Source organism: Anser cygnoides, chromosome 3 (genome assembly GCF_040182565.1).
Source record: "Anser cygnoides isolate HZ-2024a breed goose chromosome 3, Taihu_goose_T2T_genome, whole genome shotgun sequence".
Classification (NCBI taxonomy): Eukaryota; Metazoa; Chordata; class Aves; order Anseriformes; family Anatidae; genus Anser; species Anser cygnoides.
Genome location: NC_089875.1, coordinates 25,697,596 through 25,811,062, shown reverse-complemented (window position 1 = coordinate 25,811,062; position 113,467 = coordinate 25,697,596). Strand labels below are relative to the sequence as shown.

General features: G+C 36.7%; 1 protein-coding gene across 6 annotated transcripts; it reads left to right on the top strand.

Annotated features, from left to right (window-relative positions):
* Positions 1-18,072: 18,072 nt before the first annotated feature.
* On the top strand, positions 18,073-106,498 carry SYT14 (synaptotagmin 14). Of its 6 annotated transcripts, XM_048057623.2 has the most exons (9): positions 18,073-18,222; positions 30,463-30,510; positions 43,890-44,054; positions 50,322-50,540; positions 76,149-76,417; positions 78,251-78,700; positions 92,948-93,137; positions 96,088-96,144; positions 97,291-106,498. In XM_048057623.2, exons 1-9 carry the CDS (start codon positions 18,210-18,212, stop codon positions 97,602-97,604), a joined length of 1,725 nt encoding a protein of 574 aa, XP_047913580.1. In that variant the 5' UTR covers positions 18,073-18,209; the 3' UTR covers positions 97,605-106,498. The 6 variants fall into 6 exon arrangements, with proteins under 6 accessions (XP_047913580.1, XP_047913583.1, XP_047913581.1 ...); XM_048057626.2 differs by lacking the exon at positions 50,322-50,540; XM_048057624.2 differs by lacking the exon at positions 96,088-96,144 and having other exon boundaries at positions 18,074-18,222.
* Positions 106,499-113,467: the final 6,969 nt, after the last annotated feature.

Sequence of the window (113,467 nt, the reverse complement as noted above, 5' to 3'; positions counted from 1 at the left end):
TGGTCTTGAAAAGCAAAAGAAGCAGGTGGACTGGTGGGGCCCAAAAATATCCTCGCTATCTTCCTGAATGTGCCTCTGTTCATTGCCTCACTGCTAGCAGGAAGCAGGATAACACGAGATGGTAAATCAGGCCTCCACATCACAGTTGTATTTTGTGCCTGTATTGCTCTATATTGCCTATATGTGGCAATTTTTGTTTTGTGCATTTACTTACTCACACGGTACTAACCCATTTTTTGACATACGAGCTGAATTAAACACATTAAAACCTAGACATTGAAGCTTTGATGGCAGTGGGAAGTGAGAGGTGTTCCATATTGGTAAATAATATCAAAACTGATATGTTGTAGTTATTTTTCCAAGGAAAAATTATAAGTTCATTTTTAACTTAAATGCAGTCTTAAGTTTAGTGTCTGCAAGTATGAAACATTTTCTTACAGGAGTTCAGAGGGGTGTGGGTTTTCTCTTTTTTAAAAACAAACAAAAAAAAACAAACAAAAAAACTGTGTACATGAGCTTGATACAAGCACTGTTCTGTAGCTAAACTGAACTTGTCAAGTGCAATTGAAAGAGACAGATCAGAGTTTTAGGGATTCACACTGTCTACAATGAAATTTTAATTCACTCATATTGTACTTAAAACATTTCATGTCACAATCCTCAAAATTAAGTACATAGCAACGATGTCTTTCCATTTAATAAATCTCTGTTAATCAAAAAACTTGGCTTCAGATTATTTCTCATCATGATAATGAATTTCAGAAATTATTAATGACCTAACCTGTTGATTTTCAGAAAACCAGGACTGCAAACACTGCATTATTGCATGAATAAATTACCTACACAATACCTGTAGCTTTTTGTGCTTTGCATATTTGAAAAACAACAGGCTTTGCATGTCACGGTAAACTGATTTCCAAAACATGGACTTTCAACCATTAGTACCTGAAGATAACTAGAAAAAAAAACTCCATGTATGTAGAGATTAATGCAATACAGGTCTGTGGAAACTGCAATGCTTTGCAGAATACTTTGAGTTATTGAAAACTGATACAGACTTCTGTCAGTCTCAGATCAGTCTCCAGAAATCAATACTGAATGACTATTGTATGACTTGTTTATTTCTTGCTCTCTATAAAGCATTTAGTAGTGATCTTTTCAGCCTGAGACAGCTCTATCATTAGTGTTACCATTAATGATACCTTGTCATGAGATATTGAAAGTAGTGGAGTGAAAGACAAGGCAGCGAACAGCTCATGGCATGTGCAGGAATACGGCCACCCTTTGCAGCGTCCACATGTATCAACACCTTCGATGACACTGTGAAATGCAGGTGTGGTTACTACCAAGCAGAGGGAAGCTCAGGCACAAGTGTGTATGTAATACAGCCAAAGTACAGAGATAGGAAGCTAGAAAACTGATTTCCTTACAAATTATTGCAGAAGATAAACCTACAGCATACTGGAGGCAGCATCTCCTCAATATATCACCTGCACTAATTCTTCAGTGGGTTAGTTGTCTCTGTTTTAAATACGTAACTTAGATTAGAAACCACAGGAGAAGATAAAAAGGGAAAAAGCTACACTTTTCAGAGTGAAAATCCTTTTCTTATGCATAAATGATATGTTGTAGCTCAGCAGGAACGCATTCTCTATTTTTCTATTTTGTGTCTTAGACTTCAAGAACTGTATTGTGTTTGGAGACAATACATAATTGATAAGATGTAATACAGGCTTGATGTATTTCTGGCACTCTTTGCATACAGCTGGAAACTGAGATAAATTGTTTAACCAAGAGTTGGAAGGTGACAAGAGAATAGTGCTTGCCCTGTTCACTCTGAAGCCCCACAAAAGGTGTAAATGATATTTCCAGGTATTCTTTCTGCATGTCTGGGGATGATTGACTCTGAGCAGCACGCGGGAGGAAGGGTTTTCAGAAGAGACCTGTGTATGGTTCCATAATACAACACCATCTGGTCAAGTGAAAGATCCATTTCCAATCCAATATGAAGCTTTTATCTTAAATCAATATTTTAATTGGAATCATCCCAATATCTGGGAATGGTAAGTAGCCTCTGGGGATCACACTGAAGAGCAAGTTGCCTGTGTTACAAAACAATGTAAATCTAGCACAGTGCTTGCAACAGGTGACATAAAAGAAAGCTTTTTATACCAAAGTAAATGAGAGGAGGGTCAGATTCAGGTATGAATAACTGTATCATGTCAGGGGAACTGTCATGATTCAGGTATTTGGTGTCATTTAATTACAAGGAGGGCTGTGCAGAATTAAATAGCAGAGCGCCACTTTCTGGCAAAGGAGGACTTGGAAGAGATTTTCTGTGGGTGCCGTATCAGCAAGCTCTTTACAGTAGACCATTGCTTAGGTCAGGAATGCAATGTGTCTCCTGGAACAGATGATGCTTTCTTGGAGATTGTCCTTTTATTTGCAAAACCAGTCGTTGTCTTGTGATGACTTTAGTTGTGGCATTCCCTGTTCTACCCATCCAGTTTGCATCTCTGGTTTGTGTTTTCCAGGGCCCAGCAGCAATTGTGGAGGTACTTGCTGTGCATGATGCTGCAGCCCTCTGCTCCTTCTTGCATGTGCCAGCTCACTGCATCCTCCACCCTGCTCTAAGGGCTTCCCATGCTGAATTGTGAGTGGGGAAATGCCAACATGAAGGACAGATCCCCAGGAAATGGGATTATTGGTGGTGGGAAAGTGACTGGAATGAAGGACAAGTAGGCAAGGGGGGATTGGTCCTGTCCCCAAAACAGTTTTCACTGGGACAGGACAGCTCTTCTGTCTGGAAAGCAGAGAAGGAGGTTCTTGAAAAGGCTTTCTGCCATGCCTGGTGAGCTGAAGCTTAAATGCCTTGATTTAAGTATTAAATGGATGACTTGTTATGTATGGATAAATTTCTAACATCACGTTACAAACACTCTTATCTTGTGCAGCAGTTAGGAATTGCAAATTCATTATGCCATTCATTTTACAAATGCTATGTATTTTCCTACTGCTGTAGCCTTTGAGCACATTAGTCTTCTCCTGGAAGTTTTCCATTAAGAAAATATTTACAATCTTAATTCTAACATAATTGCTTTCCCTGGGAATTCTCATGGTCACTAATTAGGTTAACACTGATCATTAGAACACAAACATAATTATTGTCCCATAGTATTAAAATTAGTCACACGTTAAAAGCTAAATTAAATTAGTCAATGGTGAGAATGAACAATGGCTGTGCTTCTGATTATACCGTGTCAAGGTTTCCTAAAGAAAACCCTCACTTAAATAATTGAGATGGTTTGTGTGTGTGTTTCAATCACTATCTGTTGATAATAAGCAAATTAGAGGGTAAAGATCCGGGGTTGACATTCTGGAAGATGTTAGGGAATCATTTAATCTCTTTTGGGACGCAGAGAGAATTTGTTCTTACATAGAATCACAGGATCATTAAGGTTGGAAAAGATCTCCAAGATCATCTGCTCTTTTTGGCTGAACAGAAAGAAGCTACAGAGTCCAAAGAGCAAATCCCCCTTAGTTTTTGCTTTGCAAAAGAGTTCTCTGTGCCTGTTGGCTTGCTCATGCTGTTTAGGAGTGAGAAGATAACGCTTCTGCCGACGTATGTTGTACACAGGGATGTGGTGCAGCCTGGGCAGCCCTCTGCTGAAGGCTTAAATCAGAGTTTCCATGAAGATATCAGGATTGCCATCCTCTCTAGCAGCCTCACGGATTGTCCTGCATCCAGCTTTTATGGCAGAGTTTGGGTCCTGGGTTGTCAGTATTGGTTGGGTCAGGTGGATGGGTCAGTGGTGCAGCTGGGCTGTCAGGCTGAAAAGGATCAGTGAAGCTCGATTACTGTTGCTGCGGGACTGAACCTGCCCTGATCCTTTCAGATCCCTCAGCTTCTTAGGGCTGGGGAAAGAGGCAGGAGATCAAAAGCCACGGCTTCCTCAGGGCTTTCCCAGCAGGAGCTGGCAGGAGACAAGCTGGAGAGACCATTCTTTGCATGCAAGCCTCGCCACGTGGTTCTTCTCACTGGAGGTGGGGAAAATCACTGGATTTAATAGAAAATGTAATTAGGGTTAACCTGAATTTAAATAATTGTTAAACTACTCAATAGCTATTAGCATGCCCTACCATTTCCTATCAGAGAAATGCAAATACGTGTCACCACATCAATTCATGGGAATGCAGGTTGGAAGCTGATAATTGGTACTGTAATTTTCCACCTAAAATCTCTTGAGAACTCCTCCTATGGATTTCCATAACAGGCCACCCGGAGACACAGGAGCTTTTTGTTCTTGTATTTTAAACCACACCATTTGTGATAGTCTCTCTATTAGCAACAGTGAACTAAGGTGGGTGTTGTATAAAGACATATTCATTCTGCATTTGCAAAACAGATTTATGTTCAGGGATGCAAGATGGAGTATATATAGAATTAAAGCTCTCTAGAATTTTATATAGTTTTATAGTAATGACTCCATCCTGCTTCTGTTAAAGATTCAAAATTGTAATAACCGTTGAGCAAGATGCTTTGGCCTGGGTTCTAAATGTGCACCACTGTCTAAAAAAATACACGCACACCCGATGTCAAATGTAGCATTACATAATTAATTTGCAAATGGGCTCCCTGCGCAAGTGCTTGGAAGTTATACGGATGGTAACTTTGTCTTCCCAAGCTGTAAAAGGCTCCTTCAGTAGCAGTTTGTCTCTGCTTGCCAGGCCTTGAAATTTGCTCTGTAAAGCTATGTAAGAGATGATAAAAAAGAAATATCTGAAGACAGCAGTATCTAAAGACATAGTGTTTTGTTATGTGCATTAATTACTTCTACTGAGAGCTGAGTATCAGGTGAATACAACCCATAATCTTTTTTCTATTTTTTAGATAAAAATGCGTCAGTTTCAGTGCTTCTATAAAATACTGATCCTAGGATAAAATTCAGGAGATAGGCCTAATCCATGCCTATTTTTACACAAAGCAGCCCTTCATTTCAAGAACACTGTCACAACGTATTGAAAAAATGATTTGATCTGTCTTTTTAGAATCACATTTCTTTGAATGTAGATTAAATTTCTCTTCTCAGTATTTATTCTTGTGCTACTGGTGTCAAAACAGAAACTGCAAGCATTGTGGTAAAAGAAAAGTTATGTTATTTCCCTGCAGCTTCTGTAAGTGCCTTCGTGTCCCTTTTTGAACCACTGCTCTGTAGCTCCTCAGAGCCACCTCCCCGGGGAGCAGGAGCTATCTGCTCTCACCTTCTGTGCCTGCAATGGCAGCAGTGCCATAAAGGGCAGTGGATGAACGCGGGCATGTTGAAGTTGTGTCTATAGAGAATAAATTGATTATTTCTCTTCATTCTTATTAATAGATGCTGGTTTTGGAGCTTGATTCTGTTTGCTATCCCAAGCAAAAAAGGGGAATGTCCGGCAGAGGCACCCCATGTGGGTGGTAAAGTTGCCCCCGACCCGTCCCCAGGCCGTGCAGAACTGGAAGTGCTGCCTGCGCGCAGCTGCAGCCCTCAGCGTGCAGGAGCCTCTGCAACAGCTCCGCTTCCCCGAGAGGGGACTTTGCCAGAGGAATGGCACTGGCATGGATTCAGCAGCCATACGCCTACTCTCGCTTCCTACGCACCCTTTTGTACTGTCACCGTGGATCAGCGTGGGAGCACAGCTTCACAGGTCAGAGGCTGCTTAGACGCTGCTGCACACGCTTCCCCAGTGTTGTTCTCTCGCTGTCCCCAGCTAGCAGAATCTATTTCTTTGGGCAAAATGCAAGCCATATGGGATAATGCTTTTGAAAGCTTGGAAGTCAGATCCTTTGAATTTTTTTTTTTTTCCTTTATGGTCTTAATTTATGCACATATGAAAGTGAAGCATGTTTTTCTTTTTCTCTCCTTGTCTCTTTCCTATCCAAAGCATCAAAAAATCAATCTTTTCCAAGGAGGTTTTTTTAATTGTTTTTGAAATTGAGAAAAATTGGAAAGATAATCCCCAAAAAGCTGTTCTGACAAACACCTTTAAAACAAAACATGAGCTTTAGTTTTTCTTTCCTCTTTCAGCTCTATGAGGAATATCTGTCTAAAAATGTTGATTTGTCTAGCATAGCATCAGCAACGTGTGGTAGAGCTGGCAATAAAACACAGTTCTCCAGTGCCTGCCCAGTTCTTTATTGAGAAAACTATTCTTTCTCTCCCTAGAGCTCCTCATTTGTTATAGTGCACATCTCAGTTTCTAAAATAAAGGATATGAGTTGGACAGAGAAGACTTGCCTTAAAATTAGGATTGATTGTGATTTAAGAGCTCTGTTCTGTCTGTGCTCTGAATCAGAGAAGGCTCCAGTGAAAATGAGCATGTATCAGGAAAACAAAGACCCATTTCCCACATGTTTTGGTGTCTTTGGTTACTTCAAGATAATTTGGACACATTTAATGAAATGCACTGACATTTTCAGAGCAAAATTCCAGATTCTGTTACATCGGTGGAAATGGTAGATTTCTGTGGATTCCACAGGGTACTACAAAAGATATGGTGGATTTGGATTTTGGCTTGTTACAAGTCCCTGTACTGAACTGGGAAAGTGGTAGAGTCAGGAGTCGGTGGTAGAAGGATGTATGGTCATTCTCAGGTGGTGGTGACAAATGTTTGCTAACTTTCTTTCTAGAAGTAGGAACTTTTAAAGGGTTGGCATTTAACTTTGTTATAGCTCAGTGCATTTCTTGTATGTATTTATCAGTGGAGTCACTCAGGACCATTCTCAGCCTACTGAACATCAGCACATAATTGCATCTTTCTGTTCAATTGCATATTGCTGTCTCATTTAGGACATGGTGGTAAATTATCTTTAAATATAAATGCCTGCTGACTGACTCTGGAGGTTAAATGATAATTTTGCTGATCTGACTGGTATGATACAGTTGTAATATGTTGACTTGAAGCAAATGCAGACTTTCAGAAGAAAAGTATTTTTTGTGGCAAAACCTGTGAGTGGGACTTGTAGAGAATGGATCTGATTTTGCACAAAGCTGGATTATCTCCACTGCCTTTGATCTTAATCATATCACATGGGCATATAATTCCACTAAAATTCCCTTATGAATACCTGCAGACAAGGTATAATTCACTTTGAAAGTCTGAACTGTTAAACTGTGAATCTCTACTTCTTGAAATAACTGAAACTTCTTCTGTATAAGCTGCACACTTTAGCCATTGATCACATTTGAAGCCTAGAGATCTAAGCCATGTCCAAAAATTGCTAATTGCCAAATCAGTAACTGAGAGAGAGACAACCTATGACTTACTCATGGTTGTACAGGAAGTTTATGGTAGCTGTGGGCAAACCAAGTCTTTTGACTCCAGTCTTGTGCTTGGTGCAGTAGATCAAAATGGTCTTGCTTATATGGCTGCATTTTCTCGGTTTCACTTATTTATTCATTTATTTAATTAGATTCTTGTAAATTAAGTTGCTGGCTGTGAGAAATACATTTGTGATTACAGTCTCTGGCTCAAAACCAAGTGCGCTGTTATTTTTGCAACAGGACAACGTGTTCCTCTCATTCCAAGGAAAAGTTAATTATGAATGGCAGGAAGGTACGTCGTGATTTTGTTATGACCAGTTGTCCTCTATTGCGAGACTATTGCAAACGGTAGCTAGTTAACTAATTCCCTAATTGTTTGCTGTAACAGCATTAACTCCCTCCCCCCCCCCCAAAAGAAAATCAAACCCAAAAACAATGATGACAAAAACAAACTAAAAAACATTGACTTCTTGTGCTTCAATTGTATATATGTGATTTGGAAAACCAATGCATTCATTAGGTTTAGATTTTCTGCCATAAAACTCCTTATGATCTGTTCATGTTAAGATTTTATTCCTTAACTGGATGCTACAGAAAACGATGTATGAAACAAATATTTTTTCTTTTTTCTTGGTACCTTACCAAACAACTGCAGCTGAATCTATTTAGTGTGAATATTACCTAGAGACACTCAGTAGATTAGTGACTGGAACAGAGAAACTATATGTTGGTAGTCATTGATAGTGTGTTGCTTGATTGGTAACATGTGTAAGTGATTCGCTTGTGAATCATCTGAAGTGTATTTTTATCATGCATCTTAGATACAAACTATTTCTTTTCATCAAGAGACTATTCCGTTGTCTAAAACCCATCATATCATGTAACTCACGAACGTAAGCTCCGACCTCTGTTTGCTGTGCTATCGTGGTAGCAAAAAGATTCCACTTTAATGCTGTCTAGACTTGGGCAGATTTGCCTTAACTATGAGAATTGTACTCTGTTTGTGCCATGGCAGTATCTAACAGCACTGTTCATTCAGATGGATTAAATGAAGGCACTGGTCTGCTAGACTGAATACACCAGGTTTGTTTGTTTCTGATAGCGATGTTAACATGCAGTTGAGTGGCAGAGTGTTTCCATGCAACGTCAAGCCCCGTGTGTTATCTCCTCTTGGAGTTTGTGTATTAATTCATTTAACATAAATTTATGAATTCATATAAGCTCATTAATTCAGTCTGTATAGTAATTCACATTTTGTGAATTATGGATCTTACCAACTTATTTTAATAGCTAAATGAGCAAGTACCTATTTCCATTTCAAACCATTTAATGAAAAGCAGAGCACAAGATTGGAGTCAATGCACTTTTCATTTAAAAATAAATAAATAAACCCAATGGAACTCAGCCATGAGAAATAGTGCTGAGGATGAGATCTCTTTGACAATAAATTCCCTCACATTTTATGGGAACAACCTTTCCATAGAGAGAATGAGCAAAGCCAAATTGTTTTTTGACGGTGTCTTCTTCCACATTATGAATTGCCTGGCATCAGTGTCATTGTGCTATCCCTATTCTGAAAGACAGATTGTAGTCTGTAAGTTAACATCCTAGAGATGTGTCCTGCACTTAATCAGTGTGAGAAAAATTGACTCCATTAGATTTTCATGGCTGGGCAAAGTGTCCATAGTACATCTAGACTACTTGGTATATTTAATTAAGGGATAGAGATCCCTGCTTCAGCCCCTTAACCTCATGAAAAGCTTGTAAGCCATTTGTCACAGCAAAATTTTGCAACTGGGTAGCTCAGAAAAACCTGTACCAGGTCCCTGTGCCCTACCTACACAGTTTTTGAACAAATTTCCAGATGACTTAATCACTTCTTTGTACCATCATAACATGCCCAATGGTATGCAACATCTATCTGCATATCCAAAAATGCCACAAATATACATTCTTATAGACTGCATGTGGCTCTTATACTATTTCAGGCATTCTGAGTAGGAAAAAAAAAAAAAAAAAGCATGCATACAATAATAATATATTTGGACCACAGAGGCATTGCATGACGCCAAAAAAGAACGCAGGGCCATACACGGTGGATACATCCAGGCTATACCAAGTGACCCCAGGTCTGCAGGACAGTCCCTGGTCCTTTTTTATTGAGCAATGTAGGTGTGGCTTCTTCATCACAGTTATTTTTCTGTAGAATAAAGAAAAACGTATTTCCTTACTTTGCAGTAGTGTTGTGGAGATCAATACAGTGAAGACAGTAAAGTGTAGGCATAATATAAAATAAGTGCAAATTTTGCTACATTTGTTTATGCAGCTACTACCTATATTTAAGGTTCAGTTAGTCTGAGATGCATCCATTCTCATCATTGTTCCATCTGATATAATCTTTTATTGACGTGCCTGTAGACTAGACATAATTCCATTTTTCTCAAATGATTTGCCACATAAGTCTTTCCTACTGTGTTTTCTACATTTTCTTTGCTTAATAGAACTAAACTTTTCCAGGCACAAAACTCTGGATAGTCAAAGGCATTTTTCAGGATGGATGTCATTTATACCAATAAATTTATACCTTTTGTAACGAATGAAAAATGTAAGGAAATGCTGACAAAACCAGCTGTTCCTGCATATCATTTAAGATATACACAATGCGTAATCTGTGTGGTTTGGCAAGTCATTTGCCATTTTAATGGCAGCAAATACAGACTTTGAGATTAAAAATAATAATAATAATTACACTGTGCTAAGGAATAAATGAAATTTAGCAGTAGTGAAAAAGCTTAGTTCAATGTCTGTAGTTATTTCAAGCTGAAGCAGCTCTTGCTGAAATTTTAACCAAAGGGTCTTGATTTCTCTTCAACTAAAATATTCTGTTATGCAACAAGTGGTTAATCAGGTAAGTGTCTCGTTAAATAATTTAAAGAGGAAGCGCCAGATTCCATCTTAAACTACAGTGATGTAATTCCAGTGGAGTGCTTTTCTCTTTCGGAGAGTCAGACAGTCTGCAGTTGGAGGAATGTCAAAGCTGAGGCTTGGGAGCGGGTTCAAATGAAACACAGAGCCAAAGAATGACCTTCCAAGGCTGGGAAGTGTACATAGAGGAGAGGGAATGAAACAAACAGATGATAACCAGCAATGAGGACCAATGACTTTGGAAGAATTGGCAAAGAAAATGGAGGTGGGGAAGGCAGCTTTCACTTGGGCCACGTCTTAGACTTCGAGCGATTCTGGGAGCCAACAAGAACTGCCAAGGCAGAACAATTGGGTAGATTGAGGTTGGCAGCGGAGTGGTCCCAGGTGTGGGGAGTAGTGTGTAGCTGGAGAGAATAAAATAGAAGCCTCGTACTGGAGAGGGACAAAAAAGTCAGAAAGTTAGAAAGGGTTATTCTAGCTGTTGCCTCACAGTTTTATCAATATTGTAATAACAGCATGGCACAGTAACTTGTTTTGAGCATCATTTAAAAAAATAGTACATTCGTAAATATTTTTCCCATTTTATTTGAATTTTCCATTACATTTTTTCCCAAAGGTATTTACTTATTTTCCTCTCTTGGAAAAGGTGTGAGCACTAGACGGACATTTAACGAATCTGAAATTAAACACTGTTTTACTTCAATACATCTACTCTAAGCTTTTAGAAAAGCAGAGAATTAAGATACATCTTTTTGTGAAAATCATTTAGATGGCTAATGTAAAGCTTAAGCTAACAAATACAAAATGGTTTTAATGAACTTTTTCAATATTTTTTATTAATTACCTTAAAGATGTAAATAAAGCCTGAGTATTTCATACTAATTATACTATAACTTCAGTTCTATAGCTCTTCTGCAGAATTCTTAATCTTACTGGGATCCTATAGAGAAGTAATATTTAGAAGAAACAGGACTGTAGTTCCAGTTTACATATAACGTGTTTTTTTCATCAGAGATAATCTTTTAATAAGGCAGTACAGATATTAATCATAAAATTTATTTAAATAGGTTTCCTGCATTTAACAATGATTTTAACAATTCTGCAGGTTGCATACATTTTTAGGAAAATGTTTCTTTAAATGCAGTAGTGTTATTAATGCATCAATAGAGTACTTGTGGTGCCATCCATAAGAATGAATGACATATTCTGGAAGTTATTTTAAAAGTAAGAACAGAACATATGTTCAGAACGCATTAAGAATGGCTCTGTGAAGTCCAGAAATCAGAGTAGATCATATGTTGCTGTGTACCTTGGGAATATTCAAAATAATTAAGAGGCAAAGTAAAGCTTTTATCGGTAAAAGAAGCATCAGATTAGCTGGATGCAGCATGTTGAACCCTTATGACTTTTAAAATCAATTTTGCAATGCTGCTTCTAGGGTCTAAGTCCAATGGAAAAGGAAAGCACTGGGCACCCCACAGGCTTTTGAGCTCTCAGGAGCACGTGCCTGCTAAGTCACTGCACTTAGACAGAAATTAAATGGGCTGAGGATACCAACCAGCATCTCTTCCTTGCTGAGAACAGCCCCTGAGTGGTCTGACTGCGGCTACAGCATTGCCAGTTGCTAAGGGGACAGTGCTGGTCCAGCACTTTGTTTTGTGAATTGGTGCTGCCGCCCATGTCTGCAAAGTATGAATAATGGGAATATATATAGTTTGTTTTGTTCTGCGGGATTACCTTTGATCACTTTTTGAGGAAGAACATTTATTCCATAAAAATAGACGCGATTTTCTGAATGGCTGCTTGTTCATACTGTCTATCTGCCTCTTTTTCACATCACTATTGTGTGCTATGTTTTCTCTAATTAGAAGCCCACAGAACTGTTCTGTAAGAAAGTACCATCATTTCCATCCACTTGTATGTTGAGAGATTTGCATGTGATACCTTTCTTTGAAAAAGCAACATTTTTCTGTTGTTGTTCATGTAACGTTTATATTAAATTGTACATACTATTTTGCTGCTGTAGCTCATTTTTTCCTATTTTGCAGGAGTTGTGTAGGCTGCTTGCTGGTCTTTGAAATGATTAGCCTGATTTTCCAGGCAAATGAGGCTTCTGTGAACATGCTTGCTTTGTGAAATGCTTCTGCCTGTCAAAGCTGAGGGGAGCCTCAGCTTTGAAACGGTTGATCAAGTTCATCAAGATCCCAGAGATAATTAGGTTCCTTCTAGTTTCGTGGAAATGTACTTCCATGTAGAGGAAGGGGAAAATGAAATCAGTGCCCCCATTGAAGAAAAGGCCAGGAGAAATGATGAAATGTCATCAATTATGACAGTTCATTGTTATTACATTTTGGTCGGCAGCTTCTTGACTGACCAAATGTCAAATGCAAAGCTCTGGAATAATTGAATCATGTGCTGTTACCTCTGGGGATATAGCAGAGGATGTGATGGGGTGAGCTAAAGATACCCCTCTGAGGAGGGAGGGAAATGGTGAAGGTCTACGTCTGCAGGAAACCCGTCTTCTCGTGGGAGAAAATGGCATGCCCACATGGGTTTTGGATTAACTTGACACAAGATTTTTTGTCACAGTTTTAGTTTACAAATTCTGTCATTTGTAAGAGGCCATGCTTTCACTGATAAGCACATTTTCTTTGGGATTGAATTTAGCAGTCCTAACTGTACCTTCACGATGCTTTTGTTTCGGAACAGTGCAGCACAGTGGAATTACGTTTACTTCAGTAACCTGAGCCACCTGAGTTCTTTGTGAGTGTACCATTAAGAGTACTTGTTGAATTTATCCAGCCCTAAAGTCTGCGCACAACTTGTGTGGCTAATTGAACATCAGCGAAAACAATAAGCACCAAAATTCATATTTTTATTTACATTTTCAGATTTTATTTCTGTAGCAGACATATTACCCACAGATTAGCAATATGAAATCGAACAAAAATCTTTGCTTGCTCTTTGTCTTAGCTCACAGGACCCTTTCCAACTGTAGCCGAGTTGAAAATCTGACCTCATGGAGTCCTGTATTTGGCAGCAGGAAGGTGCTGCTGGAAATATTCTGAGTTTCTCAATCATTTATTCATGAATATGAAGTTACACGCTGAGTGGTATTTGGCCAGATAATTTGCTTCAGGAGTCGGGTTTATGATCGTCATCCAACAATGGCAGACTTGATGGTATCTGGTAGATCTCTCTTACCAGATGTAGCCAGGCAATTTCTGTCAGAGGGCCCAGGCTGTCTTTTATAACCTTTTCACAAAAACTGTGAGAAGCTAAGACTGAGAGTCACAGATTGTTTGCTTAGTGCCAACAGCCTGATAATGCAAACCTTAGTATTAAAAGGTCAGGCATTTAATGTCCTAGTAAAAAGCACTTTGTGTGAGAAACTAATCTGAATAGACTTAAGTTCCAAATCTGATTGGCAGCATACACAAAATTGCTGCCAGCAATTCTTAGGGAAAGATGTAAACTGATATCCCAAATCAATTAGGACAACAGCACTGTATTATAATTCTTAGCCATCTTTTCAGCTACTGGAGCAAGTATAGCTTTGAGAGCTATCTTTTGAAGATACCTCAGAGGTCATGTTTTAACTTCAACATTCTGGGTTAGAGCATTTGGGATTGTCTCATTTGTCTTGCTGTTGCTTTTTTTACATTGCTGTAAATAATCTGCAAGGGTAGAATACCCTAGAAATGTACATCAAACTACTGGAACTTTATTAAGGCTCCTGGTTTAAAAAACAGGCAAACAAAATAAACCAACCAAAAAAAAAACCCCACAAACTCCACTCCATAACACCACCAAAAAAAAAAAACCAAAAAACAACCAACACATAATTTCGGTTCCATGGGAGTTTTCATCTATTCTTTCAAAATCTGTTTTCATTCCAGATTGGAAGGCAACCAGACAAAAGGAACACACACGTGCGAGTGCATGCACACGTGTATGCACACAGAAACACGTACTCTTGGAAGACCCCACTAAGTGAAATTTCAACAAATGGTTGAGTTCTCTTACAGAAACAGTTTATTTTGATAAAATCAAGATGGTTCATTTAAATTTCAATATTAAGTTAAATATAGTAAGAAGTGAAAAGACTTGAAACAAAAAGTGTTTTTTTTTGTTGTTTTTTGTGTTTTTTTGAATAAAATACCTTGCATATGCTCTTCATTTCATCACTCCCAGCGGTATTTCAGTGAAACCATCATATTTCTGCATTTAACTTATTTAACTGAGCTCATTTTGTTCATGTCAGGGCAATTATAGATAGCATATCTGTCTGGAATCTTAAATAGGAGGTTATTAATCTAGAGCCTCAATCTTTCTGGTTACTGCTAGCCTAGGTCTTCTAACCCTTTAGTTAGGTTTTTCATTCATATATGCTATAGTTTTTGTATATTCTATCTTCATTAAGCATTGACTCTAGTCATATCTATACGTGTATAAATATATACATATATACTCATACAATAATGAGTATAGCCAAGGTGGAAGAAAAAATTCGGGTAGGTTTGGTGCAGATCTTACCTTAAACATGCAAATAATCCATTTATAACAGGGATCAGATAACTTAGAATTACAAGGTAATCTCTTATAATAAATATTTGCTGGTTTTGAGAAAAATTTTTAGAGTTCTCAGAAAAATCAAATATATGTAGCAAACACATACAAATGTATGTAAATGATACTGATATGTTAGTCTTAAGATGCAATTGTCACTATACTATGTAGACTAAACTATGCTATATCTCGTATATACACTTATATAATATTATATTACTGTTCTTGTTTTTGCAGTAACTGAGATCTTCATGATTTTTAATGTGTTTATTCTCCTGTGGCCCTCACGCCAAAGTTTTCCAGCAGCTTTCAATTTTAATCACCAAAATGGCTTCACATCTGTGCAGTGGGAGAAGATTCTCCTGTGTAGGTTGTTTGCTGAAAGCTTTGGGGCTTACGGGATAAAACTTATCTAGATGCATCAGTTAGTTTTATTATGGTAGTAAACTTGCTCTTGGCAAATGTGTCGTCGCAACAGATGATATTCTTCCCTTTGGTAGGAAACTAGTGAGAAGCTGCAAATCATTTGTAGTCTATATTGATTTATCAGGTACTTAAGGTCTCACTTTGAGCTGTCTGCGCACAGCTGTCCTTCCATGCAGCAGGCAGACAAGTAGTTTAAGTGCCTTCAGCAAAAAGTGCTGCCCCTGGATTTAGGAGAAAGCCTCTGACATTCAGAACCGATTGGCTCTTTTACGAGGCGAATGGATAAAGACACAGCTTACACTGTTGCAATCATAACATAAGAAAAAAAATAAAACAGCTGATCTTTTGAAGTTTGTCCAAGAGGTGTCCCTCCTGGTAACATTGAAAAACTTAGGCTGTTATGGTGGTGGGCAGAAGTATATGATGTACGAATGTGCTTAGAAATTTTAAACATATCCTTATGAAAATAAAGTATTCCATGATGTCAATTGCAAACATGAATCACTTAAGTGTGACAGCTTGTGAGGGTCTCAAAAAATTTAGATGACCCTTTAAACATCTTGCAAACTGCATCTCAGATTCTGTATGGGTGGGAGTTTGTGCACTGGGACGTTCTGCTGACATCTATGGCTGGTAGATCCTTTCTTCTGGGATGCTGCCTAAAAGGGAGAAAAAAAGGTTAAAAGAAAAAAAAAATTTGAGAAGAATAGCTAACAACTCATACATACTTGATCCCCCAGGAGTCTTCATTCCTGTGCTGAACACAGTAATGCTGTCAGAAAGATGGTGATCAAGACAAATTGTGCAGAAAATTTTAAGGCTGGAACACTTTCTAGGAAAGAATAGAAAATCATAGGGGTGATCTGAGGTAAATGTCAGTGCTGGGACAAAGAAGTATATTTGCTTGTAAGCTTTGGTGACATTTTCTCTTTCAAAATCCTTTTTACAGTTGCTTTAATCTGGACAAATGTCTATCATTAGGGACTCGTGATTTCTGAGATGGCCATTTTGCTCAGCCTGACTTTGCTTGTCAGCTCCGAAGTTGCTTTTTCTAACTTTGGTGAGGAATGAAATTGAGAAAACGCATTGATTTTGCCATATGACAAAACATTTCTGAAGGCAGTTAGGCTGAAGGAGATTAATGTTTCCATAATTTGAACAGCAATTTATCATTTAACAGAAGGATTATATTGGTACCAAATTGGCTCCTTCTCATGATCTTGCGAAAATTTTCCTGTTTGGTCAGTTCATGTCCAAATAAACTGTTCAGGTATACAAACGTGCTCTTTTCCCGTACAGCTCCAATTGTACAAGCAGCTTTCCTACGCAGCAAAGGCGTTTTACATACATGCTGCTGTCTTTTATAATATCCATAACACAATCCTTCTGTTTGCTCTGTTAATTGTAGGAGCTCTTCGCAGCCCGGCAGGACTTCCTTCTGGCTTCAGGCGTCCTGTGTTAAATGCTGTAGGACCAGGGAGCAGCAAGACTGCCTACCCTTTGCTGCTTCTTTAGTAGGGGGCCCCTGGGGATGAGGAGCAGGGCGCAGAAGCAAGGCATCCCGTGGGGGACAACCTCTGCAGACCTTTAGAGATGGCTGGGAGTGCTGGAGGCAACAGAGCTCAGAAGCAGCAACGAGGGAGATGAAGGATAAAGTTCAGGAGGCAGTGTGACAGAGAAAGGAGCAAGCAGTGGTGCAGGAGCCGAAGGTGGGAGGAGGAGTGAAGGCAGCATGCAAGACGCAGCAAAGGGTCTCCATAGCCAGGTTTCCACCAAACAACCTGCTCCCCCCAGAACAACTATGTAAAGTACCGCAGATCCATTAACCCCTTCTAATTTCTTCTAATCCCTTCTAGCATTAAATGTGCTTCAAGCATTTGTTGAAGATCATTATAAATGTGAAGGTGTCAAGCTCTTCTGAAGATACATAGCGTGCTTGTGAACATGGCTCCACATAACAGTGTCGGTTCAGCTCTATGCCCACAAAACTAGACACAAAATTGGACATTATGGTTACAGAATATTAACGTTGGGAACAAAAGCTACCAAAAACGAGATTTCTGGTAACTTTGTTCACTACTGTGTCCTGATTCACTCTCAGATGCCATCTGTCTTGTGCTCCGAGTCAGTCAGAGGTACGACAGGAGGGAGCAGCGTCTGTGATCCATCGCGCAGTGGCACTGTATCGCGATGCATTGTGCGGCGGGTTACGACCACTCGGGTAATTTTAATTCTGACATTTCCTGTCTTTCAATGGCTATACTTGGCAAAAGTAGGGTGTTTTTATTTTTTATTTTTTTCAGCGCTTTTACTGTGATGTGCAACTCTTCAGCTGCACAGACGAGCTCTGCACACCCGACTGAGGAGTTAGGGAGGTGCTTGTGGAACCACAGTCTGACTGAAACTAACGCTTCGATGGTTTTGCTGTCTGGTTCGACCAATAGCTCTGGAAAAATAATAATAATAAAAAAAAAAAAACAAAACAGCAGCATAAAAATATGCAAAGTGGTGCGACCTTCATCATTTTCTCCCCAAACTTGGGGGCAACAACGTTTCAAAACCCCGCCTATCCTAACGGGCTGGAAAACAAACAAACAAACAAAAAAAGCAAAAAAAGCCTTATTTATCGCGACAGGGAACCAACCTCACCCCCCGTCTAACTGCAGTTGTGAGGGGCAATGGCCGCAGCCCCTCACGCAGAGGCGGCTGGGCGGGGCTTCGCCTCACGGACGGGCGCGGGGCGGGGCGGTTGGGCTCCGGGGGGGGGGGTGTGCGCGCGCCGCGCCGGTTAAACGGCCGCCGCTCGGGCACGCGCACGGCCGTTGGGCGGTGGCGGCGGGAGCGGGGCGGAGCCACGAGCCCCCGGCCCGGCCCGGCCCGGCCCCGCCCCGCGCTCCCGCCCGGCAGCGCCGCGGCCGGCAGCGCCTCCGCTGCCTGCCCCCCGCCCTCCCGGCACGGCACGGCACGGCACGGCCCACCGCCGGGATCATGGCGATTGACGGTAAGTAGGCCAATAACGCGCTCCCCTCCTCCTCCCCCTCCGCCGCCGCCTCCTCCTCCTCCGTTCCCCTCCCCCGGGCACGGCTCCCCCCCGGCGCGGGGGCGCGCGGGAGGGCGAGGGGCGCCCCCTTCATCCCCTCCGCCTCCTCCTGCAGAGGATGCCCCGGGTAAAAAAAAAAAATAAAAAACAAAACAAAACAACAACAAAAAAAAAAAACGGGATGAACGGGCCCTCCTCTGCACCGACCGCTTCCCGGCCCCGGGGCTGGCGGGGCTCCAGGGAGGCTCCCCGCTCAGACAGCAGCAGAAAAAAGGAGAGGGGTGCTGCCAGCACTTGTTGGTTCGCCTGGGGATGGAGGCTGCGCCCCGACGCCTCCCCTCTCCGTTCTGAGAGTAATTTTTGTGGGGAATTCCGTTAAAAAAAAATAATAAATAAATCCCCGAACTTTAATGGCAGGGAAATAAGGCTGTAAGGTATGCTGCTTCCCCTGGCTGCAGCGCTCGCTTCCGAAAGCGGTTGTCGTAACTTCCAGGGTAGGAAAACAGCGAGGGGAAAAACCACGCAAACAGCTCTTGATTGTTTTCATGTGGGATGCTCCTGTGCTGTCGGTTTCCTTGGATCAGTAATTCAGGCCTCCGTAAGGAGAAGTTGCAGGCAAAGCCGCGGGCTCACCCTGCCTTGGAAGCTGAGCTGGCCAGCCTCGAGTTGGCCGGGTCCTCTTAAAGCCCACATCATAGTAACGGGAAGACGGCAATTTTTTCAGGTGGGTCTGGACTTTTTATGCAATTCGAGCTCAGAAAAACAATTGTCGGTCCTTCAAAATCTGTCCCTATTTCCATTTTAGGCTGCATTATGCCAGAAAGCTGTGAGAATTTGTAATATTAAAAAAAAAAAAAGGAAAATATTCACCAAAAAAATAAAATCCATGTTTGATATTTTCAGATGATTTAGGGCATCAGTCCTTAAAAGTTAAAGCAAACGATCATGAATGAGTTAAGCAAATTAGCCTGTGAAAAGAATGCAACACCTCTCTCATCAAGGCCAGATGTAGAAATAGCCTGTCTTGTACGAATGTGAAATTGTCATCGGGGGACTTAGTCTCTGGAAGTCTTTGAAGGCCAGGCTGGATGGGGCTTTGGGCAGCCTGATCTGCTGGGTGGTGTGGTGTCCCTGCCCATGGCAGGCGGCTGGAACTGAGTGGTCTTTAAGGTCCCTTCCAGCCCAAACCATTCTGTGAATCTAGAATTTGCTCTGTAGTTTACTATTAAAGGGGAGGCAGGGTAAAAATATCCAATCATGAAACTGACCTACTAGGTTTTTCACTTAGTTCTCTGCCTGAAGACAGAAAACAAAATGCATTTTTCTGGTGCAGTCTGTAGCAGGAATGTGGCATCCTCTTTGTTCACAACCAAATAGCTGATTCCTGTAGATTTGTTAGTAGGTGTCACAATTTTTATTCCTCATCTTGGTGAACTCCTCCTCCTCCTGTTTGTGTTGCAGTATCCTGCTTTGAACACCATGATTTCCTGGTCAGCAGTGTTTAAAAGTATGGGTTGGGTTTGTGTGAATACTGACTCTTGAAGAGAGGATGAATCCCCAGGACTTATAGCCCAAAAGGGCAAAACACAGAATTTGCATCATGTCCAAGCAAATTTGTAAATGTTTGTAATTAAGTTAACAGAAAAAAATACTTTGTTTGGTTTAAAAGACTTCTCAGTTGCACAGATTTTTGAGGGGTGGTAAAGTCATATGCAATAAGCAAGGCTAATAACTTTTGACTGAAGAATAAACGTAAAATAGTTCAAAACTCCCTTGAAGCAGGTTATATATAGTTATATGTGCAAAGTGCAGAAAATTAAAGTAGGATTTGCTGGCTGTGAGAAATTTAGTCTATTGACTGCTTTTAAAAATCTCTAAGTGCTGTTTCTAGCATCACTCTGTCAGCTTACAAGTTTACATCAGTTCTACTGTTAACACCCATTTTTTGTTTAAAAAACAACAAAAAAAAGCTTTTTGTATGAAGTGGTATAGAGAACCAAGGAGCCAGTGGCCATGGGCAGTGATCATTGCTGTTTTGGTCAGTGCCAACACTTAGTTACTTTTTTTGCGTTGTGGTTACTGCTGGACCTTTTAAAAAAAACAAACAAACGATATTCTTCATGTGACCAAGTTCAAAGCCCTAATTTAGTGATTGCAGGAGCAGTTAAACCTTTCTCTTTAAAAGTTAATGTCATCTTAAAAGATGTTTCTATTTGTTTGTTAGGTGTTTTGTTTTATACAGGCATCAGGTATACAGTTTGCATAGTGCGGGCAATCAGATTTGCTAGAAAACAACAGCAGGGAACCTACTGGGAAAAAGTTTTGTCTTAAATAGGATTAAAGACTTTTATCTGCAGTTCTTATTTCTGTCATATTTCTCTTCCTAAGCAAAATGAGTGTTAGTATTTAGTAGCAGCTCTATTTTGAGATGCAAGGTTATTAATTGTGTAATGTTTCCACATAATGTAGAAGAATGCTAAATTCATTCAGTACAGAGAATACTGGGATGGGGAGGATGGCAGATACGGAGGACAGTCAGGCAAAACTGAGGAGCGCGGTAAGACCAGCACGGTGGGCAGCCTGGGATTTGGATCTTACCGATGGTGGCTGCCTCGGCATGGGGTCTGGTGGCCATTTGCTGGGGATGGGAAGAGCGAGAGTGGAGGAGCCGTTTCTGAGAGTCCTTCAGCATCACCATGGTAATGTTCCTCATGGCAGCGTTAATTTGGTTTCTGTATGCTGCTTTTGCTCTTCTGAGCAGTCGCAAGACTTAGGCACCTGCCTTACGAGTTGGGATTTGAAGTCTGGGTGAGGAGCTAGCAATGGAAATCATATTGCAGGGAGGAGGGAAGAGAAAGGTAAAGGTCACAGTGGGAGGCTTTATAACCTGAGGCAGACCTGCGTATCCTCGTGGATCTGCTTGTGCCGGGTTTGTGGGCTGCACTTGAACGTGCTGTAATGTGGTGCAGGCTATACAAAGCTGTGCATTTCTCAAGGAAGGGAGTGTGTTCAGAGGTGAGCTGTTCCAGACCGAGTTACCTTGCATTGTGAGGAGTTCAGTGCTAAGAATTCAGAAGCAGTGTTAAAGAGAGTAGTGAGTTGTACAGATAAAATGAATGTAGCGGAGAAGAAGGAGTTATAGCATAGTGCTGTCATTTACTAAATTATTGATTGAGTAGTGAGACTAATGAACCTGGCTTCCCATACTTTTCCCCTTCTGATCTCACCAGTGTAACCGTTTCCCGTTACAGTTTCCTGTTACACTCCTGTTGTACTCTGAGGTCCTCTTCATGTGTGTAGGCTTTTTCGAGTGCTTTTCTTTTTGTCCCTGGGTCTCCAGAGTGTCTCTGGCGTGTACTCAGATCTCTGATGTTTCTGACAAGCTCGTTTCTCCCTTCCAATCCTTGTCTGCCAGCTGTTTGTTTGGCAGCAGGCAGGTGCAGCTGTTTGCATGGATTTATTGGCTGGCTGGACATCCCTGGGTTTGGTGAGATTGGTGGCTGTCTTGGGTTTGGCTGCTGATGTTCACGAAGCTTTGAATCCTAAAAGTATTAAGTTCTGACAACTTTGTGTCAATTTTAATGTAAATTAGCCCCTGAATTCATTGGCAGTAGATCGTTAAGTTATATAACCTTCACTTCATTGGGAAACAAAGCCAAAATTGCTAAATGAACCTACTTTTTATTTCTGGAAATAAGAAGAGAGGGGAGTTAGAACACTGCTTCATATGGGTTATGTGAAAACCATTCCTAGGAGCAAACTTCATAATCCGGAGGAGAAACCAAGGAACAAGCTACATACAGTGCCTAGGTGGGAGTATCGTATGTGTGGCCTGCGGGATGAATCTGGCCTAGGGAGCAGTTTTACCTTGACTCCAGGTTACCCCGGATATTCTGTGCTGTCGGGCAGGAGGTGACACGGAGGTCCAGTTGGTGCTGACCTGAATAAGCTGTGGTGCTTCTGGACCCACGCTGCTGCAGCCAGGGTGCATGTCGAGGAGCAGCCACAGTTTTGAATAAAGCCTAAACATAAGAAACCCTATTTTGTACCTAGGCCCACTTTCAACACATTTGTTAAATGTGGGGTGGATCAAGTGTCAGGGTATTGGATTTGATCAGCCACACAGAACCTGTTTAATACTATTTTATGCTCGTTCACCGTCTGTAGTGGAAAGTATTCAGTGGGTGTTATCTTGTATTATTTTTTGTTGTTGTTGTCATTGTAAGTATGATTCCCTGCTTTACTTGCTGATGACAGTAAAGCCTTGCCGTGTGCAAAAGTAACAATTTGCTGGATGGATTTGCGTTACATCATCATCACTGGAGTGTTAGGGCGCTACTGAAATAAAAAAGCCATTAGTTCTCTGCCTCCTTTATGGTAATAGAGTGGGGTGCCTTTTAAAAACATCTAACCTCTGATGCTCTACAGACATCTATTTGACAAGCTCCCCGTGGGCTGAGTTGAAGTTATCATACTTCATATAAGAAGAGGTGATCTGTTCAGAGCGAAATTCTGGAATCTGGTTCATTTTTGAACGCTTAGCACTATTGCAAATGGGAACTCTTGGCATTCAGGATGGGCACACAAGAAAGCAAACACCCAGTGGCTGCCTGATTAAAAATGGTGGCTTATATTGCCCATCAAAATGCAGGAGATTTATGAATAAAAGGAAAGTCTAGCTGTTTTCTGGAAAACTTTCAACTGCTGTGACTGTTGGGTCATATTTTCTCTTCACCTTATTCATAGGCTGACCCTGTAGGCTTCTTCCAGCTTCTGCACGGACTGATGTGAGGGACCCACAGTTGACAGTCCTGGCTTTTTTCTAAATATTGTCAAGTCTCACAATGAAAAAGGCAAAGGTCTTATATGCCAAGCTAAATGTACACCTGGGGATTGCAGTGGGGATTTCAAGTCAGCTTTTAATCCTTGCACTTTCTAATCTTTGAGTATTTAACTCTTGGAGGTGGGAGAGCTTTCTGTGTAAAACCATCTCTGGAGTGAGATGGAGAAACTTTGGCATGGTTTGGAAAGTTATTTGTAAGACAGCAAATGAAAGTTGAATCTGTTGTCAAATATACCTCATGCTGCAGAGGAACATAATCTTCAATGTGAAAAATGATAGGTTCAGTGTGATTGACACATTTTACACGTATTTTTGTTTTGTAGTCTAAAGTGAGCATTCTTCCTACTATCTGGGATCTTTCAAAATACAAGTTCTTGGTGTAATTTCTTTTTGTATCATAACCTTACTGCTTTATCTGAAATACGAGAGCTGTTTACGTGTACTATTTCCATGAATTATTTCTTCTCGCAATTTCTTTGATTAAAATATTTAAAACATATACTTCTAAAATAAATTATACACAAGTCCATAGATCATTCATCATAAAAAAAAATCCTGTTTCTTGGCTTACTTTCTGTTGTGAAATTTTGCTCTCGAGTGTTGATTCAGTGGTATTAGCTAAAAACTGTAGGAATTAGTCAAGAGTTGTACTGATTTTTTTATCTCTTTGTTACTATCAATTTTTGTTGTTGACATCTTCTTTCTTAGTTCCAGAGCATTTGATAGAGTATACACCCCCAGTCAATATGCACTACTATCTTCTTGTCATTTGCAGTGAGATAACCATTCTTACTGTAGCTGCTGGTTCTCTTTCTACTCATATTTAAAGAAAAATACTGCACAGGTCTTAGGTCAGGTTCAAACCATTTATACTGTTTCTGTTGCTACTGATATATACTGTACCTCTTCATTTCCATTAATAAGACTTATTTGAAGAAGTACTTGACTGAAAACAAGGTAAAATTGTATTTCAGTTGTCAGAAGAGTGAGGAAAGATAAGTGTCTTGTGATTCTGGGTAGAAAGGAAACTGAGATGATATTTTCATGGTGGGGGAAGATGGTCCCTGAGAACCTCTCAATTTTTGATATAATCTGTTTATACAATCTGTCTAACCTCCTTTTTTCTTGGCTTCTAAAACTCAGTGGAGATGCTTCCATTTATTTAATTGTGGATAGGATTGGACCCAACATTTGTTTGAGAAACAGAAATGGCTATGCTATTCTTGGTTAATTGTCACTGATTGCTAATTCATTAGTCAGTGGCATCAGTGCTGTTGAATATAAATATAATTAAAAATGAAGTATTCTGCGTGTCAGAAAAGTTCTAATGTTTGTCACTACTTTTATGGTCAGATAACAAACAAAATATTCTTAAATTAATTCAGGACAGATTAGATGATTTTATAGGCTAAGGAATTATTAGATAGTTATATGGTGGAAGCATATTAAATGGCGCAAGCAGAGGAGATGGTCTTTACAGTGAAAGTTGGAAATCAATCTTATGTTTTTATAACCCTAATTTACTCCTGAAAACTGTTTGCCTTGAACACATCTGCTGCTAATTTAATCAGATACTTATTTCTCTTATTAGTGGGTTAGACAGTGAATAACTCTTCTTTATTTACCTGCTTATGTACACCATCTGTTGAGTCTTTTTTCCAGAGTCCAAGAGTCTATTAAATAACTCCTCCTATGAAAACCACTGTGTATTTTTATGGACTTTTCTCCCCCTTTCTTTGTGCCTTCTGTAGTTCTGTTTTATTCTTCGGGATGGAAGGACAGAGAGGAGTCCCAACCACACAAAATGTGCAGGATACATAATAAGAACATAAAGTAGCATTTTTTTTTAACTTGCTGTCTATTTACTAATAGATTCTAACATTGTTTGCTTTTCGACCACTAGTGAGCATTCAACTGTAAACATTTCAGTTTTTACATATGCAATATTGTTTACAGACTAAAACTGTAACAAGTTTATTGCAGGAATACAAAGTTAATTTTACACCAAGTATGAGGATGCGCTCATAAGTGTATGTAACCTTTTAGGAAAAAATACCATACTGATACCGGCTATAGAGTTGCTGTTCTGTGGAAGTGTTTCCAGCGTTGTTTTTCTTTTAGTTAGCTGTTTTTCCTTCTAAAATCAGATTCTTTCTTAAGATCAGTTCACAATCTGAGACAATTTTTCAAGGAGTAGATTTGTTGGTATGCATAAGCCAGAACACTCTCCTTATAGTTGTATTTTAGAATAAATTTGGTATATGTTATGAGACAGCATAATTCTTCTAAGAATGGATTTCCTAAGTATCTTGCATTTCATACCCAAAGCACTGGTATTTTCCATGTGCACCAGGCAAGTTAGCCCATCACACAACTGATTAGGCTTTTTTTGCTTGTCCCATTCTCCATTTGTGTGGCGCAGCAAGGCGGGCTCTTGTGGGTCGTACTGCTGCCACTTGCTCTTTTCAAGCCACATAGCGCCTTTGGTGTTGGCATTCTGCACTGAGACTTTGCGGGTTAGTCAAGGGAAAAGAGAGCTAATGCTGAATACAACATCAAGTGCGTGTTTGTTGAATGTAGTCCAAACTTATCAAAATGCAAATTAAAATACAAAACTCAGTAGGAAAGTAATGTATCACATAAAAAGTGTGCCCCCGAAGTTACACCTGCTGACAAAGACTTCAGTGGTACAGTGTAATGTTGTGTTGCAAGTAGTAATGTGTGGATTTGCTGCTAAACTGAAGAAGTATGTGTTGTATACACAGTGCCCTAAGCGGTACCATGGTCTCAATTCTGGAACCAAGACTTGGATGTGTTCGTCAGAGGGATGGAGCGCACCCTCACTGAGCTGTGGGTGACAGCAGGGAGGGGAGCAGTTCATATGCAGGAGGGCAGGGCTGACGGGAACCGTGTGAACTTCGACAAGAACAAATGTCAAGTCCCAGTCCAGGGGTGGCAAGCCCATGCTGCACTGCAGGCTTGGGACAGGCTGGCAGGAGCACAAGTCCTGTGAGGAGCGGCTGAGGGAACTGGGGTTGTTTGGTCTGGAGAAGAGGAGGCTCAGGGGAGACCCCATTGCTCTCTGCAACTGCCTGAAAGGAAGCTGTGGGGAGCTGGGGGTCGGCCTCTTCTCACAGGTAACTAGTGACAGGACTAGAGGGAATGGCCTCAAGTTGCACCAGGGGAGGTTCAGGTTGGAAATGAGGAGACATTTCTTCTCAGAAAGAGCAGTCAGGCACTGGGACGGGTTGCCCAGGGAGGTGGTAGAGTCACTGTCCCTGGGGGTGTTCAAGGAAAGGTTGGACGTGGTGCTTAGGGACATGGTTTAGTGGGTGATATTGGTAGTAGAGGGATGGTTGGACCAGATGATCTTGGAAGGCTTTTCCAACCTTAATGATTCTAGGATTCTGCACAAAAGAGCCCCGAGGTCCTGGTGGTCAGCAAGTTGGAAGTGGATCAGCCGCATGCCTCAGCAGCAGTGTGGGCTGTTAACCCACTGTGAGACAGATCGGCACACGAGGGATTCCAGAAGAGAGCTGCGAAGCTGGTGGCGGGCTGTAGTACTTGGCATATCAGGAGGGGCTTGGGAAAGGGAGGTGGATTCTTTGAGTGCACAGTGAATGCACGTGAGGTAGCAGGCGTGGGCTAAAATGGGAAATCCTGACTGGGTATAAGGAAGACATGTTCACAATGGCACCACTGTGAACCAGCTGTCAGAATTTCTGTCCTTGCAGATCTTGGTTGGTTGAGGCCCTGAGAAACCTCCTTCGAGGACGATCGTGCTCTGGAGTCTCTCAGGGAGCCACAGGTTGCTCCCAGTTTTCTAGCTGATTACTTTCAGCACCTAGTAATGGAGTTTCAACTCGAGTCCAAACATAGCAGACCTTTGAAACTAGTACAATTCAAAATTCAGAAGGAAATGAAATGTTACAATATAATCAATACAAAACTGAGGTGTAGTTTTTTTCTTTGGTGAACAACTTTACGTGTTTTTGGTGCAATAAATTATGATAGTCATCCTCACAGATAGAGGCTCGGGGTACAAAATCTTCATTTTAAATTGAGAATTTAAATTGAGAAAATTAAACTTTGTCAAATGTTTCAGCAGCTGCCTTTTGTTTTAAGTAAAGTCTCTGTCTGTTCAGTTTGTGCTACATGTTTGAATGATGTAGATCTTAGGGCCACTAGATGGTCAGTCTAACTCAAGAAAACTAAAGTGTTTGAATGTATAATTATAAAATTAATTCATCTTTCATTATTTCTCATTTTGCCTCCATTATCTGAAAAGATATGAAAAGCTTCATTCCCAGTTTTTCTCATATCCTCAGTTTTTATTCTACAGCATTTTGGGTACAGTATTACTTCATCTTATATGCAAAACCACTTAAAACTTTAAACTGTTAAATAGAAAAGATGTTCACAGTCATGATGAAGTAGAATTAATAATAATTTGTATCTAAATCAGACTATTAACTATAAAAGCATGGTGACCCACCACTATATTAAACTTAATTACTTTAACATTTGAAGACTGTAAAATTTAAGAGGGTCATACCAGTGAACCTTTGGGATTTGTGGGCTAACAGACACAAAGCCAGCCTTTTCAGCCTGCAGGAGTGCTGGGTTAACAGTTGACACCTTGCTGTCATGCAGAATGTTTTCATATTTACACTTTAGTTTCTTTCAATGACAAGGTTATTCAAAGCTGAGCGCCTTCTCCGAGTTGGAAAGACAGGAAAACTTGTGTTCATTTGTTAAACTGTGAGTAAAAGCAAGGTGTGAAAAATGTATTAGTTCCACGATTTTGAAGAGAGCACTAGGGAAAACAAAATCTGCCTGAGTCACTTGAGGATAATATTTTGTGTTTAATAAATTGGTTAAATATCAAAGATGCTTTCTTCAACTTTGCTTTCAGAACACGTAGTTCATGATGTATTTTTATTCAACAGTCAGTTTCCATTCAAAAGTGGTTTTGAAAGAGTAAAAGATTAGTCGCCCATTAAATAAGACATATAATTTGGGAGCTTCAAGGACAATAAAAAGACAAAATTTAAATCCTGAAAGAATGCATGTTAAGTTTTGTACATTTGCTGTATAGTGTTGTAGTGGATTAAAAAACAGTAGAAGGCTTAATGTAAAGGTTTTATTTAGTAGAACATTACAATGTCTTAAATAGCTTTTTCAATCATTTACACGTATTCTTGAAAACAGAAGGTACCAATGCAAAATGCACAACTAACATTAATTTGTAATGAGATTTCATGCTTGTTGAAGTCACTGAGTGCAAAGTAAAGTCTAATGCTGCTCACTGGTCTTCTCACAGTCATTTCTATGTGAATCTTTATTTTTAACTGCCTAGCACTTGTGGAATAAAAAAATGTTTTGTTTTGTTTTTTTTTCAGTAACTTTTTTTTCACTTCTGAATTTAAGTCTATCGGGAGGAGAAAATCTAGAGACAAGTGTTACAGTCGCTCTGAATTTCTCTTTTGTAGCCTGAGGATGACTGCACTGACTTGAAAGAAGACTGTAATCTTCTCCCCAAATCTGATTTTTTTAATGCATTTCTGTCATAAAAACAGTTTCTTTTAAACCCATTTTTTCTTACTCAGAAAAGATGTTGAAAGCAAAACGTAAGAATGATACTGGTCAGTTCCTAGAAGAGCACTCTTTGCTATCTAGAAGAGCACTCTTACGTTGCTGTGTTCTGTAATGATGGTGGCTGTAAAGAAGTTCTGGGATAATCAGGGTCATTGATTTTTGATTTCCCATTCAAGAGTATCTTTGAGGCTTGTATTTCAGATTGCTGAGTATTAAAAACAATAGTTGCATTGTATGCTCAAAATGAGGATGCTTTCTGACTTCATATCTCACAGGCATTTAATTTTGTTGTAGAAGTTGTTTTATTCCACTTATTTGGTCCTTTTTATCCGTCTTTCTCTAATATATGCATTTCCTACCATTATTTATTTAGAATGTAGGTTTCACTACAAATATATGCATCTTCTTAAAACAATATTAACAGCAGCTGGCAATGTTATCAGTTATGAGTTTTAAATATCAGCTGATATTGTATCATAACATCCTTTATTATATGACATAGTTCCTTTATTATGGAATGAAGAAGAGTAGTAAGTGATGTATGACAGATTTCCATGTGTTTTTTTTGAGATGGAAAGAATTTTATTATCTGGAGTTTTAGAGTGTTGTGAAGTGTTTGGAATCCTATAGAGATTGACATATATGGCTTGTGGTTTTTTGGAACAGTTTTGTATTTTCATGAAGTTTAAGAGCACCATGTATGGTGATCTGTGTGATCAGAGCCCTTCAGTTCTGCGTTCTGTTCAGATAAACAGAACCTTTTGTCAGTGGCAAAAGGCTTAGTGGGCATTAGGGTTCAGTTAAGGCAGGCCACAGCTTGGTGTTGCTAAAGGTTTGACCGTGGGGAATATCATTCCAAAATGTTTTACTTAATAGAGAACAAGATGATGAATACTGTAAATTCATTCAATATAAAGTCATGATAATAAAAATCAACTCTTCCAACAGTTTCTCAATACCATTAAAAGAATCTCTTCAATGGCTTGTAACTGCCTGTTCCTCTGGCTGCGGTGCTCAGTAGTAGGTCCCTACAGATCCCCCAGTGTCACACTTTCCTATTTCAATTCAGTTGACTGCTTGTATTCTTCTTCCATTGTGGTTCTTTCAGTGTCCTTACTGGGTATGTTATCCGTTAGTCTTTTCTTCACTAGCTGTAGTTATAACATTAAAATGTTTTTCTATTGAAATTTAAAGTATAATATTTCTACCAACAACTTTGTTATTCCCTTATTTTCTCAAATTCTGTACAGCTGTTTAAAAGCTTAAGTAAAACCCCAACAAGACTCTTGAAGATAAATTCCAGATAAACCCAGCCTTTAGTTACAGGCTTTCTTTTTTTTTTTTTTTTTTTTTGTCCTGCCTCAAAACATTATTTTGGTGTTCTGTTGTGTTACCAATATTTCTGACGTTTTGAGAAATCTTCTGTAGACGATAGTTCCCTCAGAACAGGAAATCAAGCTTTATATTTGGCAAATAGTTTTAGTATGGTTTCAGTTAATTTGCTTGCATTTTTTTGTCAGTATAAATTCTCTGTAAAACTCTTCAAATTGCACTGTTGCTAGCAATGTTAAGCCAAAGATACATTTATTAATTTAGCAAGTTTTCAATTTATTCAGGATATCCTTTGGAGAAAACTGTCTTTTGCATTTTTATTAAATATTATGTTTTGCAGCTTTTTCTTTCATGCTGTTTGTAAGTCTTATTAAGAAGCCAAGTACATTTTAATTGCTAATATTTTCTAATGATTTATTTCCAAATAGGTGGTGAACGAACTTGTGGTGTACATGAGTTAATCTGCATTAGAAAAGGTAAGCAATGATTTGTGAAAGTTAACTTCTTAGCTTGTGAATAGTACTGCTGAGATATCTGCTACCTAATGTTAATGTCTCACATTTTCTGGATCTTAATGTTGCACGTTTGCATTGTAAAATCTTTTGATGCTGACATTGTCACTTAAAAAAAATAAAATGAAAACTTGAAATTTGCGAAATAAAATGAATTTTCATGAAAATATAAACTTTTCTTCCAATAGTCCCTGAGTTACATGGAAGTTGTTAATGTTGTTCATCTGTGATAGGAAACCACAAAATACATAAACTTTGATCTTTGCCCTGTACTTTCAGATTTTTGTAGGTTGATTTGATTTCAAGTAGTGATTGATTGTTGTGAGGGTATTTTAAATAAGTGATATAGTGGACTGGCAATTTCTTCCTATGTGTTCTTGAGGTCCTCATGACACAGACTTCTTTGAAAACGACTCTGTCAGAAATAACGCCAGGAATGGGTAGAATATGAAACAGAACTATGCTCAAGAGAGGGCTTTCATAGGTTTAAAGCTGAGTTACAGTGGCTGAAGTTGCAGTTTGATGGTACAGCTCAGGTGATACAGTGACAAGATACAGTTCTGTCTTCTGCCCTCTCCTTTTGCCAGCCCTACACTCATTTCTTCTTCCCTTGCAGTGGTGTTGCTGAGTGTCTGTGTTCTGATTTGATGGCTAATCTTACCAAAAAAAGTGTAATTTCTTCAAGGCTTAGTTCCTTGAATTGACTCACCATTAGAATCAGAGAATCATTTAGGTTGGAAAAGACCTTTAAGATCACCAAGTCCAACTGTTAACCTAGCACTGTCAAGTCTACCACAAAAGCACATCCCTAAGCACCACATCTACGCGTCTTAGGTCAGAAGAGTATTCAGTGCTTTCAAAAAGTAAAGAGTAAGAAAATGTGGCAGAAGAGGATGAGGAGGGCTGCTAGACTTGACAACAGCTAACTGTTAGACAGGCTCCCTGGTATTGTTAAATTCCTACTACATCATTCATGGTAGGAAGAAATTTTGTTTGGCCTGTGAATAAATCTTAGTTCCCATTGCAACAATTTAGGTTTTAATATATTTTAAAAATATATATGTACTATCTGCTAGTGTCAAAATTTAGTCTACCAGTTGAAGTGAAAAATAGCTTTATGGCCAAAAGTTCTTTTCCAAATAACTTATTGAAAGAATAATTGAGACTTGTATGTGATTTGACAGTATTGTAATTAAAAACACTTCTCTGCTTTTTTAAAACTCTAAATCATTCCATTCTTGCTTTCTGTAACTTCTTTCTCATTTGAGGGGGAGCTTGTTCTTTCTTTCTTTCTTTCTTTCTTTCTTTCTTTTTTTTTTTTTTTTACGCTCTTTATTGCTGCCTCTGTCTTCCCCTTGATGGATAAGTCAGTGCCCACAGTGCTCTGTATTCTTTCCGTAATAGGCTCTGGTTTTCTTTCTGAATTATGAAACTCATTGAACTAGAAAGTTCAGGAAGCCTACTGATGATGTTGCGTAGTCCATTAATCTTGCTAGCCCCTTTTTATTTCAGGGTATTGTACTGATTTTAAGAAAAAAGCGTGCATTCTTGGAGGCAGCACTTTGTTTTTGTTATTGCTGGGAAGCCCAAATGAAGAGAGGTGTATCTTTTTAAGGTTCTGTGTGATATTTGGACATTGGAGTCTAATCTGCTTTAGTGATTGATCAGATACTATAAATGAATTTTTAATGGTTGCATGGAGTGTGTTTTAGCATTAGTTATAAATTAGCCTAGGGATAAGTGTGATTAAAAGGGAAGTATCCTCTTAGTGCCATTTATACCTGTAGTTGGCTGGGTTCCTTTTTCCTTTAGATGAGTTTCCGTGTGTATTCTTGTAACCTTGTGTGCTCCATATGCCCTGCCGTGTCACTGATACATTTCTGCTTGTAGTGTGTGGAACGGGTGCATTTTTGTCTGTCCTCTCTCTGCTTGACGTGCATATAAAGCAGAATGTGCTTGCTATTGTACTACACGTCTTCCAGTTGTGTAGTGCTCTGATTCCTTGCATTTAATATATTGATTACTTTATCTAAGACTTCACAATATCTGATGCGTTCTGGTGCATTCAAGATGTGTTTTTTTTTTTTTTTTTTTTTTTTAGTCTGACCAATGGCCAGGCTCCTAAGGATTACTTTGTGCCAGGTGCCCAGGCTTGCTTGTTTGCCAGGATCTGGGTGCGTGATCTGGATCCGTATTTACCTGCTCAGAATATGAAGTCCTTTCCAATCTGAGAATTCCTGGCCACCAGGAATCTGGAACTGGTCCCATCAGGACCTCCCAGCCCTGTCCCTAATGCCCCTGGATACTCATTTCAACCTTACATAGGAGCAAGCTGAAAAGTTTTGTGGCATAGAGACCTTCCCCTTTGCCATCTCGTGACAGTGCCATGAAAACAAAGGCTTCTTTGGCTCGTGAAGTCACTGTGGAAGTTCAGTGGACAAATGAAGTATTCACATTAACACATGGAAAATTCCCTGTACTCTTGACTTGTTTGGTGTGAGGTGCACTGTCCCCCTCTCGCTCTTCACTGGCATCCGCGTGGCTGTGGGTACCAGGGGAATGCACTTGCACACTCCTAGCATTTATTCATTCATTTTCATCAAGGTGTTTGACAAAATGGCTCTGCTTTTGATAGTCGCTTGAAAGCCTACGATACCTTCTGCCAGATGGCAGTAGGTGACTGCCTGGTGACTGTAGCTAGAGTGCTCGTGTGGAATCTTTCAAAGAAAGTTAGTGGTAAGTAACCAGAGTAAGTAACATCAAGATATCTAGTGCACGTCTGTGCTTTGCTTGTCCATCTTTCTCATAGTCCTTCCAAATATGTTGTCTCTGAGAAGCAGCTAATATGGTAAACAGGGATGTTCCTTCTCCCTTCTCCTGTGCTAAATAGGGAAAAGAGTAAAGCAAGCAGGCGTGTGTCTTCTATGGATAATGCAACAGAAAACTTCTGGTTTTGAGGGATGGCATATAACTAGAATTTATACAAGGGTTATAAAACTTGAAGAACATCTGTTGGTGATCAATTTTTCTTGCTGGTTAGCAAACAAATTAATTCGTAAATTATCTTTCTTGTCTGCTCACTCATTTTTGCTAAGGAAGTAAGAACTTTGGGATCCCTGATGCCGAAATGGAGAAAAGGACCAGAAAGGTCTGCAAGGCTCTGTGTGGCCTCACCATTGAGCTCACATTATTAAATACCTGTATGAAGGCATAACTGTAAAAATAAAATGCAAAACTGAAATTTCTGCTATGGAATATATTCAGCTGTTAAAATCATATGAAATTTCATTTTTCATTTATTTATTTATATAATTGTTTTTTTTTATCATAAGTTGTGGATGCCTCATTGCTGAAAGTGTTCAAGGCCAGGCTGGATGTGGCTTTGGGCAGCCTGGTCTAGTGGGAGGTGTCCCTGCCCATGGCAGGGGGGGTGTAACGAGGAGATCTTTAAGGTCCCTTTCAACCCAAACCCTTCTGTGATTTTCTTATGTACTCCATGCTGCAGTGCCAGGACTACAAACGATGCAGAAGAGTTGAGTTTTCATTTAAAAGCATCATTAAAGTTTCTTTGAAGTTATCAATGCTTCTGCTGAATCGAATAAAACTAATTAGAGTTGTAGATTTATTTTTTAGCTTTCTAAGACTCAAAGGTGTGCCAGTACTGGTTGTAATGCTTACTGAATATCTGAGATAGTCTGAATTCATGTGAATGATATCGATACAGTACCAATACAGAACTCAGATCTGCTAACTAAAGGTGATGCCAGGTAGGGGCTGCTCCCACTTCACATAATGTTGTTGTGGCTTCACAGAAGTGCAAGGTAGACTGTGGTGGGTCTACTTCTAATCTGTACATGAAGGACTGCATATATCTCTGGTGTCTTGCTTGTACGGTTTCCTTTTGCGGATTCATACAGGTTTGTGAACCATGTCTAAAAAGTTGATTAGGGGTAAGAAGACTGATAAACTTTTTTTGCAAAACCTTAAAAACTAATTTATATATATTTAAATAAAAGCTTCTTATAATTACGTAAATATACTACACATGTCTTGAAAAATGTGCATATATTAAGGCAATTATGTAACATCTGGTGGTTGCAAAATATAGAACAAGACACTTCCCAGCTAAAGAAAATAAAGTACTTTAGGGAAATACAATCAATTACTCAAGAAATTTGGTAATACAGCATTGAAATATGTCACTTCTGTGTGTAATGTAGCATAGTGGTTGAACTGTGTATATGGTGTTGTATTTACACATTGTTGAAATCTGGAAATTGAAAATGGAAAAAGATTTTTCCTTGTATTACAGGTGAACTTCTTGCTTGCTTCTATTTTCACTTACTGCGAGTTTGGAGATGTGCTTATTTTCAAATTTATACCTGTTGTCTGACAATTCAAGTTCAAGACATGTCTAAGGAAGGAGTAGCCCTGCTTGGTTTAGTTCAGTCCCTTTGGGTTCTTAACATAGCAAAAGAGCAGGACGGGGTTTTCTGAAATGTACTTCTGCTGCTTATTCTACTCTGGTAAAGGTCTGCCTTTTTTCTGGCTGGTAACACCCACCTGTTTTTGAGAGAATCATGAGAATTATGTAAGCTGTTCCTTTGCTTATTTGCTATGGGCATAACAGAATTTAGGGGACTTGAGAACAGACCAGAAACATGCGTCTTTGGCTGTGTAGTGCACTGTAGCTAGGCTGCTAGTCTAACTTGGAGTTAGCTGTTGTTAGATGTACTAATATCTTAATTAAGGCTGTTTTTCAGGTTCTGTTTGTACAGATGAGCTGGACAGGTGATGAGTGTTTATCATATTGAACTATAACTGAAGAACTCCTATCTTTAATGCATTCTGATATGTATAATATTCACTGTATGATATGAAAGTCTCATTAACATGATCATGCATTTTATACTTTATTTTCAGGTCTCTTTCACCTTTCATTGTTCATTTGTGTATTTTTGAAGTAATGTAAAGTGATACTTCCAACTCGGCAATGTGTTTTGTATTTAATTCATGGAAATGTAGATCGAGTATCTGACTGAGGTCTGAGTTGCTCAGATTTTTTATAACTATTTTTATAAGACCTTTTTTCTTTGCAAGATGTTCTTTCTGTTGTAGCAGTCTTACAAACAAAGGAAATTATTCAGCAAACCGTCTTTGTGACTAATAATGGAACAGAAGTGGTCTTTAATATGCAAAAGAAAGAAGTTGCAAGGAGACAATGTCTTTGGCTGATAATGTAAAATGTCACTTCTAATAATAATTTTGAAAAGATGGTATGAATTTTTGTTTTGTCAGAAGTATATTCTAAGTAGAACTATGTCCTTTTTAACTTTGTGGTCAACTATCCTCATCTATTTGCATGTATCTGAATGTTAAGTTGCCAGTTGCATTTCATTGAAGTGGTAATAAATACTTATTCATGAGCTTCCTGTTACAACTACAAACTTTTTTTTTTTTATTTTAAAGTTAACTGCATCTGATATTCAAGTTATATTGAAGTTTTTGGTAGTTTACACTAAATAAATGCTACTGAAAAAGAAACAAAATCATTTTTCCTTCATCTTGGTCACCATCCAGTTGGTAGAGCTTCTTGTGCTAATAGTTCTTTGTCATGAGAAATATGAGACCACAGATGGTAGCAAATTTCTTTAATTTATTTAAGCTCACAGTAATGTTTTACATTACAAATAAATATATGTTGTTTCTACTCATTTTAAGGTTCAGATAGGAAAAGTGCCAAGTTAACGGCATTTTCCCTTTTTACAGATAGGAATATAACTTTTATTAAAACTTTATGCAATTCAAGCTACTTCTTTAATATACTCAGAAAATAGTAACTCATCTATTCATAGTTGTGCAGTAATTAACTTTAAATAGAGAAATACATGTATTTTGTTTTAGTTTAGAAACACATGAAACTTTATGTATTTTGTTCTGAGAATACTAAACTTAATAGATTTGGGTGATACTTTCATTGGAAAAATAAAAGTAATCAAGCAGGATTAACAACATTAGAGTAAATACTAAATCTTACTCTCTGTTAGAAAGCTAATCTGGGTTGATACGTTTTGGACTAGCGAAAGTGTAATATGAAACAAGTACTTCTCCTTCTGGTGATTTATACCCCTTCAGGAAGCAAAGTACATCTCTGTTTGCTCTCCTGTGTTTTGTAGTCCTTTGGAAAGCAGCATCTGCTGGGGTCTTGTAGTTCCAGCTGTCTCAATTCCCTTTCTTAAACACAAAGCTTGCTAAGAACTTTGCAATATCCAAACTTTGATTTCCTGGCATTTCTTCACTTAAAATGTTTGTATTGAAATTTCTACAGCACAATACTTTGCTACATATGCTAGTTAATCATGGTGCTGTTTAGCAATTCTGGCTTGTCCAGCACTTTTTTCCAATTAACCATTACAATTAATAGCAATGCGATTATAAAGGATTTTTATTACGTGGATTTTTCCCTGGTATCAGAGGGCAACTTTGTAGTAATTATGGATTTAGACAGCACAAGCCTCTAGGTCTGTGCAGGTCTCTAACGCTTTTGCACTGGGAGGATTATCTGAGTTAAATATCCATTAAATATCTATGATCACTGCTGTTCTCTCACCCACCATGTGGAGAATACAGGCATGTGACATGCTATATGATTGCAACAGATTATTGGGATTTGAAGGTAATCAAGAGTATCCCCTGATCTATGTCTATTCTAAGTAGAAATGCAGTGTTTCCTTTGCTGTTTTCTTTCAGAGATTTCTGTTGTGAGTTACTACTTACAAGTAGATGTGTTCCATATTAGAGAGAGAAGACATCGAGGGACTAGTAAATCAGCAGGGGTGGCAGGCTGAGAACACCCTCAGCTCACAAGGATTTACGAATTTAAAGATTTCTGTCAAAAGTTTAAATCTTCATTTCAGACTATGGCTTCTGTTACTCCTAAATTCTTTCTTAGTTCAGTGATTATTCAGAGCCCAAGGTCCTCCTTTTCATATAATTACATTTATCTCTAAAAGACAATTTTAGCTTGGTATTTTAAAAGAAAAGGGAAGAAATCCTGTAAATGACGATCTGCAGCAGCAGTATGAAAGTTGCTACAAGTATTCTGTGCAGTTATGTATGTGAATAGTTAACGTGCTGAACCAAGGCCTTTTTAACACTAAATTACAAAGTATGTTGAACTCTGTTTGAAGTAAATAGTCAAGTAATTTAAGTGCTCATAATAAAATTAAATAAACTAGTACTTGTAAAAAGAAAAAACAAAACAAAAAAGGGGTGATGGTGGTGTCTGGCTTTATCTCTATAGCAGTACAGATACCCTTCAGCCAGGATGAAGAGACATAACCCAAATGGTGAAAAAAACCTGCTGTTATTCCAGAGAGCTTTCAACTAGAATAAAGGCAACACTGGCATTATGGCAGGGTAGCTGTTGTCATGCAGTAATTTTTTTCATGTAAGCAAGCACATTTATTTTTTTACTTAATGTTGTGTATGACTTTTTTTTTAATAAATTACCCTTTAAATGGCATCTTGTATCGCTTCAGATAATGTCAGTTTTCTCTTTTCCACAGTATTACTTTGAAAGGTATATAAATAGAAATTTTTGAAGGGCATTGCTATTCCAGATAGAAAGTTAAATAAGTACTTTCATCCTGATTTCATTCTGTCAGTCTTTCAAACTTCAGAAAGGTTCATGTTACTAAAAATTGTTAATAATTTTCTTATTTAGGGAATGCTCTTTTCAGTACTGCATTGAAATTCAATTGTCATTTCCTGTTTATATTCACTTAAAACTGCATGTCTCAAGCTAATATACTGGATATAGATATTTAAAGTGTTGAAAGTGTAAACTGAATTCTTTTCAGTTGTGAACTTTGTGTATTGACATCACCTTTTTTTAAAAAAAAGTTTAGAAACGGGTTCAGTTACTTACACTTACAGAAGAGACCATATTATGTAATTATTCATAATAGGAAAAATATTTACTTGTAAACCAGCACACATGGAAGTGCAGTTCTTACTCCTGTTGAATAAACAGTCAGACAGGTATTTTACTTCAAAGTTGTCTCAGAGGCATGGGGGTTTGTGTTTGGGTGTTTTTTTTCCCCATTATGTGACATGACTAGTTTGTGAGAAATAAACATGTGCTGTGTCAAGATAAATAATTTAAACATTGACAAAAGGCACTCAAGGTATAAATGTTATTTTGTGGTTCAGTAATCTGTTTTCTGAAGATATGTTAATTTCTCTTCAAGTCAGAAAGTTGGTATGAAGCGATGTGGCAATAAATAGTGTTTGAATTAAAAATATTTCTGAGCTGGACATTACAGGTTAATTTCACGTAATGTCAACGATGGATCTAATAATGAATAATGTCAAATTAGTGGATCTAATAACTATGTAATGCTTCTGCAGGACAAAATGCAAATAGCAGTGCTCCTCTATATTTAAGAGAATTAAAAAAGACTGAAATATTTTAGATCAAGTTGTATAAAAAAAAAATAAAAATAAGCTTTGAAACGAAAAATGAGCTACCTTTTTCATTTCAAATGCTTTTATGCTAGGGTTGTAAAGGCAATTGAATTACTTCGGATCGTTCCCCTAGTTACTTAATTTGTGCACGGAAGAGATAGTATTGCATTTGTAAATGAATAATTAAAACATCACTGAGGTAGATGTGTGGCTTCATACTTTACTGGCTAAGTAAGCTGTAAGATGTGCAGTGAAAGCTCCAAGCATACTTGACTGGACAATACAGATATTAAATACAGTATAGGTTTGTGTATGTGGATACATATTTTAAAAAGTACTTTTTAATACATCTGAAGATTTTTGTTTGGTTATATTTATTTGAAGATGCAAATATTTTCTGAAGAGTTTAAAATCTGTTTTGGAAAAGAAAAAAATGTTTAATAACAAGAAAGCTGTATTAGAGAAGGATGCTAATTTGATATTTAAGATGAAGGGATGGTAAGTTTCTGTGTTCTAATAATTCTAATTTTAGTGATAATAACAAGGCTAATTCACTTTTGTTAATTTAATAATTCTGTAGTGAATATAACTTTCTATGTCATTTCCATAGCCAGCAATTCAATTAGTTCTAATAACTTTGTAGTAAGTCATTTGTTCTTTTCGTGTTTCTAAAACTGTTATATTATTATAAATTTCAAACATTCCGTGTTGCTTTTCCATAGGAGCTGAGGATAATTGTGAAGTTCATTAAAATAGGACGTTTGAATTTGAAATATGACTACTGAAGTATTGCCCTTCTGCCAGTTCGTGGTTCTAGAAAAAAGCATTGGGAATCTTTGAGAGTTTTTAAAATGCTTTTCATGGTACAAATAATGCCCAAACAAATTAGAATTTATGTTAATATGTTTTGGATGAAAGTAATTCCTGTGCTGAATGTGGCACAGATGGGTTTTGTATGGAAAACAGTACATAACTTTATTTCTGTCTACAAAATATACCTGGTTAACACTTTAGCTATACAAAATTAATTGAAGCATTAATGTGATACATAAAACCTTCATTCATAGATGGGAATCTGTATGCATTTATGTGTGGAAAATTGACATACAACTTTTTTTTCTGGCTTTATAATGATATTATATTAAAGTCTTTGAACTTGATAACGTATTTAATCTGTGAACAAGCATTCTAAAATTCTTTACATGGATGCAAATTTATACTAAAATATAATTTTCAAGTCCGATGTTCACACTGAATTACATAAATAATTAGTCTTGCTACAGCTAAAGTTTCATTCTTTTATAAGTTATCAGCCAATGTTTTTTATTCCAGAAAGATGTCATCAGATACTGTGTTTCCATAGAGAGAGCTGTACTAAGTCTCTTTTAACTAATTAGTATCCAGGAAGTACTGGAAAAATCACAAGTGTTTTCAAGCTACTTTTAGGTTGCAGGTTCCTAAAGTGCATATTTTGTTGGATCAAAGCAAATTTGAATGCTGAACAATATAAAAAAAAGTTATATGTACTACATTGCAATATGTTAAAAAAAAAAAAAGTTTTAAAAGATCAAATGTGAAATAATTCAAATTTTTTCTCATAAAGTATTGTACAGTTAATCTGTTTAAAGAAAACATGCAGTGTCCTCCTTTATTGTGAACTATAGAGTTGTAGAATGACTGGATTGCAACTCAGTCTCCTGCTCAAAGCAGCGTTGATGTTAAATTAGGGCAAAGTTGCTTAGGACAGCCTGCTCCCATAAAAAAAGCAATTGTCCTCAGATAAATTTGTGTGGTTTCACTTGCTTTATCTGTCTGTTCCTCCTAATTTGTCATCTTTTTCTGTGCATTCTGTCCCCATGGGACAGAATTTTTGTGCTTTTGTGCTTTTTTCCAGCACATTCTTGGTCACGGCTTAACTACTTTTCTTGAAAATTAAATATAAAGACCTTCAGTGTGAGGCAGAGTTGCCATCAACTTCAGCCATAGCAAGTGATTTTAATAAAATCGTAAGCATTTCCAAACAGACTTCTGAAGAGAATATCAGGTAATCGGAGTAGCATGTGCAACCAAGAACTTGCATAAGCCAAGGCGTTTTTCTTTCTAGTCGTTCATGTTAATGAAAACAATTAACAAAATATATAATAATAATGTTATAACCTTCTTTCATCTATGGACAGAAATCCCACTTTTCTCACCTTGTTGCTCTACATGACAGCAGGTTGTCTCATCCTGAAGGACTGATGGGGAGCTCTAACTATATAGGTCTCTGTACATTGTCTGAAATTGAAAATTAGGCTCACCTGCTGTACCCCATTGGACTATTTTTTTAAAATTCTGTTTCTATTCAGTAGTTGTACTGCGTTTTTATATTTCTTGTTTTGTCTTGGACTTCAGTGGTTTGGAAGGTGAAGGTGAGATCTTGAAGGCTTTCAATCATTTCTAGCTTTGCCTTTGGTTCTTCATAAGACAGAGTTTCTAGCTTAACTGAGTTAATTAAAAATTGCTCATGCTTTTCCCAACTTTTCTGATATAATCTAATAAAACATGAAAAAAAAATACTGAAGCTTGTCTAAATACAAGATTCTAATCTAATGAGGGTTTCTATTTTGTTTCTTTGAGTCTTTGGTTGACATTTTGGTATTTCTTCAGTAATTGTGTCAGGATGGATGGTTCAAAGCCATTGGGAAGTTCATTTTCTTCTGAAAGTTGTATGGGGAGAGGTGAGGGTTTTAAGCACAATATTACATGATCTCTTGGTCAGAGGTAAAAGTGGAGTAAAAATTATTTGCACTGTTTCAGGTAGGTCTGGATGTCCAGCTCAAGATGGAAGTGCAAATCAGAGCAGTTCCTTTCAGAAAGGTGCATTTCTTTGCTGTATAGTTTTTTTAGGAAAGAGCACCTTGATTTTACCCTGCCGGGCAGCTAAACTGCACCACAACTGCTCTCTCACTCCCAGTCCTCAAAAGAAAAGGGGGAGAAAATATGATGAAAAGGACTCAAGGTTTGAGATGAGGACTGGGAGATCACTCACCATTTATTATGAGCAAAACGGACACAAAATATATGAATGTAATTTATTGCCTATTACTAACAGAATAATGCAGTGATAAACTAAAAGCAAACTAAAAACACATTTTCCTCCATCCACCCTCTTCTACCTCCTCCCCCTAAGCAGCGCAGGGGGATGGTAGTTGTGGTTAGTCTCTAACACTTTTTCTCTGCCACTCGTTCATGGTCACTCCCTGCCCCTACTCCCTGTGGGGTCCCTCCCACGAGATGCCGTCCTTCCCGAACTGATCCTCTGTGGGCTGCCCACAGGCAGCAGCTCTTCAAGAACTGCTCCCACACGGCTCCGTACCACGGGGTCCATCCCCCAGGAGCAAACTGCTCCAGCACGGGTCCCCCACGGGCGGCAGCTCCCCCCAGACCCCCTGCTCCTGCGTGGGCTCCTCTCCACGGGCTGCAGCTCCGGCCCGGGGCCTGCTCCTGCGGGGGCTCTCCATGGGCCGCAGCCTCCTCCAGGCCACATCCACCTGCTCCACCGGGGGCTCCTCCACGGGCTGCAGCGTGGAGATCTGCTCCGTGTGGGACCCGTGGGCTGCAGGGGGACAATCTAGGCAGTATATTCCAGTGCTTAACCCCTCTTATTCTGAATTTCACCCATCATTGTCCCCATATCCAACTGGGATTTTCCTTGCTGCTACTTCTGGCTGTTGCTTCTTGTCTTTCTGTATTGTATCTCCACAAACCCAGAGTCTGCTGGCAACTTTTCTTTTATCCTGCTCTGTTTTATGTAGTGGGAGATGTTGCCACACAATATTACACTCCTAATGTAAAATGCCAAGGGTTTTGCAAATGGTATTAATGAATCCAATAAATCTTTATAAATCTTCTGTAAATAGAAGAACACACATTTCAAATAATAAAGCTGCCCCTAATTACTTTTTCCTCATTGGTCCCATTTCATATATCCATTCCCAGGTTCTGTATTTCTAAAACAATTTCCTGAATAATCTTGGCCTTATATGGTATTACAGCTGTGAATACTTAGGTTGTGATGGACTTGCAAGATTCTGTTCCCACAAAAGATGCCCAAAACTCCCTTTCAGTTATCTGCTTTGTGGTGATTACATATTCTTTATTTTACACACTGAGACAAATTAATCTACTTCAGCCTTGGTTCCGTTACCAGGTTTCAGTTAAGTATGCTTTATCTCACATAGCTTTCTTGTTTTATATGCAAGCGGTACAAATACCAGGGTAAGGAACATAGAGTCATGTGCTTTTTATTTCAGTTTTGTTGCTCACACAGAATCCTGTTTGTTAAGGAGTGGCAAGGGCCAGCTGGTCCCTAAGGAAGGAGGAGCCAGAAGCTGAGCATAGCAAGGCTGGCAGAGGCAACGTCCTCGCCAGCAAGGGCCCAGTCCCTCCCCAGCAGTGCTGTCTCTGAGTTGGCCCTGAGTCCAGGTAGCCAAACCTCCTGCCCCTTCTGGAAAGGGGAGATGCTCCGAGGCGTTCCATCAGAAGTCATCAGTCTTAGTGCATGCTGATAATCCCCCCATTTTCTGCAGAGGTCCTGTCTCATTATGGGGTCCAGTATTACAGCAGAACCTCTCACTTACAATGTCAGTCATCCCTTACTAGAACCAGATACTTTCTGTTCTTTGGAAAGATGGTCGGAGGAGAAAAAACTGATGAAATTCAACACTGTTAAACATTAACTCTAATGAAGAAGCCGATGTATATTATATCTTACTTATACTTGAAACTTTAGTAGTGTTTATTAATGACCAATCCTGATGGGTAAAAAACTTTTACAAGTTTTATTTTTACAAGACTGTTTTTTTGTATGTGTCTTTCTCTGTTTCTTTTAGTATCTCCTGAAGCAATTGGATTCCTGTCTGCTGTCGGGGTATTCATTATCCTCATGCTGCTACTTTTCCTATATATTAATAAGAAGATGTGTTTTGAAAATGTTGGTGGCTTCCCAGATCTTGATTCTGGATACACTACAAGAACAAATTCACGAGATAAACTTTGTAAGTATCTAAAATATAACATTAAACTTCAAGTTACAAGAATCTGTATTTTTACAAGGAGGTGTAGAAATACATAATCATTTTACTCAAGTGATGAAAACATACAGTGTTGACTCTTTACTGTGATTCTACATTATGTGGAAAGGAAGAAACTTTTGTATTCACAAGCTGCAGAAATTCAAGCACTGTGCAACTAAAGAGTTGACATTCACTTATGTAGATATTTCTCTTGCACTGTGTGAATACTCCTGAACGTACTTTAATCACCCTATAATTGTGTACAATTAAATCTTCTCAAGTAAATTTGTGAGTGGAATTTTTGAGTTTTCACTCAGTCTTTTAAAATCTTTTACTGACGTTTTGGATCAGGTATTATATTTACTCACTTGGAAAATAATCTTAAAGAAGTAAAACATCAGAAGCTAAGTAGATCTTCGTAACTGGCTAACAAGTTATCTCTACAGTTTTTTAATAATGTCTTTAAGGATGGTATTTACAAACAAAAAAGCAGACCTCCTAAAAGATATTGAGGCTTAGTTAAAACTTTCAGTACTTCTGAGATGCAGGCATTGAATGCACTTTGTTAGCTGCCTTGAGAGAAGAGACAAACACCAGAGGACAGAATAGGCAATTTGAGACTTTCTTTCCTTCTGCCTTTTCAAAAAGTGCGGCTAAATTTTCAGTTTTTTTGGAGACAGAAAAAATTATTGCTTCTGGAAATCAAGTCTTCCTTCTTAACATTCTTTTTGCTACAGAACAAGTCTTTGTGTTTTGAAATATGTTACGTTATGTAAAATGCAACACATATTTGGGGCTCAGGAATTCTCCATTGTGTGTGTGTTTGTGCAGTTAGTATGTTAAAAACTTATTGTAGTGACATTCATGAAAGGTCATAATTTAAATGTCTTACAACTTCTTCTTTGCAGGTTAGAATAAAAATACATATTCGTTCCTCACACAGTTATCTTATTTTTGAAAATAATGAGTTTTATTATGGCTAGTTGATGCTGCAGTTGATAGAAGACTGTCATTTTGCTGGTTGCTTGTGGCTTCATTTCAAGATATTTATTTTTGATACTTAACTTATTATTTTCAATGAATGTTGAATGGAAAGAGCAAAGCTGCAGCCTCCCCTGGTAAATGTATCGAGTTTGAGGTAGCAAAAGCAAATAGCTATGAAATAGAACTTGAAGAAATGATGTTGACCTGTTTGTGAAATGGAAGATCTTTCTGTATAAAATTTTGTTTTGCTGCTGAATAGATTGGACAAATGGCATTTTTCAGAAACTTCCACCAAAATCTGAGTCTTCCCTCTGTGTCTTCCCTGGTGGACACTCTCAGCAATGCTGTAGATGATCTGACTAGTGTTGTTGGAGAAGTCAGCTACAGTGTAGCCGATACAGTAACTGAACAAGTTACAAGCATGATAAATGGCCTTCGTGCAGAAGATGAAAGCTCCAAAATACAGAATGATAAACCTGTGCAAGGTGGTAAAGAGGAAAATACACCATTGTTAACTCAGCCTAAGGAAATTTATATGAAAGCAAAGAATGGTATTGCTGAGACTCATTATTCCAGTTCATTAGATCTTGTAAAAAAAGGTACAAATGAAGATGGAGTATCTGACCATGTCATGGGCAAAAACCAGTGCCAGTTGAAAGGCAGAGATAGTAATGGTCATTTAGATGGTACAGAAGTACCTTGGGATTTGAAGAATGTAGGAAGATCTTTCAAAAGGGAAGAAGTAGGAGAAAATGAGTACTTTGCAAGTGATAAGTTACTGAAGGATGGTAGCCTGAAAAGTAATAAACTTACGATGGAGGAATCTACTGAGAAACAAGGTAGTTGCCTATATGCAGTATCAGATAATTCTAAGAATCGATTGAATAAAAAAAACAAACAACGATCTCCTGGAATTGAATGTAATGATTCTGAAGAAGTGCACAGTATGACTGTTCCACAAGATTTAGAAACAAAATGTGTTGATGTACAGAAGCAAAAATTATCAGACTCCAGCTTGAGGAAGATGCACAATGAACATCCCAATTGCATTAATGAAATCAAAGAAAAGAAATCGGAAACCTTTTTTGACAGAAAAGGAAAATCTATAACAAAGAGTGAAGGTGATGCATCAGCTACCATTGTAAAAATAGGTAAAAAGAAATACTCAGAGAAATCAGAAAATAAATCAGGAGAGCTATGTAATAAGAAGACAGCAGGAAAAGGTGAGAAGTCTGTCAGCAAACTGCATTCTGCAACCTTTCCTGAAACTTATGATACTTCCTACTTCTTTCACATAATTTACACGTTTCACTTTAATAATAGTTTTTCCTGTCAATGAAAGTAGGTCTGTTTTGTCAGGGCTTCATTTTATAATTATGTTGATATTTCTTGGAAGTTAATTACTTTTAAAGTATTAGTTAAAGGAACTGATTAATAAATGTCTTTCCTATGTTCAAACTTTTCTTTTTCTATATACAGTTTTTCTTACCTTTTCTCAAGTGTCTTTTGTGGCTTCTGTTGAAGACTAGAGATTAATTAATACTGGAAATTAAGACTTGTTCTACTAAATTATTTTTTGATTTTGCATATTTTAAAACCATTGCATAAAATGTGAAAAGATGACAGAGGGGAAAAATGAACTTCTGTTACATTGCCATTATAGCGGATCTTCAGAATGTATTTCCAGGATATGTAAGGTAATTTCAAGACAGAATGAATGACAAGTGGCAATTAATGCTTTTAAGTATACAAAGAACTGTCTTTTAAGTATAGAAAGAACAAGGTTTGTCTTAAAAAAAAGTTGTAGTCTTACAGAGGAAATCTATGTGTTGTTGATATGGGTGCTGTGTGTGCTGTCTTCAACATCCAGTTTTAAACAATATGACAAAGGTATTGCAATAAAAGTTTGTGAACAAGAAGTGAAATCCGGTGTTTTTACAAAGTTGTGTTGCAGGCTGTGTAGTGAATTTTTAAAAAGCAACAGGCTTTTCTGGAGATGCTGCTTCTGTAGAGAAATGAATAATCTGATAAAGGAAATTAGGTTTAGTTTTGTTTTTTTTTTTTTCAGTGTGTTTCCTTATCTGAAAATTTCAGTTAAGTTTTTTAAAATTTGATTTAGTAGGTGATTACTATGTTTGTATCACAAAATGTGATCTTATCTGTTATTTCCTCATGTGATACAATATTTGTAAAGTATATTCTTTATCAAAAGTTGCATTTTCTCTGCTATAATAAGTAAATAAACAGGTTTCGATAGATTAATAATGCTATATGAACAGCATTAGCCAAATAAACAGAAGTCTTTAAGAAGAAAATGAATTCTCTTTAGGTAGGCTTCCAACTAAGATATAAACATTAAAAGAGAAGTGGCAAGGAAAGGCATAAAATCCTTAGGGATATATTTTTTTTAAATATTGGAGGAAGGTGTTTTTGTTGTTGTTATTTTTCAGAGAAACTGAAACAGATTTATATTGTTCATTTAAAAAATCTTTCCATGGACAGCTTGTGTTTTAACTCTAAACAGGTCCTCTGAAGAGGTCGTTTCATGACTTGCATTAGTAGTGTACATCCTCTCTTTCTTGTTCTTTTATGCTACGAACTGGACAAAAAATATGTGGTATCGCTGAGAACTTCTGGCTGCTTACAAACTTCAGTGTATTCTTAGAGGCATAACTTTCAGCACTTGTTTCAAACATGCTGCTTCCATGATTTATGCTGTTCTGTTTTTGATAATTTATGCAGACTGATTAATTAACCTGATTTCATATTTGCAAATACATTCATTGTAAATGACATATCTAGTGCTGATGTCTAGCATTGTCTTTGAATCCTGGCTTGCCCTGTTTTATTTATGGAAGTTTCCCAGGTGACAATTTTCAACCTGCTGAGGGCCATGTAAGATGCAAAATTTTACTATGTGTAGCAGTGAAGGAGACTGCTTCTTCTGAGCAGTCTCTTGTAGTGAATCTGCTAACCAGAATATATCCTGCTTAGTGTAACATTCTTAACAGGTGAACAGTGGAATTGAATTTGCTTTAGAGCCATCCATACAGTGGGAAGCACTATGTCTGTTGGATGTGAATTAAAATTGATAGCCTAGAGCTGGAAGATCTAGTTGCTCATTAGCAGTCTATTAAGGCAACAGTTTTCCTACAAATACTAAATTAAGATTATGTATGCATCGCGTGTGGAAATGGTAGCACCATCTGCAGATAAGGTTTCCTGACATTTTCCATTGCAAGACCTTACTTTCAGTTGCTTTTAACAGGGTGCCAAATTTGAAATAATTGGGATGAAATTTGACATGCTTTCTGTCTGAGTTTTTTTTTTTTTAAGTTTAAAATTTTAGCTGTTACCAGTATGGGAAAAAACACTTTAGCACTTCTGTATGTTGGAGTACGTACTTTAAACGTAGGAAAGCAGTTCTTCAATGTCAGATACTCCTAGAAGCTTACCTAAAAGTGGGAAGAAAGGACCTTTGTAGTAGGAAGAGACAAAAACTTGACTGTAAAAGAGACTTATATAGTTAGTATGGGTTGAATTACTCAAATTTCCTATGGCTGATTTCTGAGTCAGCTGAATCCCTTCTTTAGTCAGAATGCCCAAGCAGAGGAGTGAGACTGGCTGGGTGTGAAATGAGAACTAATAGGAGCTGAAATCATGGAATCACAGAATCATTAACGTTGGAAAAGCCCTCCAAGATCATCTGGCCCTACCATTCCCCTACCACCACTATCATCCACTAAACGATGTCCCTAAGCACCACATCCAACCTCTCCTCGAACACCCCCAGGGACGGTGACTCCACCACCTCCCTGAGCAACCCGTCCCAATGCCTGGCTGCTCTTTCTGAGAAGAAATGTCTCCTCATTTCCAACCTGAACCTCCCCTGGTGCAACTTGAGGCCATTCCCTCCAGTCCTGTCACTAGTTACCTGTGAGAAGAGGCCGACCCCCAGCTCCCCACAGCTTCCTTTCAGGCAGTTGTAGAGAGCAATGGGGTCTCCCCCTGAGCCTCCTCTTCTCCAGACCAAACAACCCCAGTTCCCTCAGCCGCCCCTCACAGAACTTGTGCTCCAGGCCCTTCACCAACTTCGTAGCCCTTCTCTGGACACGCTCCAGGACCTCGATGTCCTCCTTGTACTGAGAGGCCCAAATGCAGAACTAGAGCTAGGCCAGGGACTAGGATGAGGGCATGAAAGGGAGAAGAAGAGGCTCAGCTAGTCTGGGTCACGTGTTAGACAATGTTCACTAGCAGAATAAAGAGCGTAACAACAGCGTTATGGGCATCTTGGAGTTCTGCTTTCAGTAGGCAAATTATATACTGTAGGCTTTCTCACAGAGAGTAGTGGTAATGCTGACCTTTATTAAGTTTACGTGAACTCATTTAATGCCTGTTAGAATATGAGATCTACAAAACATCTGCATAGCATATTAAATATGGATGGAAGCCATGTTTGGAAAAGGGAGGGGGAAACTTTCCTTTTACAGAAGTAAAAATGCAGCTGATTCTTTGACTTGTGGGGGAAGTCATACTTGAGAGATTAGTTGGATCAAGTTGGCCACGGGAGTGGGCATTGCAGAGGAACTGGAATAAGAGAGTTAACTAGTTAGGTTGTTCTGTGCACCTTTGGCTGTTGCCAGGTGTCTGTAATGAGAATCTGCATTAATTTGAGTTATTGAACAAGGGGCTGTTTATTCTAAATTAAACAAAATTCTGCATGTAAACATCCATTACTGACATTTTTCCATTTGTTGCTGTGAGCTTAAGCACTACTAACACAAATATCCTAAAATGATTTTGTCGTAGGCTTGTTCTTATAAGTCAGGTTAATTTCTTTATTTTGCATGCTTGCAGCAAAAATCAGTTGGAAGTGGAGCATCAGGAGTTGCCTTTTTGTGACATGTTAGGTATCCAAGTGTGATAGTGAAGCAGCGTTGACTTTACTTCACATAAAATACTTCGAGCATTTTCTTCCTTAATGAAGCGTTTCAAGAACTTCAATGTGTGCTGCTTACAAAGATGGATCGATTCTCTATTGAATAAGTTTTAGAATGTTTTGGGGGCTTAACCATCTTTCAGTTTTTGTCCAAAATAAAATTAGCTCTCAAATAACAAAATCACAATAACAGAAAGATGGTATTTAAAAATATTACAGAAATCGTAGTTGAAGTAGCTTAAATATCTTCAGTGATAACCTCTTATGGTTATTTTCTTGTATTCTATTTTGAGCTGTAGTCGATTTGCTTTATTTTATTCAAACAGACAACTCTTATATGAGTAAAGATCAGCATGGTTCATCATCTGAGAGTGAAGATGAAGCACTGGGTAAATATCATGAGGCCTTGTCTAGAACCCAGAGTTCCAGGCTGCCAGTGGTGGATGGCAGACAGCAAAAAAACTATGTATGGGAAACCAGACAAAAATATAGTCCCCTGTCTGCAGAGTATGATGGATACAGTAGTGAAGCCTCAATAGATGAAGGTAAGATTGATTTAAAAGCATTCCTTTTATTCCAAATTTCAGAGTTATGTTGTGGATAAGTAAGTTGTAGACAGCAATAGCTTGACTTGCAAATAATCAATGTCAGCAAGAAATATCCAGATATCTTTTATATGTGTGCATGCTCCAAAAAAATTGGCACGGAATTGTTTGCGTGTTCTTCCAGAAATGCTGCAAATGATATAATACCTTGTTATATTAAATTCCATACAGTTTTATCATTACTCATTTCATTCTTTGTGGAATTTACCTTAAACTGTTTTGATTTAGGAGGGAAATGTGGCAACGTTTGATGAATTCAGTGGTATTGGAAATGCAAATAAAACCCGTTATGCCTTTATTGATAACCTGTCATAACAGCAAAGTAAATGGAATCAGTTATTGGTTCTCAGTGCATATGGTTGTTGCAGTTTGCGTTACTAGAATGTTCTGCACTTTCTCTTTTGGAATCAGAAAAAGAAATTATTAGATTAATCTGAACTTTCCATGGAGGTAAAAGTTGGATGTAAACAATGGGATGATTTCCTTTTGTGGTATATATCTCTTGATTTTGACTAAGGGTAACAGCAGCTGCCTGATGTAGAGGCTAAGAATTCTGCAATCAATATTTCATCAATATGCTTTTTGTGCTTGAAAATAGCTGCATGTGAGAACCGTATCTGTAGTCATTTTTCCGACATGAAAAATGAGCTCAATTGAAGTTATGTAAAAGTCAGGTTCTAATATAGATGCTGTATTACAGTAAGATATTTGTTGGATGCATTTTAATATATTGAAGTGCAGGGTTTTTTTTGATACTGGATTTTTCTAATAAGCATTGGACACCTGTAATTAAAATATGTCTATACTTAAATGTTGTATATGGTCCAGAAGAGCTAGAAAACTTTAGTCTTTCTGTTACGTGATGTAATTCAATTATATGAAAGTCTGCTTGTCACTACAATTTGAAATTAGTGCATGCGTCCTGTGGTAAGACACAAAGGACGTGGAAGTAAGTTGCAGAGTAAGAGGAGTATTTTCTGATCATGAGAATTTTCAGTTCTGTCCTTTGTTGTTAATCAGAAGGAAGGCTGGGAGATGAGTTCTAGCAAACAGGGAAGGAGACACGAAAAGAGGTCAGGTGGTAATAAGGTCATGTGGACAACAACAAGGAGGGGATAGTAAACATAACCAAAGTATCCTGTGGGGTGTGTGTTTATATATTTATACACATATATGTATGTATATATGCATATACACACTGAACTTTATCAACAGCATTGTTGGGGGGGAATAAGATAAGATACTACGACTGATGACACTGTTCGGATGGAATGTTGATGTATATTAACAGGAAATGGAAAACTGAATTGTATTTCTAAAATTCTATAAGAACACTACTTCTAGATACTCAGAATAATGTATTTGTCTCTTTTCAAACTGTTGAGGCCACTTTTTGAAATAGTCATGGAATGATTCATATTGGAAGGAACACATGACGTTCCTTTTTCTATTTCACAGTAGTTCAGATTTTTGATCTTAGTTCATCTTTTCAGTGAAGAGTTCTCAGTTCATCTGAGCATTTCACTTTGGCCCTGTAAGTGTTAAGCTTCAATGTCATTATTTTAGCTTGTATCTACCTTTTGTTTCTTTAATAATTGTCTTTTGTCATCCTATCACATAGTCAAAATTCATACTAGCTGACTTTAATGCTCTTCTGAGGATTGAGAACTTCAGTATTGAAATCTTTATCATGGTTAAAATGCAAGACAAAAGAACCCTGTTGGCAAGTCCAAGCATTGCAGCAGGAAAGTAATGCTTGTGTCCCCCCCTCCTTTTTTTTTTTTCCTTAATTCTCTTGCTAAAGATAGCTGTCACCAGCTGCTATCCTTTCTCAACACTTCTTCCATTCAGGAAGCTGGCTGGATGTAAAACTCGTTTTTATATATGCACACACACACACATGCTCTAAAATTAGTATGTAAATTGAATTTATTATAATGAAAGAACACTCAGAGTTTGGGAGGGGAAAAAAAGCAAAAGCTATCAAAACATTCTAACTTAGAAAACTGTACGTTTTTAACCACATACTTCTACTTGCAAAAAGCTTTAGTGCTGTCAGTGTTCTGCTTTTGCTGCTGCTTGTGAGAGCATTCCAGCATTTTACAAGTGGAGAATCAGCATGGTTGTTTATTTGATAACCTGCAATCATTCCATGCTTGCAAAAAGTCATGCAAAGTAGCTTTCAAATGCTTGCAAGTTAGACTGATTTTAACTATTTTTTTTAATCAATTGATCTCAAACAAGTATATTCAATTGTATTAAAAATATTTTTTATGGAATTGGACATGGCAACAAAATAGCCTAGTATTTTACACTTTTTTGTGTCCTGAAGGTGGCACACTAGAGTAGTTAGTGTTAGTAATTTTTTGTTGTTCTTCATATTGAACAAGAATCTTTGCACAATGTAAAAAATGTGTTTGACCAGAGAAGCACCCAGAGTATGCCTCATTATATTATGCTCATTACAAAGGGAAAGATGCTCAACCAAGAACTTTGATAAAAAGAGAAGGTGGAAACCTCATATGAAAGTCTGCAGTCAAAAGTTGAGAGAGAGAGACTGGCCAACACTACCAAACAGTTCATATGTTTTCAGAGCAATGATTTACTGAACAGGTGAGGTTAAAAATCATCTGTTGCAAGTGGGATAGCATCAACATTCTTGATGTTTCAGTTTAATTTTTAAAATTTCAAAGCTTTACTGTTCCTTAAGGTTGTGGCATACTTATATAAGAGACCTAATGCCATGGGAACCCTGAAACTTGTTGTAAAATAATTGGTTTATATGATATTGACTTATTTTTATAAGAAGTTTAAAGGCAAAAGATAGAACTGTGTCTTGATTCTTTGTAATGGAAGGGGAGCAAGCAGTGTTTTCCTATGTACATTGTTAAACGTGAGAAACAATTGTCAATATATTTGGTGTCTGTATTCTTCTGTTTCCTCATATGTATGTTATTGTTTCTACTTCTGAGAAGTAAACATTTCAGCAGCACTTCCAGCCTAAGGCACCAATCAATCCATACGTTGACCAGGGATTGATAGTATTGCAGTGCAGTGATGAGAAGAGAGAACTCATTTTTGTCTCATCTCTGTTTTCCTCCTGCTCATTTCTGGTAAATCAGCCTCTGATGATATCATTAAAAATTGCATCAGAGGTAGAGTAATGAGTGATGAAAATGGGATGTTTCATTTTCAGAAAAACCTATGTTACTTTGTCTTAGAGCAGTTAATCTCTATCACATGTTGTATCTTGTGACAGAGTGCTGTGTGTTTTCAAAGGAGTCAATAAATGGTTTTCCTAATAAGTATTTAGTCTGCACTACACTTTAATCTTCACTTTTAAAATTTGTTTGTTTAGACATGTCTGCACTTAACATTGCACAAAAATTCCGCAAGAGACAAAAATATAGTCTTGTCTGTATTAATACATCTTGTAAACTTTGCACTGCTAAAAACATGTGTGATATATTGTTTGCTTTACCACAATCACCAAAATGTCTGATCATATTATTTTAAAAACCACTTATTATCAATTACTGAATTACATAGATTTTCTGTCGGCCTGTCTCTAAAAATGTCTTATTCTGAAGTCTGAAAATGTGTGGCATGTTTTCACAACATTCTTTTCTCCTCTAGATGGCCATATTAATCTTCCTTTTCAGTATATTTATGTAGAACTGACATAGAATTTTGTATAATGTTTTTAATCATTAAATGAGGAAAACAAGATATTTTATGGTTTTTTTGGGTATATTTTGACGATGGAAGGTTCTAGTTACTCTTTTGTTTGTTCTATGAAATTTAGTTTTTAAAATTTTGATTCACAGATACCGGCTCATGGACAGATTCTGACCTACTTCATATATTTATATAGTGCATTGGGTGCATTTAGATTCTGATGAGTTTTAATATATATTTTAAATGAAAAAAAAAAAGTGCTTAGATGCAAGCATTTCTGCAAGCTCCAAGCTTTTGAAAATACTTTTTTTTTCTCCCAGTGAGCTCCTCGCAGACAGACTTGATTCTAGAGTATCTCTAAAAGAAAATCTATTTCATTAGAAAATCAAGTTGATGAGAAATAGAAGTAAAATAGTACAAAATGGCAATGTAAATGGTTCAGAAGATGCTTGACTATTGTACAAATGACTCAAAACTATTAATCATGGAAAAGAGAGAAACCTGTATAATTACAATATTTCTTGGTAACTATATGTACACTAAATCCAGTCTTTGTGCTTAGGCCCAGATTCCTAGGGTCAGCTCAGTCTGAAACCTTATTTCTCTCAAATATTCTTTGTGTTCTTTGCCTTATTATCCAATAAAGTATGGATACTTACTTGAAGTGACCTTTTCTCCTTTTTCTTGATACATATCCTGATATAACTTCCCTTTCATTTTTGGCAACATGCATCCTATTTTTTATTCCCTACCCTTTTAAATGCTGTTATTATCATGTTGAGTAGGTAGTATAGGATTAGTGTAGGCTGTGGTATTACACATTAGTTTCAGAAAGTAAAGAACAAAAATAGGAAGGAAAAAAAAGCCTAAATAACGCAGTAAGATATTTCTGCTAACCAGGAGACTATTGTGAAGTGGTGATCTAAATAAGAAAGTGCATTTGTTTACAGACTTTACATTTAAAGCTGACATTATTCTTTTGCATTTTGGTAAGTGAAGTATTTTTAAGTATCTGTATTGGTTGTGATCTTAAATGGGCCCCACTTTCTTAATAATTTCAATTTCCAAAACATTTACAGTATATTAATATAGCCTCTTCATCTCCAAAGCAGTGGCTACTTCATGAACTTTAAAAGCTCAACCTCATACAGGCAAGTTGTTGTGTCTTTGTCTCTGAAAGCTTCATAGGCAAATACAATATATCTTCTTTAATGAAGCAGTCTAAATTCTGGAAAGTGGAGGTTCTTAAGCTTAAGTGTTAGGGTAAATGTATTGAAATCAGTGTTTTGCAGGCAAATGTCAAAAGCTGTAGGTTCTTCTTTGCTTTTGCAATCAGGATTCTCTGAATCTCTTATCAGAAATGAAAGGGAGAAGAGGGGGAGAAAAGATTCTGTTTTTTTTGTAGTTAGTTTATGCTGTTCTTAAAGCATGTCTTGCTCTTTAACAGCTGTGCAAAATTCCAGACGTTAGCAAGCAAATCAAGGAAACTGATCCCAATTCTGGAGTAAGTGGCATCATACTGGAAAAAGTAGAAAACTTACTTAGCATACTCAAATATGCTTTATTTATGATTACTAGCTTGGTACGGCCACAGGTTCCGTCTCCAACCTGTTTTAAAGTCTTTTTCTAACATCTCAATTGGTAAAGCCCTGCGGCTGAAGACATGTTTGTTCAGAGGCTCTATTTCTGAGATTGGCCCAAGTGTCTTACATTTCACAAGGTTTTTTGGAAACATATGGAAGCACTAAAAGACTGCAGTGAGAAAACATAAGTTCTCTTAAATGAGAATCTGCTGCACTAGCAGGCATATGCTACTGGATTTTGTCCATCTTTTCCATATTGTGAAGGTAGAATATGATGTTATTTTTGTAGTTTATCTTCTCCACTTTTATTCTTCTCTAGGCTTTCGGCACTTTATGTTGATATGTCTGTTGGACATATGTTTGCCTTGCTCCTCAGTGTCAATCTTTGCACGTGAAGGCGACTGTTCTTCTGGAATGTCTTGGATCTGATTCTTTTTGCAGCTTTTTGCCTTTTCTTTCTCTCTTGTTAGTTTTCATTTATCGGGAAAAGTGTCTTCACTGCACAACTTGAGTGTATAGAGTGATTTTATGTCAGTATCTTTCCAACATAACCAAAAGCTCTTTCACAAGCACCTCAAAATTGGTATACAGATGAATCTCCCCATTTTGTTAAAGCCCTTCCTCAGACTTGTCAAGCAAAGGTGAAAGCCACTGTACAGGCTGAGAGAGGAAGAATGGATCCCTCAGTGAATCCCCTGATAATCACATGGTTTCCAGTTTAGCTTCTGTCATTGTTCCTTACATATAAGCAGATCTATTTTCAAGCCAAGTCTGAATGACGACTTACTGTTGGAAAATTGTGGAGTGAGTGCCACAGTATAGTTGTATCATGTTAAGTAAAATATAGCCATAAAGTTCTCTCAAAATTGGCCTATCTGTATGTTTCAGACGCAAAGAATTACAGGCCAAGAAGATGTTTTTGGTGGAATAAGAACTTTGAACTAGTATTGAGACTAGAAGAGTGAAACTTAGTTGAATAATTTGTCATGTTGTGATGTTAACTTAAATGGTCACTCCTCTTTTTTTTTCCTACACGTGCTTTAAAGGAATAAATATAACGGAAAGAATATTTAGGACAAAGATGAACACACATTTTTCTCTGTGTCTTTATCAGATTATCTGTGAAATTGCTTTTGTGTAGTATCTGTTGGAAGAAAATATTCTTTTTGCTCTGTGGCTTTGGGTAGACACAGTGCTTCAAACAGTACATTCATCAAGATACTTTTGAAAGGGTCTTACGAAACTACACTTAAAAAGTCATGGGTAATCTTCAGAGCAGTAATTCCCAAATGTTTCAGAGTTTTGGGGACTGAGTCACATTACAGCTATGAGGAATTCTACTACTCATACTCATGTACCTTAGCTGATAGTATACTTGTATACTATTAGTTTTTATGATTCTTGATGCACTTCTTACAGATTTTTGGGAACAAAAAGGTGTTTTGTTTTTTTATTATTATACCATTTCTTTATTTGATCTAGCTTACTTGTGCTTCTGGTTTTTATTACATGGATATCTACTCTTGAAAATATTTATCTTAGGAATAATTTGAAATTGTTATGTAGTACAGTCGAAAGGGCAATGTTGCAATGCTAATGATACGAAAATTCTGGTCTCTGATTATTGTGTATCTGCCTCCTGTGCATTGGTAAATCAAAATGAGTCTTCATTGGCTTCAATGCCCTTACAAGAGAATTTCATGTGGTTTTTAAGCCTTGGGGAGTGTGGCAGTTCAATCCATATCTGTAACAAGCGCTATATAGAGCTTGCTATAGTAATCTGTATCCATGTTTTAGGGGTAGTTTTGTGTAGTGCATGATACTTTTGAAATTCAAGGATCTACAGAGAATTGTCCAGGAAAACTTCATTCGCCGTGCTTTCTATTTCGTTTCTCTTATATTGTGTTTTTTTTTTTAAGAGTTTTGAAGTAGCTTCCTAGTGCATTATGACAGTCCTCTATTATTCTTCTATAATAGTGGAAGACAGTCAATTCTGTTAAGTGTTTGAAATTATGATGCCTGTTTCTGAAAAGATATAGTGAACTGAGCATTGCGAAGACTAAAGTTATTTAAAGATTAACTTTTGCTCTGCTTTTTCTTCGGTTTTATGGAATTTATATACTTTTTGTTTCCCAAGAAAATATTACTCTTTGTGTTTTGAAAGGTTCCCAATAGTAAAGAAATATTATTCACTTATTAGAATATGATCATGTTGTGGTTATGGTTCTTTAACCACATGAATGGCAGATAAGCATGTTGTTTACAAACAGAGTCAAGAGATATAGAATGGATGGAGTCCATAAATAGAGATAGGAAATACATGTGTAATTCAATATTTTTCTTGTAATTTTCTTGGGGAATATTATGGAGCTGTTGAGGTAAATAGGGGAGGTAAGTGCAAAGGAGATTCAGGGATGAATTTACATACAGTTTGGAAGAGAAAAAAGTTACACTGAGAAATTTAAGTTGAAAAGTCATATAGATGACATCCAAGTTGTGCACATTAAGTATTTTGTCAACCAAACGAAACACAAAGGATAGCTCAATAGAATTAATTTTAATAATTCTGAAATCATGGATTTACTGTGTGATTAACAGTAGAGATGCTGGAAAAAGATATTAAAGCATGCATGTCATCTACTGCTGAGAGAAGAAAATAGTAATAAAAATCAGTCAATGATGATGATAAGATTTTCAACATGAAAATTCCTTTTCCACCTAGATCAACTCTAAAAGGGGGTAAAAACCAACCAAACAACCAAACAAAAACACAATAACAACAACGAAAAACAACTGCCCTCCAGTGGAAAAGGACTTTTTTCTGATGTGTGCAAGTGAGAAAAGCAATCTCACAAAATAGGTTCCTCCTGCCAGCATTTTGAAGTCTTTGAAGAAATACCCTTTGCAGTGATGTGAAGGCTTTGAAGAAAGTCACCCTTAGCAATGTGATGTCTCTGAAGTGATGTAAATCATACATTAATAATTACAGGAAAGTTTCTATTTTATTTTAAACTTACTATTTTAATAAGTTGCTGATCTGTTTGCATCTGGGATTCATGAAAGGACTGAGATCAGTCATTAAGTGGGAAAAGATTACATATATAGTTGTGGCTGAAATAATTCTTTGTGGCATTTTATTTGACACAGGTGTTCCACGTTAGTAGAATGATTGGTCATATAGACGCAAGAGGTAGTACTATCAGCAAGAAAGATCACTTCTGCAATGAATCTTGCACTTTTGCTAATCTGAGAGCTCACATTGAAAATTTGGCATTTCTTTTACTAAGCTTCTGGGTATGGGCATTTTGTTCCCTGAAATTAAGGTAATATCTAGTGATAGAGGGAACCAGTTTCTTTTCCCCTCAGTTAAAGAGTAGTTATCATTAGGACTGTGTTTGTTTGTTTGTTTGTTTTTAAATAATCCAGTCTTATCAAAAGAAGAACATGTTGATTTTGTAATTGAACTCTTTGTTTTGTCGTCTGTTCGGAGTAGATCATTTTCCTTATGCACATATGTATTAATTTCATAGGTGTATGCTCTAACTATATCATAAGTATTCCCTTGGAATTATTCCATGACTATTTTGTCTATGTAAAAGATGAACCATTTTTGTCTAGTAATATGTATTTTATCGTTAGGATATAATTTATTTAAAGGTGTTTTTATTAACTCTAACTTCCCTGAAAGACTTTTTTTCATAGCTACTTTAATTGCATATATTGTTTACTGGGACTTTAATGCATCTGAGTAGATGGCATGTGGTGGCAAAAATCTGCCCTCTTTTTTATTTTTCCCCTTGTTGAGATAAGCTCTCTTGTTAAAGTAAGTGCTATTTACAACATTTTTGTGATGTAGAATTACCCTAACTTTTAGGACTTGTTGGGTTATTCTCCTTGGGGAAAAGGATGAGGATTTTATATCACGCAGTGTGAAAGTCCCATCCTGTACTGTCCGTTTTGTGTCCCCTGTCATTTCTTCTTTTTTTCCTCCAGTTACTTTTCATCTGGTTTATTTGGGAGTAACCTGGAAATAGATCCTTAGCCAGTATAACAGCCATGCTTCTGGTCATTTCAGCGTGTTTGAAGGTTATCCGCTGTGATGGTATGAATCACGGTCTCATGGAAACACATGGGAATACTCGAAGGCAAAATTATTTTATTACTGAAATTCTGATTCTGGTCCTTAGAGAGAAGCTAGCAGACATGCTTAGCTGGGTATAGGATTTCCAGTGTGGAATCGCCTATGCCCAATTCAATTAAAGCTTGATCTGTAAATTTGTAAATAGGAAATCCTGCTGTGTTCACCTTCTGTGCCATTTAGTATTCTGCTACCATTTGTTTTTACATATACATTTGTACATTTTTTTAAAGAAATATATATAATAATTACCCTCCTCTTTATTTTTAACCTTCGTGCTGTCTTATTGAAAGTTCTAAATTTTGTCCTTAAAAATGTTTCTTAAAAGGTGTTATCCTGATTTTCTACTTGTTTCAATTTTTAAAGTGGATTTATGACATCCCTCTGCAAATATATCAATTTGTCAGATAAAGGTTAAAATTAGATACATTTTATTCATGTTAAAGTCACACCCAGCTTATTTAAAAGCAGCTTTGACTTAGAGTTGCAAGCCTGAGGATATTGATTTGAATTATGCATGACTGTCTGGTATGCAGTTCCATTAGCCTGCTGGGTGGATAATGTAAACATGTTCAGAATTTTAAGTATCCTATATGAGCGGCAGGTTAAAAATAGAGCTGATAAGAGCATGTGTATTTGGAAAATCCAAATCTTGGAGAATAAAACTACAAAATGTTCGTCTCTTCCAGAAGATGACTTCAGGTGTGGTTTTCTTTCCTTTGAAAATGCTCAGCCCAGGCAAATATCGCTTACATATGTGACTCGAACAGGTGACATGGTTGCTGTTGTTTACTGCAAAGAGCTGATGTTTGTACCAGAAAACATGATGATAACCGAAAGGTCAGGGCTAACCGTACATCTTTGGGCAAAAAAAGAGGGACAGGCTCTGTTCTTGTTTAAATTGCTCAAGATTAATGCTAGTAATTAGACTCTTTTCTTCTTATATTCAGGGAATCTTTTACTTGAATTTGCTCAAACTCTTGTGGCTTCCAGTATTTTGTAGTTCCTGTTTTTGTTATATCTACTTGGTTTTCCCTGTATTTCAGCAATCTGTAGTTTGGTAGTACGTGCAGTGACTTCTGTAACTTTATTTTGAAATCCTCAGCACTAAAAACACTATTTTAATGAATTTTCAAACAGCTAGTATATTTCAGATTTTTTTCAAGGTTCCTGTGAGTTTTAATAGAACAAAAGACAACTCTGAAATGAAAAATACAGAGCCATCTAAGTTATATTTTATTAACATCTATTATACTTTGAAGTGTTTGTATTGTATTTGTGTTGTAAATGTGGCATCTGTGGCAATCTGAGTAGAAATAAAAAAAATCTACAAATATGTTGTACTTATTTTAAAGTGATGGATACAAAACAAAACTAGTCTATTTTTTTATATTAATTTACAACTACATTTTCAAAATTATTTTGCTTGAAATACTTCATACATGGTTATGTTAAATTCTGCATGTAATGCCAGAATGGAACCATTTTTAGATCATAATGAGAATAATGAGAGAGAATAATAATGTATTTTCCACAAACTTTAGAGTGCTTATTTGCTTACTTCCTAGTATAGAAATAATCACATGAAAATTGTCAAGTAAATGTGTTGCTGAAAAGCTCTTCTTGAAGATGAAGTTGATTGTTCTGCCCTGAGATCTCTTCCTGTCACATTTAGAATCACGTGTTGTTGGTCCACACAAAATTCAGTCAATAGGTAGGTGACTCTTGAGTAGATCTGGTGAAGTTTGAAAAGACAGTTTGAGTTGGTGGTCATTTTCTGAGAAATGGAGAAATAACTCAGCTGTTAAGGGACTAATGTCTAACGCTCTCCATCAGAGAAACTCATCATCGTGTTTCATGATGGCTGTTATCAGAGCAAAATTCCTTTCCCTGGCAATGAGAGACACTGCTCTGAATCATCTGCTTTTATCTGGTGCTGTTTCCTACCTGTCGACCAGAAAAAAAAAAAAAAAAAAAAAGGCTTTAAAAGAACAACATCTTTCCTAATAAAAACTTCAGTTGTCCTTAGTGTTAAGGGCAATCTCATGGCCTCAAAGATGCAGGAAACAGCAGTGGCTACTTCTTGAAATCTTTGAGGTTCACTTAAGGAAGAGCTTAACCTTTTTTTACGAAGGATGGTAACTGTGTTAGTCTCGTTATTTCTTAAAAGAAAAGTAGCAGTTTGCACTATATTTACCTGAGGAGGAATGGATGATCTTTTTTGTGATTTTGTGCACAATGCATATAACCCAGGAGAGTATTATAAACAGACAAAATGATAAGCAGGAGTAGAGGTGAGTGCGATGGCAGGAGAACAGAGCCATTGTGCAAATACCACTGCTGTTCCAGAAGCTTTTTTGTTTTGTTTTTAGAAGAGGTTCCAACATTAAACTAACGATTTAATAATATTTTGATAATACAGATGACTTGTCATCAATGCCAAAGTAGCAGTCAACTTTAAGTTCCTTTTCATTGTACACTAGCTCTAAATTATTTTTAAAATATTTTTTTCGGGGAAAAAAAAAAAAAGTGAGGCTTAATTATGGTTGTGTTCACAGTAAAAGCATTGTGGAAATGTTTTTCATCCCCAAATGGAAGTAACATGACCTGAGAAAGTTCAAAGTCAAATTTAAAAGTTAAAAGAAATGAATCTTATGACGTCCAGCCAAACATGAGGATAACGTACAGTGATACTGTTAAAGAAAAAAATGAAAATGTGCAATATGTCTTAAGTATATATCTGTTTGTGGAAAACAAATGTATCAGAATGATACAGTTAATTCATAATGCTAGTAGAAACGAGTGTCTGTGTCTTTTATACTTCAGTGTCTCTAGCTCAGATACTATGCTTTGAAATCTGTGGATTTTAAAGCAAGGCTGAGCTTATGGATATGAACAAGTCAGGTAAGTTTTTGTGGAGTATTTTGCTCTAATACTTAGAGAAGTTTAGATAACTGAGAAAAAAAGGACAAGAGGAGCATTGTGCTTATCCCTTCTATGGCTCTCAAATACTCATCTGCCTTTTTGGCACTTACATGTAGCCATTGTCTTACCATAAACGGAGTCAGAGCTGAGTGATGGTTCTGAATGTGTTTATATTGATTTCATATTACGATATTGTTCCCTTCTGGATATTCCCTTTTATTTCTCATATATTCATTCAGGTTATGTTAGTGTCAGCACTTTGGTTTTGAATCCATTGTTAATTTTGCTGTCTGAGTGGAGAGGATCTTTTGTTTTCAAGAACAGGTCAGAATAGGGAAATAAAATGGGAAAATCAGTTTACTAACTGCCCTCTTCTTCGCTGATTAGTACAAATTATTCACAGCTTGTTGGAATGCAATTTACATTTGAAAATGCCCATAATAAATTGGTTTAAAGAGGCCTAACAATTTCTATTTAAGGGAGTTTTATTTACTCAAGTTTGTGCATAATCTCGGAGTTGAATACAATGTTTCTGCAACTCTTTTATGAAATGCTTGCTGAGATTTGCTACGTTTTACATCTTCAGTGGATCTGTTGATCTAGAAACACTTAAACTCTGTCAACTCAAGAAAGCAAACTCAGAAGTATTCTGTGTACTTCTGTTTTCATTTTATTGCTGTTTCAGAATTGATCAGACTAAATTGTTTGATGTCTGCATCTTTTCATTTTGCTTTCCTTGTGATAGAAAAGAACCTGCTTGTTTCTTTCATTACAAGTGCTGTTTATGGTATACCTCAATTCTTTGGGGGGGGGGGGGGGGGGGGGGGGGGTATACTTCCAAGAGGTTTGGTATTCATCCTGTATAGATGGCTCAGATTCCTACTGTGTCAGTTTTCTGGTGTTTGATAAGGCACACAAAGCAGTTGTGGGAGAAAGCGTATCACTTGTATCCATGGTAACTTGAAAGATACTTTGGAACTCAAAGGGATCGAATAAGCCAGAGTAATAGGTCTCATTATAAGGGCAAAATACATAAAAGGTTCATGCATATGCTTTTAATTAGTTGCCAAAAATAGCTAGAATCAGAGATGATGCAATGGAACAATAGTTCTTAGTGCTAGAAATGGGCAACATTTGGAATCTAAAGATGTGCTCAACTGAAAGGCTTTTATCTTACCATCTTATGGGCATTCAGACCATGAATACCAATGGATTTGCTATGGTTTCTTAATCATACTTAGGACATGAGAGTGCACACTGATAAAAAGCTCGTGTAGGTCTCCTATGACCACAAGTTTTAGAAGTTCCATAGTGATGTTCATTCACATGGCAGTGATGCAGCTTCTTATAAATAGCACATGCAAAGCAAAAGGATTCTGTAATATTTTACAAGTGCACTGCTGGAAAAATAAACACAAGTGCTTCTATGTGGGAGTAATAAAAGATAAATATTGAAAATGCAGATTAGTTTGAGATTGAGGTTCCAGTATATTCCAGAATAAGTCACTTTAGTTTTAAAATAGGGAGGTAAGCACTGGGGGAAAAGTGTGAAAATGTAATATAAAACTTGAATAGATGCAGTAGAATTGAATTGTGGAGCACCAAAATAGAACGATGTACGGGGTACAAGGTATAGGATATTTGAATAACCATTTTAATAGAAATATTTTAATACATTGAATAATTTTAAAGTTTTCTATCTGAACAGCAGTGTTTGTAAGGAATCCATCTTGTATTGCAGTGCAATTCTCCACATTATTTCCTCTGTTGCTATAGAAACTAATTCTAGTGCAGCTGTGATCGCTTATCAAAATTCTAATGTTTCAATACCAATTTCTTATTTTGAGTTATTTAAATAGCCTTGTCTTACTTTGAATCAAACTGCATATTTCATCACTACCGAATTGTTGACTGGTCAAAATGTTAATGCAAAGTGATAGCAAATACTGCTTTTTTTTCCTCTTTCTGCCATCTAAGCTATCATACTTATTGTTAAAGTTTGAATAGTGAGCAAATTGAGGCTTTTTCACTTGATAAATTATAAAGGTCAATATTTGCTTTCTGACATTGGCATTTTGTTATGGATATTACTTCCTCAGTGTAATCTTAATTATATTTAATATTTCATAAACCTTGAATTTTTCTTGTTTCTTATATGTGGCCTTGGGGTATGTGTGTATGTATATATTTGTATTTACAAGTATGTGTTTAACAACAGTTTTATATTACTTGCAGAATTTAAATGTTGGTTGGTTGGTTTTTACCTAAAACCAGTATGTTGACATGTTCATTTTATCAAGGTAAAAATGTCAGTGATGCTGAATTGTCTAAGGCTCCTCAGCTGCAAGGTGTACTGCAGTATAACAGCACCAGATAATAAAGTATTCTAAATCTCTTTCACTTCCCGTTTTGCTTTCTGTAGTTTTATTTTTGTATATGATGAAAGGTTATGCTGATAAGGTATTTGTATTTAAATCAGAATACAGCAGTGTAATTAGTATATCTTATATTTTTATATATATATATAGCGCTATAAGGAGCTATATGTCACTATAAATTATTAAATTACTGTATTAGAGAAGTGGCTTTATAGAATTTGAGATGTCTATATTTGAGATAGTCCCGTGCTAGATAATCAGGGATGGGGATCATGTTTTTCCAATATATATTGTAGAATCAATAAATCACAGGTTGAAAAGAACCTGTGGAAGTTATCTGGTCTGATCTGGAAGAGAGCTAACTTCAAAGTTAGAACAGGCTGCTCTGGGTCTTAGCTGGTAGACCTTTTAAAGATTTCCAGGCAGTGGATAACACAGAGTCTGTGGGTAAACTCTTCCGGTCTATAAACGATCTCATTCCAAAGTGTTTTTTTTTTTTTTTTCCTTACATTTAATGAGAATTTTCTTTGTTGCATTGTGTATGTACATCAATTGCATATACCGGCTTTATATATAGTTTAGTAAAGTAGTTCAAACTATGAGTGCTGAGATTTAAAAAAAGAAAAGAAAGGGGGGAAAAAAAAAAAAAAGGTGTTCTGGTTATGAACTCTGTAAAACATCATTCTGCTGAGTACGTTTTCAGTTGTGATGTCAAGATCTAAAGACCATGTTTACACCAAATCATGAGAACGGGTATGATGGTAATAGGTCTGGAGAAATATGTTGTATGCTTTCTGATGCTGTAGCAAATCTACTGAAATCTTCCAGTAATACTTTTCAAGATAATCACTCGCTTTCTAATGAGTGTACACTAATTTCGTGTAGAGTGAAATAAATAATTTTCAATTTTGAAATTATCATACAAACATTTTGCAGCTGTAGCTGTCAGACTTTGATTGCTAATTAACTGCTGTGTATCACCTTTAAGTCTCTTATTTAACAAGCAGCTTCAAACAGCAGTTTCGGGTTAGGTATATACATTTTACTTTATTCTTTTAAGTAATATAAGAAAGTTTTATGAGAAAAAATTTTGTTGGATATGCATGTTTTTACTCAGTGTCACAGCCCGTAATAAGCTTAATATTTTAAGTATAGAACTGTGCTCACAACAACACAATTTTTCAGTTAGCGTTTTGGGAAATTAAAAGGTTTGAGAATAATATGCTGCACTCTGATCCTTGTTTGTTTAGCATTATTGTTTCTTTGGGTGGATGACGGGGAAGAACAATTTGTCTCCTACTGTTTGATGAGACCTTATGAGCCCTCTATATGCAATATGCAGCTTGGCCACTGTTCTCTGACTCTCACAAGCTCACCCAAAGATTTTGTGACTTCATGGTATGGCTGAATGAAAATATCTTCACCAGCCAGGCATATATTCATCTAGTGCTGTCAGAATTCAGCAATTTACCTGTTTTGTGAATTATATGACTATGGAAACATAGCAGCAGCTGCATCGTATATACGAGCCTAGTAAAGCAACTTGTCTGTGACAGTGGGAGGTCTCAGAATCACCGCAAAGAAGTGTAAAAACTCAGTTTTCAGTAGTCATGTTTCTGTATACCCTGAGAAACTAGTTTGAGGCTTTGCTGGAGTGAATGGAGCAGACTCATGTGCTCCCTGCTGCTTAATCCATGTCTTTTTTTTTTTTGTGCATTCTTAGTCCTTTTACTGGATGTGTGAAGGAAAGATACCTTAGTTTGAAAGCATACTCATTTTCTCTGACTTAATAATGTCTATTTCTCCTTTATTTTTCTGGATGGTTGTGCACAGAAGTGGTATTTGTGCCATTATCTCTAAGCATACTTTCTACAGGCGTGAGCATATATACAGTTCATGAGCATATATAGACAATTCTCTGCTGTTGTTAAACTATTAGGGTCTCTTGCAAACTAAGATGGCCCTTAATTTTTCTGGCACATAGCTTCTAGCAGTTTATTATTTGGTAAAGCTATAGGATCTGTTTTAAAATAAATAAATAAACAAACAACTGAGTTTTCTAGAACTGGTTTTACAGGAATATTCTAATGTACTGTAGGAAATACCGTCCATTTTTACTAAAGGATGTCACTGAGCCAATGTCAAAAAAAGAAGGGAAAAAAGTGCCTGAACAGACAGGAGAAATTGAGGTCCTTTTGAATCTCAAAATCTGAATAATTACTACTGTCTCTTCCCCATAAGTTTAAAAAAAAAAAAAAGATATGATATGAAATATAAATATAAAAAAATGCCTATCCTGAGAAGCCTATTACCTCTGCTAGAATGTAGCTGGCTGTGTTCTCTAGGTTGTGTAGATTTTCACCTACAAATACAAATATTTCCACCCATCAGGTATCTCTAATTTCTCTTTTATGTCTTTGCTCTGTTGACATTCCTTTTTTCTCAGATCTGAACCACTTTTTTTGCATGTCATGTGTTGTTTTATTTTCCCCTTTCCTTCACCTTCCTTTCTCTGTCATTTTTTGCTTTGTTATTTTAGGTGTTTGTAATTTTTTTTTTTGTTCTTGCTTGCATCTTTTCTGTTCTTTTTTTTTTTCTGCTGTTTGCTCTTTTTCTCATGTTCTTTACAGATCTACTAAATTTCTCTCCCTTTATTTCTCCTCATTCCTTTGTTGATTTACCAACAAGCCATCACTTTTTTTCTGAATCATCATGCATACCTTTTCTTTTTGCCTTTTTCTTCTTCTTCCCTTTTCTCCCACACTAATGTTGTAATTTTTTAATTTTCTTTTCCTTATTTTTCAATGCAAAGCTGATAATGGAAAGTTCTGTGGGGTTCTCTCTCTTAAGCTAGTGGCTTGGAGGTTTACCTGGTAGTGGTAAACTATTCAGGTGTATTCTTAGATTAGTAATAATTTAGAAGGCTTGAAGTAAAAATAAACAAATAAAACCCAGTAGAGATGGCTAGGGTACTAGACTTCAAAGCCTTGGTTTCAATTCCACACTTCACTGAAAGCTTTCTGTATGATTATCAGTACTTCAGAGCTAGATTCACAACAATCTTTATTGCCTGTCGTTTAAATCTGTACTTAAGTTTTCTGTCTGTAAAATGCCAAATACATTAACTTCTACTCTTTCACCACAATATTTGTAAGTATCAGCAGTTAGGAGATGCCTAAATCAGCATCACATAAATATCTTAAGTGGATGGACAGAAAATTTAACACATGCTCTTCTGAAAAGGTTCATGTAGAATCATTGTAGTGCAGCTCTGTGGTAGTGACTCACTCCAGCAGAGTGTTATATCATAAAATTGCAATAAAAACAAGGCAAAGGAATTAAAGCCAGCTTTGTGTTTCTATTCTGGAAGCAGTTCTTGATGGAAAATATCTTTCCTGTTTCATTTTAACCAATCAAGGTAGCAATAAATAGAGAGCTAAAATACACGGGAGCTTTACAGAATTTTTCGTAAAGAGTTACAAAATACAGCTACTGAGGTGAAGTTATTTTTTTAAGAAACTGAAGTTTGAGTATTTTAAGCTGCAGGAAGAGTTCTCATTAAAGGTAGTACTTGCATCTTATTTAAATTCAAAGTATGAATAAATGGAATTTTGGTGATTCAGGAACACATTTAAGTGCAGTGTATACTGCTGCGTGGATCTTATTTGTGTCATTAAATTAATAACTTACAACTTGGAGGTCTTTTCTGTAATATTTGGAAAACTTTGCATTTTTTTTTGTCAAATCAAAAATGAATGTGCCTGAAATAAACCAAAAATATTAAAATGTTCAAGAACATTATATATATATAAAACACATTAATCTTGTTTACAAATCATACTTTTTTCCTCACTTGAGACCAAATACAATGAGAGACAGAACAGTACAGGAATATTAGCTGTGTGTTACAATATTTTACTGGGAGTTGATTTTGTATCTCATTGGGGTCTTTTTCACCTTTCCAGCACCTCATCCTCCTACATGACTCCTGTATTGGAGGTGTAGTAGTATTAAATGGGACTGGAACTTGAGCTGTAATTTAAAGTGGTAAATGTACACAACTGAAGTATAGCAATGACAAGAAAAGTTTTTCTACAGTCCCCATCCAGCTGCTGCAGTCCACAGATTGGTCAGAAATGGGGTTTTTCAGGGTCTTGAGGTTGTTTACAGTGGGTGGATTCTTCAGAGCTTTTTAGCTGTTAAACTTGAAATTTTCTCTCATGCATCCATAAATGCTGGAGAGAGATGGATTTGGATACATTTTCAGAGATGATGAAAGGCATTTCCTTGTCACCAAGGCACTCTTAAGATTTCAAAGCTGGTTGTCAATCTCCTTCAGCAAGTAAGACTTCCAGTGTATTTTAAAAGGAGGGGAAAAAAAGGGAAAGTTTTATGATTTAATTTCTCTTATTCACTTATTTCACTTATTCACTTAATAAGTGGTGTTTTTTTCCATCAGTTTTGCTAATTTGGAAAAAGTTAACAGTGGTCAAATGTGCAGAGTAATAGCTATTAATTTAGGAAGTTAGTCAACAGTTTGGTCTGAAAAGTCGTGTAAAAAGTTGGCTAAAAGGTGAAACCAACATCTGAATTGAACAGAAAATAAGTTTTTCTTTTTAGGATGCTGAATGAACATGTTACAAATATTTTACCTAAGGAAATATAATTGTGGAAGTAAAGGCAAACAATTTTATAATTTCACTTCTTAAAGGTCTCTGCTTCAAAAAAGTTTTGCAGAGTTGGACCTAAGCTCACAAAAGTGGAGTTTTTAAAACCTCCTTTTAAAAGATCCCAAAAAAAATCTTCCGGAGAGAAGTTTTGTTGATATTTGCATCAATAAAAGTCACATTTTTAACCAATAGTTTTATACGGTATTTAGATATATTTTGGACAGCTGTTCAAAAAGAACTAGGTTGAACTATTTTCTAGTCAAATTAATGAAAATACTGTATAAGTAATCTGAGAATGATACTTAAATTGTAAGGAAATGAATTCAAGAGATGCTAATATATAATTTTCATTGAAAGACGACCAAAATATTTGGGAAGGAAACAAAAGAATGTCTTTGACAGTTAGTTCACTATAATGTTTTAATAATGCATTTGTAGTTTAAATGTTCTAATTTAGGCTAATTTTGGAAAGAGAAAGCTTGGAGTTTTTCACCAGTGTAGCAGTGTTCCATATTCTTTATAACAGAATGAATATTTCTTCGTGTCACTAGACAAGAAGAAAGGTCTTACAAATCAGAAGTGGTCTAGAAAATGCAAAAAAGTGCTTTTTTTTTTTTTTTTCAGCAACCAAAACCAAGCTGGTAGTTCTGCAGGGTCATGATGTAAACAGGCAAATTATAATAATAAATTTACTATGCAAGTATCAGTAGCGTCAATCGGTCTTAGACCTTTCTTGAGGAAGAAAATTGAAAGTATCTTAAGAACTTTTAAGTCCTTAAACACTTTTAATTTCCATGTGTCTGGGATCAAGCTTGTAGTATACGTAAATTTTCTAAATATTAGGAAACAAAGGATTATTTTTCCAAAAAATTGTGTGTGATTGCTTTCTTGTTTAAAGGTGAATTGCTTAATGTAGACAGTAGTTTTACTATGAATAAAAGTCTAAAATATAGCAAATGGAAGAAGAGAGCTGATAAGAATTTTTTCACTTGCCCATAATCACTCAAAACCAATCCTATATTCCCCTTATTTCATTAAACAAGACTTATGCCATAACTCTTTTGGAACAGAAATAGCGTAATGCTGAGATAATTTGTTTTATTGTGAAATAGTAAGGTTTTTTTTCCTCACAAATATACATGTAAGATTTCCATTTTAAGGGAAGGAGAGCCCTGAGGTTTCATTCAATATTTAATGTTTATATTTTATACTCCTCGTAATGTGGGGTAATTCAGTCAACGTAATATTTTAGATGGTAGAAAAGTTCAAACATGAAAATTCCATTTGGACTGTCTGTGCTGCATATCAGAAATCTCTAAGGGTATTTAATCATTCAGAATAAGAAAGGTTTCTTTAATTTTTAAACAAGTATTTCATTTTATGTTTTATTTAAATTGTCTTAACATTTACATAGAGCCCCTTGAAGGCTTGAAAACTTGAAATTTATGTTAGATTAAAAAAAACTTTTGAAATACGGTGTATGTGGAGACATAGGAGGAAAAGATACTGTTTGAGAATGAAGATATTCATGGTAATTACAAAATATAACTTGCAAAATTATTAATTTATATAGTGATTATTTGTTTTGAAGTAACTGGAAACCAGATTCCCAAATAGGTTTTCTGTTAATGCTGCCTCCCACAAAAGCATGAATATTTAAAAAGTAATATATATGAGAAACTAAAAGTTGCAAAAGTGTAGTTAATTATTGCTTATGAGACATGGGAATTACAACCATGGGGATAATTTCTTTATCTTGGGATGGACATTCATGGAATTAGGAAATACAGGCTAAAGAAAGCTTGGTTTCTGATGCTGTTTCTGACAACCTTTGGGAAAATTAATTAAGATAGCAAAGTCTAAACATTGTAAACGTGGAAAGGAACATTGCCAGCTTCATGGTAAAATGTTGTACAGCCTAGTGTGGTCCACAAGGGACCAGGGCAGAGAAAAGAAATGAAGAACGTTGGGAGCAGAAAGATCAAACAGTAACTGAAAACCTAAAAGAAAAACATTTCATATAGAAAGTTCATATATCTTTAAATTGGAATTCCACATGAAAAAATGACTTTGAAAAAGTCCATGTATTTTCTCATAGTTATAAATTGTGTGTTCTAGGAATACTCTAGTCTTAATCACAAATGTAATTGCTGAGTCAGATTTATTGACAGTCTCTTGAGGCTGATGGCAAGATATGTATCATGTCCCCTCGGCTTTCAATCAATCCCACGTAAAGAGATTTAGGAAAACAGATTAACCTCGGTTGTTTGACAAACAGTACTAAAAAGAAAGCATTTATTTACTTCTGACTTAAATGTGCTAATGACAGTTTATGTGCTCTAATTTCTGAGCGTATCAGCAAAATGCTAATCTGACTTTGTCAGGTATTTTGCTTGTAATGTCTGCTTTCTTCAGCTGTTGAGCTAGTATTATACTGTTAAAATTGAGTATTTTTCCAGCCCACTAAAGGAAGAAATTTTTAATTAAAGCAGTTAACACCTAAGATTGATTATGCAAATCTGTTTATCGAGAGCAATACACTATATTCTCAAGTTAGAGTTTACTCAATATTTGTTACTAAACAACTTTGTTTCATTCACGTTATGACAATATCCACTTATTTTGGGTGGAAAACTGGATGTTGGATCTTTATCTGTAAATTTATTTTTTCCTTTTTGTTCTTTCCTCCCTGTTCTTGAATTTCCTGTATAGGAGGAACCTCAGGCTATACAATGTTTGGTTTCTCTGTGATTAATCGTGTCTTCAGGATTTGGGATATACGTTGGTTTGTTTTTCACACTGACTGGTCCCAAATGTTATGATAACTTAATATGCTGAAGTTTACTGGGGGAATTGGTAAAATTTATTTTATATGTTGTTTAAGAGCAGAAAAATTCATGGTAAACTTGCATAGAAAGGGTGCTCCAATTAATTTTGGATTATCAGTGTAACCATTTGCTCAAGAATAACTCTTCAGCAAATCTTATTAGCCACATTCAGAGGTCTTTGAAAGGCATTCTTTGTGTCACAGTATACAAGCATGCACAAATGTAACTGCATATAAGTTTACACTTTAAAGGTACAAGGTGTATTTATAGATCCCATATGTAAATAGACATTTCAGAACATGCTTTTTTTTCAGATCCAAACATTTTTCTTTAATGTAACCAGGGGTAGGCCAGCATGCATTAACACTGTTTTCTTATTTTAAACTTTGATACATATGCAAAGTGTTGATTGATTGATTATTTTAGTTACTACTTCTATGTAATTTTTAAGGAAAATACCTAGTATCAGACATTATTCAGTGTTCTTGTATTCACTTCTGTATGTGATACTGTTTATTTTTGATATCATCAATAATTATGTAATCATGTAGTTCAAATTATATCACAGTATTTTCAGAGAACTGTAACATGAAATCATCATTTTAGCAAGTCATTTACTGTGGGGAAGGGGAAATTAATTTAAGATGAGATTTGTTCACTTAAAAAGGTCATTTAAAAATGTCTTTTTATTTAGAGAAACCCTTTCTTCAAAAACAGTATATGCCTGTTGATAAAGATGTCCTTAGACTTTTAAACCTGATATGGGTTATTTGTTTTAAGCATTTACACATTATTTCTGTTTGGTAACTAAACTTTCAGAAATAAGTGGGTAAAACCTGCCCCAGTGTTCTGCTTTTCTGAGATTTTTAAATCACAGCTGGTTAATAAGAATTTTCTTTTCTTCACTTCTTCCCCACCTACATTAAAAGTACGTTTTCTGTCATGCAGCCTGTGCAGTTTTCCCATAGGGAAATATAATGGAGTTCATCAAAGTGGAAAAAAAGTGAGTCATAGAGCCTTTTATTTACTAATGTAAGACAATAATGGTGTTGTTAGTTACCCAGACACATTTTTGTTTCTTTAGATTGTGAAAAAGCTGGGGGTTAAAAAGGCTTTGCAGACTACAAGTAAAAAAGAATGACATTTAGTCATAGTTGCATGATATTTACTGCATCTTTAAGGATGTTACTGCCTTTGAGCAACTATGAACAGAAATTTTGTTGCTCTAAGTTTAAATGCATACTTAATTATTTAAGTAGTGAAAAAGTAGTCCTGTTTTGATCATATAGAAAGTCAAAGGATATTTATTATTTTATTATGATTAAAATCTCAGTTTAGAATCTAAAATGGTGCCTATCTAGTTTCACAGGCATGAGTTATCTGATGTCCAAAAAAAAGTGCTTTCCCACATCTCTCAGTTTTCTGCAGTTTAGATCTTTCCCATTGTTCCCGCATGGTGATTTCAAGGTTCTGACTGTCCTACCTGAGAACTCGGTTTCACGTGTAAGGCTCTATGTACATCTGCAGGACCAAAGGCTGCAGGTGGAGTGTAGGATTTCCTGCCTGCTCTTTTTTTCCTTTCCAGCTCTGTGGGACGGGCATTTCGGGAGTTAGTGGCGCTGGGCTAGCTAATAGCAAAGGAACTTTACTTGGGATCACTCTGAATGTAGGCTGCCTCTGGTGGGTTTATCAGAGGAGAGAGGATTCCTGACTCCAGGATCATTTGCTAGGAGCACTTTGCATTGTTGTAATCACTCTTTTGTTTTAGCTAAACTCAGAGAAGTTCCATTAGGAGCCCCGTGGTATAGAGAAGAGCCCTGCATTCCCCAAAAGAGATGAACTTTGAGGCCTGTAAATATTGGTGCTGTAGATATGCTCCATAATGAGCTGTGCTGTTCTGTCCCTCCATTGCCCAACTTTGGCAATCGCAATGGACTGTGGCTGTCGTCTAGCCAATGTGTCTGGGTTTGCTTCCCAGGAATGGTGAGACTTCTTGTTGCCTGAGAGTGCCGCATTATTGTTTTCAACTTTGTTCCATAAAGGGTAACTCTTAGGCATAGTTTGTTTGTTCAAGTGATACATTGAAAAACTGGTTATGGCCTCTGAAGTAATTAAAAGGTTTATATACTTGGTGAGAATTTAGGACATAGGCAGGGCAATCCCTTACGCAAAAAATTGATGGTGAAACTAAAATATACCACCTCTGTCATGTAGGAAGGAAAATAATTTTCTTTCTTAGCAGGATCTGAAATCAAAACTTGAGTCATACTAATGCTCATACTTTTGTTAACTTCCTTTTTTTTTTTGATAGATTTTTCGTTTGTGTGAAAGTGGTATGTCTGAAATTTTTGTGTTTAAGTTATTCTTATATGTGAGGGGCATTGAAACCTTCATTAAAACCTCTATAGCTGACAGAAATGATATGTGAAACAGGTTTTACGTGTCCTTAGAACTACTTTCATTTCAGCTACAGCATACCTTACTGTCTTTTCCCAACTCTGTAACACTGCATGGTGTAAAACATGAGACCAAAATTGAAATGTAATTGTTTGGAATTAACTTTCTGTATTCATAGCCATGCATCCTGGGTTTATTTTCTGAGGACATGTATAACCACAGTTCCATCTATCATCTATCTAGTTTCATCTGTCTGTATGAAACAAAGATGTTAAGCATCAAGCATTCACCCCCAGGCACCCGATTGCTTGTGGTACTTTTTCTGCTATTTTCGGTGGCTGGACCCAGTGTCTACGTTCTTAGACACTGGGTATGTAACCTGTAGCCATTCTAAATAAGTATAAAGGAATCTGTCTCTGAGATACTGCTTCTTTTGTTAAATTCACAGGTGAGCAGAGTTCACTTGTGTGAAAAGGCTTGTGTCAGCATTTATTACTACTTATTTGTCCTCAGAGTTTAATTTACTATCTCCCTGACTGAGCAACTACATGTGAGGTAATCAGAAGTTTGATATCATGGCTTTAGGGAGTGTATTTTGTTTCCTTAATTGGTCTACATTCCACCTGTGCAGAATGTGACTCAAGATACCCAAAGGTTTTTGCAAGGTAAGCATTACCAGAATTCAAACCTAGACTTATTGTCATGTCATATTTGTGCTATATTTATTTATATATAGTTTACACAGTTCATTTTGACTATATATTTAATCCTTTGCCTTTCTCCACATCTTTCATCTGAGAGATCATTTGTTTCCATTTTGAATGAATATTTTTGGTAGTATTTGTTAAGAACAATTTTAAATATGCTGTCCAGAATTGGACTTACTGTTTTCTACAGAACTTTAAACAGTAAATAATCAGAAAGTAAGTAAAGAATTTTCATTATTCTCAGCTAACTGCATTCAGAGGATGAGAAGGACACCTCCACTAGATGAACTGCAGCCACCTCCATACCAGGATGATAGTGGTTCTCCTCATCTTTCATGTACGCCTTCTGAAGTTGGAGACAGTAAATGTGAATTTTCCCAGTGTAGCAACAGTCCAAGATGTTCATATAAGTGTCCGAGTGAGGGAAGCACAGGACACGAAATAGAAAGTTTTCATAACAAAGGATATGAAGAGGATGTACCAAGTGATAGCACAGCTGTCCTTAGTCCAGAGGTAAAGGAACATAGTTGAATATTCTGAAGTATCGTGCAATGCAACCTTTTAAGAGCTTTTTTCTAAAGACCAGTGTACAGAAATATGAACACACATATTACAGCTCATCATTAAAAAAAAAAAATGAGAAAATATTACAATGGGATTTCAGATTGTTCTTTATTGTTAAGTTTTAATTTTCAGACAACTTCCCAATAAGAGTGAATTATTTTTTGTTTTTCTTCCACATATTTTTCCTATGAATCTGTTAACACTTTACAAGTTGAACATCTCATAATATATCTTTAATGGTGGGGGAAAAAAAATATAAAGTTTTTTTTATTATTGTTAATAGTATAATAGAGATTTGGTCCACTTAATTTTCCCTTTTTCCATTACAAACTATAATGATATCTATTTAGTATTACTACAAAGAATTCATCTTTTATTGACATTTCCTTGATATCTTTAACAACCAATTACTGCACTGGTATGTAATGGGTAAGCCTGTTCTACTGACACAATGTGCAGAAGAGTCTTTTTTTGGTACAGTTTGTCTTTTGTCTTTAACTGAAGTTTCGAAGTACATATTAGGGAGCAGTCCTGATGTGCCAACAGCTGTTTCTGTCTTAGTAAACCCCGTGGTAAGTTGGTGCATTCTGAGGTGTTGGTGCAACATCTGGAAGGCCCACCTGCTGTATGAATGCAAGGTCCTCCAGTACCTAGCTGTCTGCATGTGTCTGGCCCTCAGCTAGGACCACAGTCAGCACCAATTTCATTGCTGAAAAAGGCGTAGTGTGTACATATGATCCTCAAACCATAACAAAGTACAGGAGATCTAACCCTGGTTCTTCCCATTACATGTCACACCAGGCAATAGTGTAAGTGTATACAATAAGAATGGAGAATATTGTCAGTGTATTTTTATAACCTCTCAACTTGTAGAATGAAGTTGTCAGAGGAAGGAATTCCCATAGCTATGTAGCATCCAGTTTAAAATAAGAACATAACGTTTTTAGATTGGAAAGACTATATTGTAGTATCTACTTATATAAGCAAGTATATCTTTGATAGTATGAAAACACACAGGGAATATGTTTATTTTACCTATTTGGGATAACTTATGTAAATATTATGTTGACCCCTTTTAAATATTGTTTCAGTATCATTATCAAACTAGCTGTTTTAAAAACATAGTGGATGAATATTTTATTCAAAAATTGAAGTGACAATAAGCAGTTTTAAAATTAAGTTTACAGTGTAGTTTTAGGAATGATGCTGTTTATGGAAAGTTCAGAAAGGACTCACTTTACACAGTTCTGGTAAAATTGCATTAATAAAGCCATGATAATTTTTGGCACATCTATAGAATCTTTGTTCACTGCAGCAAGAGCTGCATGTGCAAATAGGTATTGTAATTCCTGTATTCTTTACTGGCATCTCACTGTGTTCTCAATCACCAGCCAGGTCTTAAAGCACTACAAAATGCTAACTTAAAATGTGTGTATACTCACACCAAAGTAAGGTAATTATATCTTGTAACATATGTGTATGCATTTTAACATGTGGGGCAGAGAAGAAGAGATCATAAATACAGCCTAATTTAATCCAAGCTCTGTCTGATTGGCTCCTGGCTTTTGGCAGTATTGGCCAGGTAAAATCTTTTGATTTTTTTTTCTTGGCTGCTAGTCAGCCATCTCTTCAGGCTTTCAGTGTTTAATTACCTTGTTTATGAAATGAACAAAAAGATCATAGTCGCTTCATGTTACTTAGAGAAAGCTATACAGTTCCATGCTAGGCTTAATAATATAATACAATAAATAAATAAATAAAAGCTTTTTTCTTCTTCTTCAGGATATGTCAGCCCGAGGATCATCTTCACAGCTTCCTAAACCTTTTGATCCTGAGCCAGTAGCTAAATATGGCACACTGGATGTGACTTTTGACTATGACTCACAGGAACAGAAGCTTTTGGTGACAGTGACAGCTGTCACAGATATTCCTACATACAGCAGGACAGGTGGAAGCTCATGGCAAGTACACCTAGTTCTTCTCCCTATAAAGAAACAGAGAGCAAAAACCAGCATCCAGCGGGGACCATGCCCTGTCTTCACAGAGACATTCAAATTTAATCACGTTGAGTCTGAGATGATTGGGAATTATGCAGTTCGCTTTAGACTGTACAGCGTACGTCGCATGAAAAAAGAGAGGATTGTGGGAGAAAAGATTTTTTACTTAACAAAATTGAATCTTCAAGGGAAGATGTCAGTGCCAGTGATATTGGAACCTTCTTACAGTCTGTCTGTGAGTATTAAATGAAGCAGAATAACAATGCAGTGATATACATTGTCCTGAATTTTGTAAGAATGGTGTGTATATTTATAGTCATCGCATTCATTGGATTTTTTTGACAGTCATAGCACCGTATTAACACAAAGATGTTTTCCTTAAAGCTTCTGTAAATACATTCAATTTCCACCTGCAAAAGCTGCCTGTATTTTTCCTTTTAATTACTTAGAATTTCCGATTTATAAATAGGCATATAGTGGTGAATATATGCATGTATGTATACATGCATGCTACATATGTATGTATTTAATTGTATAATCTTTACCCTGCCACCCACAGCACTTCAATTAAAAAATAAGAAAGAAAAAAAAAAGCTATACTAGCCAGTGCCCTCCATCTGTTGCAATTAAATCTTGGTTGCAATAGTTATTTTCTTTTCAGGAAGGAAAGATAGGAAAGAGGAATTCTGAGAGTGCAAAGACATTTTAGTAACTTCAGTTTAGAATCTTGTAAATAATTGATTTCTGATTCAGTCTGAAGTGAAAAATAGTGTGAAAAGTAGTGCAAACTACTAGCGAAGGATTTTTTGATGGAAAAAAGCTTACCTGTCTGATGGACAATTTTTTGTCCCGCCAAAATAATTTATCTGTACTATTTTAAATAAAGCAAAGCAACTGTAATTAGAGATAAACTTAGTTATCACTATCAAAAAACACTGGAGTTAGCTGTATCTGTATTATCCAGCTGTCCAGTGGTGAGGGTGGCTACCAATAGTATAGCAGATTCCAGATAAACTTCCCTTTTTCCCATGGGATCTTTAGCTTGCATCTCCTGTCTTTCAGGAGGTTGGTTTTCAGATTCATATTAATGATTATAGCATCACTGTCTGGGCAGTGTATCTCCTTTTTGTTTTTGTAAGTATTTAAATATGCTTTTGTCCAAAAAGAGAATGTTTGTAATGTTCTAGTCAGGGCTTCCTAGACAAGGAGGGTTGGTTGCTTAAGATATGCCTATTTTTTAAATAATAGACTTCTTGGAGAAACAGAATGTGACTTAGCAAGGGAATCCCCCCCCCCCCCCCCCCCCCCCCCCCAATTTTTTTAACAAAAAAAAAAAAAAAAAAGGAGGAGAAGGAAAAGAAAGTAAAAGATTTTTTTCAGGTAGAAAAAAAATGCAGTTAATTTGTTCTGCATTTTCCAAAAAAAAGTGTATGTATCAATTAAAATGGCATTTCTATCAAACATGAGTATTACAAAGGCATTCAAAATAAAATGCAATTGTATTTCATGATTAAAAATAAATTACATAAAATCAGTAAAAACTGAGACTAAAATGTGGATCTGATGGAGCATCAGCTGATGATGAAACAGCTTTTTTTTTTTTTTTTTTTGATACCTTAAGATGTATGAATCAGTCTGTTCCAAGTCTGTTCCGCTTACCTACTGTGAACTTTAAAAATGCCAAGTATGCTAGTTTAGCAGCTAGGGAAAAAAATGCCCCATGAAAAAAAAGCACTGAATATTCTAAATGTACTGCTAAATTTGTGTGTATTCTCAATAGGGTCTGGTTAAAAAAAAAAAAAAAAAAAAAAGGAAAAAGAAAAAAAAATACCGAAGTCAGTGAAAGAGGCCAGTGTTTGTGATTGGTATATCCCATATGTGCATTGGGCCAGGCTTTTGATTGGTACATCCCATATGCACTTTGGTCGTTATTCTTTATTATTTTGGGGGGGTTTTGTGGCAGGGAAAGTAGAAACAAATTCCAAAAGGAGTCAAAGATAATAAGATTGTTATTCATTTTCTGTAAAGTTGCCATGTCTGCATTCTTCTCTCGTCCTTATTTTTGGGAGGAAGGGAATGCAAATAAGTAATATTGGTAGGAAGTGAAATGGTCTAGAGATTGTTGCTGTAATGGTGCTTAGGCAGATTTCTGTTAGCCTTACCTATTGCTTGAAAGGAACCCTCATAGTCCTGATAGCTTGAATAAGCATCCATGGGTTGTGTTTGTTGTTTTATTTAACTATGCAAATAAGCAAATCAATTTTTAAACCTTTAGAAATTCATTCACATCTGAGTATCTATTTTTATATTATTTATAACCTATATCATGCTTTTTCAGTGAGCAGTTCTATTATAGGATTTAACATAGTTGTTTTACAAGAATGTTAAAATTTGTCATGTTTTTAGAGTATCTGACTGGAAGTGGGAGGACGTGCTGGACCATTGAGTTCAAGCCCTGGGTATTATAGACAGCCAAGTCATCCTTTTTTTTTTTTTTTTTTTTAAATAAATAATAAATTGAATTTTCATCTGAAAACATCAGGTTGTTTCATTTCCAACCTGAATTTCTTTGTGGCCAATTTATAACCATTTGTTCTTAGCTTAATTAGTTCTCAGGTGTTCGCCTCTGGGTGCATTTATACACATTGGTTGTATTCCTTCTCAGCTGTTCTTTTGCTAGAATAGGCCAACAACAACCTTTATGCCCTTCTAATCATAAGCCATTTAGGAGTTACTGAACAGGAGAAGGTAAGTGTTGTTTCAATTTGGAGAGATCCATCTGTTCAGGAATATTTGTAACTATAAAATCCATGATGAGGGTACATCATAAATTCTGAATTAAATATACTTTGCTCAGTTGTAGAACGTTTTGTTGCTGAGAAATGTTTGTATTTGACAGCTTTTTATGAAGATATTTGGACACATGACAATTGCCCTTTTTTTTCCCACTGATTCTCATTATATGGATTTTATATATTAAATATACTTTCTGTCACTGGAATTCTTAACCCATTGTAACATCTATGCTAATCTCTTCTGCAGAAATGTATTTTATTTGCTCTGATAGTATATTAATGTATTTTATTAGCTAATCATCTGCCTTATAATCTTATAAGAACAGTTCATATGCTGTGAAGTTTAGTATTTTTTCAGTTATATACTAAAGCTGTTCATAACAAAATCTGCGTAAAAGTGGACCAGCAAGTTCAGTGCCTTTGAAACATAGTGGTATGCTTCCATGAGCTGTTCCTGCAGCTTTCTCTGCTTATTTTTAAAGTGTGGACAAAGTACCTGACATGGTGAATACACGATACTAGTATGTTCCTTAAATAGATTTCAAAGCTACAAGTGGCTTCAGATTCATATGTTCACAAACCATCTTCCTCAACGAAGATTTCAGCCTATTCCTCACCTTTCCATGCTTCAAATAATGCTTGCATAGTACCTGTTGTCCACAGTCTTATCACCATTTGTCTTTAGGTATGTTGCCATATATTATTTCCTCCTCAACAGACTCCTTTCTTCCTCAGAACATACCAAATTTTGCATGAGCAGTTAAATTGTCGAGGCATGATTTCCTTTGGATTTATCCTACCCCATGTCTGCCCCTGTAGTTTCAACTCTTCCATCACATTCCCTAAGACCACTTTGTTATGAGTTGCTGTAATTCTCCTATGTAACCAGGGAATTCCTCTTCACACAATATTCTCAGGCCCCATATTTATCACATGTTGAGTAAAATGCCTCTAGCTGCCTTCCATGTATGCTTGACTGAGCAAGAAGCAACAGAACTAATATGACTGTTTATGTCACTGTTATCTGAGACTCCCTGTCCCTTTCGGTTTCAATAGAATTGGCCATTGCATCAAAAGTTAATAGCAGGGATGGACACTGTTGTTTTGTCTGTGTATAATTTGTTTAGGAGGACCTGATGCTCTTAAAGATATTCGAGTTCTAATACAATGTTTGACAATTTTTATTCTCTTCTTTTGGAGTTCAGAATCCATTGCAATGTTGTTTATTTTTCTTCAAGAAGTCCCCATGGCCCTGTCTTCAGTTGTTCTTCGTTCTTCATACACAAAGATGTTTTTCTGACAGTGAACAACAGCCTCCAGTACATGATAATAAAATCATATAAGCATTTTATTCAGAGAATTTGTTTGGAAATTATATATATATGTATGTGTATATATATATACATATATATGTATATATATATATATCAAGAACGAAAACAAAGAAAAAAGCATAGTCACCTTCACCATCTTGCTTTTCTGGTGTAGAATATAAACAAGCAATTATTTTATATTTTTTGATTGGTTTTCTAAGCAGAGTTTAGAAGATACAAACATACTTCTTCCTGCTAAGCAAATCTAGTAATCTTTCATCATTGTCAATAACAAGATGTTTGCTGTGGAAAATTAAATTAAATTTTCTTACTTTCTAAAGCATTCTCCACTTCTAACATAGTGAACTCCCAGATGTGACCCTTACAGCAAAGCATGGATGGCATATGCAATCATATGTGCATAAAGGATTATTTTGTATATCTTTACTAGAGAAATATTTTAATTACATTTTTTGAGTGATGTAAGACATTTCTGTGCGCAATGTATAGAAATGTGCTCTCAGTTTTGAGGACAATGGTTAGTTATCTTGTATGTGCTTATTTGTGTCAATCACCTAATATGCACTTGTTTATGTGTTATGCTTATAGTATTCATTTCATGTTACCCTTTGTGTGGCATATCTTTAGTATGCCTTCTCATGGTTGTTATCAGTTCATAAACTCAGGAAAAAGGTTTTCAGAATAGCATTTATTTTTTGGAAATTCTTGGCCCCCCTAGAGTTGAGCTGTCAGGTTTTGTGCAAATCCTAGCATTTTAGGCCTCCTGATGACGTTACTGCTATATGCTTATGGTATGATCTATTCAGGATTTTATTTGGAAGACTAAATACTGAAGTTTGCATGTATACATGTATTTTATGAAACAGTAGCTACAATTACGATACTTTAAATCAGCTAAGAAAAAGATGGTTTAGACTTGTCTAGGCAAAAGGATTCAAATAGAAAATTTTGTTCATAGGATTTTATTTAACTCGAATTCTACCAAAATGACTTGGTTCCTATGTGATGGTGCATAAATGCTTTCACTTAGCTTGTAAAAATTCTGTCTATCAAAGTAAGGGGCAATTATCTTTAAATACCAAACACATTCTTATCAGGGGAATAGCTGGCTGAATTCATTTGAGTTAGTGGAGTAAAACATGGAAGATCAGAATTAGTCCTTTAACAACAAAAAAGATGGCTCTAGCACTTTCTTTGAAGGAAATTAGGAGATTGGGAAGTGGGGATCGTGTTGCTGCGGCTACAGGAGAACTTGATTTGGTAAACGAAGTGGCCTCCCTGCGTTTGCCTGGTTGTTCAGCATTTCAAGGCAGTATCCTATGGGAGGACCCTGCAGGCAGCAGCCATTTCCTTCTCAGTGCCGTGGTTGCCTCAGCCGGTGTACCTGGTGCTCCCCAGCACTGCTCCTGTCAGCTGAGAACATAAGCATTAGCCCATGGCTTCCTCTCCTCAGGTCTTCTGGGTACAGGGGAAAACCCAAAGACTGGCAGCCATGCTCTGAGAAACAATTGTCTGCAGTGCACCAACAGATGCAAGTTTCAAGAACTCAAATGGAATCTGACCGGATTACAAGGACCTGCCACTAAATGAGTTCAGTGGTCACGGTTAAAAATTGATTAGCTTTTAAACTCCATGCTGTTTGCTTTTCCTGATTTTTCTGTAAATACACCTAATGGTGTATTGTGGCAAATTGTGACATATAAATTAGTCTATTCAACCAAGAAGCACTTGATTAGGCATTGAGATTGTGAGACCATTTGAGTCCCATACAGAATAACTTTCGTTTGTTACCATGACCCTGAAAATAAGAAGGATACTTGGAGAATTCTTTGAATTTCATTTGTATGTCAAAATCCTAAATTGGTCATGTGGCCAGAGGAAAAAAAATAGAAAATAAAAAAATAAGATTGCTCCTTGTGTTTCTATCTTAATATATGTGCCCTGAATAAAATAGCAATTAAAAACTTGTATACTTTGGCTTTTAATTATCAAGTTCCTTGAAAAAAACTTTACTCAGTTTGATCCCCACAATCTTTGATATTTCTGTATATCAGCAAATAACTACATTTCAGACACGGCATTGCTATTTTTGAGTGTTATGAAGGTGATTTTGAGTTTCTAAAATGTCCCAGGCAAACGACAGCAGGCCATGAACAACTTCTATATTAAATCAAAGTAAACCACTTACGCAAAATTCGTATCTTCTCAGAAGGCCAGTCTGCCATTGACAAACATTGTCTGATATGGTATGTCTAGTTTTGATCACTTTTTTTATCTACATAAAGCTAGAATACATCTAGAATAAATCAATACATAAAGCTAGAAAAAAATGTGAATATGACCAAGTATCTGTGAGATTCTCAGTGGCATAAATATGATTTACCAACCCAGGGAACAGTTTCAAAGGGCAGTAAGCAAAATAGGCTGCAAAAACATATTGTAAATTTCACAGAAGTAGCTTTTGAGAAGGAGTTTATAAGTCAACATTAACAAGGTTGTCACTGCCATGAAATTCTCACTTCTGAAGACTTCAAGCTGCTAAACAGCAGTCCTCCTTGAGCAGTTCTTCCAGCTTTGAATCCAGAACTTCCTTTCCCTTAGACACTAACTTTCCTAACTATTTTGTTTTCTCATGATTTGAATTCTTTCTTGTTTGTCTGTATGCCTATACACTCTACTCACTTTTGTTACTGTCTTTCAAGGGAAAAAAAAAAGGAAAAAGAAACAGTTACCATTTGCAGCTTTGAGCACCCTTCAGCAAGAGCATCTACACTGTTTTCCTCCAATTTGTTTCCACTGGGGGAAACCCTCATCAGATATATTGCACAAACAGGTGAAATTACCTAGTCTGCAAATGTATAATTTAAACGTTTGTGGGACTTTTAATGTTACTTTTGAGTTTACTTACTGATTGATTCTTCTTCTCCTGGGCTTTGCAGTATAACGTAAGCGTCCTACATTAGCGTCCTTCATTTCAGACTTGAGTATTTCTAGATAATCACTTTTTTGGTGTATTGAAGCTGCCTGTATTCAGCATCAGATAAACATTTATCTTCATAGGGTGTCTTTTGCAAGGGATCCTTTTTGTCCCAGCGTGTTAGCCTCTTGTCAGGATGGCCCTCGTTGTCTGCCCTTGAGCTGCATCTTTCACTTTACAGTCTCTGTCTTTTGTGCGCAGTTAGCTGTCAGCTGGCCCCCAGAGAACCCAGCTTGTTTCCACTTCTTGCCCTTCTTTGTAGTCTGTATGAGAGCTCTAAGAACTAAAGCAGATCCATTCCAACTGCAAACACCTAGTGATCATCACATCGTGGGATTAAACATGACCTGAATAAATCAAAAGAGGTACCACTAGCAGGCTTAATTAGAGCCAGGTGAACTATTAAAAGGAAATAATTTAATTGACAAATGCATCATAAACATGCCTTTTATGTTATGGATTTGCTTATTGTGAAAAATAATTGCATGACTTTTTGTTCAATCAAATACCGGTCCATAGATTGACTTTTCATAAATTATGCGTACTGTTTGATCACTGAATCTTTTTCTCCCTTCCCAATTTGAAAGAGTGTGATCAAGAGAGAAAAGGGAAGAATCAAACTACTTGCCATTGCTTTCCCCACTGAGCATATTCTATGGAATATCTTACAAGACTAAGGTGCTTGGAGGATTTTCAGAGAAACAGGTAGTAAGGAGGCAGATCTGAGAGCTGGGTAATGAGCCTGGGTGCTCTGAAAGTGGCTTTGGATCTGTAAATGTATCTCTGTCTGGATAGAGTACTGCTAATTACATAGTCTGGTCTTGGACTCTGTCCCACAATAACATCTCCGTGGTCACGTTTGGCAGGGAGTAGAGGAGATGTGGAAGTGAGTCTGGGCAGGAGCTGTTAGCATAGCTTTATCAGGAGTGCAGGTGAAATGTCTGCATTTTATGTAAGGTATTCTTACCTGAACTGCTAGTACAAACATCTAGCAGCTTTTAGTGCTTCAGTGTTTCTTTGTGTTGAGTGTCTTTTACCTAAGAAAACAGAGTTCAGTTTCTCTCCCTCACATATGGCTATATAAGCAGCGAGTAGACTTTTCTGCAATGTAAAGACAAAACACTTCTGTAAATGCAGTAAATTCCATTGTACATTCATTTCAAATTCCTTCCGCTGCTGCTAGGGTTTGCTGTGCAAATTTCAGGCGCATTCGGTCTGTGTAGCAACTACGTGCATTTTCACAGTATGGCAAGGAAACCAAAAGTGTAATTTAAAATGCAAACAAGTGGAATTTATAGAAAACCTAAAATGCTTCCTTATCTGTAGATAATTAATGTTCTGTTCTGCAGAGTTGATCGTTTAGAGGACTTTCAGATAAAAAACACTAATTCTTATGAAATAAAAAAGCACCAGAAATGTCACTGTGAACTTGTTAAAAATATTACAGGAAAGTGGAATTCTGTTTTGCCATTATAAAGAAGATATAAATTTTATTTTGTCATCCTAATTTTACCATTATTATTCATAGTATCCTAAAGTTTGAAAACAAACCACATTTCAAAATTATATTTGTCTTAGTAGAAAATATACAAAGATGAAATTAGTATGTTATCATCATGCATCTATACTCTGTAACATTGTAGTTTATGTGGTAAATTAAAGCTGTGCATGGAATTTGTAAGGTTTCAGTCTCTCGTCTGTAGTGATTGAAAGGACTATATTTTTCATATGATCTACGTTTGTGAGTGCTTCATTTATGACAAAACAACTTGTTTTGTAACATTATGCATCCTTAAGTGTTTTCTCAAGAGTTACAAAAACAAGGCAGAGCAGAAGCTTTTGACAAGAAATGTGAATTTTATCACTTCAGATAATCTGCCTTTTAATTACATTAATAAGTTTTAATAATTTAAAAAAAAATCACGTTTAATGTGAAGAATACCATTAATGTTGAATGAATTTATTTGCTGATTTTTTTTAAGTTGGCATTTGTGAATAGGATATGCTGCTAACATTTAAAGAATACCATTCTACCCCCAAAAAAGTGTGTTTTGTTTCCTGGGAATATTGTCAGAATATTTTTTGTCGCATTTATGATATAGATTGAAAGATATTAATATTATAAAGTGTAAGTACATGAGTAAATAAAGCACATTCTACCTAAGTGGAATCTGCTTCAAGTTTTAATAGTAAATCATAAATAGATAAATAAATTACATAAAACAAAACAACAACAACAAAACACCTATGTGTTTTAAATAACGATGCTTTCCTAAGACTTAATCTTAGGTGAGGTGAATAAAACCATGTATCAATGTTTCTAAGTTCAGGTTATTAGTTTAAAGCAAAAGACTAATAACCTATGTGTTTTCTTAGTTTGACTAATAGGACTGGCAGCTACAACAGAAATTGGAATTTCTTCCCTAATATATTGTGAAGATAGGTAACTTTGATTTCAAAAGTATTGGTTTTCTTTAAATAAATAAATATTTTTACTGTAACCTACAGAGATTGACAAGCATTTAAAATTGTAGTTTTTAAAATTGACAAAGCTTCAAAATGACAGTGGAATATAGGACAGAAAGAAACAACAACAAAAAAAAGAAACCTTATTCATTTAATTGCTTTTTTTGCAGTGACTTTTTTTTCTAAATCTTAATATTGATATTACTATCAATAATCTTATTATTTCAAATATATATGAGATTGTTATAACTATCGTGTAACTTCTGAGTTCTACCCGTAAAAGCAAAAACTTGATACTTCCTGCAAGTTTGGTATACTGAAAGGGTACCAGTCATTTCATTTAAGGAACTGTTTTGTTACATCTTTCATATTTTTAAGGACTTTGTGTTTTTAAATACATCAGTCCTCACAGTTCTTCCATGAGCTAGGGGAAATAGAATCACTGCCACGCAAGTGATGAGGAACCGAGGCCGACATTGCCACAGAGGCAACGAAGCATCCAGTAGAGTATGTGAGTGGGTTTTGGATACCAGAATCCAAAATTATAAAGCTCACTTCTTTGGCATACCTGATTGTTTTACATACCTCTGTTTTCAGAGCTAAGCTCTTCAGGTGGTTTCTGTTCTTTTTCCCAGGAATGAGCCCAGTACATTTTGAAAAGTATTTTAGCTTTGAAACATGTTTTTATAAAGTATCTGGTGCTTAAGATGCTAATGGAGCACGTGGAGCCTCTGGGTTTGGCTTTCTCTTCTTCTGTCTGGCTCTCCAAGCAGAGGTAGTGGATGGGCTACAGGCTGAGAGCTGGTCTGCAGCCTGTGTGGTGCTTGGGCATTCTTGTCACCTCCTCAGAGAGCTTTTACCCCAAAATGGAACAGTAACTTTGGGGTTCAGCACTGGGCTGATGTTGGAGGCCTGGATTCAGTTCTTCCTTTTGCTTAACAGGATTCAAATTTCTTTCCCTAACCTCTCAGTTGTATTGCCATAGAAGTAGAAGAAAGTAATGTGCAACAAAGTTCTTTAAGAGATTAGTGGTATAACATTAACATTTAAAATTTGAGAGAGACATTTTGACAAGTAACATGCTGTGAATCAGATTTTTGTTGCTGAAGGATTGTCAGCAAGGTTTCATCTTTCCTGTGTATATTTTGAAAAGCCAAGAGAATCAGATGTTCTTGTTTTGCAAGCCTACAGAGGCATGATTTTAACCTATGCAATGAGGGGAATTCACTTTTCACTGTTGTCTGAGTATGGCCACATTGTTCCTCTTGATTAACTTCATTTGGCTGAAGAGCAAAATTTAGCAGTATACAAAAGTAATAGTAAATGGAATTATAGTGAAGAAAGACAAATCCATTTACATATATTGTCGTTGCAAATACAAGGTTCTGTATGTTGTCAGTGAGTAGCAAAAAGATTATTAGAAAATATACCTTAGGGGTTCAGGTCTGACATCATACATTGTATGTGTTCTCTTCTATTGGCACCAAGGGAAAATGTGTCTTCTTTTTGATTGCTGACTTTTGTACAGCACGTGAAATACAAATACTGTTTAATGGGAATGTTTTTATTATGTATTTATTAAAGAGTGATGTTTCTTCTCTAGGTATGAAAAAAAAAGTCATCAGGGACAGTATTTTGGAGTAATTAAGTTTTCGTAGAATATGCGTATTACTTCTATAATACAGTGAAAAACAATGATTCTTGTACGAATTGGTCAAATAAAATCAGCCTAGCTTTGTGATAAAGTACTGTCCTGTGGTGTATATGCAGAAGGTTTAAGTCCTTTGGGCAAAGCTCTGTGATATAAAATTGAAAAGCTGAAAATTTTTAATTCACCATAGTAAGACAAACCTTTGAACCAAATATTTGGAAGAGACTTTATCTAAAGTTGTGGGTTTTTTTGTTTGTTTGGTTGGTTTTTTTGATTTGTTTGTTTCTAATGTTTGCTCTTAATAAAATATTTTTGCTATGGCTGAATTGAGAGAAATAGGTTAGAGTTTTAGATTTATGTCCTGGAGAGAACCTCAAAATACCATCCAGTTCAGCTTCTTGTACTGTGGCAAGACCATCTTACCTTGACAGTTCATCTAGGTTCTTCAAAATCTGCAGTTAAATTACATTCCTTCCTAGCCTATTCTGGTACGTCACTGACCTTAAAAGGCTTTTTGCTGTTATGAAATCTTAGTCGTTACATTAAACTTAGTCAGTATATTAAACTATATGCAGTGTTTATAGAGGAAGAAAGTGAAGAGTTATAAAAATAAACTTATGTAGACAGATTATTTCAAATAAATGGAAACCTTGGGTCTAAATATTACATTTCCCACAGTGAAACTACATTATCAAAGCGACCTATACATACATTTACAGAAGGATTGAATGCAGATCTATATGGAGATGAAAAGCACTCTGGTAGCACTGTAATGACACGAGATGAAAGCTTTGTTGTAGCTAAGTTTCTATTCGTGTTGTGCTAATTAGCAACTTCAGTGTTAATGTTTCACAATTTGGCATGTGATCATGAAGCTTATATTCTTAGCAGGTAAAAATGCAATTTCTTTCCTTGCTCTTTTTTTGATGAGTTAGCATTCTTCTTGAATTTTGACCATGTAACCAGGAAAAACAAACAGTTAGATTGAACTTGGAGAAGTGCCTGTTGTATTTTAAATCCTGGGGCGGCTTAAGGACTTGTCACGAAGTCAGGTTATTTACCAACACCTGTGAGTATCCCAGAATGCCTTGCTTAAAATGCTGAAGAGATTCTACAGTCTGAACAACAAACTCTGTACTGGAGAAAATACTTTTGAGAAGACATCTAATGATACTCAGTATCCCTGATTTTAACTTTGTCGTGCAATTAAAAATCTACAGTTGTTGATCTAAGTCCTGATGGTCTCTACTGAATCTACCTTCCCCAGTTCCTGTTTCTTCTTCTTTCATTTCCATGTAGGATCTTTGTTTTCGTTCAGAAGAAAACTGACAAAATATAGCCGCACCTTCTTTCTCTTGTAGACTTTTTTTTGTGGACTTGCAGCATGACCACAATCAAATTAGAGACCAATGCTTTGAACAGTATCAGGCTGGCTGTGTTTAAATTCCTGGCTCAACAAAATAATATGACTAAGCACCATAGGGATAACATGTTAAATTTTTGAAAGGCTAGAAAACTTAAGTAAGATCTGCAGTTGTGACAGGCTGAGGTTTTCAAATGTATGCGCGGTACATAGTCTGACTGCTGAATCAAGTCATTTTTCTTTTAAACTTTCCACTTTGTACTTTCCTGTTGAAGTTCAGAATCAAAAGATTCCTGTTTTGAGAGTGCCAAGGACAAGGGAATCAATGCATACTTGTAATTCATTTTCAGTAATTCATTTACAATTTGTAACCCACTTGAAATTTGTTCTTGGAATTGAGTAAAGAACTTCTGGAGAAAGAACCGAAGATTTAAAATCAGAGTTTGCAGTTTGGGGGATGAAGTCAGAGAATTTTCTTGATGTCCTTCTTTAGTTTTAAGAACACATTTGTTAGCACCAGTGAATGTTTCCTAATGAGGAAATTGATTGCTACTGGAAGGTTCTGTCAAACTTCTTGGAAACGTTTTGTTGAGAAGTAGTTCAAATGTCAGTATGAAGGATCTTGTAGGCTGATCGCTTCTTTTTGTAGGTACCATTTCTTCTATTATTTGAGATTCTGTAATGCATTTGGGCTTTTTATGTCAAATTAAGTTACTTGCTTTTAAAGCTAACTTTTATCTTGATGAGGATTTGTGCAATTTAGGTTTTAGTACTGATCTCATGCTCATGTCAGCTGTTGCTGGAAATGATAGAGACATTTGGAATCAGGAATAATCAGCTTCACAAAATCATCATGACTCCTTGAAAGAGTGCTGTCAGATTCCCAAATGAGTCAAGCCATATTTGAAAAATCTGTGGATCCAATTTACGTATATTTTAGAGAGTCATAAAGGGACGTGCTAATGATTCAAAGTTCTTGGCTGCCAAGCAAATTGCCATGCCATTGGCTAGATATTGTCCAGTTTCTTGTTTTAATAGGTACAACTCTACATGCCTATGCATGAAAGCAGGAAATTAAAGTAGAAATGGCTGTGATATGATTAACATGGCAGTGTAGCAAAAGTGTATTTTTTTTTACTTTTTTTTTTAATGCCAGGAATGAGGGGATTAAAAGGATAAAAGTGAGTATTAGAAGCTCCAATCAAAGGCAAGAGAATGTGTGAGAGATCTGAATTTTTTGGAAGCTTGCATGGTGGAAATTAATGCATCACTTGCTAACTTTTATGATGGCATTCTTCCTGTCCCACCCAAGATAAAGGTTCTATAAGAATTCTGTAACCATGAATCAATTAAATTTCTTGTAAGCTAATTTATTCTAGAGAGAGTGCATTTTTCTATTTGCATGTGTTCTGTTATTTTACTAGTCACAAATTCTCAGTCTAGAGAATAACCTTTACAAAAGATGAATAAGAATCTCCTGCATTTTATTATCTTCAAAGTTCTGCTAGTGCTTTCCATTCTTGGAAAGTAAAGGATCCAAGGTTTAATGTTCTCCAGGATGCTAACAAATTATGTTACAAGTCTTATCTTACCAATTGAAGTAAATAGGGACCGTGAAGACTGCTTTTCATCTTCTTTAATTATTTCTCCTGAATGATGAAGCAACGGAAACACAAAATTAAGACTTATTTTAATTCTGGGCTACTTTAGTCTTTGTTACCTCTAGCATGTGTGAACCAAGTATATATTAAGGAATTACATTTCTTATTGGGTGACTGAATGGAATTTGTTATTGTCATTAAGTTGCTTTTCTAGTTTTCAGTGTGTTATTTAAAAATTAACTTCCCAATAACATACTTGAATAGAATGCATAGAACTTTTTCTTTTCTTTTATAGGGTTGTGACTCTCAAATGAGCATGTCAGAAGTGTCCTGCAGTGAAAGTACCTCCTCTTGTCAGTCTCTGGTGCATGGCTCAGCTCCAGAAATCCTCATTGGCCTCCTTTATAATGCTACAACTGGAAGATTATCAGCAGAAGTGATAAAAGGCAGCCACTTCAAAAACTTGGCAGCAAACAGACCACCCAGTGAGTGAAAATCTTTTTTCATTCTAATGCTTCTGTACTGGTGGGGATCTTGGTAGTAAGGACTTCAATCCTATCATTTAGTCTTACCCAATCAAAATGAAATAGAGCAATCATCAACTAATCTGTTTCATGTTTTATATTTCTAGTCAGTTGGGAAATAGCAAAAATCTGAAATTCAAAATATTAATTGAAAGTTGACAAGGCTGCTTTAATTTTTCATGATGACTGAGTAATAAATTACCTTTATCATAATGATTAATTGCTAAATTACTAATGCGTCACATCATGGGCCAAGAATAAAAAGTTAGTGTTTAAAGAGAAAGTACATGCCAGCAAATATTAATCTAAACACTGTGAACAGTTACCGCTGTTCCTAGAGGGTTTGTTACTGCAGTCTTTAATTGCTTATGTGCCTGTGTATACGTGGTAGCAATATATTTAATTTAGGAATGTCAGTGAAGACAGCATAGAAACAAATGGAGACCTTTGGCATATATACTGTGCAGAAGGAAGATTTATAATCATCGAGGACTTGAACTGTGTGTTCAAGCATTTGTTCAGAAATACGTTTGTCTGAAATAAACTTTTAAATTTCAGCCAGATGGAATGTCACACACAGAATATTTTTACTGTCTCTAATTCTTTGATAAAGATTGAGAAATTTTAGTAATGAACTTTTTTTTCCTTGTTCTTTAAATGATGAGTCTGATTTATATCTGTTGTAGCCAGACACACCTACCTGTTCCTCTTGGTTTAGTCTTGGAGGCTCAGGTTTTAGTCTATCTTTCTGTTTCTAATCCCCAGATTTGTATGATACTACTAGATTACCCAGTAGGCTTCCGATGTTTTGTAAGTGATTTCACATCTCACATTGCCTTCAGATTTTAGGAAGTAAGCCAAACAACTTGAGACTGATGTTCTCTTTCTTTCTTGACCCATGTTTTATTCCATTCATTAATTACGTTTGGCTCAGCTACACTCTGCTCTGCTTTCTGTATACTTTTTGCACTGATGGAGCCAGAATTCATTAATATGGCCGGAGAAGGAAGGCCAAAGAAGAATTTCAAATACTTTTATATAATTAGGTAGCTGCCCTGGAGTCACCTATTTGGAGACAAAGCATAGAAATAGATGAGGAAAGCCAAGGAGAGCCAAGGACACTGGAATCTCTAGGGAAAGTCAAGTTTTTCTGAACATTTAGAATATGTGAATTAGTTGGGTACAGGAAGTCCATACTTGGTTTGATGACAGGTATGTTTATTCCCCTGTAAGTTAATTCCCAAACTGTGCTCTTGTGCTAACAGTTGCGTACAACACCGGGGTCAAAAGTTTTACTTTGAATGCAAGAAAGCAGCATAGAACATGACACACAACTCTGTAGTAGCATGTTCTGTCTTCTTTTTGGAGAGTAGGTTTCCTGATGACAAAAGTTTCCAAATAACTGCTCTTGTGTGTTACCTTCTGTCATACTTTCTGAAGGACAGGAGAAAGTTTTGATATTCATACTAATAATAGTCCACTTCTGCTTACACATATGTGGGTTTAGAGTTTTCTTTCTAGAAAGATGGAAAGTAATGCACCTTCTAGGTCTGGTAAGACAGTGCACACAATATTGTGGAATCCAAATTTCTTCTGTTGGTTGTTTTGTGCACCCCCACCAAGCAAGAAGAACTTCTTGTAAATTCCTGGACCCAGATGCATGCTATTGCCATTTTCTAACTCCCTGCCAAGTGTATTGTGACCATATGACAGCCTTTCTCTGTGCCATCACTTCCATAAAATGAAAACTAAGGCCCACGAGGTTGATAGTGAAATGCTCTGACCACATTTGTTGTTTGAACAGTCAGTGCTCCAAAATCTTTACTAGTGTTACAAAGTGCATGCACAGGTCAGTTTTCATTCAGGTCTTGAGAAACTCCAATAGAAAGGGTAGCAATTTTTATTTCTCACAAGCGATCCTTCCGTATCCTAGGGATCACAAACCTATGCAATTTTTGTGAAATGCTTCTGCAGCAAATAGAATTGAGTTCTTCGTTTCTGCTTCTTGGTAGTCTATGCTCCTCTGCTGCATATTTTAAATTTTATTTAGTAACTTATTTAGGAACTTATACAAGCAAATAAGCTAAATCCTGCAAGCAGTCAAAGTTGATGATAGAGTCTGTCTTGTTTTCTTTTTGTGACAGTTAATATTTTGTCTGAGAAAAGAAGGATGCTTCTTAGTATCTCTTAACATTTTGTTGAAAAGTTTTTGCACGTTATATGCATGCATGTGTATTTGCACACACATGAGATCCATAAATATATGAATTTTAACAACTGAGATCTTTACATTTAAATAGAGAGACTCATACATGAATTTTGGATGTAAGCATCCCTCACCTTTGGGTAGACTTCAGATTAGTCATTCTTGTGCCCAACTCCTTCTACGCAAGAAATAGTGTTAAAATCATGTAGCTGTAACTAATACCTAAGGGCACAAGAAGCTTAGTTTTCAGGTCAGTGATTTTTCATTTTATTGCTTTTAATGTATAAGTATAACCACCATGTGCAGTTTTTCTTAATATGCTGGAGTTTGCATGAAAAAGCATAAGAGTTGATAAAATGGATACAGCGATTTTAACCCAGTCTTCTGTAACCTGATCGTCTGCATGATTCTTTCTGTGCTCAGTGTGCTTTAGAACCCAGTAGCTGTAAGCGCTAAGATAACCCATTATATAAGCAGTGTAATTTGTAAAGATTACACAAAAACTGCACAAAATTGTCATTTCATGAAATTTTACCCAACAATCCTTTTGTTCAATCCTTTTCCTGATCTATGCTGCTAAGGTTTTGTGTTCTTCCACTCCAGTGAATAGTGTTTCCTCTTAAACTTTAACCTTTGATCCTCTCTCACCCAGCTATTGACATCTGGTCATTATTTCTTTTACTGCTTTCCACCCCCTGTTGTCAGATGGACTGTTCTGTTGTCTAAAACACTTGATAGGTGGACAGGTTTATATAATCCGAGGTGAGTTCCTGTAGACACTAATTGGGTGTTGTCTTTTTCATGCAAAAGAAAACTTGCCAGCAGTAAAGCTATCCACAGCTGCCTACTTTATTGGTTTATAACAGTATATGTTTATTATTTGTGGCACTCTTTAATGCACAAGTTGCATTTATCTCTGATTATGGATGATGGGATTTCAGTGTACCTGCAAAGTGAAATTACGCAGTGTTTCTTTTTACAGAAACTTGAATCTTTTAATAATATTATTCACTATTATTCATGGCAGGAATAAAGAATAAAAAAAACAAAACAAAACAAAACAAACAACACAGATTATTTAATAGTGGCATGTTTCTTAAAATAAGTTATAGTTATGACTTCATAAATGCACAACTTTCTGCAGGAGCATGGCTTGATGCTTCTAGTCAAATGAAAATAGAGCTTTAAAAATAAGTATTTATACCCAAATACTAACATTCTGTGTAGGCTAGCCACGTTTACTTGCATCAGCTTCCTAAACGTACTTGCAAAGAGCACTTTAAACAACCATATTGAATTGTGTAAAAATGATTTCTCTAAAGGTATAATAGGTGTATTCCTTCATGAATCTAGAAATTAATTTTCTTTCTATTTTGTAAACTTTCACTTTTGAATGCACTTTGCTATGTTTTGGTCTTTAAAACGAATAAAATAAAGCCCAAAATGAGAACCACATCCATGCAGAGATTATTCTTAAGCATTTCATCCTGGCTGTTTTGATATCATTACTGCATATCAACTTTTTTTTTTCTTCTTTTTCTCTTCATTGTCTTTATTCTACCTCATTCTTATTCTCTGAAAATTCAGTGGTATGCTTTACAGTGTTGTGGCTAGTTGGAGCTTGCTAAGTGTTAATTTAAGTTTGTTTGGAACAAATAAGGGGCTTGATGGGAAGAAGGATCATGCGGTATACCTTTAATTTAACCCGTTTACATAGTACTGAAGTTAATTACTTTGTTATTGTGTTTGTACTATTTTGCTTAATTGTCATCTTTTTCATGTGTCTAATCTAATCTGTGTTCAATCAGCCTGGTATACACCATATCCTTGAGAATCTTGTAAATATCTCATTATCAAAAACGTTTGTTCTAAGACTTCTAATATTCTAAACTATGATTTATTTTTTAGATACATACGTTAAGTTAACACTGCTGAACTCCATGGGGCAAGAGATGTCCAAATGCAAAACTTCAATCCGCCGAGGACAGCCAAATCCAGTATACAAAGAAACCTTCGTTTTCCAAGTTGCACTGTTTCAGCTTTCAGATGTGACCCTCATATTGTCTGTATATAATAAGCGCAGCATGAAACGAAAAGAGATGATAGGGTGGATTTCCTTAGGTCTTAACAGCTCAGGAGAAGATGAACTTAATCACTGGACTGAGATGAAAGAATCTAAAGGACAGCAAGTATGTAGATGGCATACTTTACTAGAATCTTAATGGACGGTACAAAGTGCAGTTGTGGTTCTAAGGGAGTTTTGTCTTTCAAGATGATCACTATTTCTGGTCACAGTCAACAGATTTGTTGTGGAAATGGAAAATGAAAATTGAGGTCAACATTCCATCTTAAAGAGTGCACAACATGCAAAATGGCGAGATTTAATATATAATCGTCGTTTAGTATCAGGCACTTCCTTGGTGTTAGAGGAGCCTTGCTATATGCAAACATGTTAGCAGTCCCTCCCCCAGCCACCTGATGCTGTATTCGTTTGAGTTTGTTTTGTGTTTTTCAATTCAGTAATATTTTATGTAAGGTTCTCCAAATTGACGTACGCTCCTTCTTGTGTACTTTTTGTAGTGCTCTTACACTGTAGCTTCTGACCTGCCTGCATTCAGATTAAGGGTCAATAATTTGCACTATGAGAAAAAGTTGATGATCTGTGAAGAAAAAAAGTCAACAGCAATGAAAAACACCACCATAAAAACCAAGACCACCAGTGGAGAAGAACATTTAGTAATATGGCATATATGAATATACTGTTGTTTAACACTGAGTTTCTTTCCAGGAGCTTAGTACAATTAAGTTTTCATTTTTGATATCCAGTTGGTTTGAAAAATACTAGCATTTGGGCATCAGGTGAACTTTGACATAAAATAAATGTTTCTTCAGTCTGTGACAGGAACGAGCTCTCTATATGGCATAAATTGGGGTTTTCCCTTTGCCTGTACTTTTGCCTAATCCAAAGAGACCAGATCATTAGTTTGGTCCCTTCCAAATCTCCTTAGACAGGTTGTACTGTAAAACTATGTAACTTTCTGTTGAAAGCACCTCCTGTATTCGTGTATTCCAATGTAGGAAGCTCATAGAGCACGATTTTACTAAAATATTTTTTCGTTAAAAAAAATTTGATATGTATTTCTTTAAAATGTCAGCAGTTGGAAGTTAGGTTGAAAGACTGAAGGAAGTGGAAGCAGTTGAACTGCTCAGAATGAATGAGAAATATTGTGACTTCTGTTAGAATAGACATTCGTTTGAGTCTTTTCTGAGCTGTGTTAGGGATTACTGTATGCCATTTGTTGGAAGTACAGGTCAGACCAGAATTTTTTAACTTTCTTCTTGGAGAAGACAACATTAGTGAGTTCTTTGTTTTTGTTTTTGGTTTTTTTTTTTTTCAGTGATTGGCCAGCAAAAGAATTAATATTCACACCCAACATAGAAATTTTCTTTGCTTATATTCAGGTTGGGAACAGCAGCTTTCAAACAACAAAAGGAGCCACAGTGTCACAAGAAAAGTTTACTATCAAATGAACACTTCTGGCTTCCACTGAAATTAGGGAAATATCTGTGCTTCTGAGATTCCGATTTGTCCCAAATATTTTAACTGGAATCACACTAACTGTCCGACTGCTGAATCCAAGTCAGATTACTGAAACTGTGGATTATTGAGTAAACGTTATTTTTTTAAACGCTTCCCAATTCAAATACTCTCTTTGCCTGTAGTGATGTTTCATTTAAAATTTTAATTATTGCTGTATGGAAAGCAAGCAAATTTGTTTTCCTTATAAATGATGGTGATGTCTTACTGTTTTTTAGCACTTGGTGGGTAGAAGACAGAAGTTTTGGATACTATTAAGAGAATTAGTGGTAGCCTAGAACATTCTCATTAGGACATTTTTTTTTTCCTCTCAGATTTCTTTATAATACCTTTGAACAATCCTGGCTTTAGGGTACACGGTCAAGTACAGTGAGATTGGAGACAGTGACTATACTATACTAAAGAAATTTCATGTGGTTCTCAAATTCTCATAGTACTTAATAAGTTCACTAGGGCCTTTTTAAAGACTACTGTAATTCCACTTCTTATTTTATTTGGTGCCTTCTGAAGGGTTTATTTGCAGCGCCAGGTTTTCAGATTTAAAGATTAACAGGCCTGATTTTTAATCTGTTATTACATTGCTGCTTCATTTACAGAAGCTTTATTTATTAAATACAAATAATCCAAAAACTCTTTAACCAGGAATGATCTTGCAGTGCTACAAGTTGTCTCTTTTAATCCTTTTTGTTGCTCGGTTTGTAAAACGTAATGTTGAGTGTAGAATTTAATAATAATAATAATAATAATCAACATTAATTTTATATGCATAAGGAAAATTCTCAGATTTTCCCAATCCTTATAGCTTTCCTATGATAGAAACTGTCTTAGAAACTGATCAAAAGCAACTTTTCAATGGACGTGGAAGTGTTTTTACTCATTCTGTTTGTGGATGTTTGAATGCTCTTTCCTAAAGCTGAAACTTATCTCTTAATGGTTGTCTCTTTGTACAGATTTTGATTTAAAATAATTTACAGTTTTTAACAGTAGGAACTGAGGAAGTTAATTCCAGTGGAGGGTATATTTAACATTACCGTTGAAGAAGTGAGTTTGGAAGGTGCAGCAAGTAACCTCTTACAGAATCCAAACTAAACTAAGTGTCATGATTTGGGTTTATGTTTGTGGGTTGCATTGCTTCAGTTTTACATCTAATTATTCAGATTTCGAAGACACTGAAACCTTAATTTAGTCATAGCAGAGATTTAAAATAATCTGTGTCGGGCACATTTGGGAAGAAGAATCTCTTTCTAGATTATGCGACTTTTCCCACAGTAGTAAGGTCCAGTTTGTGCTTCGCAGAAGAGGGTTTGCTTTATTTGGATTTATTCTGTACAAAGGCTGGAAACTGAATGTGTAAAGAATGGAAATGAATGTTTAATTTTCAGGCAGTAGAATATGGATTTTCCATGCAAAACCAGTCACACCAATAATTGGATTCACCCTGGGATTTTTATGAATTAGTTACAGTATCAGTAGCTGTCATGTTGTTCTTTCTTTGTAGATCCCATTCTTATGCATTGTTTGTCATTATATTCTTCTTACTGCTTTATGCGAACCGATACTTTCCTATCTGAAATCTGCCTTAGATGCAGAAGCCCCCATAGGGGCTTAAGCATATAGTGCATTTTGGTGCATTAACTGAAGTCTCAAGCATGGAACAGAATTTCTAAAGAACAAAGTGTTTGAAGCAAATTAGAAAGAGACAGTTATATTTTCCTCAGACTTGTCGGTGCTTTCTTCATAGTATTTTGTTGCTTATTTTTGTTCAAAAGTACAATTAGTACTTGGAAGAGTTTATCAAATTATCTAATTACTTTTCTGTGTGCCAATACACCATGTAGAGATTACAATTCTTGAATTAGTTTTCTGACAGTGTAGCCTTAAATAATTGTAGAACAGTGAAGTTCTTACAGATTCTATTCTGGAAAATATTTCATTCTTTCTGCATGTAATCTATTTGCTTTAATGTTTAGAATATTTCACATAGGTGTTCTCAAAGGTAAAGTCATCTTAAGGTATTATAGCTATGAGGAAAGGTGGTTAATTCCTTTCAGTATGTGGTATGGGCAAGGTTGCGATCTGTACAGACAAGTATGAAATCACTGTGCAGGACTATGAGAGGGCCCGCAGTCTGTGTAGGACATTGCTGTCTCCCACATATGTGGAAGCATGGAGTAAGCAGAGCCACGCTTCTGCTCCCTGCTCAGGAGGGTGGCACTGGTAGGATTCAAAGCTTGGTCCCTGTGGTGCTTCCCATGCTCAGGACTTAGGGGACAGCTACGCAGTGACCAAGCAGCGAGTCTGAGTGTAAAGGCAGAAGTTAGGCAAGGTGTGATGAATTCAATTCATGTATGAATTGAATACAGATCGCTCTTACACGTATAAATTCTAACAAAAAGGCTGTGGTAAAATCAGAGAATGATGTTTGAGGGGAAGCCTCTTGGCCTGACCATTTCAATGTGAAACTGCCAACACATTGCCCTTTCATTTAACCAAGAGTTGTATTAAGCTCTTATTCATCACACTTTTCTGGAGGAAAAATGGCTGTCTTGTCTAAAGCAGGTTTTAATATTATGGCTTGTCCAGCTGCAAGGCAGACTGACTTCCTCCTTGAGCTGAATTCTCAGTAAAAGTTCACCATTTATTTAACTCTCCCACCGATGTGCATGCATACCTCCCATTAACGTTAATAAGAGGAACCCATGGGCATCAACAGGAGTGGGGGACCTGACCCTGGAGGTTTTATGTGTAATGGGATCAGTAGAGTAGGGCAGTGGTACAGCGGGGCACCTGCAACATGATCAAATGTGATTCCAACTGTGAATGGACGTTTAAAAAAAAATAAAAATATCAGGATACTTAGTTATTTAATCATTATCTCTTATTTTTGTTTCTTCTGTTCCTCAGCTTGCGGAAATGCTTGAACATTAAAAATGTTAAAGCAATCGTCAAACATCTTGATTGCTTTAACTGGAATATTCAGCAAAGTTATTGTTAGAACAAGCTGTCAAGAATGCTCTGTATTTTTGTTCTGTTTAACTCAGCTGCTGGATTTTGTAGTGCTTCACAGCTGGGTTTCAGACTACTTTGTTCTGGTGGTAGTTTTTGAAGGGGAAGTCATAGGAGCATTCGCTTGTCAGTGAAAGAATTCCTGACAAAGCGACGTCGTCTGAGAGTGAGGGCGCTAAAACGAGAGAGGGCCTCACACTGAGGTAGCTGTAGTGACTCCACTTCCACTCGAGGAGCCTTGCGGTCCTTGGAGGGCCCTACTCAGAGAAATGGTGGTGTGTGCTTTGTGGGAGCTCATACATCTGATGCTGCACGTGCTGCTCTGTGTGGGAGCCCCTCAGCTGCTAACCTAGCGTATTTTATAGACATAAGAAGGGTAAATAAGTGTTTATGTGCAGGGTGAGTACAAACTGGCCTACAGTGATGTGGATTAGTTTAGCCTTAAGAACTTACCACTGCCCCTCCTTAATTGCAAGCAGGGTTTCTTCCTTTCTGCAGACTATGCAGAAATCTTATGCACCCAATGTATCTGTTTATATTATGCCTACCTGCATACGGCACGATTAGATTAACGGTAGCAAGCTTAGTTTGTATTTGACGTGGTGTGACTGAGTTAATAAATTGGTCTGATACGTGCTGGGCCAGGTTTTGCTGCACAGGGTTTTGCTGATATAATAGAGAATAAGATCTGTATGGGGAGGAATGTGCCAGGAGTTAGGAAAGTGGGTAGTATTGCTCCTTTAGGAATGAAGACCAGGAAACAACTATGTCCAGAAAATGGGCAAGGCTAGCCTAATAGCAAGAAGCGTTCATTCACTTCCTTGGAAGCATTTACTGGTTGAGCTGGTACAAAGCCTCCAAAAGCTGCCTGTCTCTGAGGAGCCTACTCAGGAGAGCAGAAGCAGTACTACCATACCACTGAAGGAATACCTCATGGACATTCAGGGATGTAATTAATGTCATCCTTTTTGTCTTATATCTGAGGACAGGAGTCTTGCCCTTTTTATCGAGTTAATTCTTTTTCTGTGTTTTGCAAATCCTATGGACAGTCACTGCATGCCTAGGGTTTAAAGTGGATTGCTTTATAACTTTTGTTTCATTTCCAAAGCATGACTCTGAGTGAATTTTCAGAATTAACTAGAAGCATTATCATAGCTTTAAGATGTAAGGTAATTTCTAGGCCATAGTGCAAGCAAGGAGCAGGGCTTTGAACAAATTTTGGTGGTGAATTTTGCAAATGGCTTATTATGACATTTTAAGAAAATTTCTAAGCGGTTGAATGTATTAGGGAATATTTACAAAAAAAAAAAAAGGAAATAGAGCAATGATCTTTTTTACTATACAGCTAGTTTGCTGTCCTTTCCAGTAAACCACAAGGTTCATTAGTGCTCCGTACTGTTTTGTTTATGATAACAGTTTTTAATGTGATTTTCATGACAAAGTGTAATTAGTGAAACCTTTTATTCAATTTTCCCTTTCTTTGCTTTTTTTAAGGAGAGATTTCTCCTTATATAGTATATATACTTTCTTACAGAGCTTTCTTACCTATTTTTCTATAAGATGATTTAACATTGTAAAATTAAATGCTCTATGAGCAAGCTATATCACTGTTACACAATCTAAAGTGCTAATATAATGACTAAGGGCCTGAACCTACTGCCTTTTACTCGGGTCTTGGTTTAACTGCACTTTCTTCGTGTCGGGCAGAACCTTTCCCCATAAGCAGTTCCATCCATTTCCCTGAAGTGACTCAGGGAAAGGTACAATTAACGCGAAGAAGAGTGGTAAAACTGAGCCTCCTCTCCATTCTTAGTGGGACATCTGTCATGAGTAAAGGCTGCTGGCTCTGTCCCAAAAGTGTAGTTATAGATTATAGTTCCCTTGATCTTCAGTAATTTTGAACTTGTTTTCTGGTGACTATAAGCTAATAACTGATGGTAGTGAATACGAATATTGAATTGTGCTGTTATCAGCAAGATTATTAAAATGTGTTTCACATTTTAATTCATTCTCTCATTGGGATATAAGGAATTGGGTTTGTGAAGCATTTTATTGCATAGAGATAGCACACATTCACCGCATTTTTAATAAGTGTATGAAATATACGGTATGTAGCATTTTCTTGCTTACTTTTATACTGCCTGTATGCCACCGATGCACTCGGTGCCTTGTTTCTTTTGTACAAGACCAATATGTAGAGAAACTAATGTTATCACGTGTAAGCAATGTCACTGCAAATCAGAAGATGTCTTAACCCGGTGATTCCTAGTACGGGAGGTTTCAAATGGCAGTTCGGTTTGACACAATGCATTTCTTTGAGTTTTTAGCTTTCCCCTTCCCTTCCTCATCCTGCCTCTCCAAGAAACCTCCTCACACGACTGTTTATTCCTATCTGATTCCTGTGTCTGATCTAAGTCACATGGTGTTAACCAAAGAACCAAGTCTGTTTCGAATTCTTCGGACAAATATTGTTTGGACTTGCTGTTACTTAAAGACAGAAATGACATAACGGATCTCTTTGAACAAATATAAAATAGGCTTCTGTAAATGTGACTCGCAGCTGAGAATTCAAGATACCTCTTTTCTGACTGGTCGTGCATTATTGTGTCGGTAGCAATGTGTTTGATTTATATTTCTTTGTGTATTTTAATCAAAATCACATCAAAAATATAAATCAGTGCTGTCAAATTAGCTTATTTTACTCATTTTATACATATATCTGAAGTGTGCAACTTTGAGAACAGATTCAGCTTTTGTGTCTGAAGCCCTGATAGTATATGATAACTGTCTAGCATATGCTGGTCTTACGGAAACAGACTCATGCTGCATTATACATACATTTCCTACTAGTATCCTCTTCGTTGTATAATTTATGGAATATAACATGGTTTTCAACTAATGTTTCAACTTGAAATTCCTTAAAATTCAGTGCATGTATAGCCTTAAGCATTTTAAGACACTAAGCACAGTTTTAAAGGGAATAGGTTATATTTGCAAGTCCTGTTTAGAAATCAGAGAATTATTTTTATATGTCAATCAAAGATCATCGAAAATGGGCATATTAAAGTCATGTTACCAACACTGCTCCTAATTATATGCTTTTATAAAAAGCATTTTGGCGGAACTTTTTAGACGTGAAACATCACTGCTCATTTTCTTTCTTGAATTTGCTGATTTTGTTTTCATGCTTTCATTTCTGTACAGAATCTTGGAGCCTATAAAGCAATGTCCGTGACTGAATTTTCCCTCTTTTAGAATTTCTTGAGCTTCTCTTCTGTTTTGCTGTGCTTTTAATTTGAATAAGCAGTAATTAAAATTCTCTATTTATTTATTTATTTATTTATTTTTTACGTTTTGACAGTAAGAAAGAGTGAATGACTGTTTTCAACTGTTTACATGGCTTATTAAATTCTTAAGACTTCATTTGAAACTGTCATTATAATCCAGATGAAGACATACCTTTCATGGCGTTTCAGTCCACAGCAGGTGAAGACAGAGTTCTGGCAATGAATGTACAGATCTGCATATTGGGTGTCAAATTGTAAATCCCCAGAGGGATTTATAATTATGTGTCACATTGTACCTACAGCATCTCCAATTGTGTGATGTCAGTTACATCTTGTTTTGTTTCCTTTGTTATTAACTAGCAAAAAAAAACCACCCCAACACCCTACTTTTATCATTTTATGCTAACATATATTAATCTTGAGGGTTTCCAGTGTATGAGATTAGTTAGTGTTGTCAGCTGTCTTTCTGTTTAAAAAAATAATAATAAAAAGCTGGTCTTTCAGCATATGCATTCCATTACTATTCTTATTTTGGGGAGAGGCAAACTGCCACCAGCTATTTGTAGTTGTATTTACCTGTACAGCACAGGTAACTTTAATTCCATATTAGTTTGATGAAAACATGCTATAGTATATTTTCAAAGTATGGATCTGTCACAACATTAAAATAATCATTTTACGTACCTGAAGCTTTGCAGCTGTGGTTTTCTATTTTGTTTGCTCTCTCTATTTGTATTGATTACTCTGTGAAACGTGTTTTTGTCAGTTTTGGGACTGGAATGGATATTCTTTGGTTAATTCAAACTACTTTCTGTATGTGGAATCAGCTTTTTGCATGTGAACTTAATTGTTGGAAAGTATTTGAAAAAAAGGAAAAATTACCTTTAAAACTGGTTGTTGTCACTTTCCTTTGGAGTTAATTAGATCTTAAACAAATGTAGTAGACTTCACTGTTTAGGAGATACTAACACTTGGACAACTGTTTGAACTCCTGTCAGCATTAAAAGAAAACCAATAATTTTGGCAAGCTAACTAATCCTCTCCCTAACATACTTCTTGGCTCTGTTTCCAAATTTCCTAAGTTTCCCCAATTCCCTCTCCATTTCTCACAGTCTTTGTTGATGTCATGAATCTTCTACTTAGAGAAATTTAAATTAACCAATGTGATAATGTTCTGACAAATATGATGTGTATATTGGCAAATAAAGACACACTCAGGTGATAATTCTGATTGACTTTGGAAATTGGCTTTATGCAATTTTCTTCTGGGGTCATCTTTGATTGTGTCTGCTTCTTTGTCCCACGTGCCTTTCTCAGAAGGGATCTCATCTAATGCGCCTAACTTCCACTTTCTAAGGAACAGGTAGGGTGAAATAATTGAAGGTTGATTTAAACATGAAATAAGTAACAATTCTAATTTCACTGTGACCCAGCTTAGATCTTCTATACTGTCCTCTAATGATTTTTGTAGTACATGCTAGAAAAAAGCTTTCTGGGCCCTCATGGCAGTGTCTGCTTTAGGATGTGCCTGGATATGTGTACATTTTAATAGGTATTAGCATACATGGAAAAAAAAAAAGAATTGTTACAAAATTAAAGCATATTTTCCTACCCTAAAGCTAGGAAGGCATAAGAGAAAGAGCTTCTAGCATTTCTTCCCATTTCTGCAGATGAAACGAGCATAGCCCAGTGACTTTTACAAGATGAAACTAGAGAGAGTGGTATGTTTATTGCTGTGTGATCCTGATCATCTGGACCCATCTGTGCAAATCCTAGGATTTCTACAAACAAGATAATGTGGTACTTGCTGGTGTTAAGGCTGGCATTTTCAAAAGACTATACACTTAAAAATAACTTGTCATTCCATATGGAGACTGGTACATACTTGGTACTTAAGAAACTTCAAGAAGAGCATTTGTTTTGTGTCCATATTATTTAGAAGATGTCATAAGATACTTGGTACCCTTGTATGTAACGAAAAAAAAAAAAACAACACAAATGTTTTTCTCCAGATGATGCAAGATTATTAAAACTTGAATATATGAACTATCGGATATTTGTTTAAAAATTGAGGATTTATGAAGCTGTGAAAACATGGTAGAGTAAATGAAATGTGTAGTCAGTATGGTAGTACTTGTTCACTGTTTATGAACAGCCATTTTCTACTCAAAGATCGCAGTGAAGAAGAGCTAATACACCCTGTGAATCAAATTCAGCTTTCAGCTGTATGTGTGGCACCTTTCAGTCTGCTATGTTTCATGTATGTAGCTGAGCAGAATTAGGTGTAATGCTCCTCGTTGCTAAATAGCTTTCCGTGCAACAGTAATTGCTTCAGACAGAGCCAAATTGCATCATTTCTATGCAGATGCACCTTTACCTGTCAAAGGTTTTCTCTGAATAGTTGTCTTCGTGTGGCAAATTCCACATTAGATAGTATTTTAAAATCACTTAGAAGTCACTAGTTACTTGTTTCCCAAAACTCCTGTGGGTAAGGGCTATTTATCATTTTTCCTGCTAAAATTTGTAATCTTCATTTTCTCTCTGGTGTTTTTGTTTTTACAGTCCAGCAGTGTGAGTCTAATTTAGTGCTTGCTTCATATTAGACATTTCATTTTACTTGTAAATTACTCTACTATCCCAAAATTAATGGGAGCAGTACTAAGGCATTTTGTTACCTGCTAATCGTTTTGAGTAGCTACATTTCAGCATAGGGGTCTAAAAATTTTGGCTGTTGCATCAGCTTTAAGAATAGTAAGGATAGAAGGAAGCAAATAAGCCTAAAAATGCTCAAATTAAATAAATTATCATCAAGGAAGATCATGCAACAAATCATCTGGGGGTTAGATAAATGATTTAGTATTAAATTCAAAACCTAATAGGTTTGTGTGTTCTGAGTGTAGTTTACAGTGGTTTGTTTTCCACTTAATTAGAAGCCTTACATTTCATCTTATTAATAATGAAAATCCTCTTGTCAATTTGTGTAAAATCATGTTGAACTAATATGTATATTTTAGAGGCAGAATAAAATCTCCCCCCATAGCCTTTTGTATTATTTCATTTCATTATGCAAAAAAAAAAAAAAAAAAGACATTCTCCTTTAATTCTGTTAGTGCAAAATAAGAAAACTCTGTCTTCATTGCTGTTAGCGAAAGTCTTTATTTCAAGAACCACGATGAAGATGGTTCAACCTCTGTAGCCCACTGTTTACAAGTAAATGTTAGCTCTACAGAGGGATTAAGAATATCAGGCCAATTCATCTCAACAAATAATAAGGGCATAAAAGATTGTAATTGGTCAGTAATCAAAGCTTAAATTATTATATCTTGTCATATCAGTTCTGTTGCAGTGGCGTAACAGTTAAGAAAGGGCAAATCTGCCAAAGGAGACAAGATTTGTATCCCATTTGTTTTTTGGAGTCAAGAACACATTTCCCTGACATCACAGCATTCTCAGCTGCTGATGCTGGGACCTAAAGTGCCAGTAGACTAAAATGTCAGTCACACAAGCCTTTGCTAATTAATGCCTTTACCAGAAAATGTCTGGCATTCTTAGGAAATCAGGGAGATATAGAACATAGGCATCATTCATATTTATTAAAAGAAAAAAAAAAAAAAAAGGAGGGGGAGGGGGAGGTATTTAATCAGCCATTTAACAAAAGCTCCAAAGCAATCAGCGAGGCTAAAGGTCATGAAAAAGTAGGTCTAAGCCCCAGTGGCAAACCATCACACAAGCTTGTTGCAATTTTCTGAGACAATATCAAACACTTAGGAGCACGCAAGCCAGGCCAACAGGCTAAGTAACAGCATTAACCGTTCAGTCTCTCCCATCTGTTACGCATGCAGCCAAGCTGACAGTTGGGATGGAGTACTTCTATGTATTTCTGTCATCGACAGAGCTGGTGCGTATTGTAGAGTAGTAGCATTGCTTGGGAAATAGCAGTCAGGCTGTTTCCAGCACCTTGAGCACACCCTTTAATAAATCAGGATGAGAGCAAGACCAGCAACTTGTATTTGTTGGTCTAAGTGTGGGACTGGGAGGTGGGGATCCTCTTTAATTCCCCATTTGATGCAGACACGAGAATGCTTTTCTGCTTATGCTTCAACGTACTGAATGTGTATGCTGAATGCCTCAGCTATGCAGTCTTTTTGTCAGTCTTAATATCAACAAACCACTGAAGGATCAGAATAAGCCAAACAAGATTTTAAAACATAGTTTTCAGTGAGGACACTTCACCAGTATGACTGGATATGAGCTTAAATGAATACTGGTGCCAGCATAAGGAGGGGAGTGGAAGTGCTCAGCTGGAGCAGAGTTGTCCTTCCCCTGGTAATCCACACTTAGCTAAATGTCATCCTGTAGCTACCACCTTAAAAAAAAGAAAAGAAAACACAACTGTTACGAATATGGAGGCATTTTGCATTGATGACTGTTGCCTGCAAGGAATTTGTCCAACCATTTCTCATCTTCGAAAAAAATCTTGTAAAACTTGAGAAGTGAGATCCACAGGGGCAGGCAGAACTGATTCTAAATATCACTGAAATACCGCAGAGAGTCCTTTTGATGGGATAGAAATTGCTACTTGGTTCTGGTATAATTTAGCCTTTCAAAAAATCAATTAGAAAATATATGGGAATGTCACCATCTAAAATGACATACATTTAACACATTTGATGTTATTTTGGGGGTTCTCCTAAACCTCCAACAACAATCCCTCTTTTTTTCTTTTTTTTTTTCCCCCCTCCTTCCACCCCCAGACCACTTGTCCCAACCCGCTTCAAGGACATAGATGGCCCTGAGGCATTTTCTGACAGGAGTCGCTGTAGAAGGATTGCTGATAGCTGCGCTTGGACCCTGGGAGAGCCCTTTGAGAGAAAGGGTGGTGGTGCATGACCGATGTGGGAGCACCAGAAAGCTGAGAGATGGTAATAGCTGCAGGTAATTCAAAAGCAGACATTTTCAGACCGTTTATAAAGGATGCTGGTACCCAAGCCACCGCACATCTCACACGCAGATTTGCTCCTCCACTTCGTTTTTGGCTTTTCTGTGGAATGGATTGATTCACCCTTAGGCAAGCGTTTCGCTGCCAGAAATATTTCACGGAATTGTTCTTCTCTTAGTGCATATCCCACCCTCTCTAATTATGCATAACATTTCACTGAAAGCTTTCTCAAAAGGTAGACATGCCGCATAACATCTATTATATCAAGAGCCTGAAGACCAGAATACACTTACCCTGTTCATTGTCATTCTGGGCAATCCAAATTAAACATCCCCAGTAAATGCTGCACTCCAAAGAACAAAAGCCGTAAAACGATTCAATGAATTTTTATCACATATAACCACTGTGAGATAAACGCTTCTGCCTTGCACAAAAAATAGCGATGTCGTTTATGTGAGGAGTGGATTTTAAAAACGTTACAACATCGTAATGGTATGTACTTAGATCTTCAGCCTTCACTGGTATCCACTAGATTTCTCGTCAAGTTACTGCACATAATCTTACCTGGTTTCTTTTCTGGGTACGATGTAGAGTTATGCTTTTCACTTCAAAGTGTATATTGAAACATTTTACAAATACTTATTGTAGCCTATGGTCCTCTGTCAAGTGAGTGGATTGATAGTCTTAACCTAACCCTGAAATGAGCCAGTTTGAAGACGAAGCCTAGAAAGTGCTTGGCAGTTCAGGACACTGCTGCACACCACTTTAAAGGAAGAGACAGATACATTGATCCTAATTTAATGGGAAAATTTTCAGGTAGGTAGTAATGGAGCTGGAATATGGCCAAAGCCTTGAGTTTAATGAGCCTACCCTTATAAAATGTTTTACAGGATCTTTAATGAAAGCAAACAAATGAGATCACAGCTTCATCTCTTCTGCAGCAGAGAGCAGAAAATGCTCATTTCCCTCTAGAAATACCATGCTGCCTATCATCAGGCTGGGGCATTGAAAAAATCTGCCACCAGAAGCATTTTCTGAACAGCCAAGATATCAATGTGTTGACCTGTAGGAGGAGTAGCTGGCTCATGTATTTTAGCCATAATGCTCCTACAGATACTGAGAATTAGCCTCTAAACAAGAGAAGAAATCCTTAACTGATTTGAATTGAAGTACATTGTTGTTTTTTTTTGTTTGTTTTTTTTTTTAAATCTCAGAAATATTGCAGATTTGCAGAAAGATTTCTGATAAGTTTAAGCTCTTCAGATATCATGGACAAGATGAAGGTCTGTAGATCTGCAGCTTCCCATAGACAGGATTTTCTATATCCATCAGTTCTTTAGGATTTTTTAATAAATTTATTTCCAAATATAGCTAATTGTTGGAGAAAAAGAAGTATGACCATAAGAGTCCTTGGCAGCATAAAAATGAAGGAAAATGCTTTGCGGATACTGGAATTGCTTAGCTTGAAACTCTCTGTGTGAAAAGAACGGTGTCAGCCTGCTAACCCCCCAAATGTAAGTTACTGTACGTACAGAGGGGGTCACGTTCAGTTATTTTAAACCACCTTTACTGCGTGATGCTTTATCAACTGAAACAGAAGTCACTTAAAAGCAACAGCCTCTAAAATGCATATGAAGGTGTTCACTTCACAGATTTAAAAACTATGAAAGTCCAGCTTTATACGGGTGCTTAAATCTTTCGATGTGGAATTCAAAGCGCGGATGCGTTACGCTGCTTCGCACCAGGAGGGCCCCAGAGCAGCACACACAGGCCACAGGTAACTGGCTTGGTCGCTTTCGTTGATGAAAATGCATAAAGAGTGAATCCATTCGTTTAGATTTTGTGAAACTCTCTGATAAAACTATATTGTTGCTCACTTAGCAGAAATAGTAGTTTGTTTTGTTTCTTCAATTATACATTTACTTTTGTTCTTAACCTCATGGTGGATGTGTAGTTCCTAGCACACAGACCCAGAGGGGCCTGGCACCCCGAGGATCAGCGAGCGCTCAGGAGCTGTCACAAGCCTTGATGCTGACACCTGCGTGTGGAATTGCTGAGGTGCTACCAGGTAAATCCGACTGCTGCTGCTTGGTACCGTGCTGCAGCGTGTAGTGGCCCCAGGAATGAATCCCAGTTCCGAAATCTGCATTCAGATTTATATATTTAACTTTGGGCTTTTACTGAAGTGATCACTTCCTCTGTACAAGTATACTTTGAAACATGGTGTATGTTCTGTATTACCAGGATCAGATCTGGGGAGAAAAAAAGTCAACTGTGTTTAAAAACACATACACTATATAAACTGAATAAGAAACTTAATTGTAGTGCCCAGCCTGATTCCCTACGTTCCCTAATTCTTTCCCTGTGTACTTAAAAGCAAACAGAGAGCAAAACCTGGGCAAGTGGTTAATTCTTTCAAGATGACACAGACCTGAGATCCAACTAAGTAATACTCTTGCTTTTATATTTGATTTTTGGTTTGGATTATTCAAGGATATTTATCCTTCTCTCTTGGAATAATTTTGTTTTTGGAATAATTTCAGACAACAAACCAACAAACGCAGTCTGCAGTTTAACGTACTGTGACCCACTCTGGCTCCCAGAATAATCTCTCCTACCAATTTATTTCTCAATCGTTGGCTATGCTCTTATGTTTTTTTTGTTTTTTTTTTTTTTAACTCCTTTTCTGCCTCTCAGATTAGAAATTGCTGCCTAGATGTTTTTGTTGAGGACCTTTTATTTCTGATTTACTGTGCTTCCCTAAGTGAAGAAATTGCTCTCTTACTGCTGCGGAGTCGTAAGAAGCTGCTAATGCTTTTTGAGAGCAGAACCACACACAGGAGGCTCGTATAATTTTCTTTGTAATTGAATGTTATATTTCTCAGCATCCAGATTTTTAGCTGTTGGGATTTATTTTTTAAGATGATATATCCTTCGGAGGCTGAGATGTCCTTATGTTAAAGAAAAGCAGGGCGTATTTCGCTAGCCCTTACTAATGACTTGCTCGAGCCCGTTACCGACAGCAAGCCGCCCATCCAGCTTGGGGTGATCTTGGGTAACCTTGCACAAACTTCTCCCAGGCCTGCAGCAGAAACTTGGCCCCCTGCTTCTGGCGGCGTTCGAGTTGGGCTGGTCCCTCTCGGCGTGGTGCCCTGCTTCGTTTCCCTGAGGCCGTTTCTGTCTCTGGACTGGTTGAGTTTTTATTCACGGGGCTGGGCTTTGCCAGCTTTATTTGGGCTGAGCGGTCCCGTTGTG

Excerpts from the sequence above, each read along its gene's own strand:
- SYT14 (XM_066993749.1), top strand. The coding sequence starts at position 45,325 with ATGGCATTTTTCAGAAACTTCCACCAAAATCTGAGTCTTCCCTCTGTG. Across the intron at positions 76,418-78,250 it reads CAGCTGTCCTTAGTCCAGAG|GATATGTCAGCCCGAGGATC; the intron begins GTAAAGGAACAT and ends CTTCTTCTTCAG. Across the intron at positions 93,138-96,087 it reads GGCAGCAAACAGACCACCCA|ATGGACTGTTCTGTTGTCTA; the intron begins GTGAGTGAAAAT and ends CCCTGTTGTCAG.